We start from the raw sequence: 144179 nt of genomic DNA on the forward strand, positions 1-144179 counted from the left end.
TATCGTTATTCCCAACAATTTTGCCAGAGAGAGAGTATAATGCAGTGCTGTTACCAGGAGATGCTCGGTGGGGACAGTGACGAGCCAGTCATCCAGATATGGAAACACCTGGAATCCTTGTAGTCTCAAGTGAGCTGTGACCACTGCCATGCATTTTGTGAACACTCTGGGGGCTGTAGAGAGACCAAATGGCAGGGCATGAAATTGATAATGATTGGCTCCTAGCCAGAAGCAAAGCAGACTCCTGGAGCTTTTGTCCATCTTGATGTGGTAATACGCATCCCGGAAATCTATCGAGCACATCCAATTGCCTTCTCTTAAAAAGGAGAGAATGAACTGAACTGTGACCATATGGAATTTGGTTTGGGTGACAGACTTGTTTAAGCTGCTGAGATCCAAAATGGGCCTCCAGTCCCCTGTCTTTTTTGGCACCAAAAAGAATCTTGAGTAAAATCCGGATCCACGTTGGTCTGGTGGGACTGGTTGGATGACTCTTTTTTGAGACAGCTTTATTATCTCTGAAGCTGCTTCTTCCCTTTGACTGGGTGGAATGGAAGTTTTCTTGGAAGGTTTGGTTGACAAGAAAGGGGAATGGTGTAACCTCTGGTGATGATACTCTGCACCCAACAATCAGTGGTAATAGATTGCTAGGCAGCTTGGTGCAGAGAGAAATGACCCCCGACTGCTTCCAGAGGTATGTAATTGGGCTGCTCCTCAGGAGCACTGGTAAGGCTGTCCAGAGAAGGAATCCCTGGAGCCTTGGTTACGAGGACCCCCCTCTGCTTCTATAGGGGCTTCTTCCAGAATTGTTACCCCTTCTGCCCCGGGGGTATCATCACCACGTGCAGCACGGAAAGGACCCTGAGATATTTTGTGCCACATTTTCCCACTCCTCTGATTTCTGGAGAAGGTACGTTGAGGATTGGAAAACTGTAGGCCTATGGCAGACAGGGTCTTTCCATCTTGATCACACCTGGCTAGCGTGTCCTTCACTTTGGAGCCAAAATGGGATGAAGCTTCGATGGGAGAATTCAAAAAGGAAGACTTGAAGGGATTCACGAGGTCACAAATGCACATCCAAGCATGATGCCTCATGACAATGCCCAAACCCGCTGCTCTAACCGCTCCTTCAGTCGCATGTGAAACCAACATCATGGAAGAGTTGGATATCGATTCCAGAGTTGCGAGGTGTGCGGTCACTTTGTCCCTGAACTCGTCAGACCACTGTCCTGTGAACATCCCAGAGAGTTTGGAGATCAAGTCCCTCTGGAGCCTCGTAAAATGTGACAAATAGTTCAGGGACCATATAGCAAAGGTCCCTGATGCAAAAACTCACTTCCCAAGCCTGTCCACTGCCCTGGACTCCCTGTTGAGTAGATAGACAGTGGGACTTTCCAAGTCCTTTTTCGTGATGGCGCCACCACCATAGCATCGACTGGTAACCCTTTAGACCAATTCAGGTGCTCCTCAGGAGGGGAAAGAACTTTGTCTGGTCTCCAAGGGATCGCTTCAATGGAATCAGGGTTCTTCCAAGCACACTGCACGAAAAGCTGGATGAGCTTGTCGGCAGGTGGGGTCACCCAAGAGGTACAAGGCTGGGCATGGAAAGCCTGCGGGGTCACCCAAGAGGTAGAAGGCTGGGCATGGAAAGCCTGCAGGAACACAGACTCCTCAGATGAAGGGCTGGAGGGCTTCCAATCACCTCTCTGCTTTAGCATTTCCAGGAGGTCTCTGAAGGAGACATCATCAGGAGGTGACCGAGGGGACCCTTCACCATCATCGTAATCCATGTCTTCAGTTAATGACTCCTCGGGTGAGTCCATGTGCTTGCTCTTGCACATCCTCTTTTGGGGGGGCTCCTCAGTGGGGGTCTCTGAGGAGGACTCAGAAGAGCGGGTACCTTGAACAGAGCTAACCTGTGGCTTTTCTGCCCAGTGTCCTGGGAGGTGGTCTGTGGCAGCTGTACCTCAGCGGGAGAAAACAGGGGTTCCAACATCAAAGGAGTGCTTCCAGAAGTGAGAGCCCTCTACATCACTAGGAAGGCAGGCCAGCCAAAAGAGGGATGGGAGCCTGGAACCAAGAAAGACAACCTCGGGACCGGGGTCACACCCTGCTCTGACAAACCTGCCCTCATGGATGGAGCCTCAAGCAGGATCGGTGCAGATGTGGATATCAGTGCCAAGGATGGAACCAAGGAGAAAGATGGCTCCGTGCCCCAGGCCAAAGCACCTGTCCCCTAATCTCCAGATTGAGGAAGGACTGGCTCTGCAGGAACTGAAGACCAAAGGGGCGAACTCGGAGCCAGAGTGAGGTGCACTGTAGGCACCGGGGTGATGGGTTACAAGAAGGATGTCGGAGCAGAAGGCTTCGGAACTGAGATGGTTGAAGGAGGAATGTAAGATGGAGTCTGTGAATAAACCAACCCAAGTCCTGCAGGTGTTTGGGTCTTAGAAAGTGTAGGTATCCCCCTGGCTAACAACAGCTGGTTCACAAGACACACCACATTGCGTTCTGACAGGCTCCTGATGGGTCTAGTGAATACTCTGGATGGAGAGTCAGGACGTTCAGTGAACGGGCTATACACCTGGCCCAGAAACGGATCTACGGAAGGGGAGTATTGAGTCTGTGGTGCAAGGTCTGCTGGCACTGAAGTCTCTAATTTCAAGACCGGGAGTAAAGTGGTCAAATCCAATGTAGTCAGTACAAAGCTCGATGCCGAAGTGGCACTTGGAGCTAAAATGGTCGGTTCCAAAATTGTAACTAATGAAGGAGTTGAAGGTATGCCCTGAGCCAAAATGGCCACGGGTGCCAAAGTCGAAATATGCATAGTGAGGTCTATAATCGGTGCTGGAGGCAGGACCAGTGCCGAAACTGGTGCCAGTATCGAAGGTTTTGAGATGCTCGGTGCCGAGGAGGATGGAGCTGTAGAGGCAGATCTATGCTCCTAAAACAGCTTTGGGACCTTTGATTTCACAGGCTTGCCCTGATCAACCGATGGTGAGGAGGGAACAGAGTGGGACCTCTTTTTGTCTTTAGTAGGAGGGGTTGAGAACTCCATCACAGAAATGGCCCCTGAAAAGGGAGACTTAAGTAACCCTTTCAGCATTAGTTTATTTTTGCACTCATTAAGAGTGCATTGACTGAAACTCTGACAAATGTCACACAGAGGCTGCATCGAAAGGTGGGGCACTCCCAAACAGTATACACAATCATCGTGAAAATCACTGTTAGGTAACTTGCCATTACATGAAGCACAGTGCTTAAAACCTGAATTACCCTTCTTATCTGACATCTTCATAGAGAGAAACCACAGTCCAACAGTATAATCCAGTTAGAACAAATGTCAAACACAATTCAGAGAAGTCACAATTGTACCAACACAGTGATATGTAGGAAGAAAACAGAAACACCTTACTAAAAAAACAAAGCTAATAGGTAGACAGGAAAGAAAATACCAGCTATGGTATTGAAGGAAATTTTTCACACAAATATCAAATAAAGTTCCACTTAGCTGAGAGCTCTGCTGAAATGTGACTTTACGGCTATGTGGCAAACGAGATCTGAGGTAACAGGGAGAAGGGCATTCCAGGTAGAGACTTAGCTCAAGAGTTTTTGTGGCTGGCGCAAGCTTGGTAAAAAAGCTGACTATCAGTGATGAATAGAAAGAAGATTAACAACATCAGATCAAACATTATACTTCACATATATTACTATGTACCATATAACCTAAGCAACATTACATAAATTATTCAATTCCTGCCTTTTTTTAAACAAGAAACATCTTTATTAAACCATCAGTTACTACAGAGGCAATCATACATTTATATAAATGAAAACAAACCACACCAACACAATCCTAGTTGCAAGCATTTTACATCACAAACCATACTGACACACTCCCATTTGCAAACATTATACATCACTTATAATCTACCCAATCTTTCTCACTCAAACATTACATAACTCATTTAAGCCCTGCCACTTTTTAGACCTCATTCCTCCCTTGTATGTATTGTTCCCACAATTCCCATTTTTCCTATGTAGTTTGCTCCTACTCTTTTCTAAAGATCCCAGCTCCAGTTTTTTTAACTCTGTTACTATATTCACTACTTCCAGTATAGTTGGTTTAGATTTTGATTTAAATGGTCTAGTAATTACTTTTTTGGCAGCCACCATTATTAGACTCAGCAAGGCCTCACCATGTCTAGGCAGTTCTGATTCTGTATCATAGCACAGAAAAATCATCTCCCTTTCCCTCTTCAGCCCAGTCTGCCAACCCAGTATCTCTGACAGCACATTCTTCAGGGAATCCTTAAAGTCTGCCAACTCACCACACTCCCAGAAAATATGTTCCCAATTACCTCTTTCTTCCCCTTCATACCTCCAACATTTACTGCCTGCCTGAGGAAAAATTCTCTGGAGTCTACTTGAGGTATAAAAATATCGATGTAAACATTTCCAGGCAAAAATCCTAAATCTTCTAGATTTTGTTCAGTATTGGGGAGACAAACATATATTCTCCCATTGTTTCTTTGTGAATTGCTTATCCAAACTCTCTTCCAAATCCGTTAGAACCTCCTCTGACTGTTTGTTATAGTTATCACAGATGACATCAGAGTGGGTAATGACAAGAAATGTGAAAGACAATTATGGACATACTTTCTCTTTTAAAGTGCTTCAGTGCATACAGACAAATAATAGAGGGGGGTGATTTAGTTAACATCACTGAGAGAGATGAGTTGCAGTGGATTTTAAAATTGCAAGCTGATAAGTATCCAAGTTTAAATGGATGCATTTCTTTAAAATCAGCCCTCAAAGAGCGTAACTGGATCATTAATGTCATTGGTTTGATTTTTTAGAAATAAAATGATTGGCTGTTTATCTTTTAAATGTTTTAATACTGTACTGATTATTTCTTCTGAAGAAGTGTTTAGGTAAAATTCAAAAGTGCTTGTCTTTGTTTTATTAAATGTTGAAACATAGGTGCCCAGTAGGAAGGTAGCTGGAATAAAGAAGCTGAACCATGACAAAGTAAAATCTTCTTTTTTAATACAAACTGGTGAGCGCTTTCGCAATGGTAACCATTGCTTCATCAGACAGTTCATTCAAACATGAACAGCACTTAAATACTTTAATTCATTACTAAAACAACCAATCCTACCACTCAAAGTTAATTCAGCACTCAGCAATCAATTAATTACTATGGTTAAGTTTTTCCCTTAGTTAATTGCTGAAGTCAGAAGAACACTGTTTAAAAAACACATGCACAAAATGTAAAGACAAGAACATGTGAATGAATATAAATAAAATACATAAAAAGTCAGTGAATAAATTACATTCCCCATTTAGTAACTGCTTGTGTGTGTGGGTATAAGCATAAAAATATATGTACATTTATATAAAAATATAAGTAGTACACATTCAACAACTTAATACATATATTCTGCCTAATAAATACACATGCTGTCCACCTAGTAATTAAGTATGCTTTAGGCATTTCATAGATGATCTTTTTATTTTTTGGAAAGGTGATGGTAAACAACTTAAATCCCTGTATGCACATCTAAATACTACTAGTGACTTTTTAAAGTTTCCGATGAACTGCTCTGAAATGAGTTTAGACTTCTTGGACTTTACCATATACAGAGAAAATGACCAGTGGTCTACAAAATTACATAGGAAACAATGCTACAGACCATCTTTTCTACACAGAAACAGTATGCATAACCCTAAGATGAGAACATCTCGCCTATGTTGTCAAGAAGAAGTGTATAGAAATGAGTTAACTAAGCTAAGAACAGGTTTCATTAATAGGGAGTATAGTGAACATGAAATTGATAAGGTGTACCATAATGTACACAAGGAAAGGTAAAGCTAAGCCCTACTACTCTGATACAGCAGGTAGTGACAGGTTAGGTATCAGGAATAGTGTATTATCACACATTCCAATGGTTTTACCATATACAAGAGATGTGAAAAGGTTTGAAACCATCATGCAACAAAATTGGCATATGTTGTTAATAGATGAGGATACTACCAACATAGTGGGTAGACAACCACATTTTGCATTTAGAAATAAGAAAAATCTGAAACAGCAGCTTTGCTATCCAAGGATATCTACTCTGATGGATAGCACAGTGAATGGTACCCATAGATGTGGAAAATGCACACAGTGCATTTATATAGATGAATCAAGTTTTTTCAAGCACCCTGAAACAGAGCATCTATGGGAGCTAAGGAATTCTGCTGATTGCAACACTAAGAATGTAGTGTATGTAGCTGACTGCACAACATGTTTCCATTTCTATGTTGGCAAAAAGGGCAACTGTATAGTGCTTTGGCTAAGCATACATTGGATAAGGGGGTTGACCACATATTTTTGTTTCACGTTTTACACATTCAGAATGTCAGCAATAGCATGGGGGACATAGTCAATACTACTGAAAATATGGAAGTAAAATGGATTTTGCATTTAGGAGCACACAGAGGTTTGGGTTTGAATGATAGTGTTCCACTTAAGCCAGTGTTAAAATCTAGAAGGTTAAAATAAAAAATAATAACACTATTTTAACAAGAGAAGACTACATAAACACATGCAGGGTTTTGGGTCAATATGACAGTATTTCTTGAGATGCTTCTACCATAAATATCACTAAAGACAAGTATTTGTTGAGATGTATGTTTAAAGCATATTTATGTTCTAGGTGGACAGCATGTGTATTTATTAGGCAGAATATATGTATTAAGTTGTTGAATGTGTGCTGCTTATATTTTTATATACATGTACATATATTTTTATGCTTATACCCACACACACAAGCAGTTACTAAATGGGGAACATGAGTATATGTATTTATTCACTGACTTTTTATGTATTTTATTTGTATTCATCCACATGTTCTTGTTTTTACTTTTTATGCATGTGGTTTTTAAACAGTGTTCTTCTGACTTCAGCAATTAACTAAGGGCAAAACGTAACCATAGTAATTGATTGCTGAGTGCTGAATTAACTTTGAGTGGTAGGATTGGTTGTTTTAGTAATGAATTAAACTATTTAAGTGCTGTTGATGTTTGAATGAACTGTCTGATGAAGCAATGGTTACCATTGCAAAAGCGCTCACCAGTTTGTATTAAAAAAGAAGATTTTACTTTGTCATGGTTCAGCTTCTTTATTCTAGTTACCTTCCTACTGAGCACCTGTGTTTCAACATTTTCAACTTCTGGACTGGTTTGGACTTATTTGTTTGCTGCTTTTGTTTTATTAAAGTTGGATGCTACTAGTTGTGGTGGTCATATTCATTTTTATTTAATTCCTTGCCCTTATTTACAGATTTGGCCTTCAACTAGTGGCTGACCATTTGATTTTTTGTCTTATAGTTATCATGCAATATTTTATATGCTCTACTAATTATTCCTTTTTTAATGGCAGCTTCTGTTCTAGATTCTATTAAAAACTTTACCAGCGCTGGTCTTTCATTTAGGACCCCCCCCCCTATTTCTTTCTCTTTGCCTAAACTGTGATATCAATCCTTGATGGGGAAGGCAATCTCTATCCTGCAGTCCAAATAAATTCTTGGCATCCTCCCATTCTATCATCTTTCCCTCTCTAGTTATTTGCTCCCAATACCATGGTTCCTTTGACATTTTTCTTCAATAAATTCTGGCCCCCTCTTGCCTATTGTCTGTATCCCTAATTGCATGTATCCCTATAGGCAGAATCTCCTTTCTCCATTCCCATGTTGGTTTAGTTCTTAGAATACTTTCTGTTACTTTACGGATATAATATTCTGCATGATTATTGTTATTCTCCTTAAAGGCCTACATCCAAAATCCCAGTCTCTCCTTGTTTATTGAGCTTCTACCGTGTTTCACCATCATCCCTTTCTACTTTGAATTATAGTTTTCTGCTTGTGATATGTATAGCAGTCTTAACTGTGCAGCTCTGAAATACCCCTTCAAATTGAGTAATCCCAGTCCTCCCTGTTCTACTGGAAGAATCAGCTTGTCACACTTGACTCTTGCCATCTTCCCCTTCCCAGATGAAGTCCTTCAGCTCTTTATTAATTGCTATCCACACCTTCTCCTCTGGTTGATAAAATATGCCTGACTTGTGTATAAGACTAAAGGGACTAAAACATTTAACTGCTTGTATCTTACTAGTAATATCCATATAAGAAAGCTTCCATTTTCTCAGTTTTTGTATTATCTTTTGTTTAGTCTCTTCTCACATATCCTTAGCTGCTACATCAGAATAATTTTTAATCCATACTCCTAAATACTTCATTTTATCATGTCCTCATAAATATGGGTATTGTTGTACCAGTTCATGTGTGAGAACATAATTTTACTGCTATTGCCTTTGTTTTAGCTTCATTAATTTTGTATCCGGAAATTATCTGAAACTGTCTCAAAATGTTCCACATTACTGTAATGTCTTTTTCTGGTTTTGTCAGTTACAAAATAATATCATCTGCAATTAAAGCCAGCTTTTCTTGACTACCATACCAATTATATCCTTGAATTTCTGAGTCCCTTATTTTCTTTGCTAAGGATTCTAAATATAATGCAAATAATAAAGGGAAAAGAGGACACCTATGCCTAGTTCCTCTGCTCAAGCAGAAATTATCAGAGAGGACCTCGCCCACTTTATATGAACACTTGCTCTGCTGATAAAGTCCCTTACTCTGTCAAATACTTTCTCTGCATCAAGACTCACCAACAACAATAGTATTGTCTTACATTCTGCTTCCCTCTGGATCATCAATGTTCTGTTAATGTTGTCAAATGTTTGCCTCCCCTCCACAAAACCACATTATAGACATGAACACTTTATAATCATGGTTTAGTATTGAAATGGGCCTGTATGAAGGTAGATCTAATGTATCCGTACCTTCTTTAGGTATTACAGCTACTACCGCTTTCTTCCAGGATGGTGGTACTTCTCCTCCTCTTAAGATACTGTTAAATAAAACCTTCCAGACCTTCATCAGTTTTTTTTCTTCCTAGCTTTGAAACTTCCACAGGAATACCATCTATTCCTGGGGATTTTCCTGTAGATTGATTTTCATATTTCTCTGCTTTATAGGGACTCTCACAGAATTTCCAAAATATTTCTAATCCCTTTACAGGCTCTCTCATTACCCTCTTTGTTATAGGCTCCCTAAGTTTGGCAACAGTCCTTTGTACTTTCTGCTGCCTGACTCGTTATGCTAAAAGTTTTTGTGCTCTAGTGTTATTATCAAAAAACAGTTGCTTAACAGCACTCTTTCTAAGCTCATGCATATTATCAAGGGAATCCATTATTTTCTGCTTAGCATTCTGCAGTTCATCCACTTCTAGTTTTTTGAGAGTCCCCCTATTCTGCAATACTTTAACATTTGTCAGTCCCACTAAATAATTATTGTTACTTCTTAACCATAGCTCATTTTCTTTTATTTCCACTCTATTTTTAAACCTCACCTTAATTTTATCCCACTCTCTAGCTATATTTTCAGAAGTAATTCCTATCCTCTCTAACAGCTCCTGAATAATCTCCACTACCCATTCCTTAAAGTCCTCTCTTTTCAACTGATAGGTGGGAAAGCGCCAATATCTTGTTTTTATTTCATTACCCTGTGTTCTTATTTTAGCTATTATTGGTGCATGATCTGAAATAGTTATTGGGTGGGTATCGAGACCTTCAATTAAATGCACATGTTCCTGTGAAATGTAAATTCTGTCTAGCTTAGCCCAGTTTTTATATCTTAGGGAATAATATGTAAATTCACCCTGAACTCCTACCCTCCTTTGTTATATTTTCCCTCCTGCGCCCCCCCCCAGACATATCTTCACTGCTCCAAATCAAATTCCAGTCCTCACCTATAAGTAATATTCCTTGCTGAAAACTAATTATTTCTCGCAGAATTTTCTTAATCTTGATTATAGCAGTTTTAGGTTGAATATAAATACATACCACTGTAATCCTCCTCACTAGGCAGTAGCCCCTTAGCACTACAAATCTGCAGTTATCTTTTTTATCCTCTTCTATCACTATTGGAGCTCCAATTGCAATTAATATAAGTACTCCTCTTTTCCTTTGCCCCAGGTATTCTGCTGAATAACCACCCTGAAAACCTTTCTTTATCAAATTCATATGTTTAGTTCTTTCTAAGTGTGTCTCCTGTAACATAGCTATTTGCACTCTAAATTTTTTAATTATAATTCGATACTCTTTCTTGTTTGTATTTATCTATGAGGCCATTTACATTTAAAAACATGAAAGAAAGCATCATTGTATTAAAAAGTTATTATCCCCACCTTTTATAAATAATAACTTAAGATGTTGGGAGGGTGGCCTAGTGGTTAAGGTGTTTGCCTTACAAAGACAAGGTGCAGGGTTTGAGCCTCACAAGGGATAATTGGCTAGGCTTACAAGGGCAGTTAGTCTAGTACTAACCTATGTCTAAGTTTTTGAGATTTTACAGTAGTAACATCTTAATTGTTATGTGATATGGAATGTATTTGATCATCCACCCAACAATAGTCTAATGTCTGACCAGTCATCCTTCTTGGGACATGTGGCTGATTAACAAATTACCTCTGAAATGCTAACTGATTAAAAATCAGGTCATGTATCCACCATAGGGTGCAGCTTGGTTGTTAGATTATGACATCATAGGTTAAGGGTGCAGCTTGGTTGTTAGATTATGACATCATGGGTTGATAGGCAGCACTTACAACTTTCATGGAATCTTCTTGGTCATTATGTGGTTCTTCCATATTAATTTGTTTCATAATAATCTGCAGGCCACCTGTTTGTTGAACACTTTTTAAATGGTCTACTTACGTATAGTCTTTATGAATCTTAATTTATGATCTATACTGGTCATATATGTCAAAGACCCAGTCTTTGAAACAATTTAACCCATGTGCCATTTATCATTTCTGTTGTCTGTTGTCAGAATCCCCTGAGCAGTGATTAAACTTCCCATTCATATGTTAATTTTGTGATTTGTGCCTTCATCTACATTCACCAGGCTCACTTCCATAGAGATCATTAACACTTTACAAGTGTTTTACTGCATCCAGAGCCACACAGGCTAAGACAAGAATATTTTCTTGATTTAATGCACCTATACTTACTTTATGTAGTGATAGCTAATGATTTTGAGCATTTTAAGGTATACATTTAATTCTGTGGCATAAGCCATCATTTCTCTGTTTTTTTTTTTTTTTTTGGCTTTTGCTAGTTCTGTTTGCTTGCAGAAGGGCGTATTAGCCAGGGACTTAGCTGTTTGATAGTCGTTTGTTTTTAGTCTGCACTTGAGAGCTACTTTTGTTATGTTTTTAATTTAAAAAATTCCAAGTTCATCCATAGGTTCATAGATTCATAGGTGCATACTAGGCTAATAGCCCTGGAGCCTTTACAATCCTAGCCCATAGGATTACCCTGGCATCATGCCACCCAACCTTAGTTCTTAGTGCCTCTGTCGAGTAGAGCCACTGGCGTGATCCCCGGCGGGAATTTTCTATTTTCCATCCACTCATCAAGATTTCTCTTGAAGAGAGCCAGTGAGGTGCTCTGCTTGACATGTATGGGACGTCTATTCCATAGCATGGGCAGTCTCTGGGTTATGAACCTGTCCCTCCAGCATGTTCTGTTGATTGTGGTAATGAGATTGAGGTCTCTGCAGCATGTGGTGCAAAGGGATTGGGATTTCTTTAGATGTAGCATTTCTAACAGAGCTGGGTCAGACATGGCTTTGTAAGTCAAGCAGACATCGCCTCTAAGTGGGCGATATGAGACAGAGAGTAGTTGGAGTTTTTTGAGTCTGTCCATATAGGACAATTGTTTAAGGCCTAGGATCCACTTTGTGAGGTATTTTTTCAGCCTCTCCAATTGTTGCAGGTGTCTTGTGAAGTACATACCGAATTGTACTCGATGATTGGCCTAATGAGGGAAGAGTAGAGGGAGACAATGACCTCTTTCTTCTTGGATGCAAAACCCTTAGTAATGAGATGTGGCAGTAGGCATTTACCTGCTTTCTTTGAGTTGATAAACTCCAGTGAGCTCAAAATGTGGTCATTTATTAGCAAGAGGGCATAGGAGTCAGTTTTCAAGCTTTTTTTCTGCCATAAATTAGGAGAGTTTGCACTGATCTGCCCACTGCACAGCAGCAGTTAACAGTGCCCAGTATCGTAACAAATGCCTAGACAGTAACATTTCCTTGTAAAGTTAAGATTAGGTCCAAAACCTAATAAACAGCATGGCATTGTATGGAATTAAGCTTAAGTAGCTAGCTTGCACACTGAATAGCACTACCATATCCTAGAACTATATAACATCTTGCCCTTAACTCTAGAAGCTACCCTAGGAGATCCCGGTAATAACCCAATTCTTAATTTTAAACAGGCCATCCTATTACAGGACTGGATAAGATGGCTATACAATGGCTATAAAATTTCCTAATGTCTCTGTGGCCAGCTTGGTAGATTTGGGCATCGTAAGGCAATGTAGCAATTGTCTCATGTTCTCAGATAACCAGTTAATCATTAAAGGAAAAAAAAACAGTATGCGAGAGATGCAAATATACAACTTCCTTGGAGGCAAAAGTTTTGCATAAAAATGAGGTTGTCAAGAATACCCACACTACATCCCTCACACATAACACTCACCACACACAGAGATTATCTTAAGCTGAGGTGCTTAACAGAAAGCTTCCCAAATCCCCAAGCCTCTGTATGGCAATGCTGCTCTTCAGCAATCAGTAAAATGTATGCCAAAAGAAACACCAAACATCTCACATAAGCCTATACCCAATGGTCCCCCAAGAGCAAAACCTATAAGACTAGCCTACAATTACCTAATACTCTTGTCACTGGGGACTCCATTGTCCAACACACAGATGTCGCACTCATCAGGTTAGACAAGGAGAAGATAATGGTTAATTACTTATCAGGACCTAAGATCCACAATATCATGCATGCATTCAAGTCACTGCACCCCAGGTACCAATGTGATTCTATCACAGTCGGTATAGGTACAAATAACCTGAGATGTACCTCACTGGACTATATAAGAAGAGACATTATAGATCTTTAAGAATAAGTGTCGCAGACGGGTACAAGCCTTGCACTGAGCATCATGCTGCCTTTACCAAGGATGATGCCACAGTATGATTATAAAATAATTGATTTTAATAATTTGCTTCATCTCTGGGAAATCCAGTATCTGTCAACATGGGAATACGTGGTCAACAGACCAAGTTGCTTTGTCAAGGATGGGCTGCACCTGTCCTCCTAGGCTTTCAGATATTTTCTCTTTATCCATCCCCTTAGGACCTTTTTTATGCAATGCCAAAAAGGCAAAACTACCAACATAGTGTAAAAAGTCTCCAAGCAATCTTAATGTGTTACTGCTCAATGCTAGAAGCCTAAACAAAAAACTCCACACCCTTCAAGCCCTCCTCACTCTGGAGATTTTAGATGTATGTGCTATGACCAAGACTTGGTTTAAAACTGTAGAAGGTACTCCGGCAGTGCAAGGCTGTAGTGACTTCCACACATTTATACCAACAACAGCACATAGTGGGGCCAAAGGTTGAGGTGTCCCGATGTATGTTAGCAACAAACATACCTCCAGGTTGGTTAAACAGGATGATACCATGGAGCACATCCATGTCCAAGTCACCAAAGATAAGTTCCCTCACCATGTCCTGGATAGCTACATGTCCCCATCTATGCCTCTACAGTCTCACAACTCTTACTTAAACCTACTAGAGGTGCTCACCATTCAACTAAACACCCTAGTCATGGGTGACTTTAACTCCCCCCAGTAGAAACTTACACTGCCTCAAACTCACAGGTTCAATGCTTCCTGAACTTTATTAACACAAATGTCCTGGAACAGATAGTGCACACTCCAACAAGAGGATCATACTAGATCTAATACTCACAAAAATGCGAGAGCATTCGAGGTCAGATCACAAACTGTCTTTCCTGATGTAAAAATGGCCAGAAAACATAGCTAAATGAGTAACGGTTGAGAAGCATTCTAGGGAAAACCACATCCAATTAAGTAACAGGTTATCAAAATTCAATGCTCTCCCCAACTCTCAGACCACAGATACCTATGGAGAATTATTTGCAGAGTCCCTATACAAACATGAATAGCTGCATAGAGACTGCCATACCTACCTGAAGTAAACCCAAAACAAACTCCTCTGGTGGAATCCTCATCTAAATGGGGCATATAATAAAAGAAAAAAAAAACTCATGGTCAGAATCAAGAAGAGCAACTCCCTTAAGGACAAGTGTTCTCTTATACAACTAAACAAGAAACTAAGAGGTCTAATTAAGTCCAACAAGGCCAACTACAAGATCAGGATAGACTCACAGGCTATGGACAATCACAAGGCCTACTTGGTGGTAAACACTGCCACCTTCACCAATCAGGGCAACATAGCAAATCTGCTGGCTGATAAATTAAGCTCAAACTGCACCCCCAAATATTACCAGCACCTCCAAGTAAAGTTCCCTCCAACATACATCCCCCAACTATTAGCAAGGACATGTAATGGCAACACTTGCTAAAGCCTGGAACACAACATTTATGTGTCATAACAAGATCCTCTGATGCCTCCTGAACAGTCTAAAACTTGATCTTTCAAGACCACCTGAGGCACTGCTCAGCTACAGCCTCAAAACAGGCTATGTTCCAATTGAATGGAGGACCACATCAGTCATTCCCCTTCATAATGGCAGACCATCATCCAACCCACTGGATCCATCCCATTGTGGTATTGTTAAGAAAAGGTCATGCCTACTTAACCTAGTAGACTTCTTTGAGAGGGTCACCAAGACAATGGATGAGGGTAAAACCTGCACATCCTGACCAGGCTAAGGCATGTGACACAGTACCCCATTCACACATTGTTGATAAGCTTTCTGAGCTAAGCATAAATCCCTACATAACTGGCTAGATTGATGGCTGGCTCACAGACAGGACCCAAGAAGTCAGGATTGGTGAGACCACCTCTACCGAGAGACCAGTCACCAGTGGATTACTGTAGGTGGGCCCGCTTCTGTTGGGCATCTACTTCTCAGAAGTCAAGGCTAATGTTTAATGCCTCTGGCTCACCAAGTTCACTGATGGTTATAAATTGGGAGCAATTATAGATTCCCCCTGAGACACTAACATCTTGTAAGAGGGTTTAGCACAGACAAATGACTGATGCCAAAGCCATGGCCTAAAACTCAATGCCAAAACATGCATTACAATTCCCACTGGGAAACTGTTGACCCAAGTTATTTGCTCCGTCGATAAAAACAACCCTAAGAGTCAACCCAATATGTAGGAATCTGTAAACATATGTAAACAGCAATCTGGCCTTTGACCAACACATACCTACGATAGTAAGAAAATCATTCTATGTCTCCCAACTTATAGGTAAGGGTAAGGCATCCAGGTCCAAGGAAGTTATAGTACCACTCTACTTGGCCCTTATCCGATCTATCACTGAGTACAATGCCCACTTTGGCATGTACCTAACCAGACACTTGCAACAGCTGGAATGTTCACAAAGGTTTCTCACCAGGAGAATTCAGGGCATGAGTACCCTGTCTTACACTGATTGCCTGAAGGCTCTGTCTCTATATTCAGCCTCCTACAAGCTGCTGAGAGGGGATAATTGCTTGGCTTACAGGGCTTCCTCAGACACAACTCTGATGGATCTGTTGCACATGCTTAAAACAAACAGCAGTAGAAACACTAGATCCAGTGATCTGAACTTAGCTCATGACATCAATAGAACATAATGAAGAGACAGATATGTCTACCACTATGGAACTGGCTCCCCCATCAATGTAAAACAGAGTTCATCCCTAACCTTATTCAAATGAAACCTGGACAGTTGAACGGAAATCATAAATTTACTTGTGGTCTGGCCCCCATGCCCCTTATGGACAGTGGCCATTAACAAGAAAATTATTATTCTAACACCCCCCCCCCTACAAATCCCTTAGTTACCTCTGTATTAACATCTCCCCAATATAGATGCCAATGACACTCAGGAGCCAAATGAGTTTGGAGTGCAGGGCTGGGCTTATAAGGGCCCTGATGGTCATTTGCCTAGTAACAACCTATGAACCTAATAGAATTTAATCAAGATGCACATTTTTGTTCATGAAGAACACTGCTGATGAAGGACTGGTGACTACATGACATTGTGTTAACTGAAGAGAACATTATCTAACTTGGAATGCAGGATCTTATCTTTTGGAATCAAACCAAGCTAGATTTCCTTCAAGGTTTGTAGTAATCTTTGAGCTAGATCATCCCTGACATACTGCTAAAGTGCAGACCTAAAATGTTTGATGTTTTTTTTAATTAATATTTTTTTATTCTTCTGATGAAAACTTCAAAAGGCTAACACTAACAACTGCATAATGGGTGTCACTTCTTAAGTACATACATTTAATATTAATAGTGAATTTTCAGAAGACATTGACTCCATACAGACCAAATCAGGCCACTTTCAGTTTACAGCTACTGCAGTTCAGAATGCTGAATTCGTAAAAGGACCTGTGACTTCAACATGAATACAATAGCATAACACAGGTGCATTTATCAAGGATGAAGAGATACAGTTAGTCACTCATTTTGGTTCATTTGATGAACAATGAAGCTTTTGGCTAAGACTTTAATCTTATTAACAGTGGTAGCCTACCATAGGAGACTTCAGATAAGGCAGTTCATTTGTACCAAGCTCGGTACAAGGAATGCATTTTGACAACATATCATACTGTTGCCCTGTGGTAAAAATATCTGATGTGTGGACAGCTACTAACAAAATGGAGCCATTACAGGAACTTCAAACCTATTTCTTCACAAGCATAGCTCCCAGTGCAAACTCTCCAGATGCACACTGACTGCGGTTTTGGTAAAAATCACTAAAACTTTTTTGTGAGGGGTGGGAGTCTTTCCATGAGATAGGGTAGACCTAATTTGTGATTTGATGAATACTGCATTGCACAACAAATTTTATAAACTTTCAGAAACAATATTAACAGCAAGCTTCAGGGGTAACTTTGAGTGCAACATTGTCAGTAATCTTTGCAATCTAATTGTAGCAGAAATGGGAGAAAATGAATGCTTTTCAGTGTGAGTACAGGGACAAGTTACATTTATATCTCTGTTTCTTAGATGATATTTTTATCATTTAGTAAGGTAATTGATATACAGTGGCAAAATTCATAGAATACATTGGGACCACTACATTTTTCCTTGGCATTACAATATTCAGGATAAATCTATTCATTTTTTAGATATACATATTTACAAAAACACAGATGTGAAATGTTATGAATTCAATATCTATAGACAAGACATCTCCTCAAACTACTATTTACAATATAATAGTTTATACATTTATGAAGAGAAATGCCTTTCAGGGCCAGCTGATCAGACTATTTCCTATTATAACTAATGATAATTACTTTGCCAATGAGGTTGCCTTACTGTGCAATATGTTTGTCAGCAGTGGATGCTCAAATAAGATGTTGAAAGAGACTGTTAATAAAGTCACCAGTAAGAGACTGATTAATTTTCAGCCAGTTTTGAAAAGTTATTACTCACCTTTAACCAATTCAGGGAACACATACACACATAAGAACAGTAAAAAAAATGATATTAAGATTTTCCAGTGATGTAGCTATAAAGAATATAATTAAGAAAAATTGGAATATTTTTCAAGAAACACAGGGTCCATTGATAAGGTAGGAGTAGGTCCATTATTTTGTTAGAAACGGACTAGAAATTTGAAAGCCATGTTTGAAACTAAACTTATTATTATATGAAATTGTCTGAAAGGTGCATTTAACTGTGGGAGATGTAATTTTTGTAGGCTCATTGATGTTTGACCAGCATTCCATTTCCCACATTTGGGTAAAACCTTCCATGCTATAGAATACTTTAACAGTGATTCAAAAAGGGTAATATATGTTGCCTTCTGTATTCGATATAAATATTTCTCTGTGGGTAAAATAGAACATTCCATCAAAAAAGTAGATTTATGAACATGGTATAGACATTAGGAGAGATGAAGTAGACAATGTTTTGTCAAACTATATCATTACCAGCAAACATTTGCCAAATCTGAAATTTTCAACCTTGGAGCACATTGCACCAGAGCTTAGTGGTGTTGATTGGGAGAATTTGTTATTGAACAAAGAACTTAGATGGTAACTAATGTTTAACACTTATGCCCTGTCCCAGGTCTTAAATCAACCACTTTCTATGATCTGTGTGTTGAAGATGTGTATAAACAAATTGTAGCAGGTTTAGTGAATTTTTATGTATTCATTCATTGTATACAAGCTTTATAGTGCTTTATTGTTTTATTCTATGCATTGTATCTGCACTTATGCATATTTTGCATTTATTAACAGGTTACATCCACCGTTGTACTTCAAAATATGTGAGATTTGTTACCAATCATGTGATTATGACATCATGTACACCACTAGTATATAAGCAACTGGTTTCAGTAAACTAAGTGACTGGTTTCAGTAAAGTTTTTATTCTGATGAAGTCTTGCAATATTACAGATGAAAGTGCTCAGATTCCCTGCAGACAGCATGGTCTTTGTGTTTTGCTACTTCTTACAGACCAGCCAGCCAGCCTTCCTTCAATTCATTTTAAAATGCCTTAGTTTAAGCTTATCTTAATGCAGCCATAGAAGGACCAGCAAGTCATCTTACTATTTCAGTTCTGCATCTTGAACACAGAGCACACATGTCCCTAGTACCCTTAACTGAATGAAACCTCTGATGATTCATTCCAGGAAAATGGACTTTCACTGGTTTAGTAGACTGGTGCAGCTGAAACCTCGAGAAAGGGGAAATCAGAGTAGTTGTCAGTCAATGTGGATCACCTTCTGCAAATGAGGTGCTTACTATGAATAAATCACCCACTTGTGGGCTGCATCAGGAATATATTGCAAGGGCTGCACATTACATGTTTAAGGGCTTCATCTGGTCCTGGGGTCAGTAGTTTCAAATCACTGATCTAAGGACTTCTGTACATGGGTGGGCATAGTTAACATTCATCTTTGATGAATAAGGTTGAAGCAAATGCTCTGGATATCTCTGTACCATCCTGGAGTTCTTACAATACAATACCATTATTTCTACAATGCTAAATATGGCAGGTAAACTAGTAGGCAAAAACTGAAACAAAGAATTTAAATACATCTTGTAATGTGACTAATTCCTTTACTCTCTTGAAAGGTTTCACATTCTTTCTTCCATTTCCATTCGTATGAAAGCCATTTCATGGATGTGATAGTGTCAAGGGTTTCCATGGAAACTTGTGTTGGTAGTTTACCAGTCTTAAACATGAACTCAGCCATGAAACGTTTGGGGGTTTGGGTTACTGTAGTGCAGCTGGCATCTTAACTGGTGATTCTGCTGTCCATACTTATCAACCATGTGTCCACAGAAGAGGGTGTCTTTCAGAAATGCACAGTATTTTCTGTTTTCTTTCATCCATTTTCCTTCAGCCAGTTTTTAATATTTTATAGATTAACTGGGTGCTTTTCTTCTGTCATTGTGGTCACCAGGGCAACATCTCAGTAATATTAAAATTAATATTAATATTAATAGTAAAATTGTACTATGCTCTACAGCTGTTTTACATCTGTTTTCTTCTTGTCTTGCATCCTTAACTGGGCTAATGTCTATATTTAAATGCTATGCTTTTTTTTAACTGTATAATGCAAATAATACTTAATGTGGAGCTTTTCTCCCTGGGCCTCCGCTGAAAACGGACCTGTGTCCAGTCTGACTCTCCCGGTTAACAAATGTAAATAAATAAATAATAAATAATATTACTTTTATTGATGAAAGCGCTAATTTATTTCTAGCACAGTGTTTTTTATCATCAAATTTGCCATATATGATTGCCGCTTGGAGCTGCGTGATGTCAGGTTTTCAACCAATGTCAAAGTAGCAGCTCTTGTATTCATTGCTAAGAAATTTAGTTAGTTGCTCTATAATTTAACTTCTAAATTTTTCTAATATTTTGAGGTAATGAGTTGCTGGTGCAAACCTTAAGAAAGCTTTTTCATCTATTGCTTTGCAGAAATGTGGCTTTCACAGTCATACTGCATTTTTAACATGAGGAAAATAAATAACTGTTGTATCTGTGATGTAGTTTGCATGCCAGTGGGGGACAGTAGGACCATTCTAGTAATTTGGATGTGAGGCAGTTAAGTAGCAGAGTGGCCCTAGCAGTTATTGGCAACCAGTTTGCTTTGTGCACTCAGTAGCAGTGATGTGTCTTAGGCCCCCTAAGGATAAGAATCTGCATGTCCTGTTGGATGTTTTGGGCTGAGTATAGAGCAAATAAGTATAAGTAAAGTTCTGTATTAACGTTAAGTGTTATACATGTGCATGATGAGGGGTACGTTTAGCAGTCTTACTGCTGGGAAGCGTGCGCTTTCAATTCATCACGTTCTATAGGCTGAAGCTCAGTAAGCTGGACTACAGCAGAATGCCGTGGCCTTGCTATCATTTTTAACACTGGTTTAATGGAGACAGACTGACAAGTGTTAAAGTAGTGCAAAATAGGGGGAATCCCACAGAACAAGCAGTGGAGCAACTGCAGAATGCTAAATGGAAAATAAGGGATTACCTCTATAATATGCATGAGTTTAGAAAGATTGCTGTTAAGCAACTGTTTCTGACAATAACACTAGAGCACAAAAACTTTTAGCACAATGACTCAGGCAACAGAAAATATAAAGGGCTGTCACCAAGCTTAGGGAGCCCATAACAAAGGAAGATAACAAGGGATCCTGTAAAAGTATTGCAAAAACTTTGAAAATTCTATGAAAGTCTGTATAAAGCAGAGAAATATGAAAATCAAGAAAAGGTACAAATAGAAATGTTTATGGAAGAATTAAATATGTCCAGACTAAAGGTAGATCTGGGTCAATTACTAACAGTTAGGATAGGAGGAGATGAGATAAAAATGGTGCTGTATAACCAATCTACAGGAAAATCCCTAGGAATGGATGGTATTCCTGTGAAAGTTTGGAAGCTAGGAGGGAAAACTGATAAAGATCTGGAAGGTTCTGTTTAACAGTATTTTAAAAGGAGGAGAAGTACCAACATCAAGCGGTAGTAGCTGTAATACCTAAAGAGGATAAAGACCATTCAGATCCATCTTCATACAGGCCCACTTCAGTACTAAACATGATTATAAAGTGTTTGTCTATAATGGCAAAAAGAATGGCACAAGAGATGCCAAAGTTGATAGATATGGATCAATGTGGTTTTGTGGAGGGGAACCAAACATTTGACAACATTAACAGATCCAGAGTGAAGCAGAATGTAAGAAAATACCACTGTTGGTAGGTCTTGATGCAGAGAACGCATTTGACAGAGGGAGTTGGTACTTTATGAGCAGAGCAATAGAAGCATTTGCATTCCCTGAAAAAAGTATAAGGTACATTAGGAGGATATATGAGGGATCAGAGATGAAAATTAAAGTGGGTGGGGTCTTCTCTGATAATCTTGGCTTGAGTAGAGGAACTAGGCAGGGGTATGTTCTCTCCCCTTTGTTGTTTGCCTTATATTTAGAAACATTGGCAAAGAAAATAAGAGACTCAGCAATTCAAGGATATAATTGGTATGATAGTCAAGAGAAGCTGGCTCTGTTTGTAGATGACATTATTTTATACATGACAAATCCAGAAAGGGACAGTACAAAGTTGTGGAACATAGTGAGACAATTTCAAACCTTTTTGGGATACAAAATTAATGAAGCCAAAGCAAAAGCAATATCGGTAAATGATGTACCCGCATACGAATTGGTTCAGCAATATCCATATTTATGGGGGCATGATAAAATGAAGTATTTAGGAGTATGAAAAACTATACCAATGTAGCAGCTAAGGATATGTGGGAAGAGACCAAACAAAAGATAATACAAAAGTTGAGAAAATGGAAGCTCTGTTATATGGATATTGATAGTAAGATACAAGCAGTTAAAATGTTTTTAGTCCCTTTAGTCTTATATACAGGTCAGGCATATTTTTATCAACCAGAGGAGAAGTAGTGGATAGCAATTAATAAAGAGCTGAAGGATTTTATCTAGGAGGGGAAGACAGCAAGAGTCAAGTGGGATAAGCTGATTCTTCCAATAGAACAGGGCGGATTGGGATTACCTGATTTGAAGGCGTATTTCAGAGCAACACAGTTAAGGCTCATATACATAGCATAAGCAACTCAAAATGGAAAGAGATAATGAAGAAACGGGGGTGGGAAGTTCAAGTAACAGGGAGAGACTGGGATTTTGGATGCAGACCTTTAATGAGAACAACAATAATCATACAGAATATTATATTCATAAAGTAGCAGAAGGTATTCTAAGAAGTAAGCCAATACAGGAATGGAGAAAGGAGATTCTGCAATGGGGTGACTGCAATTAGGGATACAGACAATAAGCAAGAGGGGGCAGGAGTATATTGGAGAAAACTGGCAAAGGAACCAAGGTATCAGGAGCAAATAACTAGAGAGGGAAAGATAAGAGAATGGGAAGATGCCAAAAACATATTTGGACTGCAGGTTAGAGATTGCCTTCCATATCAAGGACTGATATCAGAGTACAGGCAAAGTGAAAGAAATAGGGGGTCCTAAAGGAAAGACAAGCACTGGTAGGGTCTTAGTAGAATCTAGAACAGAAGTTCCCATTAAGAAAGGAATAATTAGTACAGCATATACGATATTGCATGATAACTATAAGAATCAATCAGAGGAGGTTAGGAAGAATTGGAAAGAGAGCTTGGATAAGCAATTCACAAAGAAACAATGGGGGATATATGCATGTCTCCCAAATATGCAACACAATCTAGAAGATTTAGGATATATCTTTGCCTGGAAGTGTTTACATAGATATCGTTATATCCCAAGCAGGTTCCAAAGAATATTTCCTCGGGTAGACAGGAAATGTTGGAGATCTGATGGGGAGGAAAGCAGTGACTGGGAACATATTTTCTGAGAGTGTAATGAGTTTGCTGACTTTAAAGATTCCCTGCAGACTGCTCTGTTGGAGATATTGGGCGAGCAAATTGGAGTGACTAGGGGAAATTATTTTTTGAGCTCTGATGCAGAGTTGGAATTGTCTAGACCAGGCATGGGCAAACTACGGCCCGGGGGCCACATGCGGCCCGTTAAACGTTTTGATTCGGCCCGCCAAACTTGAAAAAATTTAATAAATTTGAATAATTTTTTTTAAATTTTCGCACTGTCAGGGCTGACGTCATCACGTGCGCGATGACGTCAGCACCGTCAGGCTACCAGCCAGTCGGAATTGAGCTCAAGGAGCTCGCATCATCATTTCTGGCTGGCTGGCGGTTAAGTTAACAGTCAGCGGGAATGCAGCATGTGGAACAGAAGAGGCTGACTCAGCGAGCCCTGAAATGGATTCATGGCAGCAGCAAAGGGGCCAGGGATATAGCGAGCTCACGGAGCTGGGATTAATGGCAGCAGCAGCAACATGAGGATGGATTGAACAGAAGACGCCGAGCACTATTCAGGGTAAGAGAGAGAGTGTGTGTGTGTGTGTGTGTCTGTGTGTGTGTGTGTGTGTGTGTGTGTGTGTGTGTGTGTGTGTGTGAATGATCGGAGAGAGAAAGTGAGTGAATGCAGGTTTGAAAGGTGAAGTGTGTGTGTGTGTGTGTGTGTGTGTGTGTGTGTGTGTGTGTGAGCGATCGGAGAGAGAAAGTGAGTGAATGCAGGTTTGAATTGTGAAGAGTGTGTGTGTGTGTGTGTGTGTGTGTGTGTGTGTGTGTGTGTGTGTGTGTGTGTGTGTGTGTGTGTGTGTGAACGATTGGAGAGAGAAAGTGAGTGAATGCAGGTTTGAAAGGTGAAGTGTGTGTGTGTGTGTGTGTGTGTGTGTGTGTGAGCGATCGGAGAGAGTAAGTGAATGAATGCAGGTATGAAAGGTGAAGTGTGTGTGTGTGTGTGTGTGTGTGTGTGTGTGTGTGTGTGTGTGTGTGTGTGTGTGTGTGTGTGTGTGTGTGAGCGATCGGAGAGAGAAAGTGAGTGAATGCAGGTTTGAATTGTGAAGTGTGTGTGTGTGTGTGTGTGTGTGTGTGTGTGAGCGATCAGAGAGAGAAAGTGAATGAATGCAGGTTTGAAAGGTGAAGTGTGTGTGTGTGTGTGAGAGATCGGAGAGAGAAAGTGAGTGAATGCAGGTTTGAATTGTGAAGAGTGTGTGTGTGGCGATTGGAGAGAAAGTGAGTGAATGCAGGTTTGAAAGGTGAAGTGTGTGTGTGTGTGTGTGTGTGTGTGTGTGTGTGTGTGTGTGTGTGTGTGTGTGTGTGTGTGTGAGAGCGATCAGAGAGAAAGTGATTGAATGCAGGTTTGAAAGGTGAAGAGTGTATGTGTGTGTGAGCGATTGGAGAGAAAGTGAATTATGAAAGCTGACAAGATTCTGTGTGTCTGTGTGTGTGTGTGTGTGTGTTTGTGTGTGTGTGTGTGTGTGTGTGTGTGTGTGTGTGTGTGTGTGTGTGTGTGTGTGTGTGTGTGTGTGTGTGTGTGTATAGATTGCAGCATCACAGTTTTGTGCATTTATGTCTGATTTGTATTTTTATGCTTTTAATTATTTTTGTTATGTTTTATTCACTGGGTTTCAGTAGTTGTATTGCAATTAAGGCTTGACCGAAAGTGAGTCCTAGTGGTCCAGCTCACCTGCCTGAAAGTTAAATCTGTTAAATGGTTTCATGGTCATTGGGAGTCCAGTTTTGTTCATTGGGAATTCATTGTAGTGATTTGTTGTATTGATTTGTCAGTGATGTAAAATGACTGTGCAATATTTAGTCCCACATAGTCTCAACATCATCCCATTATGTCTTGCTATAAATTAAAGCAATCTGTAAGTGTTACTATGGGTGTGCCATTTTTTTTTTTCCTTTCTTATTTACAGTCATTAAGGCCAGAGTGCAACATTCATACATTATTCTTTGGCCAGGAGAAATGGATGAGACAAAGGTGGCAACCATGTTAATAATTAAGTAGACTTTTATGATGGAAATGTTCTGAATTGGGCAGTTTTGTCATTGCTGATTCATGCATTTTGTTTTATTGCCTACTGAAAAAAATGTTCAAACAATAAATTTAAAATGTGCTCTCTCTGTATAACAAGTGTGCTGTATTATACAAGGAATATAATTTACTAAAGTCAGGAAGGTGTAACAAAGAACACATATATCTTTCTTGTTGTGTGCAAGAGGATAATGATTTGAAAACAGCACAAAGGTAATCTTTATCCACCATTGGCCAGATGCATTTTCTTTGGATGTGGTGTAGATTTCAATGCTATTTTAATGAATGTAGAGAAGTTTTAATGCCAACTCTATTTTCATTGTGAGACAGTTTTGCTTTGTTTAACAGAGATCTATTGGTGTTTGTGCATTGTGCAATAAAGTGTAAAAATAAAAGATTTGTACCTATTTTTCATGGGCCTTGTCCAGATTTTTGATGTTTCCAGGTTGAGAGGTATGATGAGCGGACCCAAGAAAAGGAAAGTGGACAGAGAATGTCGAGTGTTCAATAAGGAGTGGACAACTAAATATTTTTTCACTGAACACTGATCATCTGCTGTTTGCCTGATATGCCAAGAAACTGTGGTGGTTTTTAAAGAGTATAATATTAGCCGTCACTTTGCCACAAAGCACGCTAATTATGCTAGCAAGCTCTCAACAAAAGAACTGGAAGCTGCTGCTGAGAAGTTGGCAGCTAATTTGAAGGCTCAGCAAAGTTTTTTCACCGTCAAACTGCCATTCAAGAGTCAAGTACCAAGGCCAGTTTTATGCTTTCATTCAAAATAGCAAAGGCCAGCAAACCACTGTCTGAGGCGAGTTTTAAAAGAATGTATGGTAGAGACAGCAGGTATTTTGTGCCCGGAGACCAAAGACAAATTTGAGAAAATCAGTTTATCACGGCGGACAGTGACTCGCCGTGTGGAACTAATAGATGAAGATATCACCAGCAGATTAAACAAAAAGGCGAAGTCATTCACTTTTTATTCTTTAGCACTGGATGAAAGCAACGATGTCAAAGACACTGCTCAGCTCCTCATTTTATCCGAGGAATCAACGAAAGCTTTGAAATAACGGAGGAGTTTTTGACAATGGAGTCTCTGCAAGGACAAACACGGGGAGAGGACTTGTTTGAACGGGTGTCTGCTGCCATCAAAAACATGAAGCTTCCCTGGAGTAAGCTTGTTAACGTCACCACAGATGGATCTCCGAATTTAACGGGAAAAAACGTTGGCCTGCTGAGGAGAATCCAGAATAAAGTGAAAGATGAAAACCCTGACCAGGATGGCATTTTCCTCCACTGCATCATCCACCAGGAATCTCCATGTAAATCGGTGTTACAGCTGAATCATGTTGTGAATCCTTTGGTGAAACTCGTCAACTTCATACGCGCACGGGGACTTCAGCACCGTCAGTTCATTGCGTTCCTGGAGGAAACTGATGCGGATCACCAGGACCTGCTTTATCACTCCCGTGTCCGCTGGTTGAATTTTGGCAAAGTGTTTCAACGAGTGTGGGAGCTCAAAGAGAAGATTGGCGTGTTTTTGGAGCGGCAGGGGAGGACTGATGAATTTCCTGAGCTGAGCAACAAGAGCTGGATGTGTGACTTTGCGTTTGCTATGGACGTATTTTCACACTTGAATGAGCTCAACGTGAAATTGCAGGGGAAGGAGCAGTTTGTGCATGACATTTACACAAACGTGAAAGCCTTCAAATCCAAGCTGGCTTTATTCTCCAGGCAGACTTTGAACAAGTCATTCACTCATTTTCCTAGACTAGCCACGCTGAAAGAGGCCGGAGCAAAAGTAAAGAAATACAGTGAGTCACTGGATGCACTGCACGGAGAATTCTGCCGTCGGTTTTTGGATTTCGACAAAATTGACAAGTCACTTCAATTGGTGGCCTTTCCTCTGTCACAAGACCCCGAAACAGCTCCAGAGGAGCTTCAGCTCGAACTGATCGACCTTCAGTCCGACCCTGCCTTAAAAGAGAAGTTCAGCTCTCTGAAACTAAATGACTTCTATGCTTCACTCAATGATGCCGCGTTTCCAAATCTAAGGCGAAAAGCACAGATGATGTTGGCTTTGTCCTGCTCTACCTTCGTGTGTGAACAGACCTTCAGCGTCATGAACATCAACAAAGCCAGCCACAGATCCAAGTTAACAGACCTACACCTCAGATCCATCCTGAGAATCGCCACAACAAAACTAACTCCAGACTTTGATGCGCTGGCTAAAAAAGGAGACCAACAACACTGCTCCCATTAAAATGTGTGTGTCTCCGTGATACGCACGTTGTTAAAATAAACAGTGCACGCAGGTCAAATATAACGCTTCACAGACTGACTTGCTGCAACTGTTTCGTCCTTGCACTGGTTGTTGTTGACTTTTGGCACCGGGGAAACAAATTGAATAAAAGGAACAGGACAAGTACATCTGCATCTCCTACCGTTTTTGAAAAAAAAAATAGTCAGGAGGAGAGTGATGGTGATATCCTGAAGGATAACAGAACTTTCAGTGCTTTAAAATAAAAGGGTCATTTATTTGATTTTCAGTGTTTAAAGACTCATTTCGAAGTCAGAGATTTTATTGTAATGCTTTTCTTCATTTTCATTGGAAATTAAAGCACATGTTTTCTCCATATCCCAAGATGTGTATTTTCCCCCCAATGAGGTGATGTTTTCAAAGCATGCCATCTATCTGCTCCTGTTCCAGCCCCTTTGTCAAATGTTAGAACTCAATGTGGCCCACGAATCAAAAAGTTTACCCACCCCTGGTCTAGACATAACAAGGCCTTGCTGAGTCTAATTATGATGGGTGCCAAAAAAGCAATAACTAGAAAATAGAAATCAAAGTCTAAACAAACTTTACTAGAAGTAACAAAGATAGTAACAGAGATAAAACAACTAGAACTGGGACCTTTAGAAAAGGCTAGGAGTAAATTACACAGGAAAAAATGGGAAATGTGGAACCACTACATGCAGAAGAGGGCAATGTTTAAAAGAAGTTGGGATCTGAATGAGCTATGCAATGGTTGAAGGACAATGACTGGATGTATTAAAAGTGATGTAGAATGTTTGCAGTTACAGTTGTGTTGGCACGGTTTGTAAGGTATAATGTTTGCACCTGAGATTCTGCCTCTATGATTTATTTTCATCTATATAAATGCAAGATTCTCTATGTCACACATGATGATTTAATAAATATGTTTCTTGTAAAAAAACACTGGTTTAATGGTGACTTGAAATCGTCACAAAAAAAGAACACTGTCTATTCTGTTGTTTTAAAACACCTGTACTATAGGTGTAGCCTTTTCTCTTTCACTTTGTTCTAAATACTAAACACAACTATGAAACGTCTGTAGTTCTCTTTCATGCTTGGGTATAAGATTATAGGAATGGCGTCTTGAAATTTTGGACACACATTTGGTTCTGATAACCCCTCGGATTCACTAATCTTCCATGCAGGACTAGTTTAGTCCTGCACGGAAGCGCCCGTTTAGGAAGAGGACGGCAGTGCGCCATGCATATTAATGAAGGCACGCTGCCTGACCTCCTAGGCTTACACGGAGCATGTACAAGTGCAGGGGGCGTGTCTCTGAGCAGAGCTCTCAGAATAAACATGCCCCTGCAATGTAGAACAGCACAAAGTGGAAATAAATGAGTGAGACTGCTCATAGGTGCCCGCATATCCCCACCAACAGTCCCCCATGTGTAGAACAGCAACAATACATAAAAATCAAATGAAGTAACCCCTTTTTTTTAAATCTGAGTACAGCTAACCATAGGTGCGCAGGTGTGCCCATTGCTTAGCTACAGTTAAAGTAGCTTAAAAGGCTGAAGAGGATAAAAAGAAAGAAATATGCAAATGAAGCAGCACAGCAACAGTGTAGTGGGCAGAGCATTTGCCTAATGGGCAGACATTCCCGGTTCGAGTCTCACTGCAGCACAGTCTATTTTGCATGGCAAAGCACATTATAACCAATATTTTTGTTGCAAAACTCATGAAATAACATATATTTATGAACTGGAGTACTGCATTAAATGCACATATGAAGTCTCAGTGTCATAATGAATAAGGCACTAGTAAGCATGTTTAAGCACAAATAGGCAGTAGTAAGCATATATAAGCACTAGTAAGCATGTTTAAGTGTGTTTGTGTGGGGGTAAGCATTGCCTACACAGATTAAGCAAAGTAGAAGCTAACTGGGTGTAAGAAACTGTGACCGGAAGTTAGCAGTGCTTACCTCCATGCAAACTCACATACAACTGCTTTAAAGTCCCTTAATCACTCTGTATCCAATGGGCCTTGTTCTGCCCAGCAACAAAATAAACAGCCATGCAGGTCTCAAGCCCAGGACCCTATATACCATAGCCCCAATAGCTATCCACCATGTCATTACAGAAGTACAGAAGAATGAGTAGTAACATGTCCTCACCATAGTATAAGCAAACTGAACCTGTGAAAGGCATCAGTATCCAGTCATATGTGCCATAACTGACTACATAACATAAATATGTGAACTGGAGTACAGCAGTAAGGCCAGAAGTGAGGTGTACTTGTAACAGAGTGTCAAAGTCCCCAATAAAACACAAGGACCCCACAGAGTGTACGCACACATCAATCAGGGATACCAGGCATACATATAAGGTGTAATGAATAATAACACAAAGCCAAAAAGGCATTATAATGAAAGTCTAATATAAGCAACGCTAAGCATTGCACAGGCCAGCTTTGGAGGTGTGAGCAATGTGTACACCAGCTAACTCTTTAAACAATGCCAACCTTAGGTAAGCAGGTTTGCCCATAGCTTAATCTTTTCAAAACTGACCAATCACGGAAAAGTGCAGGAAATCAGCCCTACTTAAACCCAAGAGGTGGGAATACAGCTCATAACTGGTTGTAGCTTCCCCTTGCAGGCACTATGGCAATAAGGGGAGAAAGAGTGCGCGTCCGGGTGCAGTGCTGGTGAATCCAGGAGTCCATGGTCATGGCTGGAGTCCTAGTTAAAGACCATGCACAGAGACTGCTACAGGGCCAGTACCAGAGCTCCTAATATAAGGCAGAGGCATGGGACCATCTTGCCTGTGATCTCACCAGAGCCACTGGCATACCCCGAACTGGTGAGCAGGTCAGGCACCACTATGCTGACCTGAAGCGGCAGAAGGGGGACCTCTTGGAGGAGTGGCTCCAAGAGGCTAGAGCATCAGGGGATGTCCCAGCCATGTGTAAGTATCAGTCCACTACCTGTTTAATATTTGCCAGCTCAGGTATATCATGGATAGGTATGGCTAAATATTCCTCTTATGTCCCCGACAGCTGCAATGGAGTGGGCCGTGAACCAGGAGGCCCACATCTGCCACCTGGCGCAGTTGCAATGCAAGGCAGGTCATTAATACTCATGTTTTTACTGTCATAGGAAATAAAAATAAAAGTAGTAGTAAAGTAATTGCTAGTATAAAACCTGTATTGTTCAAGGCAAGTACCGCATACACTAGAGAATATGGCAGGAAGAGTCTCATATTGTTAGTATGGCAATAAAAGTGTAATACCCTGACAAAACAGGTTTAACTGTTGGACTGTATGTGTATATTCTGGTATCATATGGTAATGTAGATCTGCCATCATGTAATACTACTGTAGTATTAAACACTGTTACCCACACCATGCACCATAACATGAAAGTGTAGGAATGGCTGTATATGACAGGTGTAATCCCCAGAGGCCATTTAGTATAACTAAGAGACACATAGACAGTAAACAGGGGAAATGCAAACAACAAAACCTGAATAGCACATGCATCTGAGATGTGAGCTTTCATTTTATTAGCACACACAGCCACGGTTTGAATCCTGGCAGTGGTAGTAGTCTGCATACAGAACGATACACCACAACTGTACAGATATGTCCAGACTGTCTATTAAAGTGGCCCATTTATAATGCCTATCAACCTGTCTTCCTGGGAAATCAGTGAGATGATCCCAGATGTATAGGCAGCAAACAGGAAATACAACTGATTAACACACATCTATGACAACAAATCTGGCACACTAGCAACTCCCCAATACCTTATGTGACTAAGAAGCTACGTATGTCCCATTTACACCCCAACTTGTTAAGCTGTGGTCAGAGTGTGTACAGTAACAAAGTGAGATGTATGTGCATAATACTAATGTGTAATCTGTAACCTTGTATGGCAACAGTCCGGTATTGCTAACAAACACTGCTCCCACAGGTACATTGGATATGAACACTGTGCTGTGAAATACAGACCAATATAACCTGTACTGATACCATCCACCCTGGTATTGTAGGGGATTGTGAGTGTTGCAGTTTCTCTGAATAATAAAGTATCACTGGTCACTGTCGCCCACACTGTGCTACATAATATAACTGTGTAGAAAAGCATGCATATGTGTGTGTCAGGTCACTAAAGGTGAAAGAGGGCAATATTCTAGATATGTCCAGGCATACCAGCATGTGGTCAACACATGGCCAGAGTCTGTGCAGAAAGAGTTGGATAGCATAGTGCAAAACATCAACCCAGAATCCGGCCGTATGTGTACAAACAGTTAGTCAGTGTTAACAAACATTCCCATGTATGTGCCATATTGAATTATTCCAATATTGTTGGCATTGTGCCATCAACGTATCTGTATGTTGTTGTTATTACCACTGTGGTCCCATATATACATGTGTTCTGTTTGCTATGCAACTGTTCCGTATCTGGTGTCTGGGTTAATGGGAATATCTATGTATGCTGTTATACCTAACCCTGGAATGTGTTGACTATTACTAACCCATATATGATGTTGAAATCTAAACACGATAGCACGCTTGGGAAGGCCAGTCCCAGTGGACCCACCTGTCCCACCTCAGCTGGCCGAGGCACTGGGCACCAGCATGTCTGGGGCCCAACCCCACACCTCCCTATCTGTTGGTCCTGCACCACCTTCGGGTGAAACTGCCTCAGGGGATGGGTCTGCCCCCCCCCAGACATGGGTGTGGACAGGCACCTGTCACCCGTCGCCAGGTCGGGGGTCGTGTTGCATAGAGTGATCAACGACCAGGTTGGTGATCTTCTACTCCAGCTTGAGGGCCACATGTCATGATTAGAGAGTCAGCCTGGCTCTGCGACTCAGCCCCCAGCACAGCCACCTTCGGGGCTGTGAAGGTGCAGTGGTGACTGCCCATGGGTGGGGACCTCAGTCCCACTGTTACCACTAGGGGGCTTGTGGGCTTCCGATATCCCAACACCCCTCCCCATCAAGGTGTTTACCCCCCAGATGTGTCATATGCCACCCCTGTATGCATCTTGTGTGTCTTGTCTGTTAACCTACTCAACCTACCTCCCCAAATATACCTACTACCCCTCCCCAACATCCCACTCCCACCTAGGGTTGCCACATTTTCAAATGCCCAAAATGGGACTCTTTTTGTAGAAACGTCAGATTCTGTATGGCAAAACATACCCATGGCCAGTACAAAAGACAGAACTTCACTTTTTTGTCTAAATAAAAGCTTATTCTTGTAGCATTTTAGTTGCTTATTCTGTTTCTTATAAGATTTAAGTGTTTCAGATACAAAATAACTGTTTTATGCAACTATTAAAGAAAATATAGGACATTTTTTGTCCTAGAAATCTCAGGATATTTGCCATTTTTTTAATTTTTTGCAGGACACAACTGCCCAAAAAGGGACTTTCCCTCGCAAAGTGGGACAGGTGGTAACCCTACTCTCTCTTGAAAAAAAAGTGCAGTTTGTTCCTACAAAAAAATCTCACCCCATACATAGCTGTCCATTTTGCACACGTGTCCACTGGACACATGTAATCTGGTCTAATTGGCATCAGAATGAATTTTTGTTGTCCTCACCCCTCTCTCAGTGGTTTGAGTATCCAAATCTACCTCCAAATTCAGTGTATATGCACAGCTGTTGCTGTAGAAGAAATGGGCAGCTATGGACCTTCCCTGCACCCTTCCTACACATCCCTACCTATTTTCCCTACTGTCTCTCCCTCTTTGTGCCCCATTTTCTCTACTTTTCTATCAACTCTTTTTTCTTTTCTTTTAAAGAAATTAGCATGGGGGTAAGCGGGAGTAAGCACTTTTAAGCAGCAGTACGAGGGTCTAAACCTGTCTGCACGAGGATAAGAACTGCCTACACAGGTTAAGCAAAGTAGAAGCTAACTGGGTGTAAGAAACTGTGACCGAAAGTTAGCAGTGCTTACCTCCGTGCAAACCCGCTTACAACTGCTTTAAAGTGCCTTAATCACTCTGTATACAACAGCCCGTGTTCTGCCCAGCAACAAAATAAACAGCCTCTACAAGGCTCAAACCCAGGACCCTGCAAACTGATTTACCACTAAGCCATGACAAATATGCACAAATCTGATGTTATCACAAACATAACTTCCAGCACAATCATTCAACAGTACAGGAAATGTAGTAATATCATACCACACAACCTCTTAATGCAAGAATTCTGGACAAAGTGTGCCAAAATGTGGGTACAAATAGGGATATATGTCAAATATTGTTCTCATACACTTAAAACATTGCTAGTTAAACAGTTATATGTATTAAAACACATAGTATGAAGGAGATGAAGTCTGAAACACAAAGGTGTTGTCATTAGTTACTGACTTCAATCCTGAGATCATCCATGTCAATTGCCAACAGAATGAGGTACAGGCCAAAATTATGAGCCAACCATGCATGGACATATGGACAAATATATATCTGTAAATGTAGATGGATAGACAACTCTAGGTATAAATATATATATATATATATATATATATATATATATATATGACAGAAATAATTATATAACATCAATTGTATACAGATAGATGCATATGTTCATATGTATATATATATATATATATATATATGTGTGTGTGTGTGTGTGTGTGTGTGTGTGTGTGTGTGTGTGTGTGTATATATATATATATATATATATATATATATATATATATCGGGGGTTTACATATATAATTATGTAGCTATACATATATATATATATATATATATATATATATATATATATATATATATACAGATAGAAATGTGTATAGCATGTCCCATGGGAACAACAGGTGTGCCACATAGCCTGGTATTACAGGTGTGCTCTCTGGAGCATTACACTAGGTCCAATTTACTGCACAGATATCGATGCTTCCCATTTGTAGGTGTGCCTCATGAGAGTGCCTGTTTATACTTAGACGTGTAGCATTGAGTAGCCTTACTGTCAATTTTGCATGCTTGTATCTGTTATGGTGGTGGATTTGCCCTTTGAACCTTGCCTAGATAAGGCACTATGGGGGTGGCAAGACCTGTAGCCAGTAACCTGAATCCCAGGGGCAACAGGTGCAGACCATCTCTGGCAAAGCTTTGTCATTTGTCAATCATGTCATCCCAGGCAGACAGATACTGGATCCCCTTTGAATGACATCAGAAGCTTAGCCACTTGGAGTCATTGCTGTGTATATGTATATGTGTGAATGTTCATATGTATATATATATATATATATATATATATATATATGTACATATATATCTCCATATATGTATGTGGATATGTATATGTCCATATATGTATGTGGATATGTATATGTGTATATATCTATATAGTTATGTGGATATATGTGTACACATATATGTTTGCCATATGTCCAGAACATGGAGTGGAGTCCTACCTCAGCACCAATAGTCCCAACCCCTTAGTGCAAGGGGATGTCATGGGGATGTCATGGATGTATTGCAGGTATATATGTAGACTGTTGCTACTGTCATAGGAGTGTCTTAACAGACATGTTGGGTGTGGGAGGTCACATCTGCTGTAGACATGTGCACCATTGGCTATGGACAGACATCCTGAGGGCATCATAGTACAGTACCACTGGTAGCACAGTAATGATCCTTTGGACTACAGCAGGGATATGACCGATATATGTGGACAGTCTGGTACTCTGTGGTCATTCCAGAAGTGTACACATGTCCCCTTCATGCGAGACATGTGGACCACTCCTCCCAATGTGGATGTTACTAGCCATGTACATGGGTATATCATGAAAATACTGGAGTACATATGCCCACACAGTGTATGCATGCACACACACCACTCTGTCCTGGCACATAATACCTGGTGGTGCTGAGTACACATTACCACATACTACTCAGTAGGTAGTGACATACATCTGTAGAGCATACCACTGCTCTGTCTGACATACATGGCTCTTAAGGAAATCCTAACAGCAGTACATCTGGCAAGTATCTGCACATGATATCTCACTGGGTAAGTACACTAAGCTGCTAGGCATGTAACAATGCACTCTGCAGGCTACAGGCAGACTGTCTCAACACTGGCCTACATCTCCTATGGGGGAATGCACATGTACCTGCATATATAGCAGGCTATACAGGCATGTAACAGCATAGGGTAAGATACACCTGTGTGAAAGTGCATAACCACAACCAATGTGAACACAGCCACAGCCACATATGTTAAGCTAGCATAATATTACTGTATATGGACCATCTGTTCGACGCCATCCTCATATGTGTCACTCAGAGACTGACCTTACATATACTGGGCTGCTACACAGTTTGGTCTGATGGCTGTCTGTGGTATGGGACATGTGTGTGCATGGCCTTACAAACATGTACGCCAATACGGTACCATACAGTGGAGCAGCATGTAACATCAGCTAGGACAGGACCTAGAACAATGACATCTACCATAGTCTGTACACAGGCTAAATACATATTAACAATACACACACTGTCGACATTCACCATAAGTACACAGACCTCAGCACTGTACAAACATCCACAGAATGTCCAGGTTATGTCATCAAATATAACCGCTACTGTACATAACATGTGTCGCAGTCTGCTATCTCACTGGCTTGTTATCAGATATGATGACACTAATTATGGTGTACAGCAAATATACACCACTCCATGCATGACATATGTACACAGGTTGACAGAGTTGTGGCTGGAAGCACATACACAGGGCCAATAATGACATGTTGCTGTGATAACCTCAAACATTTACTGTTGTAACAGGGTTTGTTGCAGCATATGTCCTATGAGGGATAAGAAGCCAGTAACTGTCACAGCTTTCACCATCCACAGACTGCAATCCTCACACTACCTTCTGCAGTCCACAGGTAGATGCTCCTTCGGTAACACATGAAACCAAAGGCACAACACACTGCCCTGTCTGCAGATGACCCTGCAGATGAGGATTCCTCATAAACATGGAACTGACATGGCAGGTATTGAGACATGTAGGACAGTCATATCCGCACACACACTGTTAAACCAACAGTACTCCAAATGCAGTATAACAGCACTTACAGCTTGTAGTCAGGTCAGGCACATCCCCCTCCTGTGTGTTACTCTGTTTCCACAGTGCATGTTGTTAGATGCAAATCCCCAATCTATCTGAGATGCAGTTTGCCAAACAACAGATCTAGTTCCTGCTCACAGTAAATGAAAAGGACCAACACCAACATGATGTGCCTAGATATTGGAGTGTGTTTCCATGCAATTGGCTATGGGAATGTTACCACAGCTGTTCCACATGCAATCAGCTAGGGGAGGGCTGCAATTCGTGCAGAGGCCATCAGCTGATGATGAGAATCACTTAAAATACACATGCTGCTGCCAAGCAAAGCAAGTGCAGGTCTTCACATCCACCAGAGAGGGAGTGGGAGAGGCAGACAGAGGCAAAGACAAGTCAGGGAGTGGTGAGAGAGTAAAACCTAAGCATGTTTGTGTCACACACCTACCAGCACAGGGTATCAAACCCCTGATGACTATGTAGTACTTGCACAGTTCTATGCAGTTATTGTATGTGCCACATGGGTTACCTGTTGTGGAGCCCTCAGAACATATATGTGATGGTGACTGACATCTGCAACATGGATATGGTAGTTATACAGTAGGTGATGTACACGTACCTGTCCGCATGACCAGGTGCCAGCATCAACACAACAACACTCTCACAGGGACACACACACATTGACACACTTGGCAGGGCCAGGATTACAACTCATCAGTAGTGGGATTGCCACAACACATCACTGTGCAGGTATCACATGCACCACATGGGTCATACGGGGGTTGTATGAGCAAAGGGTATGGGGAGGTGTCTGACATCAGACAAAATGCTTCAGTATACCCATGGGGCTGTAGGGAGTGTGGATGTGAACATACGCCCCATACAACACACACAAACACACAGGGTGCTAGTACTGACATGCATGGGTGCATGTCTGCACGGGTGTGTGGTGGTCGACTGTGCCAGATGGCTGTACAAGGCTAGGCAATGGGTATACCTTGGCATCAGGCCACATGATGATGGTCTGCATTGCGGCATAGGGCTGTAGTGTCTGCATTTGCCCACACAGGTAGGTATTGTATCCCCCATCCAGTCACTTGGGTAACTATTGTGTGTTGCCAATGCTGTGTGGGATTACTAGTGAATTCTTTGCCCAAAGGTGTAATTCACAATGAATGACATCAGCAGGATTGCCAAAGTAGGTCATTTGAAATGTACTGTGTGTGACTAGCCTAAAATGCATTGCTCCCTACACAGACATTGAAACACACACAAAACATCCAGAACTGCCATGGGTGGGGATGGAACCCTACCACAGTTCTACATCACACTACAGCAGTACGCAGTTACAGGATGCTCTGCAGAGATTACCGGACTACAGCCTTCCCAGAGGTGTATTTCTAGGTGAGTGACATCAGCAGCCTTGCCAAAGTTGAGTATATGAATTGTAAGGAGTGTGAGTACCCTAAAAAGCATTGCTTTCTACACAGTCAAAGACAGACAGACATGCACACACACACTCACACAGTTGCCAAGTCTGGGGTTAGAACTTCTACCTAACTACTTTATCACACTATAGCAGTACGCAGTTACAGGACACACTATGGAGATTACTGGGCTACAACTTTCCTAGACATGTATTTCTAGGTGGGTGACATCAGCACCTTTGCCAAAGTTGAGTATATGAATTGTAAGGAGTGTGAGTACCCTAAAAATCATTGCTCTTTACACAGACGGAGACAGACAGACACGCAGACACACACTCACAGTTGCCAAGTCAGGGGTTAGAACTCCTACCTAACTACTTTATCACACTACAGCAGTACACAGTTACAAGACACGCTATGGAGATTACTGGGCTACAACCTTCCCAGAGGTGTATTTCTAGGTGGGTGATATCAGCAGCCTTGCCAAAGTTGAGTATATGAATTGTAAGGAGTGTGAGTACCCTAAAATGCATTGCTCTGTAGACAGTCAGACATACACACGCACTCGCCAAGTCTGGGGTTAGAACTCCTACCTAACTCATTTATCACACTAGAGCAGTATGCAGTTATGGGATGTGCCACAGAGATTACTGGGCTACTGCTCTCCCAAAGGTGTATTTCACATTGGATGACCTCAGCAGGCTTGTCATAGTAGGGCTATGGGGAGGGCGGTGTGTGCATGGGCCATAACCCATTCATCTAGGGATTGGCACACCACATACTGGCACACAAGGGGTCATATGTCACAGGTACATGTATACAGCTGCTAGATGACTACTTCCTTGTACAGTCATGTTTCACAGCTGGCACGTGCACCACATAGTCTGTAATGCTGACAGATACTGGTAGCTAGTATCTGCAGTGAGTGACATCTGCACCTCATGTGTTTGGGGACCTTTGGCTGTGTGCTGGGTGGGACAGGTCTGGATGGCTTCTTGTCACAGTCACCCTTTTCCACACATCTATGTATGTCTACCTTCGGCTTATTATAGTGTGTTGTCCTGACATATATGTCCGTATTCCTATACACTGTGCGAGCAATGCATGAGTGGTGCATACTGTCCAGTGTCTGCACCAACAACTGCAACTGTCAGCTATGTCTGATCCACTGGTGTTTGCAGACATGGCCTTCATGTATTTAAGTGTGTGAGCATGCCCAGTATGGCCATCTGTATTGAATGTGTGGTTCGTGTCCAGGTAGTTTGTGCTGCAGTGCTGACCTTTGTGTTGTACACCCAACAGGTAGCATGCTGTCTCTGCAGGGTATACATCGATCATTTGGCTTTGACTGTTACTACATTTCTGCACAGCAGGGGGGGTACACCTGACTGTTTCAACCTTTCTACACAGGGTTGGGGGGCACACCTGACTGTTATTGCATTACTATGTAGGATGGGGGGCACACCTGACTATTTCTACATTTCTACACAGGGTGGGGGGGCACACCTGACTGTTATTACATTACTATGTAGGATGTGGAGGGCACACGTGACACTTGTACACATTTGCTATGACTGTAATGGTATGTCAGGCACTCCATTTCATTCTGTATTGCGAACTATCATGCTGACCAGAGGCATACCAGTGTACTACAGATCATGGCTTTGGTTGCCCTACATATTATTGTCTGACTTCCTACCCTTCAGAATTAACATCCCACTGTCTGCCCTGCTGTGGTCTGTCTGTGTAGGTCTGGGGGGGAGGTTAACCATAGCCATCATTCTGGGGCCATGGCACAGGCTCTGTTTGGGTTTGTCTACACCTGTCCTGCTGGCTGAGACTGTTGTTGGGTATGTGAACTGCCCTGACTGGCATGTGTGGGTCATATGGACACACATGTCGCTAAGCACATTTCCTGCAGTGGGCTTTGTCACCCTGTGTAGTACTGGCTACTTTGGTGACTCCAGTATGTGTTACAGATGTCATGGTACCACTATGAGTTTCTACTGTCTGCTGCCATAACATTCAGCCACCCAATTCCCTTGCATGCTCACATCCATACCATAGCTGCAGATAACAACACATTCAAATCCATTTTGCAATTGGTAGGTTGATTGACTTACCTTGAGGGTGTGCCAGACTTGCTGGATAGTACTGCAGGGCTGCCTATGTCGGATGCACATAGTACACTCCCTATACATGGTTGAGCACAGGTAGTGTCGTGTTTGGCATCCCTTTTACTGTATGTGTGAGTCAGAGAGAGGTGTTATTCCCTGGGTCCCTACTGTGTCAGTGCGTGTGCTATGGGTTGCCTCTTTGCCAAGGCCAGGGCATACTGGACATGCCTCCTTCTGCTTACTGGGGCAGGCTCAGGTTGTTCCTCCTCCGGGTCACTCTGTGCCTGTGCAGGCCTTGGCATTGTTGGGGGGCTGTGTGGCCCTGCCCCATGCTGTTCCTGCTGCAGCTGTTTCTGCAGGATCATATTGTGTAGGATAGCACATACCATAATAATTTGGGTACATGTAGCTGGTGAATACTGCAGGGCTCCACCGGATGTGTCCAGACACCGGAACCGTGACCTGAACACCCCAAACACATGCTCTATTATATGTCTGGCCTGTGCATGTGCCTCATTATGGCGTTGTTGTTCAGGTGTGTGCATTTCTGATGGGTGTCATCAGCCATGGCTCCAGTGTGTACCCAGCATTCCCCACTAGGTGACCATAGGGGATATCCCCATTGGCAAATATCTGGTACAGCTGCATCAGATGCCATATGTGGGAATCGTCATAGCTTCCAGGGCAGCCAGCACACACATTCATTATAATACCCTGGGCATTACATATGACCTGGCAGTTGATGGAGGGGATGCCCCTGTGGTTGATGTAAGCCCTACCCCGCTCACCGGGTGGTGCTTTGATGCGTATGTGCGTGGAGTCTATAGCACCCACTACCCCAGGGTATTCTGCTATTTGGTGGAAGAGATTCATATTGCTGGTCAACACCTCACGGGTGTTGAGGAAATATACGTGCTTACTGGCATGTGCTGACATGGCATCCAGGAACTGGGGGAAAACTCTGGATGCTGATGCCTGTGAGATCCCCATGATATCCCCAGTTGTGCTTTGGGCCTACACATACCTTGGTATCCACTAGGATGGGTTCTCCTCGGTCAGTTTGGTGTGTCAGGTGTGGCCGGCACAGCTCAACAATTTGCTGTAGAAGGTCTCTGTCAATCCTATAGTGCTCCACTATCTACAGCTCATGTAGCACCTGGTAGGTTACCCTGGGACTGTACACTCTTCTCCAACTCCTCACTGTGGGTTGTTCGGCAGCATTCACATCCTCACCACCCTCAGCCCCTTGCACATGTTGTTCTATGTTGCCTGCTGCAGCCCTTCTCATTTTGTAGGTTTGTTTGTTAAAATTTCCCCGTTTGTATACACCGGTGATGTAGAGTGTGGGAAAAACCAGAGGGGAAGGTGTTTGCTTAGTTTATAGTAGTGTTCTGGGCTGGGCTAGTCTGCTGCCTGTGTAATTGGCGGATTCTGATAAATTTCACCTGCCAGCTACTATAGTTCTCCTTGATTACCTTCCTACTGCTGTTTTCCCTTTCCATTGCCTCCCTGCTTAAGCCCATGTGTGCGCCGCACAAACAGAGTGCTCAATTGTGCATACTGCTGCTATTTCCTGGTTTAACTTTTTTGTTCTTCCTGTAAAACCTGGTGCGCGGTGCACACACCCGCGTACACTTTGTAAAGAGTGCTAGGGAGGTTTAGAAACACCCCCTAGCTTAGCTGTGCTAAGATAGGAGTAAACCCAAGCCACAGGGCTCCAATCTGCTTACAGTATGCCTGACACCCCCCCATGATGTCACCTAACTCCTAGGCTTGCACCAAGCTATTCCTACTCTTACACTGTTGGGATCTGACTCACATGCTGGGGAAAACTGGGATTCGCTATCCTTCCCCTCATTTGCATAAGATTGCCTGCTAATGCATAGTTACATATGTCACACTGAGCCTCCCCCTTAGCAACCACTACTCACTGGCCAGGTTGTCTTCTGCCTGCCATTGACTTGCATGGCAAAATACTGATTTTATTTAGAATGCTTATTTTAAGTTTATTCTCTTATTTTCCCCCTGATCCCATTTGTGCACCGCTGCCCTATGTTTAAACAGCTGAGATAGGCTAAAAAAAAAAAATAAAAGTTGATTTTTTTTTTATTTTTTGTATTGTTTGCAATGCCAATGGCCTAATACTTGGCCATTTGCATGCTTCCTCAATGATATGCAGCCTTTATTTGGAGCTGTCATAGCTCGGTTTTGGATTTTGCAGAAATATACTCAGTTACTAAACGAGTACATTTCTACAGATAGCACTAGCCTTGCATGGACTGTTGTAAGCTTCTGGGATTGCAAAATCACCTTATTTGCATGGATTTCACTGCAAATGGGATGATTTGCATACCAAGGCTTAGTCCATGCAAGATTAGTGCAGGAGCACTCATGCACACCCTTGATCCACGTTCCTGGATCGCATGGCAGACATATTGCCTGCGTGAGCTCCTGCGCCAATCTTGCACTCCATGCAAGCTTTTGAGAATCTAGGGGTCAGTCTTTGTCGTTTTGCTTTTTTCCCCATATTTTTGGCAAAGACTTGGTTGGCCACTGCCAATAATTCTGACACCTTCATATTTGTAGCACTTTTTTTACTATCCTTAGATGACAGTTGTATTTTCTTAAAGGGGTATAACTTCAAGTTTGCTGTTCTCATCCAACTTGCACTGAAAAATGTTGGTCCTCCAGTATGGTAACAAACGTAAAGTTTGTATTTTATATTTATATGCCATAAATGCCATTTTTCTGCTGATTGTGGACACTTTCCACCTAAACAACTCTATAGTGACGCACTACATTTATCCAATGGTAAGTGTGAAAAAATGTTATTGCTTGCATGGAAATCATGGAAAGTGGAACCTCTGTATCCAAATCCATCTTAAGTAACATTCCTGCCATTTTGCAATGCTCCAGATAACATTTTGATCAATTTGACAGTTCTAAGCATATTCAGTCATAAAATTAATTTTCTCAAACTTCAATTTGCACGACTCTTCATCAGTTTTTGCATGTACCATTTTGTCTGCACATTCTGATTCATGCTTAATATCTTGCCACAGTTTTGGCTGACTATTTCCAGTTCAGCAGTTGTACATAACTTTATTTTGGTTTATTTTATGGCATCTTCAACTTTTTATTTAAATAACAACCATTTGTTTGACTTGTCGTTCTGTCACACCATAAGATTTGGTTGCTTCTTACATAATCCACTTGATATTCTGTTAATAGTTGACTCAGCTATTTTCTACTAGAAGATTAATGTGCATTTGGCTGATCTTATACTGCTATAATTAATACTATGTCCAGTGATACCTTTATGTAACGTAGTCTCTTCTGCAGATTTCCATATTATATGACACAATAAAATGAAAGAGTGAACAGGATACACAGCCAAACTAATTAGTAAAAAATTACAAGAGAATCCTAGCCAAACTAGAGTTTTCACTGCGTGATTCCTTAAAACCTATTGTAAAACAGGATAAATGGGTATATGCAAATGGCCCCTTAAGGACAACAGGTGTTTCAGCTATATGGCAGTTCTGAATGCCCATGTCTTTTATCATTTTAAGTCAGTTAATGGACAAATTCAGGCCAATAAATCCAAACCCTACTAGCTGCGGACATGCATGTTTCAGTCTTCTGATGACTTCATCATCACAACATAAGTGGAAAGAAAAAATCATGGCAATTCAGAACTGCCATGTAACTTAAGGGTTATTTGCATATAAACCAGTATCCCCTTTTACAAGAGGTTTTAAGGAATCAGAGAGTGAAAACTCTAGCTTGGCTATGATTTTCTTGTACTTTTTTACACTATATGACAAACACAAATCAATGTTTTAGTATGTCACCAGCCCTGGTCTACATGGTAGTAATCTGTTAGCCTGCTCCAGTGTTCCATCTTAACAGAATGTTTTCCTGTCTCATTTCATTTATTATATGGAACCTAAAGAATTTTAAAGACACTTAAAGTTTCATATTTAAATTTATTTTATAGAACCTAAAGAATTCTGATGTCACTAAAAGTTTCATATTCAAAAGCTTCTGTAAAATGTCTGTCTCTGAGTAGTTTTTCAGATGGTTTAGCTGGTGCTACCAAACTGCATAAAACTGCAAAACATTCTATGTGTTTTGCTGATTGCATTTAGGAACATTAGTTTTATAACACAGTTCTACCCTCACAATATACAATGCACAGTCTTCCAATGTTTTATCAGAAACATTAAAATGAACAACATGTTTTATCATTTTAGAACTATGTCTTTGTTCAACCATATGTAATTTCCTTTCTATTTAAGTTTTGGTGTCTCACCAAAACAGAATACAAGTATAATTGTTATGCTGTCATGCAAAACTTGTCATTTCTTGCCAACATCACACATATAGTTATATCCTCTGTATATCTATCTCAGCAGAGAAACACAAATTGTTCTTGTTTACTTAGTCAGGCATAAACCATTTGAAACATTTTTCATTCATAGCTGCCTGTACTAGTTTTCAAAATATATTTAATTTTCATAAAATCTGTTAGTCAGAAAAAAAGCTCACCATTTTAATGAAAATGTATCTGTATCTGTATTTTATTGATCACTTCTCTTATATCTGAACAATTCTTAATTCTTCCACATTTTAGTAAACATTACATATAAAGTTCACAGCATATTGATTACTGAGATCTAATCTGATTTTCCAGCATTCATACCCAGAGAAAAGGGAAGCACAATTATTTCAATTTATCCATGTTGAAATAATAGGTTGCAAATTTAAACTTTGATAGTGCGACAGCAGGGCCCTCACATTGGGATGTGCTAGCCTGTGCATTGAATATACTGTAATTTTCCTGCTGTTTTCTTGAAAAAAAAAATCCTTGTTTCCCGCCTTTCCTTAACTAGAATAGTCCCCTATACAGGCTTTGCTGTATTCTGGACTCTTGGAGAGTTCCTGTGTTGCCGATTTCCTTACTTGGATAGAAGGAAGTTTCTTTGCTCGCCAGTGGGAGTGGGGAGCCTTGAGCAGCCTATCTGTCACTGAAGGAGCGACCTCAGCACAATAATCTTGTAGTAATTGGCCGTTATGGGCCATTTCTAGCTCTTTGAAGTTCCCTGCATAAAAATCCACTTTTGTGCGGCTTTGCGTGATTATGCGCATAGCGCAGCATCGGGCAGCGCCGCTTAATCGGGTTTAAACTATTCCCGGCTCCACAAAATCTGCTCTTCACTTTTTCCCTTAGAACTGCTCTATTTCTCAAATTAAACACCCTATTCTCAATCTAAGGCCCTGCACTTGCCCAAATAAGCAATCTTACAATCTAGCACTAATATACTAAAAGCACTACATCCTCATATACTCTGTACAATTACCCTGTCCCCTATTGGTCCTCTTTAATTAAGTGATAAAAGAGTCCCCTATACTACTCTAGCATGTCCAAAGGTCAGTTAATGGTTTCCTCTCCAGTCCAACTGGTGAACCTGAGAATCTTGAGGCAATGTTACAACTGTCTCATGTGCACGGACAACCCTCTCCTCCTCCAAACAGGTTCAAACATATGTGAGAGATGCAACCATATAGCCAAACTGGAGGCCGAGCTCTCTCACCTCAAAACTGGTGTAACCAGTCAGGAGGAGAAGGTAACATCACACAGCACTAATCCAGTCTCACATAGTCCTACCACAACAGCAATCCAAACACGCAAACACACAAAAACATACTCGGAGGCTCTAATTAAAAAATCTACCTAAACAGCAGAGACCTCCAAAGCAGACATCCAAACAAACGCTACCCCACAACAAAACACGTGCAACACATAGCTCACAAAGTCAGTGTGCCAAACAGTCACATCCCTTAAGGCAGAACAACACACCTGACACACTTGTAATAGGTGATTCTATAGTCAGACACACTGGCGTCCCGCTCACCAGGCTGAACAAGGAGAAGATCACAGTGAGCTGCCTGTTGGGTGCTAGGATCCGCCACATAATGCAAGCACTCAAGTCACGCCAAAGCAAGTACAAATATGACTCAGTCATAGTACATGCTGGTGTGAATGATCTGAGACATACCTCCCTCGACTACATGAAAAGAGACATAAAGGAGCTCTCCGATCATGTAGCCCAGGCCGGTATGACCCTGACCTTGAGCAGCATCTTACCCTCACCTAGAATGATGCCGCAGTATAAAGACAAAATGATCGATTTTAACAATTGGCTAAAATTTTGGTGTCATTCAAAGGGGATCCAGTGCCTGTCAGCCTGGGATGACATGCTTGACAAGCCACGTTGCTTCACAAGGGACGGCTTGCACCTGTCACCCTTGGGCTTTCGGATACTGGCAAAGGCTCTTGCCACCCCCATGGTGCCTTTTTTAGGCAAGGCTCAAAAGACAAACCCACCTCCTTAGAAAATACAAAGAACAAGAAACTAAGGGTAATGCTGCTAAACGCCAGAAGTCTAAACCTCAAAATGCACGCACTCGAATCTCTCCTCAGTATGAAGAACATTGATATCTGTGCAGTGACAGAAACCTGGTTCAAGGCTCCAGAGAGCACCCCAGCACTACCAGGTTATATCTCATACCATGCTTTTCAGCCCCAAAACTCGGACCAAACCACAAAAGGAGGGGGAGTATCCATATTTATCAAGGATACCCACACCTCCAGGTTAGTGGCGTTGCACGAAGCATCAGAAACCATCCATGTGCAACTAACAGTGGGCAAAACTGTCTTTCAGTTTACAGCATGCTACAGACCACTGTCTCAAAATCAGGAATCCCACTCAGCTTTCCTGAAAACATTGGAGAACATGAAGATCTCTCCAAACACCATTATACTGGGTGACTTCAACTACCCAAACATTGACTGGGAGCATTACTCAAGCCCCAACACCCTAGCCCAAAGGTTCCTGGAATTTATAAACTCAAATGCTATGGAACAACTAGTCAAAACTCCCACAAGAGGGGAAAACATACTTGACCTGATCATCACCAACATGGGGACCCTATGCTCCACACCAGAAGTATTCCCCTCATTGGTAAGATCAGACCATAAATTAATTTCACTGGATATCCACAACCCGACCCCACCCCCAGTCCAGAAAACCACAGTGAAAAAACTTCTCAAAAGTGAACTTCACACTTTTCAAATCCGAGATGGAATCCTTAAAGGCCCCAAGGCCACAGAATCCTATATAAACGCATTCTATGGACACCTCCAGGAATGCATGGATCATGCTATCCCAAACAAAACCAAAACCCAAGCGCCCAAAGGCAGGCGTTCAGTCTGGTGGACCCCAGCCATAAATAAGTTGTACAATAGAAGGAGGAAGCTACTACATGATAGAGCAAAATCCCTAAAAGGGAAGGCATCTCTGATCAGTACTAGCAAAAAATTATGATCCCTCATAAAATCCTCCAAGGCCAGCTTCGAGAGAAAAATTGCACAGGACACTAAAGACAATCACAAGACTTTCTTTAGCTATGTTAGGAACCTGGGATGCAACTCCCAGATATGCTCAGAGTTGATTATAAATGACAAAAAATACACTGAACCCACAGACATTGCCAACATCCTGGCAGATAGTTTCAGTGCAAACCCCCCCCCCCGTTCCACCCCTAAAGAGCAAATATCTATCCCAGTAGAGTGCCGCCTCCTTAACATCTCAGATGCTCAGGTGAAGGCCGCCCTCTCCAAGGCAAAAAACACTGCTTCAATGGGACCAGACTGTGTCCCGGGTTGCATTCTACATGAACTCCAAGAAGAACTAAACCCTCACGTAAATCTGCTGTACAATCTCAGCCTCACTACGGGATATGTACCCAAAGAATGGCGTACAGCAACAGTGGTCCCGCTCCACAAAAGTGGCACCTCAACGGACCCTGGTAACTATCGCCCCATAAGCCTGACTAGCCTTATCTGTAAGGCCATGGAGAGGATCATCATGGAACTCATAAACAAAGACATTGAGGACCTACAGACATTGGATCCTACTCAGTTCGGCTTTGTCAAAGGCAGATCCTGCCTCTTGAACCTGGTCGACTTCTTCGAAACAGTCACCAAGGCCATAGATGAAGGGAAGGTAGTCCACACAGCCTATCTGGACCTCGCAAAGGCATTTGACACAATACCCCACTCGGGCATCATAGATAAGCTATCCAGCTTAAACATAAACCCCTATGTCACAAGATGGGTTGCTAACTGGTTCAAAGACAGAACACACAGAGTCAGAATTGCCAGAGTGATGTCAGACTCAAAACCAGTTACAAGTGGAGTCCCACAAGGCTCGGTCCTGGGACCTCTCTTGTTCGGCATATACTTTTCCGAGGTACAGGCCAGCACAGGAGGACTATGGCTGACCAAGTTCGCAGATGACTGCAAACTGGGCACCATAATTGACTCTCCAGCTGACACGAACATCCTTCAAAAAGGTCTCACAGAGACGGATAACTGGTGCCAGAGCCATGGTCTAAAGCTAAATGCCAAGAAGTGTATAGTCATACCCTTTGGCAAAAACAAAGTGCCCACCAATTACCACATAGGTGGTAACCCATTAAATACAGAAGAAGTAATTAGGGATCTGGGGACCCAAGTTGATAGCAATCTCTCCTTTGACAACCACATTGCCAAAGTGGTTAGAAAGACCTTCTACATAGCCCACCTTATCACGAAAGGATTCACATCTAGATCAAGGGAGGTAATAGTGCCCCTTTATTCATCCCTCATCAGGCCCATCATAGAATACAATGCCCCTTTTGGGATGTACCTTACCCGACACCTGCAGCAGCTAGAAAGACCCCAAAAGTACCTCACAAAGAGGGTCAAGGGACTCAAACAGATGCCATATGCTGCCAGGTTAAAGAAACTCCAGCTTTACTCAGTCGCATACCGCCTACTTCGTGGCGATCTATGCCTGACATACAAAGCTATGTCCAACCCAGAATTAATGGACATGCTCCACTTCAGAAAATCTAAATCCCTTAGAACCACGCGCTTGAGGGACTTGAACCTCAGCACAAAAATAAATAGAACTTGCTGGAGGGACAGATTCATAACCCAAAGATTCCCTTCACTTTGGAATAGAATCCCGGTCCATGTTAGGCAGAGCACCTCACTGACTCTCTTCAAGAGGAATCTGGATGAGTGGATGGGAGATCGTAGGTTTACCCCGGGGATTACTTCTGTGTCACTACTAGACAGAGGCACAGTAAATTAACCTTAAAAAAGGGCACAGCAAACTCAAATCTAAGGGTGGCGAAAGCCAAACACACTCGGGCTAGACTTATAAATGCCCCAGGGCAGATAGCCTAGTATGAACCTACGAACCTATGAACCTATGACTGGTACAGTGAGGTGTATCACCTTACAAAAATATGACTACTAGAACCATTATTTCATGGTGTCCCTGGGTGGTATACCTAGTGGCAGGATTGCCATCAATGGCAAAGTAACCAGAAGAAATTGTGAGCCATTCAAAGCAGATCCAATTGCTACAATATCTGACCATTAATAAATCTCTTTGATAGGCACATTATATTATTACATTTATAACATGTGTACACATTATCTAAAATGTATACTGCATTCTCAGCAACATGTCCCCTAAATAAGAATTTGAATGTCGTTTTACAATATATTAGCTTTTAAAAGTAATTTTATACAGAATTATTTATAGTCTACTTTCTGCCAAATTTTCACTCGTGCGTAGCCTTCTGTCTTGATCAGCACAAGATTCTCTTCTCACTATTTTTTATTTTATGTTATTCAGTTTTGTTTATTTAACTGTTAAAAAGATATATTTAATAAGCACAATCTTCTTTTCATGTGGACGATGAACTTAATCAGATTAAGTGACTTGCTTAAAGTCACAAAACAGGCAAATGGAGTCTAAGGGAATCAAACCATGGACTAGAGGAGGAAGCTCCTACTCCTTATCCTCTATGCTAAATTGAAAAGTAGTAGTGCTATTAATTTTATCTTTTCTCACACAGCTCTGCATCTAAATACTGCTCATGTGCTTATGAACCAGCTTCATTGCCATTTGTTGTGTATTTGCACTGCAGAGCATTTTAATGCAAACAAGGGTATAGCAATGACTGCACAGCAGACTCAAGGTAAGTACATTTTGAGACACTCTCAGAAACAACATGATCATAGAACCCATAATGTATTGAATTGTTGGAATAAATGTGTATAGCTTAAATCTGTATATTGCATCCTTACATAATGAATATCTATATAACAACACAGCAAAAGCTGACATTATGTGTACAGTTTTCTAATTATTTAGGATTGACATTTTTAATTTAAGCATAGGGTAAAAGGGAGACGGATTGCTAATATGAGGTCTGAATACCGAACAGAAATTTCTAGCTATACCTCTGACCGCATGTGCACTGTATGTACATCTTGTGCGAGAATGAATTGGCACTTCCAGCTGGGAACAGAAACATATATGTGAGCATGAGCTTCAACCACCATGCCTTGATAGATGAACCTTATGCATTTTATTGTGCATGTCAATAGTAACATAGACCTGTGGCCACAAATTTAAACTCAAAAGTGCACCAACAAACCAATGTCCCATTTTAATAACTTTCTTTACAATTATAAGCGATGTGTAGTACATTACATTTCCAAAGGTATTTACATACTTTTTTCACAGCAGAATAGAAGTTATATATTTCAAAGGTTGTGCATAAGAAGTGACAGCTAGTACGGTTAATAATAAGGCATAACACAACACTCATGCACTAAGGCACTGATGATCCCAAAGGAACATGAACTGTAACTATCTTTCTGCATGAAAAGTGGGATATAAAAATGAGGAGTTCAGTTTATTATGTTTAGTTCCACTTTTCCCAGTTCTGTGACATTATTTTAACAAACAAATAAATAAGTTGTCTGCTTACTGCAGTGAATTCATATTTTCTTGTTCTTTTTTGCTAGAGGTGAATGCGGTTTTGTCAAACATAAGAAGACACATAAAGGCCACATGTGTGAATGTGTGCAGAAGTGCAAAGAATTTTGTTTCTTGATGTATAATGATTCTGTGCATTTTCCGTACTTCAAAGATTCTCCCTTCTGGCCTGGAAATTCATGCTTAAAGCTGCCTGAAAAACTTTTAGTGTTACAGAGCAAAATCACACAACTCTGTGCATTTACTCTCTCTATATATATGTCCTTTCACTTATAGAAAGGTACAGATATCAGAAAGTCTAAAGATTACATGTGATTTCAAGTGACACAACAAAGAGAGAATTAATAAACCGAGAAGAGTTGCAGTATATTCAGACAACCCCCACAATCAGAATGTCTTGGTTTTGAGGTGGTAACACTCAGGGAGTACTTTTATACCTTGTTCTCAGCAGAATTATTGAGTTCATGCCAACTCAGCAGATGAGCAAGAGAACACAAGTACTACTGCAGGGTCTAATATTATAGTGATGCTGTTAATGGAGCAGGAGTTCAAAGGAAGCTTTTTAAAACTCTAATTAGGGAGTTGTACTAATAAAAGAATAGGCCAAAACAACATTATGTCAGGTCAATGCGGCAAAGCAAAAAATAACCCCCAAAAGAGCTACCCTAATGACTAATTAGTGTGACAACAGGCTGACCACAAACACAACCTACTGGTGGCTCACTAGAACTTAAATATTAATGTTAGAATGTAATGCCTGCAATAAGTAATGGCAACTAGTGTGAGATCACTGAGGTCAGCTTCAGAAATAATATTGTGAATTTTTCAATGCAGCTTGACTGCCCTGACATATCCAGAGCTTAGATACAAAGCAGATTTAATCAGGAAAGGGTTTACTTTGCATTATGTGCACTGCAATGAAAATTAATTGCAGTAATGAGGTATTAATTAGAATTCTGAAAAAGAAGACTGGCGCAACATGTAGTATTTATAGCATTTTGATTCATTTTTTTCCAGAAAATCTTACAACTGCCCTTATAAACTTGACACATAGCATTTATCACGTCACTTAATTTTCAATTTTTTATCTGAAATGTAAAAATTCATTATATTTACCGAGTTCAGTCTAACATTTGTCATATAATGTTCTGATTACTATATTGAAGGCTTTGAGCTAAAATAAGGAGACACTTGCATGGGCGATGATGAACATCTGAGATGTTATGAGATAAAACCACAAAAGATTCTGAAGTAAACACAAAATATTTTCAATAAATAAGAAAATATTTTGACTCCAGTTTTCCCCTACTCTTTTCCCTTCTTAAATCCCTACCTCATGAATAATGGCAATGCAGATGATAAACTTACATATTAAACAGACATAAACTGGCCATGATATTTGTATAATAGATACCATATTGAGTCCTGAAAAGGTCTTTCAAAAGGCTAACAGTAGTTTAGTTAAAACGTAAGCTAAGCAGTTCATGCTTTGCAAACTGATTATAATGCCATGACAGTTAACCTCAAAGTGAATTCCCAGAAGACTAACTTGGAAATTTAGCATCAAAGCTGGCACATATTACAAGGTGTGGTGACTGATCAGCTGATAGGTTGTTTTACCAAATCTGAGTTTGTTAACTAGACCTTTCTTCCAGACCCAAGTGTCTACAAGTTCCTAGTTTCTGGAGTCTGTTGCAAACTTTTTAACTAAGCGCTTGTTTTAAAATGACAAAGTATGTAAAATGCTGTTAGGATAAACACTAGGTTTTAAATTGTGATTTATCAGTCTTCTTCTTCTTTCGGCTTTTCCCGGTTAGGGGTCGCCACAGCGGATCACCTTGTCCGCACATTGAATGGCAGTGGAGTTTTACGGTGTCGAGTTGCCAGCCCGGCGCCCAACCTTCCACAGAAGGCACACTCACACGCACACCTAGGGCCAATTTAGAGTGTCCAATCCACCTGCAGCATGTCTTTGGGATGTGGGAGGAAACCGGAGCACCCGGAGGAAACCCACGCGACCATAGGGAGAACATGCAGACTCCGCACAGAAGGCACCCCAGCCGAGGATCGAACCGGAGAACCTCTTGCTGTGAGGCGGCAATGCTAACCACTGTACCACCGTGGCCGCCCAAAATTGTGATTTATCAGTACTTTTGTTTAATCACCAGTCAAGGCTAACATTTAGTTATGCACAGAAGTGTGAAACACAGCAGCAATGATACAATCTGCAGTTGCCTTAAGTTTATATACTGGAGTTATTTCTAGAAACAAAATGTGATTTTAGCTCATACATTAATGTATGCATTTATTTTCAAGAGCTGGAGCGCCTTCTGTGTGGAGTCTGCATGTCCTCCACATGGTCGAGTGACGTTAAAGACATGCAGGTAGGTGCGTGCGTGAATGGGTGTGCCTTCTTTGAAGGTTGGGCATCGGGCTGGCAACTTGGCACCATAAAAATCCACTGCCAATCATTAGCGGACTGGAGTTCTGCTGTGGCGACCCCTAACGGGGAAAAGCCGAAAGACATTACTTTACTATTTTCAAGAGCTTCAAAACTATTTTACAAGGACAACATGAAGACAGTGATACACTATAATTTAAGTTGTTATGTATATGTTTATTATTGTCTAGTTATTTGGTCAAGACCTACTTTTGTGGCCTCAGGAACCTTAATATGCCAGGCCTGTCTGCCAACAACTGCTTCTTTAAGTTCTTGCAAATTTATATTCATTACACCAGTAATCCTATTTATCCATTCTACCCTCTTCTGCACCTTCACCTTTTGCCTTTGATAATTCCCAGCACAGTGTCTTTTCTAGTAAGTCTTGCCTTTCATCATGTGGCCAAAGTACCTGAATGTTAGTTTTACTATCAGACCATGCATTTCCTTAAGTATTGACTGACTTGATCTTCCTGAAGTCCACAGAAATCTCAAAAGTTTTCTCCAGTACCATAGTTCAAAAGCATCAACTTTCTCATGCACAGCCATAAGTATACTCCAGCTGTCACAAATGTATGCTGTTACTGAGAAAAAAATTAGCTTTGACTGCCTTTGCTCTTTAAAATCCATAATGTTCCTTCCAAGAAGAAAGTGTCTTCTAATTTCATGCCTGTAATCACCATCTGCACAGATCTTTGAGTCCAGGAAACTAGAGTTTTGACATCTTCCTAATCTCTCTGCAAAGAATCGTTTGAGTTAGATTGCACGATTTTTGTTTTGTTTATGTTGAGCAACAAATCACCTTTTATGCTTTTTACTTTCACCTTCATCACTGGGCTCTTCATCTCTTCCTCATTTTCGTTCGACAGAATGGTCTCCCAGCCGTATGAATCTAGAATCTGATTTGTTAACCCCAAGATTTTGCATGATGTATTTAGCATATAAATTAAATACAGCCTGGTAGTCCTCCCTTCTTAATCCTGAACCAATCAGTTATTTCATATTTGGTTCAAACTATTGTTTCTTGTTCTGCATGCAGTTTCCACAGGAGGCAAATAAGGTGACTTGGTATCCTTGTTTCTGTAAGACCTTGCCACAGCTTGTTATAGTCCTCATAGTCAAAGGCTTTAGGGTAGTTAATAAACCAGAAAATATTTTTTCTGGAACTCCCTTGCTTTCTACATTATCTAACAAATGCTGGGAATGTGATGTCTGGTGCCTCTGCCGCTTCTAAAACCAGTCTGCATATCTGGCAGTTATCAGTCTATATACTGATGAAGACTAGCTTGCGGGATCTTGTGCATTACCTTATTAATATACGAAACAAGTGCAGAAGTTTGGTAATTACACTACATATAGACATGTACAAAAGACAACATTTTGATTGTATGATCTGTTTATTTTAGTGAGTCGCAGAGGACAGACGGATTGGGATCTCATGGCGCTGAAGTATTGCTCATGACAATGGAAACCTTTTTCGCAGACGATTACTATGATCGATCTTCTGTCAGTTAACCAATTCCTATAATCGATCTACTGTCTGTTAACCAATTCCTATGATCGATCTACTGTCCATTAACCAAAAGTATCAGTAGTCATACATTTCAGATGTCTGAACAAGGGACTCAAAATGACATTGGCAATATTAATAATAATTTTTTTAACCAAAACTTGAAAGGTTCCATTAAAATCCTGCTTAGATGGAAGTATGGTGTTAAATATTCTTTATCATTTGTTTTGTAGCTAGTCCAGCACCAACTCAACAGTGTTTATTTAATAAGAGTTCATTTATCAAGCTTATGGTGCATCAGAATAAGCTATGATTTTTGTTCATTGATTTGAATAAGGCATTTAATGTTGTCAACCACAGTGAGATATCAAAATACTAAACGTTATGAACGTTAGTCCTGAAGTGAAAGAATGAACTACTACCTATTTAATATGCAGGCAATGCATTACCATGACTGTCATGCTGTTATCATAAGTAACACAGAAAGTGTGTAGAGTAACCCAGTAGTCATTACTGGGCCCTGTTTTCTTTCTAAGTCTATGATTTCAATAACTGTTGATGAGTTGTACTGTCAGACTGTTGTCTGGCAGATGATATTGCACCTTAAAGCAAAGGTATACTGAAGGATAATGTTAAAACTATGGTGTTGAATGATTTATATTGTATTAAAACTGTGAGTATGAGAATCTATTAGAAATTAATTTAACAAAAAGGGGTTAGTGTTTTATGATTCATTACCACAAGTCTGACTAGTTGATCTAAAATATAAAAAACTGACTGGGCAGCCAATATCTTAACTTGTTGGGAGATGAATCAGTCATATGACTATACCTGTAAAATCTGTCTTATGGCTACAGGCCTACTTGAGTAAAACAAGTATAACTTAAAGGAACAACGTTGTTTGCTGTTATGAAATATATTATTGCTGTCTGTTTTACATTACTACATAATCATTTATGCAGATTGTTTGAATGTGACACTGAGAAAGTTGCAAGTCACTTATAACTCCATTTTACATTTTCTGCCAAATGCAAACAGTTTTCTCATTTACTTTTAAGTGATGCAAATTGTAGCTACAAGACAGAATTACTTGTAAATTTGGTTATTTTACTTATAAGGTATATAAGAATGATAATGATAGAAGTAATGACATAGAGTTTAAAGGATGAAAGAAGCAGATATTTTCTTCCATAGATACTCTCGTGATACAAGAATGTAGTCATAGAAATCAGTTATTTCTAGGTGCATTTTAATATCTAAGGATAACACTAAAACTGTTTTGTAGATCTTAATGCTTTCTTTAGTCAAAGTTTAACATATAACTTATACATATTTTATTATACTTACTTTAAATTATTATTTTGCATTTGCATAACTTTTATGTATATTGAATTCTGAGATAAAGGCCATGTGATCTTTGCACTCTAAAACAAATTTAAATAAAATGAAAAGAAAACAGTCAGATATCTGTCTGTCAAGGGCAGCCTTAAAGTATTTGAAGCTCTGGGTCTGATCAGGGGGTATGCCTGATCTTTTTGAGATGTTGAATATCACTTCCCCTTGCCTGTTGTGTGGGCCTGGACAAAGTACCGCTATAGCGTTCCTATGGTTAATTAATACCTTATGCTAACAAACCATTCTTTGAAGGCTGCAAAGTTGTTTGTAAAGCAGGAAATATGTTGAAACCACTTGCTCCAATGACAGATAATAATACTGCATCATCAGCATTAAGAATCAGTCAGAATACACATGAAGAACGAGATTTTAATAACAGGTCTTACAAAGGGAAAGGCTCCTTACATATCCTTTCAACAAAAACACTTACATACAGCAGCCCTTTTTTTGTTCAACACAACATTACCATTCCAACATAGATACTTAATCAGTTAAAATAAATCATTTAGGCTAAAATATAATTTAAGGGAGTTTAACAAACAACATGCATACTATACTAAAAAATGCAAATATTTCTTAAGAAATTGGTGTCACAAAGTCACCTTTCCACCAGAGATGTATTATCAACATTAAATAAAGTGGTTCAAAGAAGTTTAGAAAAAAAATCTAATTCACTAACAAATCTGAGGCCATAATATGGCTGCCTTCTATCAAATGGAGCTCTTCATAGTTTGCTGGCTGAAATATGAATGGTCAGTATCAATGGGGTTTACACTTTTATGTTGATAGTGGGTTAAAGTAAGTTGGGCAGTGGGCTGTAGAAGCAAAGGCCTCTGCAGAATTGTTTTTTAATAGTAACTGTCAGAAACCATCTGCATTTTTTTCCAGTTTGCTGTTGTTATTTAAGCAATAACCCACACCTGGGTGTGGGTATTGCTGGATTTACCCACGGTTGGTGTGGTTTGGTCATGAGGGTGAAGTCCGAGTGGCCAAACAAAGACAACCTTGGGTAAATCCAGCATTACCCACACCCAGAAGTGGGTTATTGCTATTATACAATGACATTATTTAAGGAAAAAAAATACTTACTTTTCTTAAATAATGGCATTGTTTAATGCCTCTGTGCTGCCCTTCCACAGCTGTCCTGTATTCTGCTGCAGTTCTGATATACTGCACATGTGTATGGTTACGCAGTACATCAGAGCTGTGTGTGGAAGCAACGGAGAAAGGAAAATCTCCATTGCTTTTTAAAAGGTGTCTCGCTATGTTAAAAGAGTTTAACATAGCGAGATAGTTTTAAAATAAGCAACAGAGATCTTCCTTTCTCCGTTGCTTTTTTTAAAGATATCTCGCTATGTTAAACCCATTTAACATAGCGAGATTACAGTAATGGAGCTCTTCTGTTCTCCGTTGCTGTCTAACACACAAAAAAAAATACTTATACTAATGGAAAAAGTCTGGGCGACCGGGCCTTTTTCCATTAGAATAAGTCTGATTTACAGTGGGCACGCTGACCAATCAGCGTGCACATTTTGGAATATTAATTGGGGTGGTCATTGCATAATTAGTAATATTCCATTGAGTGCCACAATGGTGTCCTTATGTCAGTCATGATAACAAGGTGATATAGTATCCTTATGTCAGTCATGATAACGAGGTGATAAGAGTATCCTTATGTCAGTCGTGATAATGAGGTGATATAGTATCCTTATGTCCGTCATGATAACGAGGTGATATAGTATCCTTATGTCAGCCATGATAACGAGGTGATATAGGGTCCTTATGTCTTGCATACCCCACATGTCCTCCTGATGAGCTCAGGCTTATTACATTGGTTTAAATTATGTCACCAAGTGCAGAAATGAAGATTTTTTTTTTATATTTTTTTAACAGGAAGTGGAAATGATCCCAGGTATTGTTATAGTTTCTATTATGTTTCCTAAATGGAAGAGGAAAAAGGACATATTTTGATTAATGAATAACTCTTTTTACTTCAGTTATTTCTGTCATATATGCATTTATCACAAACATCCATGTCCAAGGAAGATTTGATAACCTCCCAGTGGTAATATCTTCTGTAAATGAGACCAAAAAAAAGGAAATGAACTAGAGAATGTTGGGTTTCTCTCCTCAGTTTAATTTTCCAAGTCATTGTAAGAACAGTTCATGCAGACATGAAAGTGTATTAAAGTTGTATATTAACGTACTGTACACACAGTGGAGAGTGATGATGGTCATAAGTGTCATAAGACAACTAGTAAATGGTCCTGTACTATAGCAGACATGCATTGGACTGTTTGTGGATATGGAGATAATAACGGCATTACTGTCAGATCTTACAATAGGATAACTGATCAGTTAAGTTCAGTTTATTTTATAAGAAAAAGAGTTTTACCTTTCAGGATATAGAACACAGAAAGGCTAAGACTAGAGAATGTGTGTCTAACTGCTGGACAGCTGCTCAATAAGACTGAGGGTCAGGAAGCCAATCTAACATAACATGCTCCAAGTAATGAATGTTATAGGTTTGATTCCCCGAGAAGTACACCAAGAAATCTGGTGCAGAGCGTCAGTGTTGGTACATTTACAAACTATAGCAATATAACTGTAGTTTTAGAAGGGTGACCAAGTGATCACATATATAGGACTGACAACAATGCATGGGATCCAAGCTGGGCATCCCACTCTGCTGAGGGAGTAGCAAACAGAAAGATATACAAACAGCTAGTTTAGTAGCTGTAGATGCATCGGTGGGCAGAAGGGAAACAGAACAGACTGAGATAGATAGATAGATAGATAGATAGATAGATAGATAGATAGATAGATAGATAGATAGATAAATTACAGACAGACACATTCACTAGAAGGCATAAAAAAACAAACAGACTGATAGAGTGATAGATGGTTAGATAATTAGGTAGTTAGTACATAAATAGACTGACAGGAAACAGGTATGTTGATAGGTATAGAGACAGAAGACAAATTGATCGATAGATATATAAAACACACAATAGACGACAGAATAATAGACAAATAAATATACATAATTTAAACTGATAGGTAGATATGTAGATGTTAGATAGACATGAGTATATAGATGGATAGATAGAGAGATAATTTGATAGAAAATAGAAATCAACTAGAAAAACAGATAAACATACGGAAGACAGTGGGCTACACAGACAGATTGCTATATAGAGTGTTACCATAGTGGTGATCATCCCCACTTGTTATGCAGGAGACTGGGGTACATTTCCATGATGGAGAGTAATTGCATCTTTTGAGGGGAACAGCATGAGGGTGGATATTGGTAAGGCAAATATTTACCTAGAGAAAGAGAGAAAATTCAGAAATGTGTGCTGATGTCAGAAATTATTCAGACCAGTAGCTTAATAAAATATGTCTCTGCCAAGGTAAAACAAAATGGTGTTTCAAATAAAGGCATACTTATTTAGTTATGCTCTGATTTGTTTCTGTAAAAAGATCAGCTTCTGTGTGTTCATTCTTTCTGAATATAAAAACAATTAATAATGGTAACATCAAAATCTTTTATAAAAGGATTATTTATTTTACCTTTTGATCATGTTTGCTCATTATAAATAAATCACATAAGTACATTTTAGCCTTGACTTGTTTTACACTATTTATTCTTGATAAATATGCCGCGGTGGTGCAGCGGTAGTGTTGTTGCCTCACAGCAAGAGGTTCTCCTGTTCGATTCCTGGCTGGAGTGCCTTCTGCGTGGAGTCTGCATGTCCTCCCCATGGTTGGGTGGTGTTTGAAAGACATGCATAAATGGGCGTGCCTTTGTTGAAGGTTGGACCTTGTGCTGGCACCTCACAGTTCGTGAAAATCTACTGCCAATCATTAGTGGACTGGAGTTCCACTGTGGTGACCCCTAACTGGAAAAAGCCGAAAGACCAACAACATTCTTGATAACTACCCAAAACATATAACATTATAATCATTAATAATTTTAGGAACCTTTCTAAATGCATACCCCTTACCTTGGCACGTTCATCCCAGAGAATTTCTTGGACAAACTCCATCTTGCAATTTGTAAGTGTGTAAATTACTGATGTACCAACAGTCTCGTCTTATCGCCATTGTTAGGCATAGAGTGAACTGAATGCAAACTCCAGCATTACAGTCATAAAGAAATTGTGCACAGAGTAACCTTTTGTGGAGTTGCAGTAAGATTGTGTTGTTGGTTTGTAGTTTGGGTATACACTAAAGCACAATGATGACACACAAGATTTATGCCACAACTACTAAGCAGAACTAGAGCAACAGAAATAAGGAATGATCTCATGCACAATAATGTGTCATGTGCCTATAGTATGTTCACAGACACTATGCTAACAAAAAGAATGGAGTGTGCAGCCAGTAAATGAGAATAAAATTTCCTTGCAGTGTGATGGATGAAGGAGGCAGCACTCAATGTCACAGGACTGGCTCTGTGCCATAGGTATATTGTGCTTGACACCAGTGCCAGAGAGTTGACACATTACAGAGTTTTGTCCACCTAACCAATAAGGAGCTCTTTTATAATGACAGGGTTGAAAGAAAAGACCTGGAACACAGACATCACATGCAAAGCTAGCCCACACAAGTCAATGTGGAGGGCACATCACACTATATTGCTAGGATTCCACAACTCTCTGCATCCTGGCCACATGCACATTTCAGAGGTCTACCTGGGATATTGCCTAAAGTATGCAGTCAGTCACCCATGTTTAGGATGAAAACACACAACATTCGGTTGTACCCCAAGGAAAGTTACATAAGTATATAAGAGTGGTTTACGACATAATGGATCACATCTGTGTTACAATCACCAAGGTTTCAACTCATGGCACAAAGCAGCAGAAGAAGCTATTGCATCATCAGAAGACAGCTTACTTGTAGGTCAGTTGATATCATCATTAAAGAAAGTTTAAGTTTGAACGAAGCTTTGTTTCTTATAATTGATTTAATTCTTTTAATCAGTTTTGTTTAGCTAAAATAGATCTTAGCTTTGTTACATTGGGATTTCGTAAAGTTTGAAATCTTTGCTTGGTGTAAATTTTCATTTTGCAGCTCTTCCATTTAGGTTTATTGTAGAATTGTCGATTATATCTATGCCGCCCAGGGGTGAATTTCTGAATCCACTTACTTAAAGTCTTGTAGAGGGTCATGAATGATACACTAATAACTTGCTCCAGAGGTGCCTGATATATATCTATACATGATTGTTGTAAGATGATTGTTCAGAGTACTATAGTATACATCTATACATGACTGTTGTAAGATGATTGTTCATGGCACTATAGTATATATCCATACATGACTGTTGTAAGATGATTGTTCAGGGTACTATAGTATATATACATACATGACAGTTGTAAGATGATTGTTCAGGGTACTATAGTATATATCCATACATGACTGTTGTAAGATGATTGTTCAGGGTACTATAATATATATCCATATATGACTGTTGAAAATGATTGTTCAGGGTACTATAGTATATATCCATACAAAACTGTTGTACAATGATTGTTCAAGGTACTATAGTATATATCCATACATGAGTATTGTAAGATGATTGTTCAGGGTACTATAGTATATATCCACACATGACTGTTGTAAGATGATTGTTCAGGGTACTATAGTATATATCCATACATGACTGTTGTAAGATGATAGTTCAAGGTACTATAGTATACATCCATACATGACTGTTGTTAGATGATTGCTCAGGGTACTATAGTATATATCCATACATGACTGTTGTAAGATGATTGTGCATAGTTCTATATTATATATCCATACATGACTGTTGAAAATGATTGTTCAGGGTACTATAGTATATATCCAAACAAAACTGTTGTACAATGATTGTTCAGGGTACTATAGTATATATCCATACATGAGTATTGTAAGATGATTGTTCAGGGTACTATAGTATATATCCACACATGACTGTTGTAAGATGATTGTTCAGGGTACTATAGTATATATCGATACATGACTTTTGCAAGGTGATTGTTCAGGTTACTATAGTATATATCCATACATGACTGTTGTAAGATGATTGTTCAGCGTACTATAGTATATATCCATACATGACTGTTGTAAGATGATTGCTCAGGGTACTATAGTATATATCCATATATGACTGTTGTGAGATGATTGTTCAGGGTAATATAGTATATATCCTTACAGGACTGTTCTAAGATGATTGTTCAGGGTACTATAGTATTTATCCATCCATGACTGTTGTAAGATGATTGTTCAGGGTACTATACTATATATCCATACATGACTGTTGTAAGATTATTGTTCAGGTTACTATAGTATATATCCATACATGGCTGTTGTAAGACGATTGGTCAGGGCAGTATAGTATATATCCATACATGACTGTTGTAAGATAATTGTTCAGGGTACTATAGTTTATATCCATACATGACTGTTGTAAGATGATTGTTCAGGGCACTATAGTATATATCCATACATGACTGCTGTAAGATGATTCTTCAGGGTACTATAGTATATATTTATACATGACTGTTATAAGATGATTGTTCAGGGTACTATAGTATATATCCATATATTGTTCAGGGTACTATAGTATATTTCCATACATGCCTGTTGTAAGATGATTGTTCAGAGTACTATCGTATATATCCATACATGACTGTTGTAAGATGATTGTTCAGGGTACTATAGTATATTTCCATACATGACTTTTGTAAGATGATTGCTGAGGGTATTATTGTTATATATCCATACACCACCCTTAGTAACAAAATGTCCAACTTACTCACTGATTGTTCAGGGTACTATAGTATATATCCATATATTGTTCAGGGTACTATAGTATATTTCCATACATGCCTGTTGTAAGATAATTGTTCAGGGTACTATAGTTTATATCTATACATGACTGTTGTAAGATGATTGTTCAGGGTACTACAGTATATATCCATACATGACTGTTGTAAGATGATTGTTCAGGGTACTATCGTATATATCCATACATGACTGTTGTAAGATGATTGTTCAGGGTACTATAGTATATTTCCATACATGACTTTTGTAAGATGATTGCTGAGGGTATTATTGTTATATATCCATACACCACCCTTAGTAACAAAATGTCCAACTTACTCACTGAATTGATGGAAATCGTCTTGTCCAACAATTTCATCTTTTTTCAATGGTGAATTGTTTCGGCAGCGTAAGGGTGTAGCCATGGGGGCATCGTGTGTGTCCTTTTACGCGAATGTAGTATTACATATGTGGGAGCACACGTTTGTCCTAATACCACCTTGGGAAGAACACATTCTTTTCTACAGACGTTATTTGGATGACATCTGTATCCTATGGTCTGGCTCTGAGGAAGACCTACTCCGATTTTTCACTTACATCAATTCAACTACAAATTTCCTACAATTCACACACACTGTTGATTTACATGAGCTTCACTATTTAGATGTTACCCTCTATAAAGATTACACTCAAAAAACTTTTCATTCCAAACTACACCGCAAGTCCACCTTTTCCAATTCTTTTTTACATTTTGAGAGTGCACATCCTTTATACCAAAAAAGAGGAATCATTAAGGGGCAGCTCATCAGAGCAAGTAGAATATATAGCACACAGAATGATTTTGAATTGGAAGTGGAGTTCTTTCGGACTTTGTTTCTGGAAAGAGGTTACCCTCTGGAGTTATTTACAACTCTAGCTGCAGAAGTAAATTCCTCACGACACTCCCTATATACACCGATATTAGGAGGAGGGCTTGAGCTTGTGCCTAATATTCCTTCAAATATAGAAGCCTCTCATATAAACAGTTTTGCATATACCTATTCCTCTAATTCTCATGAAATGGAAAAAAACATCTTGCACCATTGGCCAGTTTTGGCCCTCTTTGAAGAATTAAAGGACTATACACCACCTAAACCTAATTTTGTCCGTAAAAGAGGGGCCAACTTAAAAGAAATATTTGAAAAAAAGCAAGAAACCAAGAAGAAAGTCAGACAACCAAGGTTGGGTACATTTAAATGTGGTGCTTGTGCTCAATGCCATGCCATATCAAAAGAAACATCCCCTTACATTCCATCAAGAAACTACAAAGTACATCCAACAGGCTTTTACACGTGTGGCACTAGAGGGGTGGTTTATTTGGGGTTATGTACCACCTGTCAAAGTTTCTATGTGGGCAAAACTGAGAGGGAACTAAGAAAACTAATCTATGAACACCTTTATGATATGGCTAAGAAGAAGGAGACGAATGCCTTCTTCAAACACTCCCTCTCTTGCCCAGAGCCCAATATTCAGTTTCTAGTTCTCGAACAAGTAGAACCAGATGCAAGAGGTGGTGACTGGGAATCTACCTTAGGCTACTGTGAATTACTATGGCAGTTGAGGCTGAACGCAGGGAAACCGCCTGGCCTTAATGGGATGATTAGCATTAAACCAGTCTTGAAGCTAAGAAGAGCTAGGCTATAGTTTTGGTTTTGTGATTCCCTAACATAACAATACATCTACACATTATATTAAATTAATGGGCAATTATTGCTTTGAAATTTTTAATTCTAAACCATCTCTAATATTAAATTAATATTAAATTTATATTAATATTATTAATTAATATTTAACATTAATTAATTTAACCCAACATCACAGTTCTCTCCAATAATATAAAGAATCTTGTAAGCCATCTAACACATTTAATACAAATGTCAATGATTTCTAAACTCAATTTGAACTTTTAATTCTTTTTAAACTTCCTCACTTGTGAAGTTTTGTGTTTTAAAGTTGATTTTTGTATATGCATACATGTGTATTTTACTTTTAGTTGATGCAATGAAAATTATTTTTAGCTTAACAGCTTTAAATCACTGGAGCACTTTAATATCAGGTTTTTCTAATTAAGACTGCAACTACCAGGATATATATTAGGCATTGTAACATGAAATGTTTGTAACACTTGATAAAGCTCAGGACTGCCTGAGCGAAAGCGCTTGTGTGATTTTTTCGTGATTTGTGCAACTAGAGAACTTTCGCTATTAAAACTATTTTAGTCTACAATTAAGTATTGGTTCCTTTTCTATGGTCGTGGAATAATTTCTTCATTGGTCATTGTTCTTCTGGTTATTGTTCTTAATATAGTATATATCCTTACAGGACTGTTCTAAGATGATTGTTCAGGGTACTATAGTATTTATCCATCCATGACTGTTGTAAGATGATTGTTCAGGGTACTATACTATATATCCATACATGACTGTTGTAAGATTATTGTTCAGGTTACTATAGTATATATCCATACATGGCTGTTGTAAGACGATTGGTCAGGGCAGTATAGTATATATCCATACATGACTGTTGTAAGATAATTGTTCAGGGTACTATAGTTTATATCCATACATGACTGTTGTAAGATGATTGTTCAGGGCACTATAGTATATATCCATACATGACTGCTGTAAGATGATTCTTCAGGGTAGTATAGTATATATTCATACATGACTGTTATAAGATGATTGTTCAGGGTACTATAGTATATATCCATATATTGTTCAGGGTACTATAGTATATTTCCATACATGCCTGTTGTAAGATGATTGTTCAGAGTACTATTGTATATATCTATACATGACTCTTGTAAGATGATTGTTCAGGGTACTACAGTATATATCCATACATGACTGTTGTAAGATGATTGTTCAGGGTACTACAGTATATATCCATACATGACTGTTGTAAGATGATTGTTCAGGGTACTATCGTATATATCCATACATGACTGTTGTAAGATGATTGTTCAGGGTACTATAGTATATTTCCATACATGACTTTTGTAAGATGATTGCTGAGGGTATTATTGTTATATATCCATACATGACTGTTGTAAGATGATTGTTCAGTGTGCTATAGTATATTTCCATACATGACTGTTGTAAGATGATTGTTCAGGGTACTATAGCATATATCCAGACATGACTGTTGTAAGATGATTATTCAGGGTAATATAATATATATCCATACATGACTGTTGTAAGATAATTGTTCAGGGTACTATAGTATATTTCCATACATGACTGTTGTAAGATGATTGTTCAGGGTATTATTGTATATATCCATACATGAATATTATAAGATGATTGTTCAGGGTACTATAGTATATATACATACATAGGTTCATAGTTTAGTACTAAGCTAACTGCCCTTGTGAGCCATTTTAAGCCTAGCCAATTATCCCTTGTAAGACTCAAACTCTGCAGCTTGTGTTTGTAAGGCAAACACCTTAGCCATTCAGGGTAATATAATATATATCCATACATGACTGTTGTAAGATGATTGTTCAGGGTACTATAGCATATATCCATACATGACTGTTGTAAGATGATTGTTCAGGGTACTACAGTATATATCCATACATGACTGTTGTAAGATGATTGTTCAGGGTACTATAGCATATTTCCATACATGACTGTTGTAAGATAATTGTTCAGGGTACTATAGTTTATATCCATACATGACTGTTGTAAGATGATTGTTCAGGGTACTATAGTATATTTCCATGCATGACTGTTGTAAGATGATTGCTCAGGGTACTTTTGTATATATCCATACATGACTGTTGTAAGATGATTGTTCAGGGTACTATAATATATATCCATACATGACTGTTGTAAGATGATTAATCAGGGTACTATAGTATATCTCCATACATGACTGTTGTAAGATGATTGTTCAGAGTACTATAGTATGTCTCCATACATGACTGTTGTAAGATGATTGTTCAGGGTACTACAGTATATCTCCATACATGATTGTTGTAAGATGAATTTCAGGGTACTATAGTATACCTCCATACATGACTGTTGTAAGATGGTTGTTCAGGGTACTATAGCATAAATACATACATGACTGTTGTAAGATGATTGTTCAGGGTACTATAGTATATCTCTATACATGACTGTTGTAAGATGATTGTTCAGGGTACTATAGTATATATCCATACATGACTGTTGTAAGATGAATATTCAGAGTACTATAGTATATCTCTATACATGACTGTTGTAAGATGATTGTTCAGGGTACTACAGTATATCTCCATACATGACTGTTGAAAGATGATTGTTCAGGGTACTATAGCGTATCTCCATACATGACTGCTGTAAGTTGATTCTCAGGGTAATATTGTATATCTCCATACATGACTGTTGTAAGATGATTGCACATGGTACTATAGTATATCTCCATACATGACTGTTGTAAGATGATTGTTCAGGGTACTATGGTATAGATCCATACATGACTGTTGTAAGATGATTGTTCAGGGTAGTATACTATATATCCATACATGACTGTTCTAAGATGATTGTTCAGGGTACTAAAGTATATATCCATACATGACTGTTGTAAGATTATTGTTCAGGGTATTATAGTATATATCCATACATGACTATTGTAAGATGATTGTTCAGGGTACTATAGTATATATCCATACATGACTGTTGTAAGTTGATTGTTCAGGGTACTATAGTATATATCCATACATGACTGTTGTAAGATGATAGTTCGGGGTACTACAGTATAGATCCATACATGACTGTTGTAAGATGATTGTTCAGGATACTATACTATATATCCATACATGCTTGTTGTGAGATGATTGTTCAGGGTATTATAGTATATATCCATACATGACTGTTGTAAGATGACTGTTCAGGGTACCATAGTTTATATCCATACATGACTGTTGTAAGATGATTGTTCAGGGTACAATAATATATATCCATACATGGCTGTTGTAAAATGATTGTTCAGGGTACTACAGTATATATCCATAGATGACTGTTGTAGGATGATTGTTCAGGGTACTATAGTATATATATCCATTCGTGACTGTTGTAAGATGATTGTTTTAGGGTAGTATAGTATATTTTCATACATGACTGTTGTAAGATAATTGTTCAGGGTACTATAGTATATATCCATACATGACTGTTGTAAGATGATTGTTCAGGGTACTATAGTTTATATTCATACATGACTGTTGTAAGATGATTGTTCAGGCTACTATAGTATGACTCCCTACATGACTGTTGTAAGATGATTGTTAAGGGTACTATAGCAAATCTTCTTACATGACTGTTGTAAGTTGATTGTTCAGGGTACTATAAGATATATCCATATATAACTGTTGTAAGATGATTGTTCAGGGCACTATAGTATATATCAACACATGACTGTGTTAAAATGACTGTTCAGGACACTATAGTAAAAATCCATACATGCATGAGGTAAGATGATGGTTCAGGGCACTATAGTATATATCCATACATGACTGTGGTAAGATGATTGTTCAGGGGACTATGGTATATATCTGTACTTCACTGCGGTAAGATGATTGTTCAGGGCACTATAGTATATATCCATACATGACTGTGATAAGATGACTGTTCAGGGTACTATAGTTTACATTCCTACATGACTGTGGTATAATGATTGTTCCGGGTACTAAAGTATATATCAATACATGACTGCGGTAAGATGATTGTTCAGGGTACTATAGTATATATTCATACACGACTGTTGTAAGATGATTGTTCAGGGTACTAGAGTATATATCCATGCATGACTTTTGTAAGATGATTGTTCAGGGTACTATAGTATATATCCATACATGACTGTTGTAAGATGATTCTTCAGTGTACAATAGTATATATCCATACATGACTGTTGTAAGATGATTGTTCAGGGTACTATAGTATATATCCATACATGACTGTTGTAAGATGATTGTTCAGGGTACTATTGTATATATCCATTCATGACTGTTGTAAGATGATTGTTCAGGGTACAATAGTGTGTATATCCATACAGGACTGTTGAAAAATGATTGCTCAGGGTACTATAGTATATATCCATACATGACTGTTGTAAGATGATTGTTCAATGTACTATAGTATATATATCCATACATGACTGCTGTAAGATGATTCTTCAGGCTACTATAGTATATATCCATACATGACTGTTGTAAGATGATTGTTCAGGGTACTATAGTATATATACATACATGACAGCTGTAAGATGATTGTTCAGGGTATTATTGTATATATCCATACATGACTGTTTAAGATGATTGTTCGGGGTACTACAGTATATATCCATACATGACAGCTGTATGATGATTGTTCAGGGTACTGTATTATATATCTATACATGGCTGTTGTAAGATGATTGTTCAGGGTACTATAGTTTATATCCATACATGACTGTTGTAAGATGATTGTTTAGGGTGCAATAGTATATATCCATACATGACTATTGTAAGATGATTGTTAAGGGAAATATAGTATATTTCCATGTATGACTGTTGGAAGATGATTGTTCAGGGTACTATAATATATATCCATACATGACTGTTGTAGGATGATTGTTCAGGGTTCTATAATATATACCCATACATGACTGTTGTAAGATGATTGTTCACGGTATTACTGTATATATCCATACATGACTATTGTAAGATGATTGTTAAGGGTACTATAGTATATATCCATACATGACTGTTGTAAGATGATTGTTCAGTGTACTATAGTATATCTCCATACATGACTGTTGTAAGATGATTGTTCAGGGTACTATAGTATGTCTCCATACATGACTGTTGTAAGTTGATTGTTCAGGGTACTATAGTATATCTCCATACATGATTGCTGTAAGATGAATCTCAGGGTACTATAGTATACCTCCATACATGACTGTTGTAAGATGATTGTTCAGGGTACTATAAGATATATCCATATATAACTGTTGTAAGATGATTGTTCAGGGCACTATGGTATATATCCATACATAACTGTTGTAAGATGATTGTTCAGGGCACTATAGTATATATCAACACATGACTGTGTTAAAATAACTGTTCAGGACACTATAGTATAAATCCATACATGACTGCGGTAAGATGATTGTTCAGGGCACTATAGTATATATCCATACATGACTGCGGTAAGATGATTGTTCAGGGTACTATAGTATATATCCATACATGACTGTGATAAGATGACTGTTCAGGGTACTATATTTTACATTCCTACATGACTGTGGTAAGATGATTGCTCAGGGTACCAAAGTATATATCCATACATGACTGTTGTAAGATGATTGTAAAGGAAACTATAGTATATATTCATACACGACAGTTGTAAGATGATTGTTCAGGTTACTATAGTATATATCCATGCATGACTTTTGTAAGATGATTGTTCAGGGTACTATAGTATATATCCATACATGACTGTTGTAAGATTATTGTTCAGTGTACAATAGTATATATCCATACATGACTGTTGTAAGATGATTGTTCAGGGTACTATAGTGTATATCCATACATGACTGTTGAAAAATGATTGCTCAGGGTACTATAGTATATATCCATACATGACTGTTGTAAGATGATTGTTCAATGTACTATAGTATATATCCATACATGACTGTTGTAAGATGATTGTTCAGGCTACTATAGTATATATCCATACATGACTGTTGTAAGATGATTGTTTAGGGTACTGTAGTATAAATCCATACATGACTGTTCTAAGATGATTGTTCAGGGTACTATAGTATATCTCCATACATGACTGTTGTAAGATGATTGTTCAGGGAACTAAAGTATATCTCCATGCATGACTGTTGTAAGATGATTGTTCAGGGTACTATAGTATATATCCATACATGACTGTTTAAGATGATTGTTTGGGGTACTACAGTATATATCCATACATGACTGTTGCAAGATGAGTGTTCAGGGTACTGTAGTATATATCCATACATGACTGTTGTGAGATGATTGTTCAGGGTACTATAGTATATATCCATACATGGCTGTTGTAAGATGATTGTTCAGGGTACTATAGTTTATATCCATACATGACTGTTGTAAGATGATTGTTTAGGGTATTATCTTGCTGTATTTGGATCTATACAATTAGTATTCATTTTCCTGTTTCCTGACTACTGATCTGCTTATTTGTTTATTTAACTGGTTGATTCTGTCATTCAGGAATTGTGTTTTTACTGAAACTACCACTGCAGCTATGTTGTCTCTATGCTACTAAAACTGCTGTTATATCTGTAATGTACATCTAATTGACCTAGTCTTGGAGTTAGAAACAGTATTTACTGATTTAGCACTACAGTTGTCTCTGCTACTGCTTCAACTGTTCTGTTGTGTTCATTTTCCTTTTTCTTGTATGCACAGGATAATTGCCTGATAAATGTATTGTGCATGATTTACTAACCTGTTTCCAAACTATGTTATGGCACTGTGATGTGGTTACTGTTGAAGCACTCTCAAACTGTAGCAGTAGCATCTATTCTCCTGCTTTATCCACACTATCCTCAGATTTGTATCTTTTACACCCTCCTATCTCCTAATTACTTCCTTTGACGTGTCTTTGTCTCCTTCTACTAGCTTCAGCCTCTCTTTTTTCTCTCTTCAGAGCACACTCAAGCAAATCTGCAGTCTGTGGCTACCACCCCACACATACAGTATAAGAAGGAATCAGTACTGCAAAACTAAACAAGGATATACATTTTGAGCCTCAAGAGCAGGGTCAGTCCACCCAGGCATTCTACTTGTATGTTTTATGAGAGTGAAGCTATTACATTAGCAGTATTTCTTAGTATTTCTCAGCTTGCTAATAAAACTGACTGTTGTAGCCTTGTGTCTCTCCCCCCCCCCCCGCTAGTACAGTAATCCTAACTGTCCAATAGACAGTATACATTTAATTCACATCCCTGTGACTAAATTAACCATCAAGCAGCCCTCTCAGTGATTTCTGCCTTAGTTTGTATCACTTGGAGGCCCACCTGTTTATTTGCATCTCTGTACATTCCCCTTCATTGCTGATGTATCTCCCTACTCTAATCTGTGCACAAACTGGTTACTAATCAGCAAGTCAATGTGAAGACACACTCCCAACCTTAATAAACTTTGCTGTCTCTTCTCTCCTTCACTTTACAGGTAGTTTGAATTATTACTTACCCCCTCTGAGGCCTTCACTGATTTCCACTGATTGCCTCTCTGTTTTCTATGCATTCCACCTGGTTTACACGCCTTGTGCTATCTCCCTCCCCCAATACAAAGTCTATATTAGAATCCTGCTGAGCATGGAGCCATCTTTAAATTTCTAGTCTCCCACCAGGACACAAGTGCTCCTCAGCAATTACATTCTGCTTGCCAGTAAGCCATTAGACCTCAGGAATTTGTTTTAAAAGTGTTCAGATTTGTAAAGTAATACTTACTTTTTTTTGTCTTGGTTGGCTCTGCCCTGCACCATTCACCCTCGCTAACGCTCGGGCTCTCTCCGCTCCCCTGCCCTGCCCCCTATTCCCTCCCGTCCCCACTACCTCTACATTTATAGTAATCACAGCCACACCCACAACTCACCCTCACATCACCTCCACCAATCACAGCTCCTCAAGTCATATCACATTATACCACACCAACTTGCTCCACACAAAATACTCCCAATCACTTTCATTCCCACTAGGCACTTTTTACATCACCCACACTACTTCCCCATCCACATATAGTGCAACCCTATAATTCCTATTCAGACCCCCCACCTGGAAACAACTTAAACTTTATAACCATGACTATCACGCAACTAAGTCTAGTCTGTCTTCTCATAATTCTTTACAACACCACAAATTATCACTCTAGCAATATCCCTAAACTTAGTAGCACAACACTGCATTATGCACTCTCATATACAGACACCACACATTATAATAATATCTGCCTGCAGTTATTCAAGAACTACATAACGGACCAGTTCAGGACTAAACACATATGCTCTCATTCCTACTCCAAAAAAACACAATACTTTCTCACACTCCTCACCAAACTCCAACATCTGTATAACCATTTTAATTCCATGCTCACCATAAGTGGGGATATCCACCCCAACCCAGGCCCAAATCCATCCTGTCCAACTCAAACTGCTCCAACACAAATGTCAGAACATAACATCCCCACTTTCTTCATCCCTGGGCAAATCAACAAGAGCATCAAAACCAACCATCTTTTAATACTAAATATTAATATTAGAAGTATCAAAGATAAAATACCTGAACTCCAGGCCACAATAACACACTACACCCCAGACATAGTTGATTTAACAGAAACCTGGCTAAATAAAAACATAGACATTATAATAATATCTGCCCGCAGTTATTCAAGAACTACATAATGGACCAATTCAGGACTAAACACATATACTCTCATTCCTACTCCAAAAAAACACAATACTTTCTCACACTCCTCACCAAACTCCAACATCTGTATAACCATTTTAACTCCATGCTCACCATAAGTGGGGATATCCAACCCAGGCCCAAACCCATCCTGTTCAACTCAATCTGCTCCAACACAAATGTCAGAACATAACATCCCCACTTTCTTCATCCCTGGCCAAATCAACAAGAGCATCAAAACCAACCATCTTTTAATGCTAAATATTAATGTTAGAAGTATCAAAAATAAAATACCTGAACTCCAGGCCACAATAGTACACTACTCCCCAGACATTAGTTGCTTTAACAGAAACCTGGCTAAATAAAAACATAGCTAACTCAGAAGTTCTCCCTGCCGGCTACAATATCATTAGACAAGACAGACCACTTTGTAAAGGGGGTGAAACTGCCTTACTGTGCAAGTCAAACTTAACTGTCCATCAGTTACCAAACTCCTACCCCTCTCCTAATAATTGGGACATACTTATCTCACAACTTCAGCTTCACCCTAAAAAGGTCATCACCACAATTGTGATCTATATTCCACCTGGTAATACACCTGCTAGCCTTGAAGACTTCTTATCCTGGTGTTCTTCCACATACTCACAAGAAACCATTATTCTGGGAAACTTCAACCTAGATTGGTTCACCTGTATATCAGAACCACCAAGTAATCTAATAAATCTCCATGGCTACCAGCAGCTAGTCCAATTTCCAACTAGATGTGATAAAAATCTAAAAGGGAATCCATCCTTGACTGGGTCCTAACTAACAACCCCACATTGTACCCTCATACAGGCAGTCTCCCAGACACCTTAAGTGACCACAACATAATATACTTTATACGTAGTAGAACAAGCATATGCAAAACGACTAACTATATATCCACTAGAAACACAAAAAAATTCTCTCCTGAGGTCCTCAACACTTTACTCTGCAACTGTGACTGGACCCCCCCCTAAAAACCCTCCCACTTGACCAGGCTGTAGCATATTTCAACAAAACATTTCTACAACACCTAGACACTGTCGCTCCATTGTGCAAAATCAAGGTTAGAACCTCTACAAACCCCTGGCTTAGTAAAGAAACCAAACAAATCCTCAAGTCCAGAGACACTGCCTGGCGTTACTATCAAAAAAACAAAGAAACACAAAGCCTAACTAAGTACCAAGAACTGCGCAACCGTGCAAAAAAATGCATTAGGGTGGATAAAAAATCCTACAACACAACATTAACAACTAAATACCAACTCAACCCGCAAAAATTTTGGAAAAATGTAAGCCAGCTACTAAAATCCACCCAAAAGGCTACCCCCAAACCAACCACCCCTGACACTAAAGTTCCCATCGAAACACAATTCAACTCCCACTTTGTGAACTCAATTCTATCCTTAGTATCACAGGACAGTTCCTTCCTCACTATCCCCCCCAACACAAATAACACTAATACAAGCTTTACCCGCAAAACAGTTTCCACCACTTCAATCAAAAGCATGCTCTCCAAACTAAAAACCTCATCAACAGCAGCCGACCTACTCCCCAGCTATTTCTTGAAACTCACAGCAGATGCTATTACTATCCCAGTCTCCACAATCATAAACAGATCAATTGTTGAAAACTATGTGCCCAAACTCTGGAAAATATCCTATGTTACATCCATACATAAAGTCGGGACCTCCACTGAACTTAATAACCATAGACCCATTGCTTTACTCTCCCCCCTGGCCAAAATCCTAGAAAAATGCATCCATAAACAGATGCTAAACTATCTCCTGGACAGCAATATCCTGTCACCTACTCAGCATGGTTTCAGACCTGCCCATAGTACCACTACAGCCCTCCTCTGCTTCACAGACACAGTAAACCATCTCAAAAATGAAGGCCTACAAGTGTCAACTCTTTTTTCGGATATGTCCAAAGCATTTGACACAGTCTCACACCAAATCCTGCTAAACAAACTAAACCAATATCATCTATCAAATTCCACTCTTACCTGGTTCTAAAGCTACTTTACTGACAGGTACCAAGCTGTGAAATGGGAAAATTCTCTCTCTCCTCAGCTGCCCATAACTATAGGAGTCCCACAGGGTTCTATCTTAGGACCACTACTATTCACAGTCTTCACAAATGACCTCCATACCTCCACACAGCATGCATCTATAATTCAGTATGCAGATGACACTACCTTAATCTGTGCTGCACAAAACATTCCCACCCTCCTGCAAACAACTCAACTAGCATTCTCTGACGTTGAAAACTACCTTACCAAAGCCCAACTTATCCTCAATCCAAAGAAAACTCAGCTTAGGATTATAACCAGTTCTAACAAAAACACTAACAGTCAATTCACTATCTACTCCACTAATGCTACTCCAATTGCTCCAGTGGCACAGGCTAAGCTATTGGGAATAACCATAGACTCCCACCTAAAATTTGATAGTCATCTCAACTTAACTATTAAAAATGTACATGCCAAACTGAGGTTGCTCTACCGTATCAAACCATTTCTTACCAACAATACAAGATCAGCCATTGCTCGCTCCCAACTTCTATCCACCCTACTCTATGTATCTCCCATTCTGACTAATCTCAACAAAACTGAACTAAGCAAAATGGAAGCCTGCTATAACAGAATTGCCCGCTTTGCTGCAAATTGCTCATATAGAACTCATCACTGTACTGCTTTGAGACAGTTCCACTAGCTTGAACTGCCCAACCTAATAACCTACAATCAGCTCTGCCTCTGTCATTCTATCTATTACCTCCCCAATAAGTGTCCTGCCCTCAAAAACCTAGTACAACATCACTCAGCCAAAAGGCCTCTTAGATCATCAAGCAAACTACTACTAGAAGTCACCAACAGCTACAATAGCTTTGGAGATGCACTATATAGTAATTCAGTGGCTAAAAATGGAACTCTGTCCCTAAAAGCATTCAAAACACATCATCCAAAGCCTCCTTTAAAGACCTCATCAGGCAACATCTCAAGGAAAGTTGGCAGTGCCATGATTGCACCCCAGGCTAGTGAAAGCGGATAACACATACATACAAAATCTAGAGCACTTGATAATAGTTTTCAATCTTACTCACAAACACTGGCTAATCTACAATGTATGTACTGTACCTGTGTACTATGTATGTATTCTACCTATGTTCCAAATTTCAGCTGTACACCACAAATTTATTAATTACCTTTATTTTTAAAATTAATATTTTTTTGTTCTCTCCACTGTAACTGTTTATGTGCCGCATACCACTGTAAAAACATGTCTCCTGTAATTTGTGTGTATACTGATCATGTCTAAAAAAATAATGTGTCTGTAATTTTTCTTTGTGGAGCTTTTCTCCCCAGGCCTCTGCTGAAAAAGGGCCTTTTCAGCTCAGTCAGACACCCCCGGTTAACAAATGTAAAATAAATAATAAATATTGTATATATATCCATACATGACTATTGTAAGATGATTGTTAAGGGTACTATAGTATATTTCCAATGTATGACTGTTGTAAGATGATTGCTCAGGGTACTATAATATATATCCATACATGACTGCTGTAGGATGATTGTTCAGGGTTCTATAATATATATCCATACATGACTGTTGTAAGATGATTGCTCAGGGTATTATTGTATATATCCATACATGACTGTTGTAAGATGATTGTTCAGGGTACTATAGTATATCTCTATACATGACTGTTTTAAGATGATTGTTCAGGGTACTATAGTATGTCTCCATACATGACTGTTGTAAGATGATTGTTCAGGGTACAATAGAATATCTCCATACATGATTGTTGTAAGATAAATCTCAGGGTACTATAGTATACCTCCATACATGACTGTTGTAAGATGATTGTTCAGGGTACTATAAGATATATCCATATATAACTGTTGTAAGATGATTGTTCAGGGTGCTATAGTATATTTCCATACATGACTATTGTACGATGATTGTTCTGGGCACTATAGTATATATCAACACATGACTGTGTTAAAATAACTGTTCAGAACACTATAGTATAAATCCATACATGACTGCGGTAAGATGATTGTTCAGGGCGCTATAGTATATATCCATACATGACTACAGTAAGATGATTGTTCAGGGTACTATAGTATATATCCATACATGACTGTGATAAGATGACTGTTCAGGGTACTATAGTTTACATTCCTACATGACTGTGGTAAGATGATTGTTCAGGGTACTAAAGTATATATCAATACATGACTGCGGTAAGATGATTGTTAAGGGTACTGTAGTATATATCCATACATGACTGTGGTAAGATGATTGTTCAGGAAACTATAGTATATATTCATACACGACTGTTGTAAGATGATTGTTCAGGGTACTATAGTATATATATCCATACATGACTGTTGTAAGATGATTGTTCAGGGTACTATTGTATATATCTATACATGACTGTTGTAAGATGATTGTTCAGGGTACTATAGTGCATATCCATACATGACTGTTGTAAGATGATTGTTCAGGATACTATAGTATATATCCATACATGACTGCTGTAAGATGATTGTTCAGGGTACTATAGCATATATCCATACATGACTGTTGTAAGATGATTGTTCAGGGTACTATAGTATATATCCATACATAACTGTTTAAGATGAATGTTCAGGGTACTACAGTATATATCCATACATGACTGTTGTAAGATGAGTGTTCAGGGTACTATAGTATATATCCATACATGACTGTTGTGAGATGATTGTTCAGGGTACTATAGTATATATCCATACATGACTTTTGTAAAATGATTGTTCAGGGTACTATAGAATATACCCATACATGACTGCTGTAAGATGATTGTTCAAGGTACTATAGTATATATTCATACATGCCTGTTGTGAGATGATTGTTCAGGGTACTATAGTATATATCCATTCATGAATAAACAGAGATCTCTCAGGGTAAGGTACCTGTTATGTCCTCAAACGAAAAATGTCAATATCAAGGTGCAGGTACTCCATGACTATCGAAGCCAACCATCAACCAAAAAAGCAGAAAATCAATAAAAAATGTTTTATATTGAACAACAAAAAACTTTATTCCATGGGTTGTTAGCGCTTTCACGTCTACTCTGGACGCTTCTTCAGACTTTAATAAAACACTTCATCACTTCTGTATTTAAATACATATCAATTAAACAGTTAACCAATGAAAGCCTTTGCATGAATACATAACTATAAAAAGTCAGAAACTTCTAAATAAAAAGTCAGAAACTTATATTGTAAAAATTCAAAATTCAAAATTCAACATTGACACTAAAATGGACGGTAATAGATTATTACTGTTATTAACATTTCGGATGGCAAATAGCATATGAATATTTATTAATTTATTATTTATTAACTGCTTTCCAGGTGTGACAATCCACTGCTAAAACTTTCTTATTCACAACTAGCTAATACTAATGTTACCCACAAAGGTAAGCAGTTAGATATCAATGTGCTACAACCGATGAGACAATTTGAAGATACTTTACTTAAAATGAAGAATGTGCAGTGGCAGAAACAACATATGGAAGCATGTTTATCCTTTAAAGTTATTCCAAGAGGGCTACGCATTTTGAAGATGTCCACTTTTGGCAACAAATACCCAGACCTTTTAATAGACTGGCAGAAACTTAATATTGAGACTAGCAATAATTATATCAAGCTGTTAATAAGACAATATTCGCTAAATGAGAAAGAACTCATGAAAGAGATCTCCATTCTGGAAGAGCGTTTAAATTCTTCTTTAACATCAGTACAGTTATCTGATTATTTCTCTGAACTTTCCACTACTTTAACTCTAACTGACAACAGACTTTTACAATAGAAAAAGAAGAAACTGGAAAGAGACTGTTCCAATTTTGCACGTGTGAACGTCTTCTCTTGGCCGAAGGAATCCTTCCGGTCAGCTATTGATGTAACGAACTCTTGCCTTCCTGACAATAGGAAGGATGGTAACAGCGAAATGTGTCCTACCACATCAGGAAGTATTAATATGGCCATCTTTGAAGGCACTCATGCAGAGGGGTGCACAACAGAGAATGGTTCAGATTTATTACTAGTGGAGAATGGAGGAACATCTGAAAACTTACAAAATAGGAATACCACAGCAGATAATATTCCACCAACCATTAGACAATTGGACACTAAGGGCTTAGGACCGGTAGTGAGGAAGAAGACTTTGCTCCTAGCAGAAGGGAATTCGGAGACTAATGAGAGAGACAACACAAATCTTACGTTCCCTTTATCATTTCTACCAGCAGATCGCAAGACATGGAGTCCCCAGTACAAGGGGAAGAAACGGAAACCCTCCGGGGAGTCAGGGGAACCACAGAAGAGATTGTGGAAGAAAACTCCAATGAACTGGTAATTAATTTATCTAGCCATGAGTTGACTGATGCTGAAATGAAAGTGTTAAACAGAGGTTTATCATTTGTGCCCTCACAAGGGATAGACATTAGTGAGTTGATAGTACAATTAAAACTTTTTACTAGGGGTTTAGCACTTGATTTATTTTATGATAATGAAAACACTGAGACAAGGGATATAGTAATTAATAATTTTAGGAAACCTTCATGCTTTGTACCAGAATTGCATCCACTTTTAGAAAGTTTTGAGAAAGTTTGTTGCAATGATTTTTATATGTTGTTTGAACAAGCAGGTTTTAAGTCAGAATTTTACAATTTAAGCCGACAAGAAACAGCAGCTTTAAAAAGTTTACAAAACAATGATACTATAGTTATCCGCCCAGTGGACAAAGGTGGTGCACTAGTGTTGTTTGATAGTGTATATTATAATAATAGAATGTTAGAAATGTTGTTGGATGAAACCACATATAAAAAAATACATATGTATGATCTAAACAAGGTTATTAGTAAACTTCATGCCTCATTGTATGATATGTTGATGTCCAATATTATAAACAATGATCTCTATAATTATTTTCTAGTTGAAAAACCTCTGGTACCTATCATCAGAGGTCTTCCGAAGGTGCATAAGACATTGGGCAGGATTCACGAAGGCTTGCACGGAGTGTAAGAGACGTGCAACACTCCATGCAAGCCTCGCGATCCAGGAACAGCCCTAAACTCCGTGTAAGAGACCAGCTAAAACGTCTCTTACACGGACTGGGCGTGGACATGCTAAATACCTCACTTGCAGCCGAAAGGTATGCAAATGAGGTATATTAGCGATCCACGAAGCAGAAACCAGTCCGTGTAAGAGACGTTTTAGCTGCAGAAATTTATTCAGTTGACAACTGAGTACGTTTCTGCAAATTCCACAACGGAGCCGTGTCAGCTCCAAAAAAAGGGTGCATATGACTCAGGCAGCATGCCAATGGCCAAATATGTGGCCATTGGCAAGATAACCCGATGCAAAAATATTAAAAATATAATTTTTTTTTTCGGCGATCGCCGATGTTTAAACCCAGCGCAGCCCCGCGCAAACGGGCTTCGCTGTATAAAACCATAAAAAAGAAGGTTATAAACCCACAAAATGTGGGTTTCATGCAATACATGGAATGACAATGCAGGGACAAGCAGATCAAAAACAACATGGCCACTGTGTAGTGGTTGCTAAGGGGGGAAGCTGAGTCTAAGACATGTAACTAAGCATTAGTAGGCAATCTCATGTAAATGAGGGTTAGGATACTGAATCTCACAGTCACATAGCAAATGAGCGCAGTCTGAGTAGTGTAAGAGATACATAAGGGGGAGGAATAGAGTAGGAGATAGGTGACATCACAGGGGGGAATGGTAGAAAGAAATGCAGTTCATTGGAGGTCAGTGTAACATGACAGATGACAGACACAGATCATGGAAAGAGGTGTGCCACTAGATAAGTCATGGAAAGTCAAGAAATGGAAGGTGTACACAGTTACTTACACCAAAGTTTCTTTCTGGGCGTGCATGCGCACGTGTGAGTGCCATGAAGTGCGAGTAGGCAGTGTGCGCGCGTATAAGGCAGACTGAGCATGTGGGAGCGTGTTGGGAGATGTTTAACACTGTTTGCGCTGGTGTGCGCGCGTGTAGGGCAGGCTGAGTATGTTGGAGGCTGTTGGCAGACGTGTAACAGTGTTTGCGCGGGTGTGCACGCGTTTTAACCCGAATAAGTAGATTCTGAACCATGTAAGCATGTGTGCGCGCGTGTAAGCCACTGTGAGCGTGTTTCTGATGGTATGCACGTTGCTCCCCCCTGAGGAAACAGAGAGGAAAAAGGAAGCAACAGAATTAATAGGAAGCTAGCAGGGATAACTGCTGAAGCTAGCAGGTGAAAACAATTAGAAGCAGGCAATTACACAGGCAGAATAGTAGCCCAGCCCAGCATTTAAAACTCTGCAAACAGTAGTGCAGGATGTTTCTCTTAAGAGACACTGCAAGGCAGGAGTAAGCTAATAGAAGTGAAAACTGAAAAAGCTTCACTCAGAGCAGAAATGTTAGGGGCTGCCATAGCTGTCATAATGAGACATAGGCGACTTGCTGAGGGTGGTGACGATGCAGATGGTGCCAGACAACCCACAGTGAGGAGACGGAGAAGAGTGTACAGGCCCAGGGTCACCTACCACGGGTTACATGAGCAGGAGATAGTAGAGCGCTACAGAGTGGACAGAGAGCTCCTGCAGCAAATTGTTGAGCTGTGTAGGCCACGCCTCACACACAGAACCAACAGAGGGGAACCCATCCCAGTGGAAACCAAGGTATGTGTTGGCCTAGGAATACTAGCAACAGGTACCTTCCAGAGACCAACTGGCGATATGATGGGGATATCACAGGCATCAGCCTCCAGGGTACTGCACCAGTTCCTGGATGCCATGTCAGCACATGTCGGTGATCATGTATATTTCAACAATGCCCGTGAGGTATTGGCCAGCAATATGCGTCTCTTCCAGCAAATAGCGGAATACCCTGAGGTAGTGGGTGCAATAGACTGCACGCACATATGCATCAAAGCACCAGCCGGTGAGCAGGGTAGGGCCTACATTAACCGCAAGGGCTTCCCCTCCATCAACTGCCAGGTCGTGTGTGATGCCCAGGGCATAATAATGAATGTGTGTGCTGGCTGCCCTGGGAGTTACCACGATTCCCACATCTGGCAGTTGACGCAGCTGTACCAGACATTTGCCAATGGGGACATCCCACACGGACACCTAGTGGGGGATGCAGGTTATGCACTGGAGCCGTGGCTGATGACACCCATCAGAAACGCACACACACCTGAACAGGAACGCCATAATGAGGCACACGCACAAACACGTAATGTAATAGAGCGTGTGTTTGGGCTGCTCAAGTCACGGTTCCCGTGTCGGGACACATCTGGTGGAGCCTTGCAGTACACACCAACTACATGTACCCAAATTGTCATGGTATTTGCTATGCCACATAATATGATCTTGCGAAAACAGCTGCAGCAGGACCAGCATAGGGCCGGGCCAAACAGCCCCCCACCATTGCCAAGGCCATCACAGGCAGAGCGTGACTCGGAGGAGGAACAACCTGAGCCTGCCCCAGTAGGCAGAAGGAGGCGTGCCCAGTATGCCCTGGCCTTGGCAAAGAGGCAACGCATAGCACATACACTGGCTCAGTAGGAACCCTGGGAATGATACCCCCTCTGACTCACTCACATAATAACATGGATGCCTAAAATGACATGACCTGCTCACAAACATGTACAGGGAAGTGTAATATGCGCATCCGACAGAGGCAGCCCTGCAGCACCACCTGAGGCATGAATGCCATGTGTTAAGTAATATAACACCATGTACTATATGCACACCTGAGCACCCTGACTAACATCTACCCTCACCAAGCATGAAGCCACAAAATGACGATGGGATGATCAAGTGCAATAACTGGCTGAAGTAATGCAGTTAGTCAAAGGGGAGCCAATGTGTTTCAGGCTGGGAAGACATGCGGAGCATGACATGATGCACCACCTGCTAGGGGTGGCGTGCACCTATCATGCCATGCCCCATGGATACTGGCAAAGGCTGTCAGTACCCACAGCATGCCCTGAATAGGTAAATCTCAAAACACAAACCCACCTTCATAGGTTCCACAAGGGATAGGAACCTAGATGTAATGCTACCCAGTGCCAGATGTCTAAACAGCAAGATGTGTGCAGTGTAAACTCACACAGTATGGATAATGTAGATACCAGTCCTGTAATAGAGAACTGGGTCAAGGCTCACATCAGCACCCTAACACTACCAGGTCACACCTCATACTGTGCTGTACAGCCGCAAAACATGGAACAAGCTACAAAAGGAGGGTGACTAGCAATAAATGTCAAGGATAACCACACCCCCATGTTGGTACCACAACAAGAAGCAGCATGGATTAGCCATGGTCAAATACCAATGGCTAAAACCGCCTCCCAGTATATAGCCTGCTGCAGACTACTGTCCTAATACCAGGAACTGCACCTGGCCTATGTCAGAATACATGAATATATCAAGCCCCCCAAACCACATTATATTGCTTGACTGAAAATACCCAGACATACACCGGGAGCATTATACTAGCACCAACACAGTAGGAGAAAAGTTCCCAGAATCCATAAACCAAAATGCCCAGGAACAATGTACCACTCCCACAAGAGGGGTAAGCATACTGGATGTGATAATCAGCAACATGTGTACTGGATGGCAAGATGAGAAGTGTACCCCTCACCGGTAAGACCAGACCATAGAGTAATCACACTGGATATACACATCCTGACCCCAGTCCCTGGCCAGAATACCACAGTGAAAAACATATGTAAAGCATAGGTTGCAGCCCTCCAAACTGATGTTGAATCCACGAAGGCCCTGTGCAAGTGCAGAATATGGGACACACCACAGAACATGTTATACAGGCATTCCATGAACACAGCCAGGAATGCTTGGAGTATGCAATCACAAATAACAACAACACACAATGCCATACACGCAGGCATCTGGCATGCTGGACTCCAGCCATTACCAAACCATGCAAGAGAATGAGGAAGCTACCACATGATAGAGCAAACATAAAAAGGGAAGTAATCACTGACCAGTAGTACGGCAATAACATATGTCCACACATACAATCCACTAAGTCCAGCCACAACAAGTAGAATCTGTGAATCCAGAGGCAATGTGACACCAGTCCCAAGTACACAGACAACCACAACACCCCCCAATAAATACAAATATATGTGATAGATGCAACCATGTACCCAAACCAGAGGTTGAGCTCCACCAACTCAGTACTGTCAAAACTAGTCAGGAGGAGAAGGTAACCACATACACCACAAACCCAGTCCCACATAGACCTACCACAACTGTAAACCAAACACATAAACACAGACAAATATTCCAGGAGGCCTTAATTACAAACACACCACACCAACAGAAGCCTCCAAAGCAGATCACAAGCAACCACAACCTTCAAACATAGCACATGCAACGAATAGTACAAAGCTGGTGTGCCAAACAGTCACAGGCCAGAAGGAGAAACAACATGCCTGATACAGTTGTAATAGGTGTCTGTATAGGCAGACACACTGCTGTCCCACTCACCAGACTGAACAAGGGAAAGGGTAGAGTAAGCTGCCTGTAGGCTGCCACAAAATGCCACATAACACAAGTATGCAGGTCACCCCAAAGCAAGCAGAAATATGATGCACTCAATGTCCATGCTGGTGTGAATTACCTGAGATGTACCTCCCTGGTCAACATGAAAAGAGATATGGATGGTCCCTCTGAGTATGTACCCCAGGCCAGTATGACACTGGCTGTGTGCAGCATCCAACCCTCACCAAGAATGATGCCACAGTACAAACACAGAATGCTCATGTTTAACAGCTGGCACAGTTACAGCTGTCAGTCCAAGAGGGTCTAATGTCTGTCTGCTTGAGATGTCAAGCATGACAAGTCATGCTGCTGTTCCAGGGATGGCTTGCACCTGTTACCCGTGTGTGTCTGGATACTGGATAAGACCTTTGCCGCCTCCATAGAGCCATATGTAGGCAAGGCCAAAAAGACTACCCACCACCCTAGAAAACATAAATGGTAGGAAACATAAGGGTAATGCTGACCAATGCGAGATGTGTAAACTGCAATATGCATGCCCCTGAGGCACTTCCCATTATGGAGAACATCGATGTCTGTGCAGTGACAGAAGCCTGCTGCAAGCCTAGTGATAGCACACCAACACTACTAGGTTATACCACATATCATGTGTTATGGCCCCAACACCTGCACCAAAACATCAAAGGAGGGGGAGTATCCATATGCAGCACAGACACCCATATGGCCAGGTAACTGACAATGCACAAAGCAGCAGAGACCACCCATGTGCACCTAACTGTAGTCAAAACTGCTGTACAGTCTGTAGCATGCGACAGACCACACTCTCACACACAAGAACTCCACCCAGACATCCTGAAGACACTGGACAGTATGAATGTCCCACCAAATACCAGACAAGGTACACACAAATTACCACATAGGTGGCAAACCATTATGTATGCAAGGAGTAATCAGGGACCTAGGGACACAGGTCGACAGTAATCTGTCATGTGACACTCACAATGCCAATGTGGCTAGGAAGATTGTCGATATTGGACACCGTATCATGAAAGGATTCACATCTACATCAACAGAGGTCACTGTGCCGCTGTACTGTTCCCTTATCAGACCCATAATCTAGTACAATGACTCATATGGGATGTACCATACGTGACACCTGCAGCGGTTCGGAAGACCTCATAGTTACCCCACCAACAGGATAAAGGGTGTGAAATATATGTCATATGCTGCCTGGCTATAGACACCCCAGCTGAATGCAGTCACAGACTGCCTACACAGAGGCATTGTATGTCTGTTGTACAAGGCCATGTCCAACACAGGAGTAATGGACATGCTCCACTACAGGAAATCAAAGCCATTGGAGCTGTGAGAGTGACAGATGTCAGCCTCAACACATAATGAAATAAGATGTGCTGGAGGGACAGATACATAACCCAGAGGCTCCCCACACCCAGAAACAGGATCCCAATCCATGTTAGGCAGAGCCCCTCACTGACACCCCTCAACAGGAATATTGTCAAGTGGATGGATGATCGTACATGTATACTGGGGGTCCTCACTGTGTCACGACCAGACAGAGGCACAGTGAAGAAATTCATAAATGGCCATAATAGAACATAGCAAGGGGTGGCGAAAGACACACACACTCTGGCTAGGCTTACTAATGGCCTAGGGTGTATAGCCTAGTATGAACCCATGAACCTATGAAGATACAAAATGTACAGGACACTAAGGATAATCACAAGGCTTACCCAACTGATGGTAGGAACCATGTTGGGCATCCACAGATATGCTCCGAATCACACAGATATTACAAACAACATACCAAACACACACACATATTGCTAACATACAACCTGTCAGGTGCAGTGCAAACACCACCGCCCCCCCCAGAGTGCAAAATACCTATCCCGGCAGACTGATGGTCCCCTGACATTGCAGATGCTGAGGTAACAGCCATCATCTGCAAAGCAGAACACACAGCAGCAAAGGTATGTGATGGTGTCCTGTGCTGAGGCCAACATGGACTCCAAGAATAATGAAATGCCAAATCACACTACTGCCCAATGTTAGCCTTACCACAGGATATGTACCCAAAGAGCAGTGTACAACAACAGTGGTCCATCACAACAAAGGTGTTGCCTGAATGGATACTGCAAACTACCACCCCAGGATCCTGACAAGCTTGTTCTGCACAGCTATGGAAAGGATCAGTATGTACCGCAGACAGAAGGCTATTGTGGACCTACTGATACTGGACCCTACACAGTGTGGCTGTCGTAACTGCAGATCCTGCCCCTAAACATGTATGACCCATTTGAAGCAGTCATTACCGTACGAGTTCAGTATGGATATGTTCACCAGCTTAAATATATACACCTATGTCAGTAGAGGGGTTGCAAACCAGACCAAGGACAGAACTGACATGGTCAGACATGCCGCATCCATGTCAGACTACAAAGCAGATATGAGTGGCATCCCACAAGGCCTGGTCTTGCCCCCCCCCCCATTCTGTATATATGTCCCATAGGTATAGGCCAACATGGAAGGACTGTGACTGAACATGTATGCAGAGGAGTACAAACAGCCCACCATATCCGACCCCCAGCTGACACAAGCAACCCACAAAAGGGCCACCTACAAACAGACAACTGGAGCCATAGCCATGTCAGCAAGCTAATTACAGAACTGTGTATAGACAACCACCGTGGATATACAGTAAGTGCCCACAAATTACCACACAGGTGTTAACCCATGACGTACCTAACATGTAATGTGAGACCTGGGTACAAAAGGTGATAGATATCCTGCACTGGACAAACATGTGGCTGTAGTGTTCGCAGAAACATATACTATATACCCACCCAAACATGAAGGTTGGCAGATGTAGATAAGGGGAACTCACTGTGGCTTTGCAGTCATCCTCCATCAGCATCACAATTGACTACAATAGCCCCTGTGGGATATACCGCAGCAAACACCTCCATCAACTGTAAAGTCCACAACAGTACCCCACGAGGAATAGCAAAGAGCATGAACAGATGCCATGTGTTGCCTGAGTAAACAAACTGCAGCCCCACACACCGCCATACTGCCCAGCTACAGGCAAGCTGTGCCTGATGTATGAAGCCATGTCCAACCTGGAATGAATGAACATGTTGCACCTTGTACAATCTGAATGGCAGTGAGCTATGCACATGAGAGACCTGAACCCCAGCACTGACATACATAGGACAAGCTGTACAGAATGATCCATAACACAGAAGGCACCCCCACTCTTCAGTAAACTCCTGGTACAGGTCAGCCAGAGAGTCACATATCGACACCCCTCAAGAGGAATCCTGATGAGTGGATGGGAGATGGTAGGCTAACCCTGGGTATCACTGTTATGTCAGAGGTAGACGGAGGCACAGTATACTAACCATGACATATGTCATGGCAAACTCCAGTTACAATGTGTGTCGAAGGACAAACACACCCTGTGACTAGCCTCAGAAAGGGCCTAGGGAACATCGCTAGTGTTTGCCAATGTCCACCCATGTTGTGGAATACACTAGCAATGTTGGAAGAGCCTGGTGTAGGTAGTCCATATCTGAACATAATGCAACATGGTCATATGTGCACAACTGGCCCCTACACAGTCTGTTGTGCTCACTATGAAGATGTCAAGCAGTCATAGGACTAAAGCCCAGGATACTGTCCACCACAGTGAAAGTACTGAACCAGTACACTATACGGTACTACAGTGTTAGGTCATTATGAAAGTATGTTGAGAACTGTCTGCAAAGTATCCCTTGCAATCCCTGCAGGCACAGTATAATCCCTGTTGTGGCAGACACGAAGCAGTTGGCCAGTTAGTACACAACATGACACCCAACACACAACCATAAGCGTGAGATATTGTTGAAGTTCACACACACCCAAATATGTGGTGGACTTCAGAGTGCAACATATGGAAAGCTCACACTGGGCATGCTCGCACACTTTGATAAATGAGGCATATGTCAGACAACATGCCATGGAAAGGCTGAACTGGGCATGCTCACACACTTAGGCCATATCTCCGTTTAGCAGTTGGCCACACATATCTGGTATTTGTACGTGTCAGTCCAGGAACCAACCACAACACAACAATCTGCCCAGTGCACACAGTAAATGACTACAGAGACATAAGTGATATAGTGGATCACCGTCATATGCAAACATCTTCCACAGATACACAAGTTGGTCATAGGAACAGGGAATGCTATGGCAATAAAGACCTGCAAACAGTAGAACAGCACAACAAATATTGTGCATCCGACAATTGAACATATGGGTGTAGAGGTCAATACTAGGCTTGTTGCCCTAGGGAATGACAGCTCAGCCAGAATGTGCTTGGCATCTGCATCCCCAGGACAGTAGGCTACTGTGCCACTGTAAAGTAGGTCACAGAAGGCAAAATGTGAGGCTAGTGAGCTGTGCCTCTGTCAAGCAGGGGCACCGTGGAGGTCCCAGGGATTGAATGTGCTAAGCCACAGCCATGTTGTCGGTGTGTGCTGGGAGAGGGTTGCTGAGGATCTCTGACAGTAGGTGTCCATCAATAACAGACTGAGGGGAGCCCTATCTGCATTCTCTGGACGATTCCACTGTCAACACTGTGTTGTAATGATTATGTGTGAATGAAGTGCCGTGCCGGAACTGTTCACAGATGTCCTCCTCTGTGGGCTACAGCTCTGCAATGTATTAGCTCACTCTGTCTGTTGTACGGCGCATATATAGCTGGTGTACAGCTGACAGATGTCTTGTTGTGGAGCAGTCATGGGTATATGTGGGATAGCATGATCAATGCAAACTGTACACATGCTCATAGAATGCAATTGTCAAGGATTATGCTGAGTGGCCAGTATAGTCCCCCAGCATGGGTCCTCTGAAGTCGTCCACCCCAGTCTTCACAAGTGTAGAGTCTGCTTGTGCTAAATACAGTTTGTGTGCAGTCAAGAACAAAAATAGGTGAAGAGTGCACCATGCGCTGTATATTCAATAATGACCCAAAAACTCCATAAAACAAGCGATAAAATCCAATATTTAATATAGCTGATGAAGCATCTTATTTACAACTCTCTCAGTTTGTTTATTTATTATTTATTTATCTGACATTTGTTGACCGGGATAGTTCAACTGGATCCATGTCCATTTTCATCGGCGGCCATGAATAAGTAGGTGTCCTGCCTTATTCCAATTTGGGGCAAGTCTAGATGTAAGACTGTAAGAAAGGCAAGTCTGAAGCATGATTGCTTTTGTGTGCAGTGACAACCTTGCCTGGGGGTGGAGATGGGATATGGATGTCCAGGGAAAGGTGGGTATGGTCAGATATCAACAATGGTGGTCTACCTCTGGTGTGGAACAGTGAGTACCCACGTTGCAGATGGACAGGTGCAATATGTATTCCCCCATGTGGCTGTGGTGTGTGGTTCTGCCATAGCACATGGACCCACAAATTGTAGTGGCTGTAGGGTAAAGTGGTAGAGGCCTGAGTAGTTCTCACACACAATATGCCTGTACCTGATGTTAACAACTGGAATGGTGTATGTGAACACCTGCATATCACGGCACTGTTCCCAGGGAAGCTAAGTGTGTGTCCTGGATGTGGGTGTGGTGTTCTGGACTGGTTGTGTTGTGTGTTACAGGTCCTGTGGTCACAAAGCATGGTATAGAACATAACCTGCCAGTGCAATGTGCATATCTGACCCTGACGTAGGTGGCTGCAAATGCATATATATGCTATTCCCCATCTGACAGGTAGTACTACATGTACATACCTCTGTAGGAATAAAGATGTCAGCACCCTATAAATACTGCAGGTGCAGAACAGATGCCCAGTAATTCAGATAGTGCGCTCGGCTAATGCGTCTCCCTCAAGTGTCATAATATAGTTACGTAGGGGTTTGAATCCTGCAAATGCTCAGTGTGTGTGTGGGTAGGTGAGTGGGGTTTGTGTGTGTGAAAGAGAAATGTCCCTTTTGGCAACTGGGAAAACACACTACAGGATGCACATTCCCCTTTCTAAACACTGATGATGTCAGCACCCTATAAGTACAGCAGGAGAAGAGAAACCTCCCAGTAATGCGAATAGCGCACTCCGCTAATGCGTCTGCCTCGAGTGTCATAGCATAGCTAGATAGGGGTTTGAATCCTGTACATGCTCAGTGTGTATGGAGGGGGTTAGTGTGTGTTCAAGATTGTATGAAAAAAGTATCCCTTTTGCCAACTAGGAGAACACACTACAGGATGCACATTCCCCTTTCTAAACACTGATGATGTCAGCACCCTATAAGTGCAGCAGGAGAAGAGAATCCTCCCAGTAATGAGAATAGAGCACTCTGCTAATGCATCCGTTTCAAGTGTCATAACCTAATTAGGTAGGGGCTTGAATCCTGTACATGCTCATTGTGTGTGGAGGGGGTTAGTGTGTGTTCAAGACTATATGAAAGAAGTATCCCTTTTGCCAACTAGGAGAACACACTACAGGATGCACATTCCCCTTTCTAAACCCTGATGATGTCAGCACCCTATAAGTGCAGCAGGAGAAGGGAATCCTCCCAGTAATGCGAATAGCGGCCTCTGCTAATGCGTCCGTCTCAAATGTCATAACATAGTTAGGTAGGGGTTTGAATCCTGTACATGCTCAGTGTGTGTGGAGGGGGTTAGTGTGTGTTCAAGACTGTAAGAAAGAAGTATCCCTTTTGCCAACTAGGAGAACACACTACAGGATGCACATTCCCCTTTCTAAACACTGATGATGTCAGCACCCTATAAGTACAGCAAGAGAAGAGAAGCCTCCCAGTAATGCGAATAGCGCACTCTGCTAATGCGTCCGACTCAAGTGTCATAACATAGTTAGGTAGTGGTTTGAATCTTGCAAATGGCAAGTTTGGGTGAGAGGGGTTAGTGCGTGTGCAATTTTGTGTGAGGGAAATGTCCCTTTTGGCAACTGGGAGAACACACTACAGGATGCACATTCCCCTTTCTAAACACAGATGATGTCAGCACCCTATAAGTACAGCAGGAGAAGGGAAACCTACCAGTGATGCAAATAGCGCACTCTGCTAATGCGTCTGTCCCGAGTGTCAGAACATAGTTAGGTAGGGGTTGGAATCCTGCAAATGCTCATTGTGTGTGGAGGGGGGTCTAGTGTGTGTGCAAGTTTGTATGAAGGAAATATCCCTTTTGGCAACTAGGAGAACACACGACAGGATGCATATTCCCCTTTCTAAACACTGATGATGTCAGCACCCTATAAGTACAGCAGGAGAAGGGAAACCTCCCAGTAATTCAAATAGCGCACTCTGCTAATGCGTCTCTCCCGAGTGTCATAATATAGTTAGGTAGGAGTTTGAAACCTGTAAATAGCATGTGTGTGTGTTTGGATGTGGGGACTCTGTGTGTGTGCAATTCTGTATGAAAAATATGTGCTTTTTTGAAATTAGGGGATCACACTACATGATGCACATTACCCTTTCCAAACAGTGATGATGACAGCACCCTATACATACAGCTGGTGAAGAGACATCTGCCAGTACTCAGAATAGCGCAACCTGCTGCAGCGTCACTCTCAAGTACCATAACATATTTAGGTAGGGGTTTGAAACCTGCAAGTGCGTGTGTGTTTGGATGTGGGGAGTTTGTGTGTGTGCATTTCCGTATGAAAAACATGTTAGTTTTGGCAATCAGGAGATCACACTACCTGATGCACATTACCCTTTCAAAATACTGATGATGTCAGCACCTTATAAGTACAGCCAGAGAAGAGGGACTATCTAGTAATCCGAATAGTGCGCGTTGCTAATGCGTCTTTCTCACGTGTTGTGAATTAATTAGGTAGCGGTATGAATCCTGTAAATGGCAAGTGTGTGTGGGGGTAGTAGGGTGTGTGTAAATGCAAGTGTGAGAGAGCAGATCCTTTTGGCAAATACTACAATACACCAGATGCTGCATATTCCCCCAGTAAACACAGGGGATGTCACCACACTATCAGCACAGCCAAACAGGGCTAGTTGGCTAGTAATGCCAATAGTGCGCTCTGCTACTGTGTCTATTACCATTGTCAGAGTACAGATAGGTATGTTTTGGTAACCCACAACTGCCACGTGTGGTTGTGTCACACATTATGACCTTGTGTGGGTCTTTGTACATAACAATGCATGCCATTGCCTAAACCAGCAATGGCATTGCACACATGATGTATGTGTGTGACACATACACATAAATACCTGTGACCTGCAGTAGTTACCATGTCTGACACATGCCTCGAGTGGATAAATGGTATTTGCAATGTATACCAATATGACTGTGTCTTACTGTGCAGGGCATGGCGGTATGTGTCTATACAGTGTGGGTGTATATGGTAAAATACCTACAGCAGGGGATACACATCTGGTCTGGGCCATATAGTGTACATGTAGTCAATGTACAGGTGCTGCATGTTCTCACCTGTTGTGGTAGTGGTAACATGTCATTCCACTGCAATTCAGTGACCACATGCTGTGAACCCTTCAACTAGTGTGTTGTAGCTACAGTAATGCTCACGCACAATGTTTGGCTGGATGCAGTCCAGCCATATAAAGACAGTTCTTGAGACTGTCATATTGCCAGTGTTGTTATGGAGGATAGGTGGTCTTCCTATGTATGGGAGGTTGTGTGTGCCAGGCTATGAACCAGATGGCAGTCTGACACACTGTTAGCTGCACATGATTAGGCCCTGATGCTTTGTGCTGTGCCAACAACCTGGAGGTGTGTGTATCTGTGGTGCCTTGGGATACCACCCCCCTGTCCATGTGTGTTACATGTGTAGGGGACGACAGGCATGGTATGGGGCATAACCTGTCAGTGATGGGTAACACCTGTGAGCCATGAATCAGGACTCTGGTACTGCACAGACATTGCAGTTCACCGTGCTGAGGGCAGTGTCCGGTGCATGCATCTTGCGGTGTACACTGCTGTTGTTGTGTAGCAGCACTGTTAGTGTCCTAACCTTTGTGATACCCGCGGAGGTGGCTATGTAAACCGTGTCCTGCAGCATAAGGCAGTATGTGTGTATCAAGGAGCTTTGCCAATATACATCGGGCCATGGGTGTCACGTGCAAGATGACCCTTGAACATCATTGTGGCTTCCCTAGCATGTAAGCACACGTTGACAGCCAGCGGATACCCTATGAATGACATTGGAGACTGAGCATAATGTAGACATACAACACCCTTCCCACATATAGTGGTAGCATACCTGGTGAGGGTATGTTGGCAACCAGGATCAGGCTCATACTGGCCTGTGCCACATGCTGAGAGATCCATTCTATGTTCCCTATCATGTAGTCCAGGGAGGTATGTCTCAGGTCAGCCATACTGGCATGGTCAATGAGTGAGTCATATGTGTCCATGCCTCTGACTGACCTGTATACATGTATTCTGTGGTGGACCATAGTGCCCCTGAGGCATATCACTGTGACCTTCACCAGATACAGCCTGTTGAGCGGGACCCCAGTGCAGCACCCAAGACAGGTACCTGACACATCTGTAGCAGGTGTGTTGTGTAGCCCTACAGGCTGTGAGTGTGTGGCACACGGGATGTGTGTGCCATGTGTGGCATGTGCTCTGTTCCGACGGAACATATGCCTGTGTGCCAGCTGCGGAGGTGTGTGATGCTCAGGCAGGATGCTATTCTGAGTCCCCACGTATTCCCCAGTGTGTTCAGCATGCTGTCAGTGCATGTCAATGTCTGACTTGTATTGTAGTCACTGTAATGTTTTTTATTTATTTATTTATTTATCTTACATTTGTTGACCGGGATAGTCCGACTGGATGCATGTCCATTTTCAGTGGAGGCCCGGGGAGAAAAGCTCCAAGGGTAAGCAGATACAGCATTACATAATACCAGCATTACATATTACAAACAGATTATTTACAGAGATTACATAAGTAAGCAAGTTAAATATGTTCCACAGGTTAAAGTTAGTCCTGAGCACAAGTCAGGATTAAATTAAATTACACAGTAAACTGGTTAACAGATTTTACACATCCGAGTTAGCCAGGCTTGATACATTGACATAGCCAGTTAAGTGACAAATGTTGTTTGAGTCTAGTGTTAAATTGACCTAAGGTGGAAAGTAAGGTAATATCAACTGGAAGTGAGTTCCAGGATCTACTTACAGAGTTTGCAAAGAGAGACTCACCGGCTGTGTTATTAATTTTGCTAGTCTGAATTAGTAGTTTGTTAGAGGATCGAAGCGGTCTAGGATTGTTATAGGGGGTGATAATATTTGAAATGCAGGAGTATTGTCCGGATTATAGAGGATTTTATAGGCCATAATCAGTTGGTTATACTGTATTAGGCTAGGTAGTTCAAGCCAACCAAGCTGATTTAGATTGATGCAATGATGTGTCCTAAAAGGCAGCCCAGTGGCAAACCTGGCAATGTGGTTGTAGCAAATTGAGTGTTTGTTAAGGACAGTCTTGTTCATATTCGAGAGTAGAGGGGATGCATACAGAAGGGTTGAAAGAAGGTGTGAGCGAGCTACGGCAATGTTAGCTGGAGGGGTTAGGAAGGCTTTTATTATGTAAAGTGACCCTAGTTTTTTATTGATGGTTTTGATAGTTTGGTTAACATGTAGGTCACATTTGAGATTATTGTCTATGATGACACCTAATAGTTTAGTAGATGGGTCAGGGGAGATTATTGTGCCATCATTTGATTTTATGGTAAAGGTGAAAGCGGTAGACCTACGTGTTGGTGAAATAACAGCAGTTTAGTTTTTTTGGGAAAGCCAGTTTTCTATTGTATTAAAGGTGGTCTGGGTAGCTGACCATAACTCTACTGGAGATGTGGCTGAGCAAATCAGAGTAGAGTCATCAGCATATTGGATACAGCTGACTTTTGGGATGACAGTATAAAGGTCGTTAATGAAGATGGAGAACAGCAAGGGCTCTAGTATAGAGCCTTGTGGTACTCTGAGGGTGTTAGGTAGAAGGTTAGAGAGTATGTTCTGCCAGAGGCCAGCCTGCTGTCGACCATGCAGGTAGGATTGAAACCATTGGAAGGCTCCAGTATCTAGACAGAATATTTGCAGGGTGTGGATTACAAGTTGGTGATCAACCATATCGTATGCCTTGGAAAGATCCAAAAAGACAGCTGAGGATATATAATTATTGTTGCAAGTATGGTTTATGGTGTTAGTAAAGGCTAGGAGGCCTGAAGTAGTGCTGTGATGAGGACAGAAGCCATGCTGAGTGTCTGCCATAAGGCGATTTTGGATTAGGTGGTGCATGAATTGTCTATGAATAAAGTTTCCATAATCTTTGCAAGTGGAGAGAGTATAGCTACTGGCCTATAATTGGAGAATTCAGTAGAGCTGCCTCCTTTGTGAAGTGGGATTACATAGGATATTTTCCAGATGGTGGGAAATTTAGCTTCTACCATGGTTCGTTTGATTAGTTTTGAGGCGGGTAAGCAATAGCATCAGCTGATTTTTGTAGGTACTCGGCAGGAGTTGATCAGCAGAAAGTGTAGTGGGTTTTACTTTTCAATCAAGGTATGGATAAGTGAAGTGGTGACTGGTTGGAAGCTGAGCATAAGTAGGTTTCTAGGGTGCTACTTTCAGGACCAGGGAGCTAGGAGGTAGATGGCTAGCTAGGGCTTCAAATGTCTCAGTAAAGAATTGGTCAAAACTATCAGAAACATCTTCAGGGTTTTATCAATAGTAGCAGCAGGGATTGGGGTTGAAGTTTGTCCAGGATGTAGTATATATGACATGCCACCTGACAGGGTATGGCATTACTGGGTTCAGAGAGCTCAGTCCCCAGATTGGCTGTGTGGTGGCATCCCACACATGTGTTGTATGTTCCTGGCCAAGGGTGATGGCTGACTGCATACATGTGGCAGCTGTGACATTGCCACATGACTCACATAAACCACAACTGGACCATAGAGGTGATTCACAGGTTACCTTTGCACATGCTACCCTAGTAGTGTGATTGCCATGGTGAGTACCAACACATAGGGCCAATGGGGAACAACATACTGAAGGTGTGTATGTGTGGGTGTACTGCTACTGTTTCATAGCACTGGCATATATGACTGCACACGTGGGTAAATGCCAGGTAAGACATGTGCAATGTGTCACAGGCAACGTACATGCGTACAGGACAGACAGTGATGTTCTGTCATGTGTAAAGTTGACATATGTATCGTACGCTATGCAGATGTCACTAGGAGTCTACAGAAGCACTGTAACTCTGCATTGCAGGTGTAAGCAGTGTTCCAGGGAATCACAAGCGAATATGCATGCAAACAAATCTACAGTAAGCAGGGCTGGAAGTAGTGCATTGTACAACAAAGAAGGGGTAACAATAACAGTAAGTAACAATGCAAATATGTAGGCACTATCAACATGTACCCAGGAATACACAGTGCAGATGCCCATGGTAGAACTGATATTATGTCATAGTTAATTGTGATTTGGATTACATTGGTACTGCACACATATCTACATGCGCAAACATCCACATTGCATAGTCGTTGTGGGCAACTTGACACCATTACTGTACATGTCCACCATTGCATATCACTACTTGTGTTAGCTTCCCCCCTGTACTACCCATGTATGCGGCTATCTGTTGACATCCTTACCACAGGCATGCAATTATGTGCAGCTGTTACACTTTGGTATGTACTATGGGTGCAGATAACAATTCAGGACATTCATACAGTTACTGCATCAGGCATGCTGGGATATACACACAGTCATAGCAGCACACTGTACTGTTACCAACATGATACTACTAATACACTTCTATGTAGTCACCCTGTGCATCAGCAACGTGTTTACCTGTTCCCGCAATGATGTTGGAGATTGCAGGAGGTGGCACAGTGTCATCATATACACAGGGTGTGAATTAGGTATGCCTGAGTCAGCCACTGATACCACCAATTGACATGTGTGTGTATGTGTGTTGGTGAGGGGCAGCAGTACAGGGTGGGGCAGTGTTGGTGCAGTGTGTGCGTGTATGTGGTCACCCTAGGTGTTAACATTTCGCATGTGTGTATGCACGCACACAGTTCTACCTCATGGCTGCCATATACAGGGGTTTGTGGACAGCCACAGACTGCACCTGGCAGGTCATACAGATCAGTGTCTGTGGGCATGGACATGGTACCTGTGCCTGGCAGGGGTGCTACGGACCGTATCCAGTACTAAGCCAGACTGGGTACTGTCATCAGAAGCGGGAGTGTGTTGACTGGACACAGGTCCCTGTTGGGACTGTCCAGAGCCACGTGCACGTGGTCTCCTGGGGCGTTCCGATGACAGCACAGGCCCAGCATTGCTGGGGCTGCTGCTGGCACTATGGGGGCATGCACGGGCCTGTTGTCATCCACGCCGACTGCCAGCTGCTGCTGTTACTGGCATATGGCCACGTCGATGCCGCAAACGCCCACCATTGCCCTGGCTCATGGACATTTGGTTGTGGAACTGCTGTAATATGTCCCCACAACATCTGTCTATGACATCGGTGAAATTACAGATAGCATCCGCGATGTCACGCATACTGTCAGTCATGGCTGTGCGACATGCTGTCAGCTCCCTCAGACCCTGTCTGGTGTACCTTTCCATACGCGACTGTGCCTGCATGACAGTCCGAAACATAGCTGAGGTTGACAGACCTCTTTGGGCACATCTGCCAGAGGCAGTACGCCCACGGATGCTCCCACGAGAACCCATGGGCAACTGTCTGTGTGGTACCATCGCAGGACCCTGCCCATGGCTGCTGTGTGGGGATGCATGTGCCACAGGTACCACATTACCCTGGTCAATGCCCACTGTATCCTGTCCATCACCTAGGGACAATGGTGACAAAGGATGTACTGGCAGGATGACTGTGTGCAATGATGGGGTTGACAGCTGTGTACTGTCAATTGGCTGACCAATGGCGGACCCTGACACACCTTCCTGTACCATTACACAAATATCATCATTACCAGTACCTGTGGCACCAGATTCAGGTTCCCTGCTGCAGGACACCAGAGCAGCACCAGAACCTGTGGGAGGAAGACAGGAAACACAGTTTACAGTCTCCAGACATTGTTACCAGTGATGCACTTATGCACACATGGACACATGCACACATGGACACAGGCACACATGCACACATGGACACAGGCACACATGCAGACATGCACACGTGGACACATGCACACAGGCACACATGCACACATGCACACAGGCACACATGCAGACATGCACACGTGGACACATGCACACGTGGACACATGCACACATGCACACATGCACACGTGGACACATGCACACATGGACACATGCGCACATGCACATATGCACACGTGGTCACATGCACACATGGACACGTGCACACATGCACACATGCACACATGCACACGTGGACACAGGCACACATGCACACATGCACACATGCACACGTGGACACAGGCACACATTCACACATGCACACATGCACACGTGGACACAGACACACCTGCACACATGCACACATGCACACATGGGCACAGGCACACCTGCACATATGCACACATGCACACCCCGCAGTATACACACAGAGCACTACTGAGTTACACTAGTGTTACTAGCACTATCAAGACTATTATAGGTATTGTTAAACACACTCACCAGCATGGATGACCTGCCTTGCTGTAACCCTGGAGGGACCTGCAGAAATGATGAGATTAATGTCAGTTGGCACAACTGTGCCATTGATATTGCATATGATACAGTGCAGTAGTACACCAGTTGCCTTTCACACGTCAGCTGCTGATATTGCCAGTATCACACATGCACAATTACATACTATGATGACAGATACATACCACGGACACACCTTACACATGCATAAACTAACAGTGTACAGAACAGTCAAGTGTACATATGGCATATTACCTGCACGCTCCATGTTGTGCTGCTGTGTGGATCCAGCCTCCATCATGATGCAGGTGTACTGCTGTTGCTGTTCTGGGGCTGGAACCACAACACTTAGGAGTAGCCCCTCCAGTCTCGTGAGGGGGGGATGTGTGGCCACCCTATCTCCTGTGGCAACCTGTTGCCTGTGGATATCTGATGCATGCTGATGGACACTTCTGATTAAATCACTGCAGTGATGTCGTACCTGCTCATATGTCCTATTATGCATGCCAATATCATTTACCCTACGGACAAGGTCTTGCCACAGTGCAGCCCTCTCCTGCTGATTCTGACTGGTGCGGGAAAACAGGATGTCATACTCCCGCACCAGGCTCTGGTGTATCTCCTCATCTTCCGCTGCAGAGTAGGCGGGATTATGCTGACGCGCCATCTCCCTGGAAGAGAACACAAACAGGATATCAGCAGACTATGTCAGCAATATATGGCACACGTACTATACATGATATTCATGTGTAGTGATATACTACTACTCCCATATGTTGCATGTGTGTGTCGTGGTGGATACACAGGTACATGGCCAGATATCAGTGCTCAGCCAACACCTGTGCAACAATACCTGCCACATTCCACACAACATAGTAGCATGCCCCATCGGTCAGCACACACTGACAGGTCCAATGCACAACCTCACTCTGGGGGTTCATCCCAAGGTACTGTATGTGGGATGCCATCCACTAGTGTGATGTGGACACAAGTTACTCGGCCTGGATATACATATCCCACCACCACCACCAGCACAGTAGACTACTTTGATATGTATGTGATTAGACAGTTATTCACTTGTTCGGACTGAGATGGTATCCATGCAGCACACTGGGCCAGTGGAAGCCACAACCCACACTGCTGACCCCTTTGCAAATGCTTACCATGGACATGCCACAGATTGCATGAAACTTGCACACACATTTCTAACCCAGACCCTATGCACAAAGGTTGGGCATCCTGTCCAGTGGACCCCAGACAGAGGCAGATTGTATAACAATAGCAGGAGGCTACTGCAGGACAGAGCAGATTCACATTAAGGGGAGGCATCTGTGGTTAGCACTGGTACTATGCTACGGTCCCTCATAACAATGGCCACGGCCTACTCTGGTAGGGAAATGGCCACAAACACTATGGATAACCACAAGGCCTTCTTCAGTTATGTTACACATATGGACCAAATGCCTCAGATATGCTCTGTGTTAATACACACCTACTTAACATTCACCAAACACACAGATATTGGCAACATTCTTGCAGACAGGTTCGGTGCACGTATCCCCCCTCCTTCTCCCCCACCAGTTGAAATAGTTATCACAGCTGTATGTAACCTCCCTATCATCTCACATGTCCAGGTGAGGGCCGCCCTCAGCAAAGCAGAACACACAGCATCACTGTGACCTCATAGTATCCCTGGATGTGTGCTACCTGCACTCCAAGAGGACATACAACCGCATATAACACTGATAATTTATCTTGGCCGTACTACAGGATATGTACCTGGACAGTGGCATACAGCAACAGTGGTCCCACACCACTAAGGAGGCACCTCGACTGACCCTGGGAACTACCACATCATATGCATAACCGGCCTGGTCTGCTAAGCTATGGAATTATGCAGTATGGGATGCATATGCAGTGATATCAGGTACCTGCAGACACTTGTTCCCAGCCAGTGTGCCTTTGTGATGGGCTGATCCTGCCTTTTGAACCTGGCTGACCTTTCAAAGCAGTCACTACAGCCATTGCTGAGGGCAACGCACAGACAACTGCTGCCAGGATCATGGCCTAACACTGATTGACATGTAATGTATAGTCATCCCCTTTTGGTGGAACTACGTACACACAACATATCACATGGACATACCTATAGATACAGACCTATGACACATTTGGAGGTTTCACAGTATGCACACTATTAACCTGCTACTTTGCATTACCTGTGTTTGTCGCAGCTGGTTGTGTTACCACTGCTTCTGATTCCTGCTGCTACTGTCACTGCTGACAGCTTAGAGTCACAGTGCGTAGCGTGTTTTTTTTTTTTTTCTCTCTGTCTCGGTTTGTCTCTCTCCCTCTGTCTGCTTCCAGACAGTGCAATGAATGTATTGCATGTGTGGAGTGTTAGTACAGGATGCTTTTGTAGGTATCTGCATAGGTCCATGTGATGGCCTCTGCACCAATTGTAAGCCAGCATTTGCTAATTGCATACAACCAGTTGTGTACTGATTGCAGTTCTCACTGTGATTTCAGGACAGTGCTATAAAAGGGTATGTGAGATAGGCGTTGCCCTTTCAGATTGTAAGGGCGGGGACCATGCTGGTATGCTGTGGACACTGTTCTGTGAGTGTAAAGGTTAGTATCTCTCTCATGATTCAGGCTGTGTTGTAGATTCACATTTCTCCATTCCTCTCTCCTGTTCCCTGTAGTAAGTGTGTATGCACAATGACACCTACAACTATATATAGATATATATATATATATATATATGTACATATACATACATTTATATATGTACATTAACTGACATTATTACCTACAAGCTACCAACTAGCATGGCTGTTTCTGTTCACACACTACTATTATGGGAATCCAGTAGTTTTGACAGTAATTCTACATGACATGCTTTGGGTACTACACCTCCTATATTCCCTTTACATTCATCCCTACTATTACATGTTATATTTATTTTAGCACAATGTTCTTGTATAAGAGTCATGGCTTAGTGGTAGGTCATACAGACTACTGTTTCCTGGGTTCGGGACTGACAGTGGGATTTTATTTTGCTTTTGAACTGAGTACAGGACCTGTCAATCAAAGTGGCTAAAGCACTTTTAAACAGTTGTAACCGGGTTAGCGCTGGTTTGCGCGGAGCTCACGCATGCGCACTGGCGGTTAGCTCCGCGCACACATGCACACACCTGCTTACAACCGCTTAACAGTGCTTACTCTGGCGCACACCCGCGCTATTTTCTTTGAAAGAAATGAAAATGAGGAGACAGGAAAGTGGTGAAAAAGGGGTCACAAAGAGGGTAAGACAGTAGTGAAACAAGCTTGGGATTTGCAGGAGGGATGTAGGTAAGGCCCATAGATGCCCATTTCTTCATCAGCAACAGCTGTGCATATGTATGTAATTTGGTGTGACATTTGAAACCTTCCACCTCTGAGAGAGGTGTCAGGACAACAATAATACTTGTTGTACAGCCAATTGTAATTGATAGTTTCCATGTCCAACAGACATGTGTGCAGAATTCGCAGCTATGTATGAGGCGTAATTTTTTTGTGGGTACAGAGTGCCCTTATTTTTTTTTTTTTTTTTTTCAGGTGAGAGTGGTATGTCAGGTGAAGGAAGTCAGTACAGCTGGGGAGGTAGGTTGGGTAGGTAAACAGACAAGACAAATAAGACGCATACAGGGGCGGTGTATGACACGTGGGGGGGGTTACACAATTGACGGGGACGGAGGTTTGGATATCCAGAGCCCATGAGCCCACAGATGGCAACAGTGGAACTGATATCCCCACCCATAGGCAGTTGCCACTGTTCCTTCACTGCCCAGGATGGAGCTGTGCTGGGGGCTGTGTATGCCCGTAAGTTGTGCCACCCGTGCCTCAAGCTGGCGTAGGGGCTCGAGAACAGAGTCCCGAATCTCCCTACGCACCACAGTCCGGATGCTACGGAGGGTGAGTGGTGGTTCTCCTCCAGCCACACTTGCAGAGGGGGGGCGAGCCCCACTCCCTGCAGCGCTTCCACCCACAAGTGGCACAGGGCCACCAGAGGAGGGTCCAGACTGGGCACTTAGTGCCAGGTGCACTCGCCAGTTGAGGTGGGAGAGGTGGGTCCGCTGGAACCCGCCTTCCCTGTCGTCCTATGTTTTGCATTATGTCATGACAGTTTGGGTTAGTGACATATAATACCATTCACAATTAGTTGTAACAGCATGCATTAGTATTCCCATTTACCAAACACCCAGATATTCACACCATTGAACAGCGAGCATAACACATGCATAATTTGAACAGCAATACACAGTCCAACAACATGCAGGGTTGATTGATGGCAACAGGCCATCAGGTTTGGATGTATGAACAGGGCAGATGCATCAACGGACATGCAAATATATATGACCCAACAGGACAAATGTCCAGGGGTGTTAAATAATATTAACACCTTCGAATACCAATACATATGCTGTACATTTCTAATAGCTGCACATATATACACACTACTGTTCTAACTACAGTTTCCAATATGATAACTACTTCAACTTGGTGATAGGACTGTTACTGCAACATCAATATACATTTTATTGTTCTTCATACACATTCATATCTAGCTTTGTTCAGCTACATCATCCTGCTACATTTGCTTTATATAGCTATAGACAAGTGTGGATGTTTGGTATATCAGACAATCATACTATCTGCATATTGCAGACTGAGAGCAACATATCCAGATTTTGGGATACACATTCCAGATGCAGCAACACTTTGAACAGATTTCGCTGTTTGGTTTGGATTCTCACATGCATTTCATTCTGTACTGACTGCAGTATACTTTATTCAGGGGTTATTACTACTGTATTGCTGGATTCATGACACTTTCTCACACTCTCTCACTTGTTTTCATTTTACTATTCAGGATGGTACTTACTTCTAGGCTTTATTGACATGTTTTACCTGTAGTTATTACAATCCTTTCCAGCAGTCTCACTTCTGTCATGTTTCAGTATTTCAAAAGGGATATATTTCACACATGTGATTTCATCATCTTCTGCAGCTATACTTTTCAGCCTGCTGCAGGTTGTGCACTATTTTCTTACAGGTGGGGCATTTTTATTTCAGAATTTATGTCAGACATTTTCATTTTTCTGTTTGGCTTACAGGCTGCAACACACTTTTGTAATCAAGCAATACTTGCAAACACTTTCACACTGTTACTTGCACATTTTATTCCTTGGTGACTACGCTGCACTCTTTTGCTGACTGTCATACTTTTATATTTCTTTACAGTTACTGGTAGTGGATTACTGACCTGCCTGGTGGCACAACTGCACCAGCCTATCGCCATAGGCTCTGCGGTTCACAGAACGGACACCTGCAGCTGTAATATAAATGAAGTAATATTGGAATACACATCTCCATAATATCAGCTAGTTTAATTTCTTACATACATAATTAAATGCAACTTACTCAGTAGTGGGGCGTTGGGCATTTGCCGGGCCTCCTGGATTCAAAGGTTCAATTGGTCCTGCTTGCGTCTCTTCAGGTCCACATGGTGGTGATGGACCTGCTCACCAGTCCTTGGAATCCCTGTGGCACTGGTGAGATCATGAGCCAACCGGTCCCACGCCTCAGCCCTGTATGCTCCCCACAGGACCTGGCCCTGCATGAGTTGGGCCTCATGATTGTGGACTAGGAGCCAGACCATGTACCTGGACTCCTCAATGCCCCACCTCTGTGCTCGAAAGCAACTACCCTCTCCTACTCCTGTCATTCTGGCTGCAGTTCAGTTCTACAATCGTTTATGCTGTGTATTCCCGCCTATGGGGCTTATATAGTCCGTTTTTCCCACATATCTGTGATTGGCCATTTTGGAATTGTATCAACTTCAGTAAACCTGCATTGTCATGCTCCAGTTTGTATTCATTCCTATATATTAGCTATTATTGCATTTATAGGTACTGCTTTCATGGCTTAGTGGTTCAGTACCTTGACTATGGTGTATAGTATCCTGGGTTCGAACCTGGCCACTACTTTTTATTTTTTATGACTGTCTAGACAAGCTGAGGGGTGTGTCTGTGTAAAGGCAGTTTTGATACGGCTTGCTCAACGTTGCCGTTGGTTAGCTTGTTTGCGCGGTGCACAGCTCCGCGCAAATGGGGTACGCTGGTTTAAGCCTCATTTGGCTATCAGCATGCATATTACACTCAGCTCAGTTAGGGGCACATAGATTTAGTGTGTTAAACCACTACTCAGCTACGGGCACTCATTTTGCACCAGTTAAACCACTGCTCACCTAAGGGCAGATGCACTCACCCTGTTAAACTGTAGCTCAGCTATGGGCACATCTGGCATTTTTTATTGTTTTGTTACCTCACATTTCTTCAATATAAATGGGCTATTTCATTACATTTTACATAAAATGTGATTTTATGTGTACAAATTTGTCAGGGACTTGTTTCGTGCTTATTTTGCTAAAAATAAAAATTGGTGTTGTGGGGGCTCGAACCATGAATGCCTGCTCTTCAGCCAACATCTCTACTGCTACGCTATTGCTTCTTGGCTTACTTTGCATATTTAGTTCTTATATGCTTTCCCACTGACTGCTAACTGTAGCTGCGCTACGGGCATGCCCAGCAAAGCGCACTCACGGTTAAACATCTTTACAATTTTAAAAAAATTATGTGATGTTCATTTGTACATTTTATGTTCGTAGTCTGTGGGGACATGTGTTGTGTTGTGTTTATTCACATTTCCATGGACTCTGGCGTGGGTGTTTACTTTGGGCACTTTTACTCTTCTGGGGGCGTGTCCGCTTACAGGGCTCGGCCTACGGACACGCCCCCTACTGTCTTACACGGACCGTGTTAGCCTTAGGTGTGATTCAGCATGCTCTCAGGAATATGCAGAGCATGCTGACATCACTCTGTTTAACTGCAGCCTCCGTGTATGAGTTATAACTCTTACACGGAGGCTTCGTGAATCCTGCCCATTGTCTGACCCACCCTTCAGTCCTATAGTCTCAGGGAGAGGTTGGCTAACTGAATGTATCTCAATTTTTATTGAGAAGCAACTTAGACCTATAATTGATTCTACCCTCTCCATTTTGAGAGATACTAAACAACTATTGGAATCTCTAGCTGAGAGTGCTGTTGAAAAAGCATACTTGGAGAATGACATTATGATGACCTTAGATGTTCAGTCTTTATTCACCTGCATACCCAATGGTATAGGGATAGACTTCCTGAGGCTTTTTCTTCTAGAGAAGAGCATGACAAACAATAAAGTGATTATGATCACCATGTTGATGGAATTAGTGTTAGAAAATAATGTATTTTTATATGGTGATGGTTACTATCTGCAGACTTCAGGGGTAGCGATGGGCACGTCATGTGCCAATTCTTATGCAAACCTTGTACTAACCTATTGGGAATCTATGTATATCTTTGGCAATGAGTATTATTCACAGCACCTCAAGTATTATAAACGTTTTGTGGACGATGTGTTTTTTGTTTGGAATGGTGATGTTACTATCTTAGATGAGTTTTTAAGTCACATCAACAACACCACATCTTTTCTTAAGCTGACTGGGGAGAGATCATGTCACCAGATTGACTTTTTAGATGTTACCAACAGGAAGCATAATGGGTGTTTCACTACCAACATTTATAGGAAGCTCTGTAGAAAGAACACATACTTACATCGTGATAGTATGCATCCCCCCCCACATACACAAGAACATTGTTAAGAATCAAGCAGCACGCTGTTCACGCCTAACAAGCGATGATTCAGCATATAGGAATGAATTGACTGGCTTAGATGCTGACTTTAAATCTAGGGGTTACCATGACAATGATTTGACAATCCTGCAACAAACAGAACGCAATGAAGAAACAAGACCCTACATTAGGATAGCAACTAGTGAACAGGTGGAACAAAGCAGGCCATTTACTAGAAGTAAAAAGAGGATGGTACTTTCATATACCAACAAGAATAAGAGTATTACTAATGTCATTAGAAAGAACTGGGGTATCCTACAGTTGGATCATAGGCTCAGAGCACTTGTAGGTTCATTCCCCAGTTTTTACTATAAGAATACTAGATCTTTAAGGAACACGTTATGTTATGAAAGGTGACTTCAAGATCAACCACTTACTGTTAGAATGGGTACCTTTCCATGTCGCAGTTGCAATCAGTGCAAATACGTACTGAGCAGGAATAACTTCAGGCACCTGGACACAGGTGTGCTATATAAATTTGATCATTATGCAGACTGTAGGACAAGGAACATAGTTTATTTAGCCATCTGCACCAAATGACAGGCTTTCTATGTCAGTATAACGAATAGAACATTGAGGGAAAGGGTTAGAGAGCATTTATATGCGATCAATAGGGAGAATGACAGGAACGCCCTGGCTAGACATGTCCTATCACAAGGCACCACGCACATTTTTGAGTTCTTAGTTATTGAATTGATACACACCACATTGAGATTAGGCAATGTTAGTAACTTCACTGAAAGGGAAGAATGTAAATGGATCACCAGAATGAAAGCAGATGAAGGACATGGCCTTAATGAGAGGGTTACTTTGAAACCCTTTCTAGTCAGTCGTCATCTGAAGCATTAGCAGTTATTTAAAGCTATACATTTGACTTTTTCATGTCTCTTGGTGTTAGTAGGAATATGTATTTTTAGAAGTTTTTCAGTAGTTTCACATATTTGAAATGTTTTTTATCACATGCTGTTTTTATATGCTCTTGTGTTTTTAATAAATATTCATATGCTATTTGCCATCGAAAATGTTAATAACAGTAATAATCTGTTTCTATGTCCATTTTAGTGTCAATGTTGAATTTTGAATTTTGAATTTTTACAATATAAGTTTCTGACTTTTTTATTTAGAAGTTTCCGACTTTTCATAGTTATGAATTCATACAAAGGCTTTCATTGGTTAACTGTTTAATTGATATGTATTTAAATACAGAAGTGATGAAGTGTTTTATCAAAGTCTGAAGAAGCATCCAGAGTAGACGTGAAAGCGCTAACAACCCATGGAATAAAGTTTTTTTGTTGTTCAATATAAAACATTTTTTATTGATTTTCTGCTTTTTTGGTTGATGGTTGGCTTCGATAGTCGTGGAGTACCTGCACCTTGATATTGATATATCCATTCATGACTGTCGTAAGATGATTGTTCAGGGTAATATAGTATATATCCACACATGATGGTTTTAAGATGATTAGTCAGGGTACTATAGTATATATCCATACATGACTTTTGTAAGATGATTGTTCAGGCTATCATAGTAAATATTCATACATGACTGTTGTAAGATGAGTGTTCAGGGTACTATAGTATATATTTATAGATGACTATTGTAAGGTGATTGTTCAGGGTACTATTGTATATATCCATACATGACTGTTGTAAGATGATTGTGCAGGGTACTATTGTATATATCCATACATGACTGTTGTAAGATGACTGTTCAGGGTATTATAGTATATATCCATACATGACTGTTGTAAGATGATTGTTCAGGCTACTATAGTATGACTCCCTACATGACTGTTGTAAGATGATTGTTCAGGGTTCTATAGTATATCTCCATACATGACATCTGTAAGATGATTGTTCAGGGTATTATAGCATATCTCCATACATGACTGTTGTAAGGTGATTTACACGGTACTATAGTATATGTTCATACATGACTGTTGTAAACTGATTGTTTAGGGTACTATAAGATATATCCATACATAACTGTTGTAAGGTGATTGTTCATGGCACTATAGTATACATCCATACATGACTGTTGTAAGATGATTGTTCAGGGCACTATAGTATATATCAACACATGACTGTTGTAAAATGACTGTTCAGGACAGTATAGTATTTATCCATACATAACTGAGATAAGATGAATGTTCAGGGCACTATAGTATATATCCATACATGACTGTGGTAAGATGATTATTCAAGGCACTATGGTATATATCCGTACATGACTGCGGTAAGAGGACTGCTCAGGGCACTATAGTATATATCCATACATGACTGCGGTAAGATGATTGTTCAGGGTACTATTGTATATATCCATACATGTCTGTGATAAGATGACTGTTCAGGGTACTATAGTTTACATTCCTACATGACTGTGGTAAGATGATTGTTCAGGGTACTAAAGTATATATCAATACATGACCGCAGTAAGATGATTGTTCAGGGTACTATAGTAAATATCCATACATGACTGTGGTATGATGATTGTTCAGGGTACTATAGTATATATCCATACATGACTTTGGTAAGATGATTGCTCTGGGTACTATAGTATACAGCCATACATGACTGTGATAAGATGATTGTAAAGACTGTTGTAAGATGATTGTTCAGAGTGCTACAGTATATATCCATACATGGCTGTTGTAAGACGATTGTTCAGGGTACTATTGTATATTTCCATACAAGACTGTTGTAAGATGATTGTTCAGGGTATTATTGTTATATATCTATACATGACTGTTGTAAGATGATTGTTCAGGTTACCATAGTTTATTTCCATACATGACTATTGTAAGATGATTGCTCAGGGTACTATAGTATATATACATACATGACGGTTGTAAGATGTTTGTTTAGGGTACTATAATATATATCCATACATGACTGTTGTAAGATGATTGTTCAGGGTACTATAGCATATAACCATACATGAGTGTTGTAAGATGATTGTTCAGGGTACTACAGTATATATCCATACATGACTGTTGTAAGATGATTGCTCAGGGTACTATAGTATATATCCATACATGACTGTTGTAAGTTGATTGTTCAGGGTACTATAGTAAATATCCATGCATGACTGTTGTAGGATGATTGCTTGGGGTACTACAGTATATATCCATACATGACTGTTGTAAGATGAATGTTCTGGGTACTGTAGTACATATCCATACATAACTGTTGTGAGATAATTGTGCAGGGTACAATTGTATATATCCTTACATGACTGTTGTAAGATGATTGTTCAGGCTACTATAGTATATAGCTATTCATGACTGTTGTAAGATGATTGTTCAGGGTACTATAGTATATATCCATACATGACGGTTTTAAGATGATTAGTCAGGGAACTATAGTATATATCCATACATGACTGTTGTAAGATGATTGTTCAGGCTACTATAGTAAATATCCATACATGACTAGTAATCTGATTGTTCAGGGTACTATAGTATATATTCATAAATGACTATTGTAAGATAATTGTTCAGGGTACTATTGTATATATCCATACATGACTGTTGTAAGATGATTGTTCAGGGTAGTATAGTATATTTCCATACATGACTAAGATGATTTTTCAGGGTACTATAGCATATATCCATACATGACTGACGTAAGATGATTGTTCAAGGTATTATAGCATATATCCATACATGACTGTTGTAAGATGATTGCTCAGGCTACTATATTATGACTCCCTACATGACTGTTGTAAGATGATTGTTCAGGGTACTGTAGTAAATCTCCTTACATGACTGTTGTAAGATGATTGTTCAGGGCACTATAGTATATATACATACATGACTGTGGTAATATGCGGTGGTGGTGCTGTGGTAGCATTGTCTCCTCACAGTTAGACGTTGCCCGTTCGATTCTGAGTTAGAGCGTCTTCTGTGTGGCGACATGCATGAATGGGTGTTCCTTTGTTGAAGGTTGTGCATTAGGCCCGGCAAGCCAGCACATCAAGATCTACTGCCAATCATTAGCGGACTGGAGTTCCGCTGTGCTGACCCCTAACAGGAAAAAGCTGAAAGAAACAAACAAACTGTGGTAATACGATTGTTCAAGGCACTATGGTATATATCCGTACATGACTGAGGTAAGATAATTGTTCAGGGTACTATAGTATATATCCATACATGACTGTGATAAGATGACTGTTCAGGGTACTATAGTTTACATTCCTACATGACTGTGGTAAGATGATTGTTCAGGGTACTAAAGTATATATCCATACATGACTGCGGTAAGATGATTTTTCAGGGTACTATAGTGTATATCCATACATGACTGTGGTATGATGATTGTTCAAGGTACTATAGTATATATCCATACATGACTTTGGTAAGATAATTGTTCTGGGTACTATAGTATACAGCCATACATGGCTGTGGTAAGATGATTGTTCAGGATACTATGGTATATATCCATACATGACTGTTGCAAGATGATTGCTCAGGGTACTATAGTATATATCCATACATGACTGATGTAAGATGATTGTTCAGGGTACAATAGTATATATCCATACATGACTGTTGTAAGATGATTGTTCAGGGTACTATAGTATATATCCATACATGACTGTTGTAAGATAATTTTTCAGGCTACTATAGTATATATCTATACATGACTGTTGTAAGATGATTGTTCAGGGTACTATAGTATATCTCCATGCATGACTGTTGTAAGATGATTGTTCAGGTTGCTAAAGTATATATCTATACATGACTGTTGTAAGATGATTGCTCAGGGTACTATAGTATATATCCAACATGACTGATGTAAGATTGTTCAGGGTACTATAGTATATATCCATACATGACTGTTGTAAGATGATTGTTCGGGGTACTGTAGTATAAATCCATTCTTGACTGTTGTAAGACAATTGTTCAGGATACTATAGTATATATCCATACATGACTGTTGTAAGATGATTGTTTAGGGTACTATAGTATATATCCATACATGACTGTTGCAAGATGATTGTTCAGGGTACTATAGTATATCTCCATACATGACTGTTGTAAGATGATTGTCCAGGGTACTAAAGTATATCTCCATGCATGACTGTTCTAAGATGAGTGTTCAGGGTACTGTAGTGTATATCCACACATGACTGTTGTGAGATGATTGTTCAGGGTACTATAGTTTATATCCATACATGACTGTTCTACGATGATTGTTCAGGGTACTATAGTATATATCCATACGTGACTGTTGTAAGATGATTGTTCAGGGTACTATAGTATATATCCATTCATGACTGTTGTAAGATGATTGTTCAGGGTACTATAGTATATATCCATACATGACGGTTTTAAGATGATTAGTCATGGTACTATAGTATATATCCATACATGACTTTTGTAAGATAATTGTTCAGGCTATTATACTAAATATCCATACATGACTGTTGTAAGATGAGTGTTCAGGGTACTATAGTATATATTCATACATGACTGTTGTACGATGATTGTTCTGGGAACTATTGTATATATCCATACATGTCTGTTGTAAGATGATTGTACAGGGTACTGTTGTATATATCCATACATGACTGTTGTAAGATGACTGTTCAGGGTACTATAGTATATTTCCATACATGACTGTTGTAAGATGATTGTTCAGGGTACTATTGTATATATCCATACATGACTGTTGTAAGAAAATTGTTCAGGGTAGTATAGTATATTTTCATACATGACTGTTGTAAGATGATTGTTCAAGGTACTATAGTATGACTCCAAACATGACTGTTGTAAGATGATTTTTAAGGGTATTATAGTACATATTCATACATGACTGTTGTAAGATGATTGTTCAGGGTACTGTAGCAAATCTCCTAACATGACTGTTGTAAGATGATTGTCCAAGGTACTATAGTATATATATCCATACATGACTGTTGTAAGATGATTGTTCAGGGCACTATAGTATATCTCCATACATGACATTTGTACGATGATTTTCAGGGTACTATAGTATATCTGCATGCATGACTGTTTTAAGATGATTTACAGGATACTATAGTATATCTTCATACATGACTGTTGTAAGGTGATTGTTCAGGTTACTATAAGATATATCCATACATAACTGTTGTAAGGTGTTTGTTCATAGCACTATAGTATATATCCATATGTGACTGTTGTAAGATGATTGTTCAGGGCACTATAGTATATATCAACACAAGACTGTTGTAAAATGACTGTTCAGGACACTACCGTATATATCCATACATGACTGAGGTAAGATGATTGTTCAGGGCACTATAGTATATATCCATACATGACTGTGGTAAGATAATTTTTCAGGGCACTATGGTATATATCCGCACATGACTGTGGTAAGATGCTTGCTCAGGGCACTATAGTATATATCCATACATGACTGCAGTAAGAGGATTGTTCAGGGTACTATAGTATATATCCATACATGACTGTGATAAGATGACTGTTCAGGGTACTGACTGCGGTAAGATAATTGTTCAGGGTACTATAATATATATCCATACATGACTGTGGTATGATGATTGTTCAGGGTACTATAGTATATATCCATACGTGACTGTTGTAAGACGATTGTTCAGGGTACTATTGTATATATCCATACATGACTGTTGTAAGATGATTGTTCATTGTACTAAAGTATATTTCCATACATGACTGTTGTAAGATGATTGTTCAGGGTATTATTGTTATATATCTATACATGACTGTTGTAAGATGATTATTCAGGGTACTATAGTATATTTCCATACATGACTGTTGTAAGATGATTGTTCAGGGTATTATTGTATATATCCATACATGACTGTTGTACGATGATTGTTAAGTGTACTATAGTATATTTCCATGCATGACTGTTGTAAGATGATTGTTCGGGGTACTACAGTATATATCCATACATGATTGTTGTAAGATGACTGTTCTGGATACTGTATTATATATCCATACATGACTGTTGTGAGATGATTTTTCAGGGTACAATAGTATATATCCATACATGACTGTTGTAAGATGATTGTTCAGGGTACTATAGTATATATCCATTCATGACTGTTGTAAGATGATTGTTTAGGGTACTATAGTATATATCCATACATGACAGTTTTAAGATGATTAGTCAGGGTACTATATTATATATCCATACATGACTGTTGTAAGATGATTGTTCAGGGTACTATAGTATATATTCATACATGACTATTTTAAGATGATTGTTCAGGGTAATATTGTATATATCCATACATGACTGTTGTAAGATGATTGTTCAGGGTACTATAGTATATTTCCATACATGACTGTTGTAAGATGATTGTTCAGGGTGCTATTGTATATATCCATACATGACTGTTGTAAGATGATTGTTCAGGGTACTATAGTATATTTCCATACATGACTGTTGCAAGATGATTGTTCAGAGTACTATAGCATATATCCATACGAGACTGTTGTAAGATGATTGTTCAAGGTACTATAGTATATATCCATACATGACTGTTGTAAGATGATTGTTCAGGGTTCTATAGTATATCTCCATACATGACATTTGTAAGATGATTGTTCAGGGTACTATCTACACATGAATGTTGTAAAATGACTGTTCAGGGCACTATAGTATATATCCATATATGACTGAGGCACGATGATTGTTCAGGGCACTATGGTATATATCCATATATGACTGCGGTAAGATGATTGTTCAGCGCACTATAGTATATATCCATACATGACTGCGGTAAGATGATTGTTCAGGGTACTATAGTATATATCCATACATGACTGTGATAAGATGACTGTTCAGGGTGCTATAGTATACATTCCTACATGCTTGTGGTAAGATGATTGTTCAAGGTACCAAAGTATATATCCATAAATGACTGCGGTAAGATGATTGTTCAGGGTACTAGAGTATATATCCATACATGACGGTTTTAAGATGATTAGTCAGGGTACTATAGTATATATCCATACATGACTTTGGTAAGATGATTGTTCTGGGTACTATGGTATACAGCCGTACATGACTGTGGTAAGATGATTGTTCAGGATACTATAGTAGATATTCATACATGACTGTTGTATGATGATTGTTCAGGGTACTATAGTATATATCCATGCATGACTTTTGTAAGATGTATGTTCAGGGAACTATAGTATATATCCATACATGACTGTTGTAAAATGATTGTTCAGGGTACTATAGAATATATCCATACATGACTGTTGTAAGATGATTGTTCAGGGTACTATAGTATATATCCATACATGCCTGTTGTGAGATGATTGTTCAGGATACTACAGTACATATCCTTTCATGACTGTTGTAAGATGACTGTTCAGGGTACTATAGTATATTTCCATACATGACTGTTGTAAGATGATTGTTCAGGGTATTATTGTATATATCCATACATGACTATTGTACGATGATTGTTAAGGGTACTATAGTATATTTCCACGCATGACTGTTGTAAGATGATTGTTCGGGATACTATAGTATATATTCATACATGACTGTTCTAAGATGATTGTTCAGGGTACTATAGTATATATATCCATACATGACTGTTGTAGGATGATTGTTCTGGATACTGTATTATATATCCATACATGACTGTTGTGAGATGATTTTTCCGGGTACAATAGTATATATCCATACATGACTTTTTAAGATGATTGTTCATGGTACTATAGTATATATCCATACATGACTGTTGTAAGATGATTGTTCAGGGAACTATAGTAAATAGCCATTCATGACTGTTGTAAGATGATTGTTTAGGTACTATAGTATATATCCATACATGGCTGTTGTAAGATGATTCTTCAGGCTACTATAGTAAATATCTATACATGACTGTTGTAAGATGATTTTTCAGGTTACTATAGTATATATCTATACATGACTATTGTAAGATGATTGTTCAGGGTACTATAGTATATTTCCATACATGACTGTTGTAAGATGATTGGTCAGGGTGCTATTGTATATATTCATACATGACTATTGTAAGATGATTGTTCAGGGTACTATAGTATATTTCCATACATGACTGTTGTAAGATGATTGGTCAGGGTGGTATTGTATATATCCATACATGACTGTTGTAAGATGATTGTTCAGGGTAGTATAGTATATTTCTCCGCATGGCTGTTGTAAGATGATTGTTCAGGGTACTATAGTATATATCCATACATGACTGTTGTAAGATGATTGTTCAGGGTACTATAGTATATCTCCATACATGACATTTGTAAGATGATTGTTCAGGGTACTATCTACACATGACTGTTGAAAAATGACTGTTCTGGACACTATAGTATGTGTCCAAATATGACTGAGGCAAGATGATTGTTCAGGGCACAATGGTATATATCCGTACATGACTGCGGTAAGATGATTGTTCAGGGCACTATAGTATATCTCCATACATGACATTTGTACGATGATTTTCAGGGTACTATAGTATATCTGCATGCATGACTGTTTTAAGATGATTTACAGGATACTATAGTATATCTTCATACATGACTGTTGTAAGGTGATTGTTCAGGTTACTATAAGATATATCCATACATAACTGTTGTAAGGTGTTTGTTCATAGCACTATAGTATATATCCATATGTGACTGTTGTAAGATGATTGTTCAGGGCAATATAGTATATATCAACACAAGACTGTTGTAAAATGACTGTTCAGGACACTACCGTATATATCCATACATGACTGAGGTAAGATGATTGTTCAGGGCACTATAGTATATATCCATACATGACTGTGGTAAGATAATTTTTCAGGGCACTATGGTATATATCCGCACATGACTGTGGTAAGATGCTTGCTCAGGGCACTATAGTATATATCCATACATGACTGCAGTAAGAGGATTGTTCAGGGTACTATAGTATATATCCATACATGACTGTGATAAGATGACTGTTCAGGGTACTGACTGCGGTAAGATGATTGTTCAGGGTACTATAATATATATCCATACATGACTGTGGTATGATGATTGTTCAGGGTACTATAGTATATATCCATACGTGACTGTTGTAAGACGATTGTTCAGGGTACTATTGTATATATCCATACATGACTGTTGTAAGATGATTGTTCATTGTACTAAAGTATATTTCCATACATGACTGTTGTAAGATGATTGTTCAGGGTATTATTGTTATATATCTATACATGACTGTTGTAAAATGATTATTCAGGGTACTATAGTATATTTCCATACATGACTGTTGTAAGATGATTGTTCAGGGTATTATTGTATATATCCATACATGACTGTTGTACGATGATTGTTAAGTGTACTATAGTATATTTCCATGCATGACTGTTGTAAGATGATTGTTCGGGGTACTACAGTATATATCCATACATGATTGTTGTAAGATGACTGTTCTGGATACTGTATTATATATCCATACATGACTGTTGTGAGATGATTTTTCAGGGTACAATAGTATATATCCATACATGACTGTTGTAAGATGATTGTTCAGGGTACTATAGTATATATCCATTCATGACTGTTGTAAGATGATTGTTTAGGGTACTATAGTATATATCCATACATGACAGTTTTAAGATGATTAGTCAGGGTACTATATTATATATCCATACATGACTGTTGTAAGATGATTGTTCAGACTACTATAGTAAATATCTATACATGACTGTTGTAAGATGATTGTTCAGGGTACTATAGTATATATTCATACATGACTATTTTAAGATGATTGTTCAGGGTAATATTGTATATATCCATACATGACTGTTGTAAGATGATTGTTCAGGGTACTATAGTATATTTCCATACATGACTGTTGTAAGATGATTGTTCAGGGTGCTATTGTATATATCCATACATGACTGTTGTAAGATGATTGTTCAGGGTACTATAGTATATTTCCATACATGACTGTTGCAAGATGATTGTTCAGAGTACTATAGCATATATCCATACGAGACTGTTGTAAGATGATTGTTCAAGGTACTATAGTATATATCCATACATGACTGTTGTAAGATGATTGTTCAGGGTTCTATAGTATATCTCCATACATGACATTTGTAAGATGATTGTTCAGGGTACTATCTACACATGAATGTTGTAAAATGACTGTTCAGGGCACAATAGTATATATCCATATATGACTGAGGCACGATGATTGTTCAGGGCACTATGGTATATATCCATATATGACTGTGGTAAGATGATTGTTCAGGGCACTATAGTATATATCCATACATGACTGCGGTAAGATGATTGTTCAGGGTACTATAGTATATATCCATACATGACTGTGATAAGATGACTGTTCAGGGTGCTATAGTATACATTCCTACATGCTTGTGGTAAGATGATTGTTCAAGGTACCAAAGTATATATCCATAAATGACTGCGGTAAGATGATTGTTCAGGGTACTAGAGTATATATCCATACATGACGGTTTTAAGATGATTAGTCAGGGTACTATAGTATATATCCATACATGACTTTGGTAAGATGATTGTTCTGGGTACTATGGTATACAGCCGTACATGACTGTGGTAAGATGATTGTTCAGGATACTATAGTAGGTATTCATACATGACTGTTGTATGATGATTGTTCAGGGTACTATAGTATATATCCATGCATGACTTTTGCAAGATGTATGTTCAGGGAACTATAGTATATATCCATACATGACTGTTGTAAAATGATTGTTCAGGGTACTATAGAATATATCCATACATGACTGTTGTAAGATGATTGTTCAGGGTACTATAGTATATATCCATACATGCCTGTTGTGAGATGATTGTTCAGGATACTACAGTACATATCCTTTCATGACTGTTGTAAGATGACTGTTCAGGGTACTATAGTATATTTCCATACATGACTGTTGTAAGATGATTGTTCAGGGTATTATTGTATATATCCATACATGACTATTGTACGATGATTGTTAAGGGTACTATAGTATATTTCCACGCATGACTGTTGTAAGATGATTGTTCGGGATACTATAGTATATATTCATACATGACTGTTCTAAGATGATTGTTCAGGGTACTATAGTATATATATCCATACATGACTGTTTTAGGATGATTGTTCTGGATACTGTATTATATATCCATACATGACTGTTGTGAGATGATTTTTCAGGGTACAATAGTATATATCCATACATGACTTTTTAAGATGATTGTTCATGGTACTATAGTATATATCCATACATGACTGTTGTAAGATGATTGTTCAGGGAACTATAGTAAATAGCCATTCATGACTGTTGTAAGATGATTGTTTAGGTACTATAGTATATATCCATACATGGCTGTTGTAAGATGATTCTTCAGGCTACTATAGTAAATATCTATACATGACTGTTGTAAGATGATTTTCAGGTTACTATAGTATATATCTATACATGACTATTGTAAGATGATTGTTCAGGGTACTATAGTATATTTCCATACATGACTGTTGTAAGATGATTGGTCAGGGTGCTATTGTATATATTCATACATGACTATTGTAAGATGATTGTTCAGGGTACTATAGTATATTTCCATACATGACTGTTGTAAGATGATTGGTCAGGGTGGTATTGTATATATCCATACATGACTGTTGTAAGATGATTGTTCAGGGTAGTATAGTATATTTCTCCGCATGGCTGTTGTAAGATGATTGTTCAGGGTACTATAGTATATATCCATACATGACTGTTGTAAGATGATTGTTCAGGGTACTATAGTATATCTCCATACATGACATTTGTAAGATGATTGTTCAGGGTACTATCTACACATGACTGTTGAAAAATGACTGTTCTGGACACTATAGTATATGTCCAAATATGACTGAGGCAAGATGATTGTTCAGGGCACAATGGTATATATCCGTACATGACTGCGGTAAGTTGATTGTTCAGGGCACTATAGTATATCTCCATACATGACATTTGTACGATGATTTTCAGGGTACTATAGTATATCTGCATGCATGACTGTTTTAAGATGATTTACAGGATACTATAGTATATCTTCATACATGACTGTTGTAAGGTGATTGTTCAGGTTACTATAAGATATATCCATACATAACTGTTGTAAGGTGTTTGTTCATAGCACTATAGTATATATCCATATGTGACTGTTGTAAGATGATTGTTCAGGGCACTATAGTATATATCAACACAAGACTGTTGTAAAATGACTGTTCAGGACACTACCGTATATATCCATACATGACTGAGGTAAGATGATTGTTCAGGGCACTATAGTATATATCCATACATGACTGTGGTAAGATAATTTTTCAGGGCACTATGGTATATATCCATACATGACTGTGGTAAGATGCTTGCTCAGGGCACTATAGTATATATCCATACATGACTGCAGTAAGAGGATTGTTCAGGGTACTATAGTATATATCCATACATGACTGTGATAAGATGACTGTTCAGGGTACTGACTGTGGTAAGATGATTGTTCAGGGTACTATAATATATATCCATACATGACTGTGGTATGATGATTGTTCAGGGTACTATAGTATATATCCATACGTGACTGTTGTAAGACGATTCTTCAGGGTACTATTGTATATATCCATACATGACTGTTGTAAGATGATTGTTCATTGTACTAAAGTATATTTCCATACATGACTGTTGTAAGATGATTGTTCAGGGTATTATTGTTATATATCTATACATGACTGTTGTAAGATGATTATTCAGGGTACTATAGTATATTTCCATACATGACTGTTGTAAGATGATTGTTCAGGGTATTATTGTATATATCCATACATGACTGTTGTACGATGATTGTTAAGTGTACTATAGTATATTTCCATGCATGACTGTTGTAAGATGATTGTTCGGGGTACTACAGTATATATCCATACATGATTATTGTAAGATGACTGTTCTGGATACTGTATTATATATCCATACATGACTGTTGTGAGATGATTTTTCAGGGTACAATAGTATATATCCATACATGACTGTTGTAAGATGATTGTTCAGGGTACTATAGTATATATCCATTCATGACTGTTGTCAGATGATTAGTCAGGGTACTATATTATATATCCATACATGACTGTTGTAAGATGATTGTTCAGACTACTATAGTAAATATCTATACATGACTGTTGTAAGATGATTGTTCAGGGTACTATAGTATATATTCATACATGACTATTTTAAGATGATTGTTCAGGGTAATATTGTATATATCCATACATGACTGTTGTAAGATGATTGTTCAGGGTACTATAGTACATTTCCATACATGACTGTTGTAAGATGATTGTTCAGGGTGCTATTGTATATATCCATACATGACTGTTGTAAGATGATTGTTCAGGGTACTATAGTATATTTCCATACATGACTGTTGCAAGATGATTGTTCAGAGTACTATAGTATATATCCATACATGACTGTTGTAAGATGATTGTTCAAGGTACTATAGTATATATCCATACATAACTGTTGTAAGATGATTGTTCAGGGTTCTATAGTATATCTCCATACATGACATTTGTAAGATGATTGTTCAGGGTACTATCTACACATGAATGTTGTAAAATGACTGTTCAGGACACTATAGTATATATCCATATATGACTGAGGCACGATGATTGTTCAGGGCACTATGGTATATATCCATATATGACTGCGGTAAGATGATTATTCAGGGCACTATAGTATATATCCATACATGACTGCGGTAAGATGATTGTTCAGGGTACTATAGTATATATCCATACATGACTGTGATAAGATGACTGTTCAGGGTGCTATAGTATACATTCCTACATGCTTGTGGTAAGATGACTGTTCAGGGTACTAAAGTATATATCCATAAATGACAGCGGTAAGATGATTGTTCAGGGTACTATAGTATATATCCATACATGACTGTGGTATGATGATTGTTCTGGGTACTATAGTATATATCCATACATGACTGTGGTATGATGATTGTTCTGGGTACTATAGAATACAGCCGTACATGACTGTGGTAAGATGATTGTTCAGGATACTATACTAGATATTCATACATGACTGTTGTATGATGATTGTTCAGGGTACTATAGTATATATCCATGCATGACTTTTGTAAGATGTATGTTCAGGGTACTATAGTATATATCCATACATGACTGTTGTAAAATGATTGTTCAGGGTACTATAGAATATATCCATACATGACTGTTGTAAGATGATTGTTCAGGGTACTATAGTATATATCCATACATGCCTGTTGTGAGATGATTGTTCAGGGTACTACAGTATATATCCTTTCATGACTGTTGTAAGATGAGTGTTCAGGGTACTATAGTATATCTCCATACATGACTGTTGTAAAATGATTGTTCAGGGTATTATTGTATATATCTATACATGAGTATTGTAAGATGATTGTTAAGGGTACTATAGTATACTGTTGTAAGATGATTGTTCAGGGTACTGTAGTATATATGCATACATGACTGTTGTAAGATGATTGTTCAGGGTACTATAGTATATATCCATACATGACTGTTGTAGGATGATTGTTCTGGATACTGTATTATATATCCATACATGACTGTTGTGAGATGATTTTTCAGGGTACAATAGTATATATCCATACATGACTTTTTAAGATGATTGTTCATGGTACTATAGTATATATCCATACATGACTGTTGTAAGATGATTGTTCAGGGAACTATAGTAAATAGCCATTCATGACTGTTGTAAGATGATGGTTTAGGTACTATAGTATATATCCATACATGGCTGTTGTAAGATGATTCTTCAGGCTACTATAGTAAATATCTATACATGACTGTTGTAAGATGATTTTTCAGGTTACTATAGTATATATCTATACATGACTATTGTAAGATGATTGTTCAGGGTACTATAGTATATTTCCATACATGACTGTTGTAAGATGATTGGTCAGGGTGCTATTGTATATATTCATACATGACTATTGTAAGATGATTGTTCATGGTACTATAGTATATTTCCATACATGACAGTTGTAAGATGATTGGTCAGGGTGGTATTGTATATATCCATACATGACTGTTGTAAGATGATTGTTCAGGGTAGTATAGTATATCTCCATACATGGCTGTTGTAAGATGATTGTTCAGGGTACTATAGTATATATCCATACATGACTGTTGTAAGATGATTGTTCAGGGTACTATAGTATATCTCCATACATGACATTTGTAAGATGATTGTTCAGGGTACTATCTACACATGACTGTTGAAAAATGACTGTTCTGGACACTATAGTATATGTCCAAATATGACTGAGGCAAGATGATTGTTCAGGGCACAATGGTATATATCCGTACATGACTGCAGTAAGATGATTGTTCAGGGCACTATAGTATATATCCATACATGACTGTGGTAAGGTGATTGTTCAGGGTACTATAGTATATACCCATACACGACTGTGATAAGATGACTGTTCAGTGTACTATAGTTTACATTCCTACATGACTGTGGTAAGATGATTGTTCAGGGTACTAAAGTATATATCCATAAATGACTGCGGTAAGATGATTGTTCAGGGTACTATAGTATATATCCATACATGACTGTAGTATGATGATTGTTCAGGGTACTATAGTATATATCCATGCATGACTTTGGTAAGATAATTGTTCTGGGTACTATAGTATACAGCCGTACATGACTGTGGTAAGATGATTGTTCAGGATACTATAGTAGATATTCATACATGACTGTTGGCTGATGATTGTTCAGGGTACTATAGTATATATTCGTGCATGACTTTTGTAAGATGTATGTTCAGGCTCCTATAGTATATATCCATACATGACTGTTGTAAAATGATTTTTCAGGGTATTAAAGAATATATCCATACATGACTGTTGCAAGATGATTGTTTAGGGTACTATAGTATATATCCATACATGTCTGTTGTGAGATGATTGTTCAGGGTACTACAGTATATATACTTTCATGACTGTTGTAAGATGACTGTTCAGGGTACTATAGTATATATCCATACATGACGGTTTTAAAATGATTAGTCAGGGTACTATAGTATATATCCATAAATGACTTTTGTAAGATGATTGTTCAGGCTATTATCGTAAATATCCATACATGACTGTTGTAAGATGAGTGTTCAGTGTACTATAGTATATATTTATAGATGACTATTGTAAGATGATTGTTCAGGGTACTATTCTATATATCCATACATGACTGTTGTAAGATGATTGTACAGGGTACTGTTGTATATATCCATACATGACTGTTGTAAGATGATTGTTCAGGGTACTATTGTATATATCCATACATGACTGTTGTAAGATGATTGTTCAGGGTAGTATAGTATATTTCCATGCATGACTGTTGTAAGATGATTGTTCAGAGTACTATAGAATGACTCCAAACATGACTTTTGTAAGATGATTGTTCAGGGTATTATAGTATATATACATACATGACTGTTGTAAGATGATTGTTCAGGGTTCTATAGTATATCTCTATACATGACATTTGTAAGATGATTGTTCAGGTTACTAAAGTATATCTCCATACATGACTGTTGTAAGATGATTGTTCAGGGTACTATAGTATATCTCCATATATGACTGTTGTAAGATGATTGTTCAGGGTACAATAGTATATCTCCATACATGACTGTTGTAAGGTGATTGTTCAGGTTACTATAGTATATCTCCATACATGACTGTTGTAAGATGATAGTTCAGGGTACTATAGTATATCATCATATATGACTGTTGTAAGATTATTATTCAGGGTACTATAGTATATATCCATACATGTCTGCTGTAAGATGATTGTTCTGGGTACTATATTATATAATGATACATGACAGTTGTAAGATGATTGTTCAGGGTACTATAGTGTTTATCCATACATCGCTGTTGTAAGATGATTGTTCAGGGTACTATAGTATATATCCTTATATGACTGTTGTGAGATGGTTGTTCAGGGTACTATAGTACATATACATACATAACTGTTGTAAGATGATTGTTCATGGTACTATACTATATATCCATACATGACTGTTGTAAGATGATTGTTCAGGGTACTATAGTATATATCCATACATGACTGTTGTAAGATGATTGTTCAGGGTACTATAGTATATATCCATACATGACTGTTGTAAGATGATTGTTCAGGGTACTATAGTATATATCCATACATGACTGTTGTAAGATGATTGTTCAGGGTACTATACTATATATCCATACATGACTGTTGTAAGATGATTGTTCAGGGTACTGTAGTATATATCCATACATGACTGTTGTAAGATGATTGTTCAGGGTACTGTAGTATATATGCATACATGACTGTTGTAAGATGATTGTTCAGGGTACTATAGTATATATCCATACATGACTGTTGTAGGATGATTGTTCAGGGTACTATAGTATATATCCATACATGACTGTTGTAAGATGATTGTTCAGAGTACTATAGTATATATCCATACATGCCTGTTGTGAGATGATTGCTCAGGGTTCTATAGTTTATATCCATAGATGACCGTTGCAAGATGATTGTTCAGGGTACAATAGTATATATCCATACGTGACTGTTTAAGATTATTGTTCAAGGTACTATAGTATATATCCATACGTGACTGTTATAAGATGATTGTTCAGGGTACTATAGTATATCTCCATACATGACATTTGTAAGATGATTGTTCAGGGTACTATCTACATATGACTGTTGTAAAATGACTATTCAGGACACTATAGTATATATCCATATATGACTGAGGCAAGATGATTGTTCAGGGCACTATGGTATATATCCATACATGACATTTGTAAGATGATTGTTCAGGGCACTATAGTATATATCCATGACTGTGGTAAGATGATTGTTCAGGGTACTATAGTATATATCCATACATGACTGTTGTAAAATGATTGTTCAGGGTACTATAGAATATATCCATACATGACTGTTGTAAGATGAGTGTTCAGGGTACTATAGTATATCTCCATACATGACTGTTGTAAGATGATTGTTCAGGTTACTAAAGTATATCTCCGTACATGACTGTTGTAAGATGATTGTTCAGGGTACTATAGTATATCTCCATATATGACTGTTGTAAGATGATTGTTCAGGGTACTATAGTATATCTCCATACATGACTGTTGTAAGATGATTGTTCAGGGTACTATAGTATATATCCATACATGACTGTTGTAAGATGATTGTTCAGGGTACTATAGTATATATCCATACATGACTGTTGTAAGATGATTGTTCAGGGTACTATAGTATATATCCATACATGACTGTTGTAAGATGATTGTTCAGGGTACTATAGTATATATCCATACATGACTGTTGTAAGATGATTGTTCAGGGTACTATAGTATATATCCATACATGACTGTTGTAAGATGATTGTTCAGGGTACTATAGTATATATCCATACATGACTGTTGTAAGATGATTGTTCAGGGTACTATAGTATATATCCATACATGACTGTTATAAGATGATTGTTCAGGGTACTATAGTACATATACATACATAACTGTTGTAAGATGATTGTTCATGGTACTATACTATATATCCATACATGACTGTTGTAAGATGATTGTTCAGGTACTATAGTATATATCCATACATGGCTGTTGTAAGATGATTGTTCAGGGTACTATAGTTTATATCCATACATGACTGTTGTAAGATGATTGTTCAGGGTACTATAGTATATATCCATACATGACTGTTGTAAGATGATTGTTTAGGGTATTATAGCATATATCCATACATGACTGTTGTAAGATGATTGTTCAGGCTACTATAGTATATATCCATTCATGACTGTTGTAAGATGATTGTTCAGGGTACTATAGTATATATCCATACATGACTGTTGTAAGATGATTGTTCAGGGTACTGTAGTTTTTATCCATACATGCCTGTTGTAAGATGATTGTTCAGGGTACTATAGTATATATCCATACATGACTGTTGTAAGATGACTGTTCAGTGTACTATTGTATATCCATACATGACTGTTGTAAGATGATTGTTCAGGGTACTATAGTATATATCCATACATGACTGTTGTAAGATGATTATCAGGGTACTATAGTATATATCCATACATGACTGTTGTAAGATGACTGTTCAGTGTACTATAGTATATATCCATACATGACTGATGTAAGATGATTGTTCAGGCTACTATAGTATATATCCATACATGACTGTTGTAAGATGATTGTTCAGGGTACTGTAGTATATATCCATACATGACTGTTGTAAGATGATTGTTCAGGGTACTATAGTATATATCCATACATGACTGTTGTAAGATGATTGTTTAGGGTACTGTAGTATATATCCATACATGACTGTTGTAAGATGATTGTTCAGGGTACTATAGTCTATATCCATACATGACTGTTGTAGGATGATTGTTCTGGGTACTATAGAATATATCCATACATGACTGTTGTAAGATGATTATTCAGGGTACTATAGTATATATCCATACATGACTGCTGTAAGATGATTGTTCTGGGTACTATATTATATAATCATACATGACTGTTGTAAGATGATTGTTCAGGGTACTATAGTGTTTTCCCATACATCACTGTTGTTAAGATGATTGCTCACGGTACTATAGTATATATCCTTATATGACTGTTGTGAGATGGTTGTATAGGGAACTATAGTACATATAAATACATAACTGTTGTAAGATGATTGTTCATGGTACTATACTATATATCCATACATGACTGTTGTAAGATGATTGTTCAGGGTACTGTAGTTTTTATCCATACATGACTGTTGTAAGATGATTGTTCAGGGTACTATAGTATATATCCATACATGACTGTTGTAAGATGATTGTTCAGGGTACTATAGTATATATCCATACATGACTGTTGTAAGATGATTGTTCAGGTTACTATAGTATATTTCCATACATGACTGTTGTAAGATGATAGTTCAGGGTACTATAGTGTTTATCCATACATCGCTGTTGTAAGATGATTGTTCAGGGTACTATAGTATATATCCTTACATGACTGTTCTAAGATGATTGTTCATGGTACTATACTATATATCCATACATGACTGTTGTAAGATGATTGTTCAGGTGTAGTTTTTATCCATACATGACTGTTGTAAGATGATTGTTCAGGGTACTATAGTATATATCCATAAATGACTGTTGTAAGATGATTGTTTAGGGTATTATAGCATATATCCATACATGACTGTTGTAAGATGATTGTTCAGGGTAGTGTAGTATATTTCCATACATGACTGTTGTAAGATGATTGTTCAGGGTACTATAGCATATATCCATACATGACTGTTTAAAGATGATTGTTCAGGCTACTATAGTATATATCCATACACGACTGTTGTAAGATGATTGTTCAGGGTAATATAGTATATATCCATACATGACTGTTGTAAGATGATTGTTCAGGGTACTATAGTATATATCCATACATGACTGTTGTAAGATGATTGTTCAGGGTACAAAAGTATATCTCCATACATGACTGTTGTAAGATGATTGTTCAGGGTACTATAGTATATCTCCATACATGACTGTTGTAAGATGATTGTTCAGGGTACTATAGTATATATCCATACATAACTGTTGTAAGATGATTGTTCAGTGTACTATTGTATATCAACATACATGACTGTTGAAAGATGATTGTTCAGGGTAATATAGTATATATCCATACATGACTGTTGTAAGATGATTGTTCAGGTTACTATAGTATATTTCCATACATGACTGTTGTAAGATGATAGTTCAGGGTACTATAGTGTTTATCCATACATTGCTGTTGTAAGATGATTGTTCAGGGTACTATAGTATATATCCTTATATGACTGTTGTGAGATGGTTGTTCAGGGTACTATAGTATATATCCATGCATGACTGTTATAAGATGATTGTTCAGGGTACTATAGTATATATGCATACATGACTGTTGTATGATGTTTGTTCAGGGTACTATAGTCTATATCCATACATGACTGTTGTAAGATGATTGTTCAGGGTACTATAGTATATATCCATACATGACTGTTGTAAGATGATTGTTCAGGGTACTATAGTATATATCCATACATGACTGTTGTAAGATGATTGTTCAGGGTACTATAGTATATATCCATACATGACTGTTGTAAGATGATTGTTCAGGGTACTATAGTATATATCCATACATGACTGTTGTAAGATGATTGTTCAGGCTACTATAGTATATATCCATACATGACTGTTGTAAGATGATTGTTCAGGGTACTGTAGTATATATCCATACATGACTGTTGTAAGATGATTGTTCAGGGTACTATAGTATATATCCATACATGACTGTTGTAAGATGATTGTTCAGGGTACTATAGTATATATCCATTCATGACTGTTGTAAGATGATTGTTCAGGGTACAAAAGTATATCTCCATACATGACTGTTGTAAGATGAGTGTTCAGGGTACTGTAGTATATATGCATACATGACTGTTGTATGATGTTTGTTCAGGGTACTATAGTCTATATCCATACATGACTGTTGTAGGATGATTGTTCAGGGTACTATAGTATATATCCATACATGACTGTTGTAAGATGATTGTTCAGGGTACTATAGTATATCTCCATACATGACTGTTGTAAGATGATTGTTCAGTGTACTATAGTATATCTCCATACATGACTGTTGAAAGATGATTGTTCAGGGTACTATAGTATATATCCATGCATGACTGCTGTAAGATGATTGTTCAGGGTACTATAGTATATATCCATACATGACTGTTGTAAGATGATTGTTCAGGGTACTGTAGTATATATCCATACATGACTGTTGTAAGATGATTGTTCAGGGTACTATAGTATATATCCATACATGACTGTTGTAAGATGATTGTTCAGGGTACTATACTGTTTATCCATACATGACTGTTGTAAGATGATTGTTCAGGGTACTATAGTATATATCCATACATGACTGTTGTAGGATGATTGTTCAGGGTACTATAGAATATATCCATACATGATTGTTGTAAGTTGATTGTTCAGAGTACTATGGTATATATTCATACATGACTGTTGTACGATGATTGTTCATGGTACTATAGTTCATATCCTTATATGACTGTTGTGAGATGGTTGTTCAGGGTACTATAGTATATATCCATACATGACTGATGTAAGATGATTGTTCAGGCTACTATAGTATATATCCATACATGACTGTTGTAAGATGATTGTTCAGGGTACTATAGTACATATCCATACATAACTGTTGTAAGATGATTGTTCAGGGTACTATAGTATATATCCATACATGACTGTTGTAAGATGATTGTTCAGGGTACTATAGTATATATCCATACATGACTGTTGTACGATGATTGTTCAGGGTACTATAGTATATATCCATACATGACTGTTGTAGGATGATTGTTCAGGGTACTATAGTATATATCCATACATGACTGTTGTAAGATGATTGTTCAGGGTACTATAGTATATATCCATACATGACTGTGGAATGATGATTGTTCTGGGTACTATAGAATACAGCCGTACATGACTGTTGTAAGATGATTGTTCATGGTACTATATTATAAATCCATACATGACTGTTGTAAGATGACTGTTCAGGGTACTAAAGTATATATCCATAAATGACTGTTATAAGATGACTGTTCAGGGTACTATAGTATATATCCATTCATGACTGTTGTAAGATGATTGTTCACGGTACTATAGTATATATCCATACATGACTGTTGTAAGATGATTGTTCAGGGTACTATAGTATATATCCATACATGACTGTTGTAAGATGATTGTTCAGGGTACTATAGTATATATCCATACATGACTGTTGTAAGATGATTGTTCAGGGTACTATAGTATATATCCATACATGACTGTTGTAAGATGATTGTTCTGGGAAGTATATATATCCATACATGACTGTTGTAAGATGATTGTTCAGGGTACTGTAGTATATATCCATACATGACTGTTGTAAGATGATTGTTCAGGGTACTATAGTATATATCCATTCATGACTGTTGTAAGATGATTGTTCAGGGTACTATAGTATATATCCATACATGCCTGTTGTAGGATGATTGTTCAGGGTACTATAGTATATATCCATACATGACTGTTGTAAGATGATTGTTCAGGGTACTATAGTATATATCCATACATGACTGTTGTAAGATGATTGTTCAGGGTACTATAGTATATATCCATACATGACTGTTGTAAGATGATTGTTCAGGGCACTATAGTATATATCCATACATGACTGCGGTAAGATGATTGTTCAGGGTACTATAGTATATCTCCATACATGACATTTGTAAGATCATTGTTCAGGGTACTATAGTATATCTCCATACATGACTGTTGAAAGATGATTGTTCAGGTTACTAAAGTATATCTCCGTACATGACTGTTGTAAGATGATTGTTCAGGGTACTATAGTATATCTCCATACATGACTGTTGTAAGATGATTGTTCAGGGTACTATAGTATATCTCCATACATGACTGTTGTAAGATGATTGTTCAGGGTACTATAGTATATCTCCATACATGACATTTGTAAGATGATTATTCAGGGTACTATAGTATATCTCCATACATGACTGTTGTAAGATGAGTTATAGGGTACTATGGTATATCTCCATACATGACTGTTGTAAAGTGATTGTTGAGGGTACTATAAGATATATCCATACATAACTGTTGTAAGGTGATTGTTCATGGCACTATAGTATATATCCATACATGACGGTTGTAAGATGATTGTTCAGGGCACTATAGTATATATCAACACATGACTGTTGTAAAGTGACTGTTCAGGACACTATAGTATATATCCATACATGACTGAGGTAAGATGAATGTTCATGGCACTATAGTATATATCCATACATGACTGTGGTAAGATGATTATTCAGGGCACTATGGTATATATCCATACATGACTGCAGTAAGATGACTGTTCAGGGCACTATAGTATATATCCATGCATGATTGCAGTAATATGATTGTTCAGGGTACTATTGTATATATCCATACATGACTGTGATAAGATGACTGTTCAGGGTACTATAGTATATATCCATTCATAACTGTTGTAAGATGATTGTTTAGGGTACTATAGTGTACATCCATACATGACAGTTTTAAGATGATTAGTCAGGCTACTATAGTATTTGTAAGATGATTGTTCAGGCTACTATAGTAAATATCCATACATGACTGTTGTAAGATGATTTTTAGGGGTATTATAGTATATATTCATACATGACTGTTCTAAGATGACTGTTCAGGGTACTATTGTATATATCCATACATGACTGTTTAAAGATGATTGTTCAAGGTATTATAGTATATATCCATACATGACTGTTGTAAGATGATTGTTCAGGCTACTATAGTATATATCCATACATGCCTGTTCTGAGATGATTGTTCAGGGAACTATAGTATATATCCATTCATGACTGTTGTAAGATGATTGTTCAGGGTACTATAGTATATATCCATACATGACGGTTTTAAGATGATTAGTCAGGGTACTATAGTATATATCCATACATGACTTTTGTAAGATGATTGTTCAGGCTATTATAGTAAATATCCATACATGACTGTTGTAAGATGAGTGTTCAGGGTACTATAGTATATATTTATAGATGAGTATTGTAAGATGATTGTTAAGGGTACTATTGTATATATCCATACATGACTGCTGTATGATGATTGTTCAGGGTACTATTGTATAGATCTATACATGACTGTTGTAAGATGATTGTTCAGGGTAGTATAGTATGACTCCCAACATGACTTTTGTAAGATGATTGCTCAGGGTATTATAGTATATATCCATACATGACTGTTGTAAGTTGATTGTTCAGGCTACTATAGTATGACTCCCTACATGACTGTTGTAAGTTGATTGTTCAGGGTACTGTAGTAAATCTCCTAACATGACTGTTGTAAGATGATTGTTCAAGGTACTATAGTATATATCCATAGATGACTGTTGTAAGATGATTGTTCAGGGTTCTATAATATATCTCCATACATGACATTTGTAAGATGATTATTCAGGGTACTATAGTATATCTCCATACATGACTGTTGTAAGATGATTTATAGGGTACTATAGTATATCTCCATACATGACTGTTGTAAAGTGATTGTTGAGGGTACTATAAGATATATCCATACATAACTGTTGTAAGGTGATTGTTCATGGCACTATAGTATATATCCATACATGACGGTTGTAAGATGATTGTTCAGGGCACTATAGTATATATCAACACATGACTGTTGTAAAATGACTGTTCAGGACACTATAGTATATATCCATACATGACTGTGGTAAGATGATTATTCAGGGCACTATGGTATATATCCATACATGACTGTGGTAAGATGACTGTTCAGGGCACTATAGTATATATCCATACATGATTGCGGTAAGATGACTGTTCAGGGTACTATAGTATATATCCATACATGACTGTTCAGGGTACTATAGTATATATCCATTCATGACTGTTGTATGATGATTGTTTAGGGTACTATAGTATATATCCATACATGACAGTTTTAAGATGATTAGTCAGAGTACTATAGTATTTGTAAGATGATTGTTCAGGCTACTAGAGTAAATATCCATACATGACTGTTGTAAGATGATTTTTCAGGGTATTATAGTATATATTCATACATGACTATTGTAAGATGATTGTTCAGGATACTATTGTAAATATCTATACATGACTGTTGTAAGATGATTGTTCAGTGTACTATAGTATATTTCCATACATGACTGTTCTAAGATGACTGTTCGGGGTACTATTGTATATATCCATACATGACTGTTGTAAGATGATTGTTCAGGGTAGTGTAGTATATTTCCATACATGACTGTTGTAAGATGATTGTTCAGGCTACTATAGTATGACTCCCTACATGACTGTTGTAAGATGATTGTTCAGGGTATTGTAGTAAATCTCCTTACATGACTGTTGTAAGATGATTGTACAGGGTACTATAGTATATCTCCATACATGACTGTTGTAAGGTGATTGTTCAGGGTACTATAAGATATATCCATACATAACTGTTGTAAGGTGATTGTTCATGGCACTATAGTATATATCCATACATGACTGTTGTAAGATGATTATTCAGGGTACTATAGTATATATCAACACATGACTGCTGTAAAATGACTGTTCAGCACACTATAGTATATATCCATACATGACGGAGGTAAGATGATTGTTCAGGGCACTATTATATATATCCATACATGACTGTTGTAAGATGATTGTTCAGGGTACTGTTGTATATATCCATACATGACTGTTGTATGATGATTGTTCAGGGTACTACTGTATAGATTTATACATGACTGTTGTAAGATGATTGTTCAGGGTAGTATAGTATATTTCCATGCATTATTGTTGTAAGATGATTGTTCAGGGTACTATAGTATGACTCCCAACATGACTTTTGTAAGATGATTGCTCAGGGTATTATAGTATATATCCATACATGACTGTTGTAAGATGATTGTTCAGGCTACTATAGTATGACTCCCTACATGACTGTTGTAAGTTGATTGTTCAGGGTACTGTAGTAAATCTCCTAACATGACTGTTGTAAGATGATTGTTCAAGGTACTATAGTATATATCCATAGATGACTGTTGTAAGATGATTGTTCAGGGATCTATAGTATATCTCCATACATGACATTTGTAAGATGATTATTCAGGGTACTATAGTATATCTCCATACATGACTGTTGTAAGATGAGTTATAGGGTACTATAGTATATCTCCATACATGACTGTTGTAAAGTGATTGTTGAGGATACTATAAGATATATCCATACATAACTGTTGTAAGGTGATTGTTCATGGCACTATAGTATATATCCATACATGACGGTTGTAAGATGATTGTTCAGGGCACTATAGTATATATCAACACATGACTGTTGTAAAATGACTGTTCAGGACACTATAGTATATATCCATACATGACTGAGGTAAGATGAATGTTCATGGCACTATAGTATATATCCATACATGACTGTGGTAAGATGATTATTCAGGGCACTATAGTATATATCCATACATGACTGCGGTAAGATGTCTGTTCAGGGCACTATAGTATATATCCATACATGATTGCAGTAAGATGATTGTTCAGGGTACTATTGTATATATCCATATATGACTGTGATAAGATGACTGTTCAGGGTACTATAGTATATATCCATTCATAACTGTTGTAAGATGATTGTTTAGGGTACTATAGTGTATATCCATACATGACAGTTTTAAGATGATTAGTCAGGGTACTATAGTATTTGTAAGATGATTGTTCAGGCTACTATAGTAAATATCCATACATGACTGTTGTAAGATGATTTTTCGGGGTATTATAGTATATATTCACACATGACTGTTGTAAGATGATTGTTCAGGGTACTATAGCATATATCCATACATGACTGTTTAAAGATGATTGTTCAAGGTATTATAGTATATATCCATAAATGACTGTTGTAAGATGATTGTTCAGGCTACTATAGTATGACTCCCTACATGACTGTTGTAAGATGATTGTTCAGGGTATTGTAGTAAATCTCCTTACATGACTGTTGTAAGATGCTTGTTCAAGGTACTATAGCATATATCCATACATGACTGTTGTAAGATGATTGTACAGGGTACTATAGTATATCTCCATACATGACTGTTGTAAGGTGATTGTTCAGGGTACTATAAGATATATCCATACATAACTGTTGTAAGGTGATTGTTCATGGCACTATAGTATATATCCATACATGACTGTTGTAAGATGATTATTCAGGGTACTATAGTATATATCAACACATGACTGCTGTAAAATGACTGTTCAGCACACTATAGTATATATCCATACATGACGGAGGTAAGATGATTGTTCAAGGCACTATAGTATATATCCATACATGACTGTTGTAAGATGATTGTTCAGGGTACTATAGTATATAGCCATACATGACTGTTGTAAGATGTTTGTTCAGGGTACTATTGTATATATCCTTACATGACTGTTGTAAGATGATTGTTCAGGGTACTATAGTATATATCCATACATGACTGTTGTAAGATGATTGCTCAAGGTACTATAGTATATATCCATACATGACTGTAGTAAGATGCTTGTTCAGGGAACTTTAGTATATATCCATACATGATTGTTGTAAGATGATTGTTCAGGATACTATAGTATATATCCATACATGACTGTTATAAGATAATTGTTCAGGGTACTATAGTATATCTCCATACATGACTGTTGTAAGATGATAGTTCTGATTACTAAAGTTCATCTCCATACATGACTGTTGTAAGATGATTGTTCAGGGTACTATAGTATATCTCCATATATGACTGTTGTAAGATGATTGTTCCGGGTACTATAGTATATCTCCATACAGGACTGTTGAAAGATGATTGTTCAGGGTACTATAGTATACATCCATACATGACTGTTGTAAGATGATTGTTCACGGTACTATAGTATATCTCCATACATGACTGTTGTAAGATGATTTTCAGGGTACTATAGCATATATCCATACATGACTGTTGCAAGATGATTGTTCAGGTTACTATAGTATATCTCCATACATGACTGTTGTAAGATGATAGTTCAGGGTACTATAATATATATCCATACATGACTGCTGTAAGATGAGTATTCAGGGTACTATAGTATACATCCATGCATGACTGCTGTAAGATGATTTTTCTGGGTACTATATTATATATCCATACATGGCTGTTGTAAGATGATTGTTCAGGGTACTGTAGTTTATATCCATACATGACTGTTGTAAGATGATTGTTCAGGGTACTATAGTATATATCCTTATATGACTGTTGTGAGATGGTTGTTCAGGGTACTATAGTATATATCCATGCATGACTGTTATAAGATGATTGTTCAGGGTACTATAGTACATATACATACATAACTGTTGTAAGATGATTGTTCATGGTACTATACTATATATCCATACATGACTGTTGTAAGATGATTGTTCAGGGTACTATAGTATATATCCATACATGACCGTTGTACGATGATTGTTCAGGGTACTATAGTATATATCCATACATGACTGTTATAAGATGATTATTCATGATACTATAGTGTATATCCATATATTGTTCAGAATACTATAGTACATTTCCATACATGACTGTTGTAAGATGATTGTTCAGAGTACTATTGTAGGAATCTATACATGACTGTTGTAAGATGATTGTTCAGGGTAGGATTGTATATATCCATACATGACTGTTGTATGATGACTGTTCAGGGTACTATAGTATATTTCCATACATGACTGCTGTAAGATGATTGCTCAGGGTATTACTGTTATATATCTATACATGACTGTTGTAAGATGATTGTTCAGGGTACTATAGTATATTTCCATACATGACTATTGTAAGATGATTGTTCAGGGTATTATTGTATATATCCATACATGACTGTTGTAAGATGATTGTTCAGGGTACTATAGTATATCTCTATACATGACTGTTGTAAGAAGATTGTTCAGGGTACTATAGTATATATCCATACATGACTGCTGTAAGATGATTGTTCAGGGTATGTAGTATATCTCCATACATGACTGCTATAAGATGATTGTTCAGGGTACTATAGTATATCTCCATACATGATTGTTGTAAGATGAATCTCAGGGTTCTATTGTTCATAGGTTCATAGGTAGGTACTAGGCTATCGGCCCTGGGGCCTATACAAGCCCAGCCAAAAAGATACCCTGGCTTTTGCCACCCAAGAAAATTATTTTCCTGTGCCACTGTCGAGCAGAGCCACAGAGGTGATCCCCGGGTTGAATTTCCTATTTCCCATCCAATCATCAAGATTTTTCTTGAAGAGTGCTAATGAGGAGCTTTGTTTGATATAGATAGGTAGTTTATTTTAGAGTATGGGAAGTCTCTGGGACAGGAATCTATCCCTCCGGCCTGTTCTATTTATTGTGGTGACAAGGTATATGTCCCTAGAGCGTGTAGCTCAGAGGGATTGTGATTTCTTTAAGTGGAGCATGTCCAACAGCTACGGGTTTGACATAGCTTTGTATGTTAGGCAGAGATCACCTCTGAGTAGGCGATATGCGACGGAGTAAAGCTGGAGTTTTTTGAGAGAGTCTGCATAGGGCATCTGTTTGAGGCCAGTAATCCTCTTTGTGAGGTATTTCTGTGGCCTTTCCAGTTGTTGTAGATGTCTTTTGAGGTACATACCAAAAGGGGTGTTGTACTCTATAATGGGTCCAATGAGTGATGAGTAGAGGGGAACAATGCCCTCTTTATTTCTGGATGAGAAACCTTGTGTGATGAGGTGTGCCACATAGAAGGGTTTCCTGACTACTGTGATGATGTGATTATCAAAGGACAAACTACTGTCCACCTGTGTCCCAAGGTCTCATCACACTTTCGGTGTTAAGTATACTACCGCCTATGTTGTAGTTCATGGGTACAGAGTTTTTACAAAAGGGGATGACAATGCACTTTTTGACATTGAGCTTGAGGCCATGGCTTTGACACCAGGCATCTGTCTCAGTGAGGCCCTTTTGTAGGATGTCCACATCGTTAGGAGTTTCGATTATGGCTCCTAGTTTGCAGTCATCTGAGAACTTCATTAGCCAAAGACCTTCTATGTTAGCCTGTACTTCAGAGTAATAGATACCAAACAGGAGAGGACCCAGGTCTGAACCCTGTGATACTCCACTTGTCACTTGTCTGAAGTCAGATTTGGAGTCTGCTACTTTCACAGTGTGGGTTCTGTCAGTGAGCCAGTTGGCAATCCATCTTGTGACATAGGGATTTATACCTAGTTTAGTGAGTTTATCTATAATTCCAGAGTGGGGGATGGTGTCGAAAGCCTTGGCAAGATCTAGATAAGCTGTGTGAACCACCTTACCCTTGTCTACGGCTTTGGTGACTGCTTCAAATAAGTCTGTCAGGTTTAGGAGACATGATCTGCCTTTTACAAACCCGAACTTGGTGGGATCCAGAGTTTGGAGATTACCAATGTCTTTGTTTATAAGTTCCATGATGATATGTTCCATGGCCTTGCAAACCAGGCTCGTCAGGCTAATGGGGCAGTAGTTCCTGGGATTCGTGGTGGCTTCCCCCTTGTGGAGTGGGATAACCATTGCTGTGGACCATTCAGCAAGCACAAAGCCTGAGGTGAGACTATGATTGAACATGGTACTTAGGTGGGGTGCCAGTTCATGCTATAATTCATGTAGAAAGCAGCCTGGGATGTTGTCTGGTCCCATGGATGCTGTGTTCTTGGCTTTGGAGTGTGTGGTTTTTACCTGTGCAGCCGTGATTACAGGAACTCTGCATTCTTTCAGTATAGAGATGGGCTCTTTAGGGGGTGAGAGGGGGGGGTTAGGTTAGCACTGAACCTATCTGCCAAGATGTTGGCAATATCAGTTGGGTCTGTATAGTTAGTGCCATTGTGCTGTAACTCAGAGCAGATCTGAGTGTTGCCATTGAGATTCTTGACATAGCTATAGAATGCTTTGAGGTTGTCTTTAGAATCAGTGGCAATTTTGTTTTCGTAACTAGCTTTGGAGGATTTTATCAGGGATCGCAGCTTCTTACTGAGGCTGACCAGGGAGTTCCTCCAATCGTGGGATTTTACTCTCTTTTGCAAGAGTTTCTTCCTTCTGTTGTACAGATTGTTTATGGCAGGGGACCACCGGATTGGCTGCCGTTTTTTGGAGGATAGCGTCTTGGTTCTGTTTGGGATAGCATGATCCATGCACTCATGTAAGTGCTTATAAAGTGCATTTGTGTAGGACTCAGTAGTCGTAACTGTATTGTCCATCTGCATGGGTGTCATGAAGTTCACCACTTCTGTCTTAAGAAGCATAAAGTTGGCTTTGGAGAAAATTTTTACCATGGTTTCCTTAATGGGGGGTGGAGGCAGGATGTGGATATCTAGGGTAATTAGCTTATGGTCAGATCAGACTAAGGAGGCGTTGACTTCAGGTGTGGAATACCTGTCACTCATATTGGTAATGACTAGACCTAGGATATTGTTGCCCCTGGTAGCGGTGTGGATAAGTTGATACTGGGCATTGGAGTTTATGAATTCCAGAAAGAGTTGAGCGAAGGAGTTGGTACATGAGTAGTTTTCCCAGTTAATGGTAGGATAGTTAAAATCGCCCATTATTAGGGTGTTTGGTTGAACCCTAATATTTTCCAGTACATCAAGAAGAGAGGAGTGGGAATCCTGGGGCATGGTGGGTGATCTGTAGCAAGCTACAATTTGGATTGCAGTTTTGCCCAGAGTTAGTTGCACTTGGATAACCTCAGCTGCATTATGCTGAGCAACTAGCCTGGAGGTGTGGATATCCTTATATGTCTATACATGACAGTTGTAAGATGATTGTTCAGGGTACTATAGTATATCTCCATACATGACTGTTGTAAGATGATTGTTCAGGGTACTATAGTATATATTCATGCACGACTGTTGTAAGATGATTGTTCGGGGTACAATAATATATATCCATACATGACTGTTATAAGATGATTGTTCAGGGTACTATAGTATATCTCCATACATGCTGTTGTATACTGATTGTTCAGAGCTCTATAGTATATCTACATAGGTGACTATTCTAAGATGAATGTTCAGGATACTATAGTATATCTCCATACATGACTGCTGTAAGATGATTGTTCAGGTTCTATAGCATATAACCAAACATGACTGTTGTAAGAAGATTGTTCAGGGTTCTATAGTATATATCCATACATGACTGTTGTAAGATGATTGTTCAGGGTACTATAGTATATATCCATACATGACTGTTGTAAAATGATTGTTCAGGGTAGTATAGTATATATCCATACATGACTGTTGTAAGATGATTGTTCAGGGTAATATAGTATATCTCTACACATGATTGTTGTAAGATGATTGTTCAGGGTACTATAGTATATATCCATACATGACTGTTGTAAAATGATTGTTCAGGGTACTATAGCATATCTCCATACATGACTGTTGTAAGATGATTGTTCAGGGTTCTATAGTATATATCCATACATGACTGTTGTAAGATGATTGTTCAGGGTACTATAGTATATATCCATACATGACTGTTGTAAAATGATTGTTCAGGGCAGTATAGTATATATCCATACATGACTGTTGTAAGATGATTGTTCAGGGTACTTTAGTATATCTCGACAGATGATTGTTGTAAGATGATTGTTCAGGGTGCTATAGTATATCTCCATACATGACTGTTGTATATTGATTGTTCAGAGTTCTATAGTATATCTCCATAGATGACTATTGTAAGATGATTGCTCAGGGTACTATAGTATATGTATCCATACATGACTGTTGTAAGATGATTGTTCAGGGTTCTATAGTATATATATCCATACATGACTGTTGTAAGATGATTGTTCAGGGTACTATAGTATATATCCATACATGACTGTTGTGAGATGATTGTTCAGGAAACTATGGTATATATCCATACATGACAACAAATTCCAACAAATATATCCATACATAACCGTTGTAAGATGATTGTTCAGGGTACAATAGTACATATCAATACATGACTGTTGTAAGGTGATTGTTCAGGGTACTATAGTATAAATCCATACATGACTGCTGTGAGATGATTGTTCAGGATACTATGGTATATATCCATACATGACTCTTGTAAGATGACTGTTCATGGTACTATAGAATATATCCATGCATGACTGTTGTAAGATGATTGTTCAGGGTACTATAGTATATCTCCATACATGCCTGTTGTAAGATGATTGTTCAGGGTGCTATAGTATATATCCATACATGACTGTTATAGGATGATTGTTCAGGGTACTATAGTATATATCCATAGATGACTGTTCTAAGATGATTGTTCAGGATTCTATAGTATATATCCATACATGACTGCTGTAAGATGATTGTTCAGGGTACTATAGTGTATATCCATACATGACTGTTGTAAGATGATTGTTCAGGGTACTATAGTATATATCCATACATGACTGTTGTAAGATGATTGTTCAGGGTACTATATTATATATCCATACATGACTGTTGTAAAATGATTGTTCAGGGTAGTATAGTATATATCCATACATGACTGTTGTAAGATGATTGTTCAGGGTACTATAGTATATCTCCGTACATGCCTGTTGTAAGATGATTGTTCAGAGTACTATAGTATATATCGATACATGACTGTTGTACGTTGATTGTTCAGGGTACTATAGCATATATCCATACATGACTGCTGTATGATGATTGTTTGGGGTACTACAGTATATATCCATACATGACTGTTGTAAGATGATTGTTCAGGGTACTATAGTAAATAGCCACACATGACTGTTGTAAGATGATTGTTCAGGGTTCAATAGTACATATCCATGCATGACTGTTGTAAGATGATTGTTCAGGGTACTATAGTATATATCCATACATGACTGTTGTGAGATGATTGTTCAGCATACTATGGTATATATCCATACATGACTCTTGTAAGATGATTGTTCATGGTACTATAGAATATATCCATACATAACTGTTGTAAGATGATTGTTCAGGGTACTATAGTATATCTCCATACATGCCTGTTGTAAGATGATTGCTCAGGGTACTATAGTATATATCCCTACATGACTGTTGTAAAATGATTGCTCAGGGTAGTGTAGTATATATCCATACATGCCTGTTGTAAGATGATTGTTCAGGGTACTATAGTATATATCCATACATGACTGTTGTAAGATGATTGTTCAGGGTACTATAGTATATATCCATATATGACTGTTGTAAGATTATTGTTCAGGGCGCTATAGTATATATCCATACATGACTGTTGTATATTTATTGTTCAGAGTTCTATAGTATATCTGCATAGATGACTATTGTAAGATGAATGCTCAGGGTACTATAATATATCTCCATACATTACTGTTGTAAGATGATTGTTCAGGGTTCTATAGCATATAACCATACATGACTGTTGTAAAGTGATTGTTCAGGGTACTATAGCATATCTCCATACATGACTGCTGTAAGTTGATTCTCTGGGTACTATAGTATATCTCCATACATGAGTGTTGTAAGATGATTGTGCACGGTACTATAGTATATCTCCATACATGACTGTTGTAAGATGATTGCTCAGGGTACTATAGTATATATCCATACATGACTGTTGTAAGATGATTTCTCAGGATACTATAGTATATATAGTATATAGCAATGGTTGATTCACCTAGGAAACAATATATATATATATGTTACCGAAGATCCACAAACATGCCACAAATCCACCAGGT

The sequence above is a fragment of the Protopterus annectens genome, chromosome 2.part0 (assembly GCF_019279795.1).
Source record: "Protopterus annectens isolate FY-2018-M chromosome 2.part0, PAN1.0, whole genome shotgun sequence".
Taxonomy (NCBI): Eukaryota; Metazoa; Chordata; order Ceratodontiformes; family Protopteridae; genus Protopterus; species Protopterus annectens.